At 36.0% G+C, this 125,315-nt stretch overlaps 1 protein-coding gene across 1 annotated transcript; it reads right to left on the bottom strand.

Annotated features, from left to right (window-relative positions):
• Positions 1-27,469: 27,469 nt before the first annotated feature.
• Positions 27,470-97,088, bottom strand: HYCC1 (hyccin PI4KA lipid kinase complex subunit 1). The gene is given in 13 exon segments (XM_079151931.1): positions 27,470-31,820; positions 31,823-31,842; positions 31,844-32,207; positions 46,631-46,790; positions 47,300-47,387; positions 50,648-50,764; positions 55,375-55,470; positions 55,853-55,968; positions 56,471-56,551; positions 57,473-57,652; positions 63,185-63,286; positions 69,246-69,324; positions 96,889-97,088. Coding segments are annotated over 12 exon segments (1,539 nt in total). The 5' UTR covers positions 69,297-69,324; positions 96,889-97,088; the 3' UTR covers positions 27,470-31,656.
• Between the last annotated feature and the right edge of the window lie 28,227 nt (positions 97,089-125,315).

Genomic DNA, 125,315 nt, shown 5'->3' on the forward strand with positions numbered 1-125,315 from the left:
AAAAATCCAAGACATAAAAACAAATGGGATGCAGGTCAAGCAGGGCTTAGAGGAAAAATGTATAGTTTCAATTGCTTGAATTAGAAAAGAATTTTTAAAGTTCTAAAGCAATGATCAAACATTCTACTTTAAGTTAAAATATGTAACAGTAAAGTAAGCAGGATGTCAGTAATAAAATTAATTAGAACAGAAGTCAGAAAAATAGAAATGAGACAATAGAGAAAAAGCAATAAAACCAAAAGTTAGTTCTTTGAAAATTTCAACAACAAAGAATTATTGAAGTAAAAATTTTAATAGTGCTGAGGTTGAGAATCCCTGAACTTCAGGAATCAACAGTTTAGTATTGGCACAAAAAAAACTGTGTATATATATAGAGAGAGAGACCAATAGAACAGAATAAATAAACCAGAAATAGACCATTTATATGATCAATTAATTTTTTTAATTGCCAAGGAAACTGAGTGGGAAGAAGAAATTTTTTTTAAACAAATGGTGATTGAACAACTGGATCTCTATATGGGGAGAAATGAACACTGACCCTTTTTTCAAATCATGCACAAAAAATTAAATCAAACTATGTATCAGATGATTGTAAAACCTGTAACTCTAAAACTTCTTGAAGAAACCACAGAAGAAAATCTTCGTGACCTTATGATAAAGTATCTTAAATAAAATTGACTGTAAGTAGAAAAAATGATAAACTGGATTTCAACCAAGAAAATAAACAAATGGCCAATAAGCACATAAAAAGATATTCAATATCATTGGTCAGTAGGGAAACGCAAACCAAAGTACAGTAAGATAACAATTTAGACACAATAGGATAGCTAGAGTAAGACAGTGTTGACAAATGCTAGAAAACAGGTGAAAGAACTGCAGCCCCTTACCCTGTTGGAGGAAATACAAAATGGTGCCATCACTGTGGACAACGGTTCAGTGAGTCCTGAAAGGGTGAGCACAGTGTTACCATATCACTGAGGAAGTCCACTCCTAGACATAGACTCAAGACAAATGAAAACACATCTCCACATTAAAGCTGGCACACAAATGTTCACAGCAGCTTTATTTTAACTGCCCAAAACTGGAAACAACTCAAAATTGACAAACTCCAGGTAGAGTGATCAGGAAAAAAGTGAGAGAACCCAAATAAATTATATGGAGAATAAAAAAGAGATATGGATTGTAACTATAGATACAACAGAAACTAAAACAGTCATAAAAGAATGTTATGAAAAACTTCATGGCAACAAATATGACAACCTAGGTGAAATGAACAAAGTCCTAGAAAATTGACACAAGAAGCAACAGAAAATCTGAGCAGCTGTAATTTCTCTGTTCACAGAGAAATTGAATTTGTTATCAATGACCTTCCCACAAAGCAAACTCCAGGCTACTTGTTTTCACTGGAATTTTATCAAACAACCCAGGAAGGAATAATATTGATCTTATGTGAAATTTTTCAGAAAATTAAGCAGGAGGAAACACCAACCACTCATGGTATTAGACTGCTTAATATCAAACTCTAATGTCAAACTCTTATAAAAACATTAGAAAAAGACATATCAAAGTAGACATATTAGCATCCCTTGTGAACAGTGTGGTTCCTGATTTTGCCCTCCCAGAGGACATTTGGCAATGTGGGGAGACATTTTCTAAAAACTTTTGCCCCATTTTTATTGGTAACTTATAATTGTATATAATGATAGGCTTCATTGTAACATATTTATACATGCACACAATGTAACAGTATAATTTGGCCAATATCACTCCCCAGCACTTTCCCTGAGAGACAATTTTTAATAGCATGACTTTGGTGAGAGAAAGTCAATGGATAAAGGAAGAACTACTACTAGTCTACATTTCCGTAAGTTTGAATATTTTTTATTATAAAAAGTTAGGTGCTTTGCAAGACAAGGACCTAGGTTCAATCCCCAGCACTGCAAAACTTTTTATTTCTACCTAGAAGCAGGCAGTTATAAAAGGGCTATAAACACAATATTAAAGCTGTTAACCCAAAGAAAATAGATAATGTGGTAAGACTAATAAAATAGAAAATGTAAAAATTATCAAATCCAACAGAAAACTTAGTAAGACCTTAACATTTTTTTTTTTTTTTTTTTTTTTTTTTTTTTGTCTTTGAGGCCACATAATCCTAACTATGGGGGGGGGGGGGTAAAAAAGCACAAATTCTCATGCTTTCAAGAGGAAAAGAGCACGAGTCACATGTTAAAAGAAAATATTTTCTAAAAATCACCAAAATACTTCATTTCTTCTCTTAAGAATTTAATAATATAAAGAAACTTTCCCAAAAAGGAAAAAAAGGACTATAATCTCATAAATCTTTATTCGAATATAATTCATTTCCATTTTCCTCAGATACAGACACTTTTACATGGCATTACACATTCTGGGTTTTCAAACAATATAATTCCATTGTATATATATGCCACAGTTTCTTTATCCATCCATCCACTGAAGGGCATCTAGGTTGGTTCCACAATCTGGCTATGGTGAATTGAGCAGCTATGAACATTGATGTGGCTGTATCTCTGTAGTATGCTGATTTTAAGTCCTTTGGGTACAGGCCGAGGAGTGGGATAGCTGGGTCAAATGGTGGTTCCATTCCAAGCTTTCTGAGGAATCTCCATACTGCTTTCCAGAGTGGCTGCACTAATTTGCAACCCCACCAGCAATGTATGAGTGTACATTTTTCCCCACATCCTCGCCAACACCTGTTGTTGCTTGTGTTCTTGATAATCACCATTCTAATTGGGGTGATATGAAATCTTAGGGTAGTTTTGATTTGCATTTCTCTTATTACTAGAGATGTTGAACATTTTTTCATATATCTGTTGATTGCTTGTATATCTTCTTCTGTGAAGTGTCTGTTCATTTCCTTAGCCCATTTGTTGATTGGATTATTTGTATTCTTGGTGTAGGGTTTTTTGAGTTCTTTATAGATTCTGGAAATTAGTGCTCTATCTGAAGTATGAGTGGCAAAGATATTCTCCCACTCTGTAGGCTCTCTCCTCACATTACTGATAGTTTCCTTTGCTGAGAGAAAGCTTTTCAGTTTGAATCTATCCCAGTTGTTGATTCTTGCTTTTATTTCTTATGCTATGGGAGTCCTGTTAAGGAAATCTGATTCTAAGCCAAAAAGTTGAAGGTTTGGACCTACTTTTTCTTCTATAAGATGCAGGGTCTCTGGTCTGATTCCGAGGTCCTTGATCCATTTTGAGTTGAGTTTTGTGCAGGGTGAGAGATAGGGGTTTAATTTCATTCTGTTGCATATGGTTTTACAGTTTTCCCAGCACCATTTGTTGAAGAGGCTATCTTTTCTCCATTGCATATTTTTGGCCCCTTTGTCTAGAATGAGAAAATTGTATTTATTTGGGTTTGTGTCCATGTCTTCTATTCTGTACCATTGATCTACCTGTCTATTTTGGTACCAAAACCATGCCGTTTTTGTTACTATTGCTTTGTAATAGAGTTGAAGATCTGGTATTGCGATACCCCCTGCTTCGCTCTTTCTACTGAGGATTGCTTTGGCTATTCTGGGTTTTTTATTCTTCCAGATGAATTTCATAATTGCTTGCTCTATTTCTGTATGGTACATCATTGGGATTTTAATTGGAATTGCATTAAATCTGTATAGCACTTTAGGTAGTATGGCCATTTTGACAATATTAATTCTGCCTATCCAAGAACATGGAAGATCTTTCCATCTTTTAAGGTTTTCTTTAATTTCTTTCTTTAGTGTTCTGTAGTTCTCATTGTAGAGGTCTTTCACCTCTTTGGTGAGATTGATTCCCAAGTATTTTATTTTTTTCAATGCTATTGTGAATGGGGTAGTTTTTCTAATTTCTCTTTCTGAAGATTCATCACTTATGTATAAAAATGCATTGGATTTATGAGCATTGATCTTGTAACCTGCTACTTTATTGAATTCACTTATGAGTTCTAAGAGTTTTCTGGTGGAATTTCCAGGTTCCTCTAAATATATAATCATGTCATCAGCAAACAGGGATAGTTTGAGTTCTTCTTTTCCAATTCGTATCCCTTTAATTTCTTTGGTTTGTCTAATTGCTCTGGCTAGAGTCTGAAGAACAATGTTGAATAGAAGTGGTGAAAGAGGGCATTCCTGCCTTGTTCCAGTTTTTAGGGGGAATGCTTTCAATTTTTCACCATTTAGAATGATATTGGCCATGGGCTTAGCGTAGATGGCCTTTAAAATGTTAAGGAATGTTTCCACTACCCCAATTTTTTCTAGTGTTTTGAGCATGAAGGGATGCTGTATTTTATCAAATGCTTTTTCTGCATCTATTGAAATAATCATGTGATTCTTAACTTTTAGTCTGTTGATATGGTGAATGCCATTTATTGATTTCCTAATGTTGAACCAACCTTGCATCCCTGGGATAAAACCCACTTGATTGTGGTGCACTATCTTTTTAATATATTTTTGTATGCGATTTGCTAAAATTTTGTTGAGAATTTTTGCGTCGATGTTCATTAAGGATATTGGTCTGAAATTTTCTTTCCTCGATGTGTGTCTGTCTGGTTTAGGTATCAGTGTGATATTGGCTTCATAGAATGAGTTTGGGAGGGTTCCCTCCTCTTCTATTTTATGGAATACTTTGAGAAGTATTGGAATGAGCTCTTCTTTAAAGGTTTAGTAGAACTCGGCTGAGAACCCATCTGGTCCCGGACTTTTCTTTGTTGGTAAGCTTTTGATGACCTCTTCTATTTCATTACTTGAAATTGATGTAAGTTGTGTATGTCCTCCTCGTTCAGTTTAGGTAATTCATATGTCTCCAGAAACTTGTTGATGTCTTCGAGGTTTTCTGTTTTGTTGGAGTATAGATTTTCAAAATAGCTTCTAAGTATGTTTTGTATTTCGCTCATGTCTGTTGTGATATTTCCTTGTTCATTCCGAATTTTAGTAATTTGAGTTTTTTCCCTCTTTCTCTTTGTTAGTGTGGCTAAGGATTTATCAATTTTGTTTATTTTTTCAAAGAACCAACTACTTATTTTGTTAATTTTTCCAATTGTTTCTTTTGTTTCCATTTCATTGATTTCGGCTCTGATTTTAACTATTTCCTGTCTTCTACTACTTTTGGTGTTGGTCTGCTCTTCTTTTTCTAGGGCTTTGAGCTGTAGTGTTAATTCATTTATTTGTTGATTTCTACTTCTTTTGTTGAATGCGCCCCATGAAATAAATCTTCCTCTAAGTACTGCTTTCATAGTGTCCCAGAGATTTTGATATGATGTGTCTTTGTTCTCGTTTACTTCTAAGAATTTTTTTATTTCCCTCCTGATGTCTTCTGTTATAGTGTATTATTGAATCTCCAGGTATTGGAGAAGTTTATGTTTTTTATTCTGTCATTTATTTCTAATTTCAATCCATTATGATCTGACAGAGTACAAGGTAGTATCTCTATCTTCTTGTATTTGCTAACAGTAGCTTTGTGTCATAAAACATGGTCTATTTTAGTGAAGGATCCATGTGCTGCTGAGAAGAAAGTGTATTTATTCTTTGTTGGATGGTATATTCTATATAAATCGGTTAAATCTAAATTGTTGATTGTGTTATTGAGATCTATGGTTTCTTTATTCAATTTTTGTTTGGACGATCTATCCAGCGGTGAGAGAGGTGTGTTAAAATCGCCTAGTATTATTGTGTTGTGGTCTATTTGATTTCTGGAATTGAGAAGGATTTGTTTGACATACATGGATGAGCCAATGTTCGGGGCATAGATATTTATGATTGTTATGTCTTGCTGATTTATGCTTCCCTTAAGCAGTATGTAATGTCCTTCTTTATCCATTCTGACTAGTTTTGGCTTGAAGTCCACATTATCTGAAATGAGGATGGATACTCCAGCTTTTTTGCTGTGTCCGTGTACATGGTATGTTTCTTCCCATCCTTTCACCTTTAGTCTATGGGTATGTCTTTCTATGAGATGAGTCTCTTGCAGGCAGCATATTGTTGGACTTTTCTTTTTAATCCAATCTGCCAGTGTATGTCTTTTGATTGATGAGTTCAGGCCATTAACATTCAGGGTTATGATTGTGATATGATTTGTAGTCCCAGTCATTTGACTCATTTTTGTTTTTTGACATGATTTGCTTTCTCCTTTATTTGGCTATTCCTTTAGGCTAGTTCCTCCCATTGCTGATTTGCATTGTTGTTTTTCATCTCTTCCTCATGGAATATTTTGCTGAGAATGTTCTGTAATGCCGGCTTCCTTTTTATAGATTCCTTTAGCTTTTGTTTATCATGGAAGGATCTTATTTCATCATCAAATCTGAAAGTAAGTTTTGCTGGGTATAAGATTCTTGGTTGGCATCGTTTTCTTTCAGGATTTGGTAAATGTTGTTCTAGGCCCTTCTAGCTTTTAGGGTCTGGATTGAAAAATCTGCTGATATTCTTATTGGTTTCTCCCTGAATGTAATTTGATTCTTTTCTCTCACGGCCTTTAAAATTCTGTCTTTATTTTGTATGTTAGGTATTTTCATAATAATGTGCCTTGGTGTGTGTGTGTTGTAATTTTGTATATTTAGAGTCCTATAAGCCTCTTGTACTTGGTTTTCCATTTCATTCTTCAGATTTGGGAAATTTTCTGGTATTATTTCATTGAAAAGATTGTTCATTTCTTTGGTTTGTTTCTCTAAGCCTTCCTCAATCCCAATAATTCTTAAATTTGGCCTTTTCATGATATCCCATAATTCTTGTAGATTCTGTTCATGATGTCTTACCATCTTCTCTGTTTGGTCAACTTTGTTTTCAAGATTAAATATTTTGTCTTCAATATCTGAGTGTCTTCCAGGTGTTCTATTATATTGGTTATGCTTTCTATGGAGTTTTTAACTTGGTTTATTGTTTCCTTCATTTCAAGGATTTCTGTTTGGTTGTTTTTCAGTATCTCTAACTCTTTATTGAAATGATCTCTTGCTTCCCATATTTGCTCTTTTAACTGTTGATTGGTGTGATCATTTAATGCCTGCATTTGCTCTTTCATCTCCTCCTTCAATGCCTGCATTTGCTCTTTCATCTCCTTGTTTGCTTCCCTGATTATTTTAATTATGTACATTCTGAACTCCCTTTCTGACATTTCTTCTGCTGTGCTGTCATTGGGTTTTATTGATATAGTATCTAGGTTTGTTTGGGACATTTTCTTCCCTTATTTTCTCATATTGGTCAGATGTCAGTGGAACTCTGTGATATTGCAGATTTCCTCTATTTGCTTATAGTGTCCCTGTAGATTTCCAGTGTATCACCTCCCAGCCTTCAGTAGCCTGAAGTCTTGGAGTAACTTGATAATGCAGTGCTTCCGAAGAAAGCTGCCCCTATCCCGCTACTGGTTCCAGGGCTTGGAGCTGGCTCTGTGTGGAAAGGCTCTCACTGGGGGGCCTGCTCCAAGAAGCTAGCCCTGTGGGAGGAGCCCACCACTGAGTGCGCAGGGCTGCCTGGGGAAGACTTTAGCTGCCCTGCCCTACTCTGATAAGCTACCCCTATCCAGGCCTGCCACCCAGGCCGAGCTTTACCAGGTGGGGGAGACTCACCCCAAGGCTCTATTTTAACCCGAGTCTCTCAATGCCTCCCCTTCTTGAATCCTGGGTTCTGGAGCGACTGGAGATGCAATCACCCTCTAGTCCGCCATCTCAGATCGCCCGTGGAAAAAGCCTGCCGCCAGATGGGCCTGGAGAGGTCTCTGGCTGCCCTGCCCTGGTCCCAGAGGCTGCTTGCGGGTCGGAGCTCTCTGCTGGCTTGAGGACTTGTGGCTGGCTCTGTGTCGAAAGGCTCTCACTGGGCGGTCTGCTCCGAGAAGCTAGCCTAGAAAGGCGCTTCCCGCCGGAGGGAGCCGGGCTTCTTGGGGAAGTCCCTGGCTGCCCTGTCCTGGTCCCTGAAGCTACCTGCGGGCCGGAGCTCACCACGCTGGCTCAGGGACTTGGAGCTGGTTCTGTGCAGAAAGGCTCTCACTGGGGGGCCTGCTCCAAGAAGCTGGAGAATCTGACCCTGTGGGAGGAGCCCACCGCCAGAGTGCTCAGGGCTGCCTGGGGGAGACTCTAGCTGCCCTGCCCTACTCTAATAAGCTGCCCGTATCCGGGCCTGCCGCCCGCGCAAGCTTCACCAGGTGGGGGAGACTCACCTTGTGGCTCTATTTTAGTCTGAGTCTCTAAATGCCTCCCCTTCTTGAATCCTGGGTTCTCGAGCAGCTGGAGATGCAGTCACCCTCTAGTCTGCCATCTTGGATCGCCCCCTATTTTTTTATTTTGAGACATGGTCTTGCTAAGTTGCTTAAGGCCTCGCTAAGTTATTGAGGCTGACTTTGAAATTGTGATCCTCCTTCCTCAGCCTCCTAAACCACTGGGATTACAAGCACAAGCCACCATACCCAGCTAATTTCACAATTTAACAGAAGGTATTTATTTACTGGAAAATACCAAACTCTAATAGAAGAGGAAAATAAATTTATGGAGACATATGTTCTTATGGAAGAAAACTAAGGAAAATATTAACACATTCGCTATTAGATCACATTAAATACCAGTTGCAGTCTCCAGCCCACTCTCTGGACAAATTTATAGTGTAATTTATTGGGAAAGATCAGTAAGACAGACTACCACACAGTGATATGATGATGCTTATAGTAATAATACTAGCATCATCACTATTATCTTAATGCTGGCACCCCCCTACCCCTTGGACCTTGGACCCGCTGCCCCACATCAATTAATATTTCATCTTCACCAACTCCTTATCCAAGAAGAGGAATATTCACATTCAGATGTAAACAAAGTGGTAGTGTGAGGCAGGAATAATTCGAGAGAAGGGATGGGAGATATTTTAATACGTTAAAATCTGAAGGATTCAATTTGCAAGTAACTCCAAAAAGGTAACATTAAACATAAAAACTATTCTAAAAACTATGAGAAATGTACTGGAATCTCAGTTATGGAGGTATGATGCATGATAAAGTGGAGGCAATTTGTAGATATATATGAAATACGAACATTTTGACTTGTATAAAATATTAAAATAAAAGAAATTAAAAGTACAGAAACATATAATAAACTATTAATAAATAAGAATTTCAAGTGCATAAGGTTGGTATCTGGTTCTATATGATTTATAGTCAATGTGGGCAAACCCTTTACATGTATAGACTTACAGAAATCAAATCACCGAAATGAAAAATTAACAACCTTACTCAGTTTCTTTAATATATGGGCATCCTATCAAGGTTCAGTGGCATACACCTGTAATCCTAATGACTCGGGAGACAGGAAGATTGCATGTTCAAAGCATGTGTCAGCAACTTAGCAAGACCCTGTCTCAAAATAAAAGATAAAAAGACTAGAGATACAGCTCAGTGATAAATGCCCCTGGGATCAACGCCCAGTACCAAAAAAAAAAAAAAAAAAAGGAGAAAAGAAAATAAATAAATAGATAAATAAATAAATCTAGGGCACAATTACACATCTATTAAATTAAAAATTAAAAATGAATTAAGCCTCAGATTAGAAGTATTCATTGGTAGAAGTAGGAGTTGGAAGGTGGGGGAAGTAACAGATATAGGCTGAGAGCTGCGAATTTACTCAATCATTCAGAAAATTTATCTAGCAATTAAACATATAAGAACAATGTCCTTTTCTAACATTATTATTTGTAGATGGACACCATAACTTTATTTTATTTATTGTTATGTGGCACTGAGGATGGAACTCAGTGCCTCACACACACCAGGCCAGCACTCTACCACCCCAGCCCAAGAACCAATGCCCTTTATCTTGAGCATTCCTCTTAGGGGACTATACACGTGGTAATTTTAGTCAGTGGGTCTGAAGAATTAACACAACCCTGGACAGGTTATTTAACTGCTCTTATGTAATGGGTTGGGCTGAAGTCAAATTTCTCACTTTCAGTATGCAAGTCAAACAAATGGCCCAGGTCGGTCCAGGCTCATAGCAAAGAACAGGTTATCCAGAAGAGGTATGGAAACTTTGCTTTTCTCCTTACTTAGAGCAGGTAAGACATGTCCATATTTTTCAAAATAAACTTGGATTACAAAACAAAGGTAGAAATAAAGCAAGGAAGTATTGGCACCTGGTGACATCTAGCCAGAGGCTGACACTATACTTAACTCTCCAGGTGACTTCAGCACAGAATCCTTCAGCCCCTCCAGCTAGACCCTTGACTCTAGGAGGTCTATTAGAACAGCAGAGTCAGCAACTATTCAGAAAACCTAATGAGAGTCTTCTGAGTATCAGACACTTCACTAAACCAAGTGCTTTCCCGGGGCTTGTCTAAAGAAACCATCCCAAGTGTTGAAAATATTTTGAAGGACTGTAGGTAGATCCAGAGTGTGCTTATTAAAAGGCAGATTCCTACATGCCACTCCCTCCTTTTTTTTGAAGCAGGGATGGGGGGTGGGGGGCATACTGAGGATGAAACCCAGGGATGCTCTACCACTGAGATTCACTTCCAGGCCTTTTTATTTTTAGTCAGGGTCTAAGTTGCTCAGGCTGGCCTCCAACTTGCGAAGCTCCTGCTTCAGCTTCCTGAGTAAGTGGGATTACAGGTGTGCGCCACCCGGCTCTATTCCTAAACAATAAGTTGACTTACAGGAGCTTTGAGATCTCTCTTGACCCCAAATTTTCTGAATCTATAATTTGTTCTCAACATCCTAAAACTTAGAAATAGCTTACATGGTGAAAAAATTGGGAAATGTATAAGGAAGTCATATTTCCATACAATGGTGTGGTAGAAAGGTCTATTTGACAAATTTCTTTTGTAAAATTTTAGTGTTCTTTCATTTATTAGATATGAAGAGTCCTGAAGTTCATGGTTCCCATTTTGTTCTCACATCCATTATTCACTCAATTTAAGCATCTCACCTTGGTTAGAATTTCTGGCATGGCACTGTTGCGAAACACCCCAATGTTCTAACACACAGACAAAACTTGGCTCTTGTTTTGCTTATGATATTGGTTTTATTATATCTCCATTTTGATCTTCCTGGTGTTATGTGGCAGGAAGCAATAATAAAAGCCACATTTCTCAAGCACAACTGTTAGTTCTATGCATGTCTTTGATCTATGTCTTTTGTTAGTAAGATTTACCTTTCCTCTATCTGTCACCACATCAGTGTTTCCCCACCTGGTCCTGATCATCTTTCAAGTCTCTAATCTACTACACTGCAGTCAGAATGGACTCTTAAGCTTTGTATGGTAAAGAATTAATCTTACCCGAAGAGAGTTCTTGTCGCTGGCTCTTTGCGGTACAAAATCCGTGGATATTTGTCACCGCTTGCAGCAACAACTTGCGCAGGTCTTATGGGTGGTGGAGTGGAAACTGAGGCACTTCTATCTTTCTCTTTAGTGCACTGCTTTCTTGCTTGTTTGTTTATAGAGGATAGAGGAAATGAGGTTTACTTGCTTTGAGAGGAGAGAGAGAGAGACTTTGCTTAGAGACTTTGAGAGAAGGACAGGCTTTCCTTAGAGCTTAGAGGAAGAGAGACTTGCTACGCCTAAGGTCTTGCTGCTTCCTTACTGGTGCGTCCTGCATCCTGTGAACTAAGGGTATGTCTACCTAAGGTGGTTTAGTGATGCGTCTCAGTTCTCCGCTCTGCGATCTGCCTTAGGCCGCTTTCTGCTAGCTGCTGTGCCGCTTTTCCCTACTAGCTGCTGTCGTGCGTCTCCTACTAGCTGCTGCTGCATGTTTTTCCCTCTGGCTGCTGCCGGGCATGTCTTCTGCTGCTGTGTGTCCCTACTAGCTGCTGTGTGTGTTTTGCTGCTTCTGTGTGTCTTCTACTAGCTGCTGCATGTGTCGCGCTGTCTCACTCCGCCTACACTTATATCACCTCCAGGAGGCGGAGAGCAGGGCCACGCCTCTTACGCAAAGGTTAGGCCAGACGCTCGGAGCAGGCACAATTAGGAGTGCTTGAGAACACATGCGCATACACTGTGTTCGTGGACAATAAATCACCTGAGTGTGCTTATGTCAATTAACCTCCTCGCTGCCGATGTGATCTGGCGCTGCCCTGGGTGGTCAACATGGCATAGCCCCCAACAAGTTCTGGTCTTTGCCCCCAGATCATGGCTGGTGATCTCTAAGCCCTTGGAATGCCTTGCCCGCTAATGTGATTTATGGTGGGGACTTTGGGCCATGAAGTATCAGCAACCTCCCAAGGGGCTGGAGAATAAAAGTCATATGGACAGTTAACCATATCTATGTGTCTGACCTCAATAAACACCCTGTAAGCTTTACTGGTGGACAACACTCCATGCATACTGCCTCACATCATTGCTGGAAGAAGTTAGCCCTGTTCTTGATTCCACAGGGCGGGGACAATGGAAGACATCACACATGGACTCTTCCCAGTCTCTGCCCCAATCATCTCTTCTGCTAGCTGATTTTAATCTGTATCCTTGAATCACAACCATGAGTGTAACACCTTCCAGTGAGCTCTGGGGATTTCCTAGTGAACTACTGAAACTAGAGGTTGTCTTGAGGCCTCCCTAACTGCATGTTTGTAATGTTCTGAACATATCAAGGTTTTCATTCTTCCAGGGCTTTCCTCAGCTTAATATTCCTTTCCCCATGATTGTCCTAGTGCCCTGGAAAACTCCTCTTCTTATATTTTAAGAGCACCTCTTTTTTGTGATTTCTCACTACATCTCTTTCAGTCAAAATTAGTCAAACCCATAGCACCCCCATGATGCTTCTGGAGTTCTGTCAGGTCACCCTATAAAATCAAGTCCTTCCCAGTACCCAGCAGAGGGCTTCCTGCAGAGTCTTTACTACATGTGTATAGATTGAATGAATTATATATGGACATGAGTATTTAAAGGGAAAAACCAGATTAGAAAATATACACAAATGAAGTGCAATCCAATGACAAAAATGTAAGGTTATTAATAAGCATCTGCAAGGAAGGCCAAGAAATGTCTATTTAAAATTTATTATTAATTATCTCTTATAACTTGAAAAAGCCAGCTTTCTTTTAATGTGAAAAATGAGAGTAGGCAGCTACAATAAAAATAATTTAACAAAGAAACTAGTATAATTACAAGGTTAGGAAGGCTAAAATGTAATATGTAAAATGTTACTGAAATAGGTAAATTCTCACATTTTAACTCATAAGCAGATTTATTCTTAACAATCCAATTACTTTTGGCAATAAACTATATCATTACATTTCCCCTCCTTTTTTCTGGCCAACTAAATTTAGTTCTTCTTTAATTACTTTAAGAAAGTATTTTGAGAATATTCTTTTTAACTCAAAATAAATGGGCAGAAGTTCACAAAAATTACGTTGCTCTCATTGCATGTTAATGTTTATGTTTTATTATATTAAAGTAGCTGCTTGATTATGTCTTATCTTTTTGGACTTCCACATTTTGAGTACTTGGGTTTTAATCTAAATGAAGTATATACCTGATAACATTTCAAGACAAGGCTAAAATAATACCTATGTAAAATGTTCTTTTTGCAAGGGTTTGAGTTCAGGAGCAGGGAGGATGGCTGTCAGGACCTTTTGCTTTGGTAGGACAGCATTAGAAAACAATTGCTGAAACCGGATGTTAGTGATTGCCAAATATGGAGACTGCTCAGAGGCCCTAGAATAGTTAGGAAGACAGGACCTTGTAAATGAGAGGTATTGTGCAGGTTGTTTTGTTTTGTTTGTTTTATTTTGTTTCATTTTGTTTTAACTTGTTTGCTTGTTAATCACAAGCAATTGTCCTGGTACTAAATTATTGTTTGGTTTTTATACCGGGCACCATTTGATAATCAGTCTTATGTTTATTTAGTTTAATTAACTAATTAATTAATTTTGTTTTTCTTCTTTTGAGACAGCACCTTGCTAAGTTGCTGAGGCTGGCTTTGAATTTACCATCCTCCTCCCTCAGCCTCCCCAGTGACTGGGATTACAGGTGTGCACCACCACACCCAGCTTAGTCTCAGGTTTTAAAAGTAAACGTTAGCAATGTCTTTAGCAGCAAGATAATTCACCACTATAATTGTCGGAGATAACATCATTTATTGTTCTCATATCTACACTAAAGTCAAACTTCCTTGAAATGTTTCTACTTCCAGTACTATATTGGTGAAGTGTACTGCAACTAAATGTTTCTGGTTATGCAGCCTCAGCTTTGCAAAGTCACATCTTGATCCTTTCCTCAAAAAGAATAATCAGTGAGATAGAAAAAACAATTATATTTGAAGATTGTCTAGTGATCTTTTTTTTAAATTATTTTTTGTAGTTGTAGATGGACAGAATGCCTTTATTCATTTATTTTATGTGGCGCTAAGGATAAAACCCAGTGCCTCACACGTGTTAGGCAAGCACTCTGACACTCGGCTACAGCCCCAACCCTGGCTAATGATTTTTATCATGACAGTACATTCACTGGGTTCACAGAAGGCCCCTGGACATTTTCAAGGCCAATGTTGATGGCAGTTCATCTTTTAAATTTAGTTTCCACTTCTGGGATGGCAGCATGAGGAGCTCTGAGGATCCACTCCCCAGCATACAAGCACCGTTCTTTTTAAATTAAAAAAAAAAAAAAAAAAAAAAAAAAAACAAGTTAAAGTCTTTGGAAATTGTCCTAAGCATTCAGCAAATGAATAAGAATGTATTCGGGAAAACCTACCAAAACTCAGAACGGTAAGAGTATGTGGGAGTTGCGTCCTGTCCCTCTTCCTCCTTTACACCCCGCAGCTCACCTGGTCTAGGTGGATATGGCCAAGAAGGTGGGGCTTCCTTTCCCTCGCTAGTTCTCACACCTTCCAACTCCAAATGCAAGAGGAAGAGTTCCTGAAGAGTGCAGCCAAAAGGCCGGGAAATCCACCCAGCACTCACTCCAAGGATGGAGGCTCTGTCTCAGAAGCAGCAGGACAAGAACCCTGGGGCCCCAGTCACTCTGGCTTCGGTCTTTACAGAGTAGAGCTTGGTGCATGGAGAGGGCAGCCAAGAAGAGGGGAAGTTATGCCCCAACCCCAGAATGGTGCTTCAGAGGTGTTTCCCAGGAGGACAGGTAGGTCATAAGAAAAGAGAGCTTCACAATTTCTCCAAAGTAACTGACTTCATTTGAACCAAAGTGTGGGAAAGTTCAAGCTTACACATACTTTAGAAAACAACGGCTCCTCTTAATGAAGGGGAACAGCTAAACCATAGGTCAGGCAGCTCACCAAAGAACCTAGCAAACCGACAACTAAAATGCCCTCCTGGGGTCAGAACAAACCTCAAAGACTGACCTCAGAAACTACCCCTGCCTGAATTTAATTGGGTCAGACTTCAGAACAATTTATGCCCTAGGGCATTATTGAAAACAACAGGAATAGGCTAGTGATTCAGGAAGCCTAACAGCTGGTTGTTTTACCAAATGAGGCAGACAATTAACAAAAGGGGGGGGGGGGTAGAGAAAACCCTGCTAAAATTCCAATGTGTAAGCTCAAGGCGGTGCCTCCAAGGATGAGCAATCCCACATATGGAAGAAAATAGTATTTATTAAAATGGTATTAAAAAAATCCAAGCAAATAATAACAAGAAAGCCTCCAGAGAGGAAGAAACTCAATATCCATTGCCACAATAACATATTGTCAAAAATTTAACAAAAATTATAAGATATGCAAAGAAACAGGGAAGTATGAGTCATACATGGGAACAAAAGAAATTGTATGTGAGAGGGACTGGATGCCAGATTTAACAAAAACTTCAAAGTAGCCATTATATATGTGTAACAAGACTCAAGGAAATGATGATGCATAAAGTCATAATGGAAGGTCAGGTGTGATGGCATATGCCTGTATTCCCAGTGATTCAGGAGGCTGAGACAGGAGGATCACCAGTTCAAGGTCAGCTTCATCAACTTAATAAATCCCAGTCTCAAAAAAAAAAAAAAATTAAAAGAAAAAAGCTAAAAGAGCTAGGGCTATATCTCAGTGATAGAGCACCCCTGGGTTCAAGCTCTGGTGCTACAAAAAAATTAAATTAAATTAAAATAAGCAAGTTATTATGACAATGTCCCATCAAATAGGGGGACATATCCATATCAATAAATTATAAAAATGAACCAAATGTAAATTCTGGAGTTGAAAAGTAGACTAACTGAAATGAAGATTCATTAGAAGGGCTTACCTAGATTTGAAATGGCATAAGAAAGAATCAGCAAACTTAATGATGGATTGACAGAGATTATGAGATCAGAGAAAAAAAGAATGAAAAAGATGAAGTCTCAGAGAAATATGGAACACCTTCCAATGCCCCAGTAAACATATGCGAGAAAGAGAGAGAGAAAGAGAGAGAGAAAAATGAAGAAATAATTGACCAAATTTCTCAAATATGTTGAGAAAACATTAATCTATAGATCCAAGAAGTTTGATGACTCCAAGGAAGACAGATGCAAAGAGATACAAAATTAGGCATGTGATAGTAAAATTGCTGATAGACAAAAAGAAAATCCCAAAAACAGCAAGAGAAAAACATCTCATCACATAAAAGGGATCCCCAATAATATCGATAGGTGACTTCTTAGCAGAAAATATGACAGTCAGAGGCAATGGGATGACATATTAATTAGGCAACCAAAGATTTTATAGCAAGTAAAATTAACTTTCAAAAATGAAGATGAAATAAAAATATTCCCAAATAAATAGAACTTGCAAGAATTAATTGCTTTGCAGACATACATTACAAGAAATACTGAAGGAATTCAGATGAAGTGGAGCACATCGATAGCCCAGCTACTCTTGAGGCTAAGGCAGGAGGATCGCTTGAACCCAGGCGTTCGAGACCAACCTGGGCAAAATAGTAAGATGCTTTCTCTTAAAACAAAAGAAAAAATGAAGGGCTGGGGATATAACTCAGTTGGTAGAGTGCTTGCCTTGCATGCATCAAGGCCCTGGGTTCAATCCCAGCACCACACACGCACACACAAACATGAAAACTCACAAGAAGTTCTTCAAGTTAAAAGAAAGTAAACCTGAAGGGAAGTTTGAATCCCCATAGTGACACAAAAATTACCAGTAAAGGCAGAAATAGACTGAAGTATAAGCACACGTTCTTTCATTTTTTTCTTTTAGCTAATTACGAAGTAAGTATATGAAACTACCTGTGTGTGTGTGCAGATGTGTATGTATTATTGCGCCTATACCAAACAAATATAGTATGCTTGGCAATGACAGCACAGTGGAGATGGCCTGGTAAAGAATGGGATTAAGGAAATGGCACTATATGGTAACTCACACTCACAAGAACAAATGAAAAGTACCTGTATTTATGGGCGTTTGTCTCTGTGTCTTCTGTTCCATACCATCGGTCTATGTGTTTGTTTTGGTGCCAATACCATGCTGTTTTTATTACTATAGCTCTGTAGTATATTTTAAGGTCTGGTATTGTGATGCCTCCTGCTTCACTTTTCTAACTGAGGATTGCTTTGGCTATTCTTGGTCTCTTATTTTTCCAAATGAATTTCATGATTGCTTTTTCTAGTTCTATGAAGAATGTCATTGGGATTTTAATAGAATTGCATAAATTTGTATACACTTTTGGTAGTATGGCCATTTTGCAACATAATTCTGCCTATCTAGGAGCATGGGAGGTCTTTCCAATCTTCTAATGTCTCTTCAATTTCTTAGTACCGAAATGAGAAATGAAAGAAACATACACGAATACACTACTAACTTGTCTCTCCTTCCTTTTTTCATTTGTTAATAGACATAAAATTATAAAACTAATAATTATAGCAATGCTTTCTTAGATTTGTAAAACATAAAAATTAGTATGTGTAACGATAGCAACACAGAAAAAGAGGAAAGAGGAAATGTAGTAACAGTTCTAGTTCCCAGGGGAATTAAGTTAATGTAAATCTGAAGCTGAGTCTGACTAGCTAATGGTACTATGGTAAGATCCGAGCACCACTAAGAAAAATTCAAAAAGCGCATAATCAAAAAAATCATTAAATTATTTAGGGGCTGCCGTTGTGGCTCAGTGGTAGAGTACCTGTGTGAGGCACTGCATTCAATCCTCAGCACCACATAAATAAATTAATTAATTAAAGGTATTGTGTCCATCTACAACACTCAAAAATTTTTTTGATTATTTGAAAATGTTATGTTAGACAATATTCACTTAATGCAAAATAAGTAGTAAAGGACAAGAAACAAAAAAAATGCATGAACCATGTGGAAAACAAAATGCAAAATGGCAAATGTAAATCCAACAATTTTAGTAACACTGTGAATTATTTAAAACTCCAATCACAGGGCAGAAATTGTCAGATCACCTAAAAAATAAGATCCAACTATAGGATATCTACAGAAAACACATTTTAGATTCAAAGACCAAAAAAAAAAAGGTTGAAAAAAGAAGAATTGGTAAAAATATGTCATGCAAACAGCAAACATAAGAAAGTTGCAATGGCTATATTCTAGCAGGCAAAAGACTTTAAAACAAGAAAAGTATTAAAATGAAGAGTGACATTTTATAATGATAAAAGGATCAATCCATTGGAAGACATAACAATTGTAAACAAACAAACAAAAAAGTCCTATTTAAGACACCCACATAAAGACTGTTTCAGGTTAAATTAGTAACCCCCTAAAATGTCCCTTATTTTGAAGGTAGGGTCTTTTGCAAGATGTAGTTGGTTAAGCTGGGGTCAGACTGGATAAGAGGGGACCCTAATTCTTGACTGGTGTTCTTATAAAGGCATGTAAGGGACACCAGGGAGGAAAGCATTGACAACAGAAGCAGAAAGTTGGAGTGATGTAGCCAGCAAGTCAGGACCGGGCAGGAGCCACTAGAGTTAGAAAGAAGAAGGGAAGGATTTTAGAGTCTTCAGAGGTTGCTTGGTCCTGCTGCCACCATGATTTCAGACAGCCTCCAAAATGTGAGAAAATTGTTCTGTTTTTTGTGCTAAGTTTGTTACAACAGCTCTAGGAAACTAATACCCCAACCCTGAATTACTGGAATATATTTTCGTTTATTGTCTACCTAGTTGTTATATCTAGTATTGAAAGTGGGGTATTGAGCTCTATTATCATTGAATTGTTTATTTATTCCTTCAATTGTATCATTTTGTCTTCATGTAACCTGAGGCTAGTAAAAATTTTTATTTGACAGTATAATGATCTGATATTAATATAGCCACACTGACTCCCTTTGGGTTGCCATTTGCATTGTGTGTGTGTGTGTGTGTGTGTGTGTGTGTGTGTGTGTGTGTGTGTGATATGGTGCTAGAATTTGAACCTAGGTCTTCACCTGTGCTAGGCATTCACTCCACTACTGAGCTATACACCCAGGCCTTCTTTTTGGATATATTTTTTATTTTCAATCTATTTCAATCTACTTGTGTCTGTGTCTTTGAATCTGAAGAACAACCCCTGCAGTCTACCCTATAGTTTGATTTTTTTAAAATCCAGTTTAACTATCTCTCTTAATTTTAATTATTTAATTCTTTCTCCAAATTACTTAAATATTTATTGAGTTCTTAATTTAAGGTTGGGCATTTTTTAATTCTAGAATATCTAGTTGATTTTTAAAAAATAGATTCAGGTTCTTATGAAATTCTCCATCTTGACTCACTAATCACTCTTAAGTCCATCTCTGATAGCTTTAATAACTGTGTCATCCATGGAGCTAGGGGGTTTTGTTTGTTTGTAAGTTTATCTTTTTTCTTATGATTTTTAGCTTTCTTGGGAACTTTTTTTTTAATGCTAGAAATAATATATGATACATTGTAGAGTCTTTGAATGATATCTTCCTACAGAGAGGGATCACCCTATTTCCTAGTGGAAAACAGAGTGATATCAGGTAGATCACATTAGTTCAATCAATAATTCAGGTGACTTGAACCAGGTTGCTATTTTAATAAGGTTTAATTTACTCTGATTCTCCTGCGTTTCTAGGGTATAGCTCTCCAGAGTTCTAGGATATGTTAGTTTTGTTTTTGTTTTTTGTGGTGCTGGGAATTGAAACCAAGGCCTTGTGTGTGCTAAGCAAGCATTCTACCACTGAGCTACACTCTAGCCCCTCTCCAGAGTCCATAAATGAGATTCTTGGATGTTTCTAAGGGCCTCTCTCTCTTGAAGCGTCCTCAGATACAATTTTTGTCTGATCACTACCTTGATGCAACGAAAATACCCAAACCTTTGCTCTGACTTTCATAAGGTTTTTCTTTTTCTTCCTTTCCTTATCTTTCTTTTTTATTGCTGCTATTTTTGTTTGTTTGGTTTTTGGTTTTAATCTTTCTGATCTGAGTAATCCAAGGATTCGGCAAATACTTAAGGGAGGGAACAAGCAGAGTGTCAGAGTCACTTCTCTGAGCCTCTGGCCTAACTGGGATCCTTGCTCTCCCAGTGCTAGTTGGCTTAGTGGCCCTTAACTTTCATCTCTCCCGCCCTGTGCTTGGTTGCCATAATTTATTTGCTTCTCTGATTCTTAGCAGTAACTCTACTTCTTGTGCCCCACCTTGTGCCAAAATCTAGTCAATTCTGTAAAGGAAGAAGTAAACATAGGATGTCTGCTCATTTCTCTGGTTATGTTCTGTATTGAGAGTCCCTAAGACTACACTGCAACCCCAGGCTCAGTGCACAATTGTATTCGTGGCTATGATTTATTACAGTAAAACCTGCAAAGGTGCATGGGGTGAAATCTGGAGGAAACTAGGCACAAGCTTCCAATAATCCTTTCCCTGTGCAGTCAGGCAGCATGAGCCTAATTCCTCCAATATTGAATGGGTAACATTTTATCTTCTAGGGATGCTCATTAGGGCATGGGTAACATTTTGTCTGCTAGGGATGCTCATTAGAGACTTACTGCCCACAGAGTTTACTGGGATCTGGGCATAAAGGGACCGTCTGCCTAGCACATATCTTGATTCCAGACTCCCAGAAGGAAAGAAGGCATTCAGTACAGACCAAGTTGTTTGTCTGAACAGTTTATACAGCAAAAACCACCTTAATACTTGGGGGATGGTGGAAACTTTCCTGTAATCCAAATTCCCAAACACAAACCAAAGCCCAACTGTTTTAGTCAGCTTTTTTGCCACTGCGACGGAAAGACCTGATCAGCACAATTATAGAGGAAGAAGAGTTTATTTGGAGGCTCATGGTTTCAGAGGTCTTAGTCCACAGAAGGTTGGCTCCATTCCTTGAGGCTCAAGAGGAGGCAGAAAATCATGGCAGAAGAGCGTGGCAGAGGGAAACAGCTCACGTGGGGAGCTTTTGGCAGAAAGGTCTTTACTTGCCAAGATACAAATATACACCCCAAAGCCATGCCCCCAGTGAACCACTACCTCCAGCCACACGTCACCTGTCTCCAGTTAACCACTCAGTTAAGCCCACCAGGGATTAATTCACTAATTAGGTTAAGGCCATAAACAATCATCTCTCCTCCAAACCTTGCATTGCCTCACACGTAAGCTTTTGGGAGACACCTCACATCCAAGCCATAATACCAACCTTGTAAGCAGAGCTAAGGATAGTCTCAGTCTACCATGTTAACTTTTTTTTTTTTTTTTTTTTTTTTTTTTCCATTTTGGCATATTGTCCAAGATTTTGGCATTTAGAATCCTATTTGGCTGAAAGTTCTTCCGTGATTTCAAATGGATTCTAAGCAATTTTACCAAATGTTGCTAGCTGTCCTTACTGACTGTCGCTCTGCTGTGGAAGCATCTGGCTGTATTTTATTCTCTGCTAAACTGTATATTTGAGAAATTGTAGAACTTGAAGCTTAAGATGATGGGGACTTTTCCCCTCCATGGAATATTTGTTTATTAACAGGTACTTAGAGGATTACTTTTACACAGTTTTAGGAATTGGGATGATCTGAGGCTATGCTGAATTCCTTGCATACATGTCTGAGAGAGTTGTACTTTTAGTTCACTTTTATTCCCATGGTGGTGTGTCTTAAGGTCAAAGCATAGGGGTTTTCCAAGTTCTCTCCCATGACCTGGCAGGCACTGACATCCAGTTTTGTTCTCCTAAAAGGCATTGCTTATCCCCTTAAGTGCTGCTTCTCCAGGAAATAAGTTGTGCCAAAGCTGGATTTGTCTCTTTAGATTTTCATGTTTAAAAAAAATTGTTCAGATTATCTAATTGCCAATGGAAATTTTGATGTTAATGACCTAGAAATAAGATTTCTAGAAGTGGATTTCTACCTCTACCTGACTTCTTCTGCTTGAAGTTTCTTGAAGCAATAGTTTGAGGAACTCACAATGGTGATAGGACTCTTAGTATTCCCCTCAGACGCCTGTCACCAGGGATTTACAGTAAGGATCAAGAGGACAAACAGCTACCTCTTCATGAGAGAGGAGATTTAATCAAATCAATCTGTCATTAAGCAGCTGTCCAGTCACCCTAGGGTCCATCTTAGGATTGGTCAGTACTGCTGGAAAATTGGGCTCCTGGCAGTGGTGGTAATCAGGGCGGCCTTGATCAAAGGAGCCCATCTTGTTGAAACCCATGCATAACCAAGAATCTTGCAGTATAGACACTTGATCATAAGCTGGTTGAACAAGGATGGGATACCAGAGTCCTATTGACATTCTCAGAGTCACCCTAGCCATCTGACTATTTAGTACCTCCTTTATAATGGAACCTTTGCTTAGTATTTATGTGGGAAACAATTATTGTTATGGTTGGAATCCATTTTAAGAAATCTATCCATACTTTTTTTTCTCTCTTTTTTATTTTTAATGGTACTAGGGATTGAACCCAAGCGTGCTCTACACTGAGCTACATCCCTGGCTCTTTTTATTTTTTTTATTTTTGAGTGGGGGTTCTCACTAAGTTGCCCAGTCTGGCCTTGAACTTGTGATCCTCCTTTCTCAGCCTTCCAAGTCTCTGGGATTATAGGCATATGCCACCACACCTGGCTCCAACCCTATTTTTAGCACCCAAATTTTGTCACTCATCCTCCAATCCTAATAATTCCATGTCCTCAGCCACCTGGGTATAAGTGGTATAAGTGGTATATATTCTTGTAATACCTCCCCTTCCATGAAAAGCAGCAAGAAAGGCCGGTCAGTTTATTCCCACTGGAAATTATTATTTTCTTTGCTGTCCTCAAGAACCACTTGATGGGGTTAATACCACAGTCTACTTCTAGCTAGTAAGAGCGTACTGTGTAGTACTGCTGCATGTTTAAGTAGGCTCAATTTTTTCCTCTTCGGTGAATTGGAAAGTTTACTATTCCTAATAAATATATCTTGCTTGTTTGTTTTCTCCTTTCAAACATATCCCTACTTCATCAAATTCAACTTGGTTAGTGTAAATGAATTAAAAGACTTAAAGATTAAATACAGAAACAAGATTTTGAATGAAAGTGGAATTAGAGGAGAAGATGGTGCCATGTTGTTCCAGAGGAGGTTTTTATTTCAAGAGAAATAAGAGAAGAAAATGTTAGTAGAAAATTAGTACAATGGGCAAGACTGAAGTAGAAACATGTTGGCTGAATGAAGAGCTTAGAAGTTCTAAGGCAAGTGAACTGTAGGCCTTCATTAGGTAGTTGTGCACCTAGGATACAACGACTGAATAAACTTATAGTTTCTACAAAAGGAAGCCAATGAGACAAAAAGTAAGAATTTTTAGTGTTGAAGTTAGGTCTTGCCTACTTTGTTTTTTGATGAGTCTAGACATAATTCATATGCACCACAAGGTACAAAGGAAAGAATAATATGGCAGAAAGTAAGAAAAAGTAAATGTCAAAGACGAGTTCAGAAAAATCTTCATTCATTACTCTAAGTAAAAAGAAATATCATGTATTATAATTTGCTTCTCAAAAAATTTTATGTAGGAACACTTAAAAGAATCAAAGTAGTCAAATCTTACAACCTTCATCTCCAGGAAAATGAACATTGGAGAGTCAGAGGAGTTTCACAGACTTCTCTTGAAAATAAGAGAAGCAACAGTGTCCCATACACTACCACCACTTTCCTGGATTAGATTCTCAGTTTGTTTAGTAAAATGAGTCTTTATTCACTATAATGCACTAGGAATCACTTTAAACTCCCACAGAACTATAACCCAGTGAGGGAGTTGAACATGGTAGAAGATAATCACAGTATGATGTGATGAAGATTGTATTAGAGCACTTAAGAAGTGTGACCCAGTGCTGTAGGAGCCAAGAAGCTTCGGAAGAAATCTAAAAGATATTTAGTACAACTCTGTGAAGTCACTACAGACATATTGATAGCTATACTTCTGACCTACTAACTTTTTTTTTTAATTTTGTGTTTTACATAGCACAAAAATTCTACATATATATGCTTTTATATATATATATACATATATGTATACATATATGCAGCAAGGAATAAATCATCTACATATATAAAATAACACATATTTATAAACTCGTTATACATATATAAACATATGTATAATATATAAACATGATATATAAATACATCACACTATATAGTATATATATAGTGTAATAGCCAAATCAGAATGTGCATATCAGTCATCCTCACCTACTCTTTTTGAATCGGGAGAGATGAAAAAGAGAACTGAACCCATCAGTGTCAACCTGGCTCAGACGGCAGCCCACCTACATCTATGCAACTTAGTTGCTTATTTCAGGAAATCTGTGCCCAGGAAAGAGAAGATTGTAAATGAACAAAAACAAGAATGGGCTCTAATTTTTTGTTTGCATAAGGGAATTCTGACAGGTTAAAAACAATAATCTGCTTCACAAACAGGTTGATATATTAACTCTTGAAGAACCTTGCTTGCTGGGACCACCATTCCTAAACTATTAACTTTGCAAAGTCCAATCAGTTCCCTTCCTTGACAGACGCGCCTTAAACCATCTGTGCACAGATCCCAAAGTCCTACAAATATCTCACTTTCCAGATCTGAAACACAACTAAGCATATCAAGGTGGCACATTGTATTTTTGCAGCAGTTTTATTCTTTAGTTTTGCCTTACTAACAGTTTGTCTGATGATATTTTGGGAAGTTAAACAATAACAAATTTTTTTTTAATGAATTGCTCATATTAATTCATATGTACTCTGGTACAGAATTCTATGCCAGGTCATTTCATCTTTCACTAAGTGGTCTATGTTGATGTTAATCAGTGCTGGCTTTATATTAGGGCAGCCCCATTTAATAGACAAAACCCTCTTGAGAAGTCCTTCCTACCTACAATCTACTATCAGATAACCAAATCATTCCTGTCAATTACCAGACCAAACTCTGAGTACATAAGTATCAAACTGAGGAACTTGTTAGAAATATAGGTTTACAGGCTTCATGCACAGTGATTCTAATTCATAGAATGAGAAGGCCTAAGAATCTATATATTAAAAAACACCAGTTTTTCACTAATGTAAACTGCACGTATACCACACTTTGAGCAATAATGCTCTCCTCCCCTAATAGTGGCAAACACGTGTGTATTACACCTATATACCAACCCACCTTAACTATTCCACTCACAATGCAAGTGGGTCATACTACATACATATATATTTAAAATATATGAAACATTTTATAATACATTTTTATGGCATGCTTTTTCAGAGCATATTATATACTGTCTAAATCATCACATATAGATTTGCATTTTTAAATGACTACATCATATTCCACTATTTATATGTATCATAATAATTTATCTAGTCCTCTATTAATGGATGCTTAGATTGCTGTGGGTTTTTTTTTTTCTTTTTTCTTTGTTTGCTATTACAAGCAATGCTACATGAATACCTTGCATGCTTGTATTTACACATACATTTGAGCTAAATTTTATGTAAAATATAGAAAATGTCATAAACATGAGAGAGTAGGATTGCTAGGTCAGAGGTTATATGATGCACTTTAAAGTTTGATAGATCCTGCTGAACTGCCCAGTAATTCAATTTGTACCAATTTGCAGTCCTGATGGTCTCAAAGTAATGATTTCTTCCATACTTATACCAATATTAGTATCAACCTTTTTCATCTTTATCAATCTGAAAGATTAAAAAAGCATATTTTAATTTGCATTTACTATATCTTTAATATCAGATAATCAGAATTCAGTTTACTATGGGAATAACTATCTCAAGTTTTATAAAACATATCTTGATTTCATTTTATAAACTTTGATTTTATTTTAAAACTTAACCCTATGAAAAAGACTGGATGAATGACTTTCACTTATATGTCCACTAGGTAGCACTTACTTAGTATCTTCTTTTACCAAGTGATATAAAAGAAAAGTGAGTTATAAGACCTATGTTCAAAGTCTGGCTTTACCATTGGGCAACTAGATGTCCTTGGGCAAGTCACCTACCCTTTTTCAAAAAAATGTATACATCTTTTTAGTTGTAGATGAACACAATATCTTTATTTTATTTATTTTTATGTAGTGCTGAGGATGAAATGCAGTGCCTTACACATGCTAGGTAAGCGCTCCACCACTAAGCTACAATCCCAGGCCCTCGCCTACCCTTTTGAGAGCTTCAGTTTCCTCTTTTGTTAAATGGGGTTTCCACTCATAAGATTGTTTTGAGTAATAAATGAGATAATAATTTTAGTTACAAATATTAGCTATCACTACTACCACAGTAACGATGCAAGGGAAATCATCAAATAACTAAAATTGAAACCTTTTTTGTAATTGTATTATATTGTATTATTCTCTTAGGTTTGTCAACTATTTATGACATATTTCATAGGCTACCACACTGTCTATGAAATCTGATTCTGAATCTGGTTCTCTACAAGTCCTCTCCTAAAAGTGGCTCAGGAAATCTTTCCTAAAGTACTTAGTTCCTTATATGAAATGGAATTGTTCAAATATATAATTAATTACACACCAGAATTTTTCCCAAGTTTCTAAGAGGGTCTTGTTGTCAAGTACACACTTCATGTAATGCCTTTGAGATTTCCTGAAGCCAAAGAATAAAATTCTAAAATTTTACCATAAATTAATACATTAGAAAACTTATCCTTGATTCTTTTCCAAAGCTAGCATCAACCCAATTCAATCATCAAGTGTCTAAAGTACCTAGCACAGGTACCTATGCTAGGTATTAGGGACATATAATCTCTATATTCAAAAGGTAAACTCATATTCAAGTTATAAAGAAGTATAAGCTAAACTTGCTTGTGCTTCTGGTATAACAAATAATCAGCCATTGCCATGTGACCCATGGAGTACCTCTTCTTTGGATAGATACTAATGGGCTTCCTGCACTTCTCATTCCTAGGCCATGTCAAATACAAAGCCAAGAACAAGATGTCCTTGATCTCTGGCCTACTTCCACGACTCTCAATGGTTCAACTCTTCTAAGTCTTCCTCTTTTTCTTTTTCCACATCATGGTATTTGCAAATTTTTATGTTTTTCTAAAGAATAAAATGATCTGGAAAAATATTTTTTTCAATTTTTATTTCAATAAAACAAGAGGCAACACTTGCTGTATAAAGTACTGCATATGGAGAACATTTACACAAACATACAAAACTTCAAAAAACTAAACTCCAGTTTATTTCCACAGCCTTAAAAAGGTAGAGAGCACATAAAAATATCCAAAGCCATGTTTGTTCTTTAGGAATGTAAACTCCAGGAATACAATTAGAAACAGTTATGCTTGCTAGGAAGAGATTAATATTACTACACGATTTGAAGTAAAGATGAAAAATATATTCCTGATGACAGAAAGCAATAGTCTGTGAAATAGGATCTGTGTTTTTTAGTAAAAGCTTCATATTCAGACACAGGTACTCTAGAACTCTACGATCAAAACACAAAAACATCTTCAAGTGTTTACTGCCAATCTCTTCAGACATGCACAAGTTATAAAGTACAGAAGACAACATATTTATGCTCTCTGATGAAGTTAACAATAGTAAATATGTCTGAATGAATCAAAGTATTAAGTATAATTCCACTAGGAACAAATCTTAAAGTATAAATTCATGCTAATTAAAGGACTAGAGTATTTTAAGTTTTTATTCAAAGATTGGGAGAACATTATTATACGTTAATTTCTATCTACAATGCTTAATTTAAGTACCCATCAAATCATTTGTCTTTCTGAATGGGATTTTAAAAATATATCCTCTAATTACATTATTCAACATATGTATTTCCTTGATGTGCTTTCCTTGAATATAGTTTATTGTGCCTAGAGACTTAACATCAAACTACCTTATTTTAAATATTTAAAATTATGTGAGTGCCTTTTATCCCTCCATAATTTAACAGTTTAAACATTTTCATTTTATTTTTCCAAAATAGGCAAAATCCCTTAAAACTGGGATCATTTTGCTCTATTTGGTTTTCAAAACTTATTTCCCTTTAAGTCAACTTTTAAAAAAAATGAGCAATGTTTGCTGAGCAGCTGCTTCACAATTGAAAAGAGCAATGCGATATTGCTTTTTCAAAACAAACTTTAGTCATCATTGAAGGACTAAGAATTTTCACTCTTCAAGTCTACAGAGTTCCACAGTGGCATACAAAGGACTCCAGGGTGCTTTCCTGTGGCTTCAAGAAGAAAAAGGAAGGCACTTGCCCTGGGTACTTTGGGATACTCCCTTGAAATGTCTATTTTTTTTTTTTTCTCTCCTGCTTGGATTCCAAGAGGATAGTGCTGGATCCAGTGTAACCAGAACACCAGCTGGGTTTCAAGAGTGACAGACTGGGTAAATTCAAGAATCTCTGGAGTTTTAAAATGTGCAGTGGAGCTGCATGTTTTGCTTAGATTATATAAAATCTAAATTATGATTGTGAGACCCCAGTTCTTTGTGGAATCCTCTTGGTTATTATTCAGGATACATAAGAGGTCTGTGACCATCAGCATCTTTATAGGAAAGTAACCTATCAAAGCTACCACCTTTCAAATTTGAAAGGTGAGTAGAAAAATAGTAGGCATAACAATTGCTGCCACAGTTAATATTATCCAATTTTCATAATTATTAGAAAAACTCAGTGTATATCCTTATTTGAAATAGTATCAAAGGTACTACAAAAAATTTATTAACATGACTCCACACTACAGAAAAATCAGTTGATAGAGATCACTTGGAGCAAAAATTCAGAATCACCCATTCAATGAGTAAGCCTTCAGAAAAATTTTTAAAAGAATGTATACATGCAAATTTGTTGTGCATTGTATCTTTTTGTACTTGAACTGGTGCATCTACAGCTATGATTTCATTTATGGGTAACAAAAAATACTAAAATGTTACATTTATATCACAAAATAAATGAGAATTATTAGGAATTTAGAGTTAGAAGACTTAAGAAGTCATGCATCGATGTTATTAAAAAATTAGTTGTCAAAAACAATGACAATTATAATGATCTACTATCTAATGTGTTTGATCTAGGGTTGTGAGGCCACTGAAAATCCAATGTACTAGACAATTAATTTTGTCAAAACTCTGATGCTCTCTTCTCAAATACTAATGTGCATAAGAATTACTTGGGGATCCTGTTAAATGACAATTTTATTCACTAGGTCTGGACCTAAAATTCTGCATTTTTAACAAGATCGATACCAATCCTACTTACTGGTCTTTGAACTACTTGTATAGCAAAGACCAAGAATAAAATCAAAATGAAGTTTCATTATGGTGCTACAACTTTTAAGATTTGATCTCTCATTTGTGTCAGATAATGTTTCTGCAAACATACTCTGTTTTCTAAGCACCTCAAATTGTTTGAAAGGTCCATCTTTTAAATTAGTTCTTAATGTTTTTAATACTGTTAGTAACTATACATAGGGGAATTTTTTTAAGGAGTTACAAAAATACAACAGGAAATTCACAGTGACGTCTTACAAACATTTTAAATTGTACACAGAATTACTATTAAATTAATACAATGTCAACTTTCACTGGTTGTCCTACAGCATTTGACTATACTTCATGACAGTCGATATAATTCCATTTTATTGCTGGAAGTAAAAATATCAAATACAGTTATGTTAAAAACTACATTATACTCAGGGCTAATGGATGAAAACTAATTCATGCCTTCTGAAGAATTAGGCTTAAACTGGTAGGCAAAGAAGTCATGGTCAAGCTGTATTCAAGGTGTAAATGCTTTAGCACACTTCAACACACAAATTTTTCATGTGTTGAGCTGTGCAGAAGCAGGAAAAAGAGGAAAGTACTAGCATGTCCTCTTTGGGATCAGAGCTAGGGACCTCGAGGAAGGACACCACTGTGTACTACAAGTAAGCAGCCCAAGAGGTAGACAGTCTTCCCAGGCCCTCCTCCCCAGTCACCTCCTCTCCTTCTCAGTCCTGCTTCCTCTTTCTCTGTATTAGTTCCTAGGTATACTTGCTTTACAAGGAACCTCAACCAGAGCTGAACTGAACCACCATTAGAAAACAGCAAACATCATGTCCATTCTAGAGGTGCATCTAGTTCCTGATTGCCACATAAAAGTTTGTTCAGCTTCTACCTTGTTGCCTTTCTTATTTCTGTTTTTGATTGAGGCAACTGAGTGACTCTTCTTTCTATATCTAACAAGAACATTGAAAATAGGCCTGTTTACAAACAAGAAAACACATTTCACTCTTCATATTTTAAATTTAAGAATATGACCATAAGCAAACCTAAATTAGTTTACATATAATGTTCTTTGTTCATGTTTCACTATCTTTATTTTTTCATGACATTTTACAGATGAAAAATATATCTAATTTCCTTCATTTGTAGATAAAAAATTCAATATCACAGAGTTGATACTGGTTGCTTGAGAGCTGTGTTGCAAGATTTACAGTGATTTTCAGGAAGTCTTCAGTGACGTGTGCTCTAAATTAAAGGAATCCACACTAACTAGGATGTCCAAAGTTCAGCAGCAGGGTCAATCAGCTTTATGGTCTATTACACTTTCAAATTGACAGAGATTTTCACCTGCTAAGTTCAGATCAAACACTTCAAACAACATTTTCTACCAGCAATCTGATTTTTGACATAAAAAAAATGTTCCAAACATACCAAGAGAAATGTCCCTATCCATCTCTGGAATCACATAATCATCCCAAGGTACTGAGTTGTTGGGCATTTTCCAGTGCTTTGAACAAACTATTCTAATCTTAAAGATGATCTGGGGACAAATATTTTTATCAGGCACTTTTCATACTCATCCCTTTTGTTTTCTCACATGCCTGCTAATCAGCGTGGCTTGCTGAAAGCCCAGCTGTGCAAATCCTGGACTTGCTTCTCTGCCCCATTCTTTATGACACAACTCCCTTACATGAGATGCCATTTGACTCTGAAGGGCAAACACAGCTATGAAAATAGGAGGTGTTAAAAACTAACTCACAACCTCACATGAGATGTAACCAACTTAATCATACAATCTGCCAAAAATTTACTGTCACGCTGACAATCTCAGGGCAACAGTAATAAGAAAAAAAAAAAAAAAAAAAAAAAAAAAGATTCAAACCAAGGCAGGAATGGGCAGGGAGTTAGGGGGCACCAGGGACCAAACATCAAGAAATAACAAAATCATATTTCACCTTACTGCAACCTAGACATTATTTCCTTCAAAAAGTCAAGGGAGCCTTCAGAATTTAAGACATAGGGCTCCCATCAGGAACAGATCTGGGCATTTTCATAAAGAAGCAAAGTCATATTTTTAGGTTCACTGGTTATAGGAGAAAGCGTTACAGATTAATCTGGGGACAGAGTAATGCTAATACTTGGAGGTCTCTGCCGGACCTACTTGATACTTCAGCGGAAGGGTCAGTCCTTTCTGAAACATAACAAGCCTTTCCTCTTGGAGACTACAAGCAGAAAACCTGTTGGCATCTGTCCCAGTTCCGAGACCCACGACAGAGGGTGGGTTATGCGGAACTGTGACCCACTGACTTGTTCAAGGATTACTAAAAACAGTCGCAGCAGTCTTAGCCAAACCATGGCTACTAGGCTTAGGCAGGGACTGGCTGGTGGTTAAAGTTAGTCTCTTCAAAGAGAGAAGCTCAAGATTCTCACTTTGGGCTCTCTGAGTTTGTTTTCGAGCAAAGTGATCTTTGCAAGATTCCCCTGGAGTTTCTTTTTCTTTTCCTCCAGTTTTGCTTCCTCCTGACCGTCTCTGGTTCTTTCCTACACTTGTCTTGTTACTACAATTGTGACTACTGTTTGATAAACCCGACTGGCTGGTACTAGACGCAGCCCTGGAATAAAATCCCTCGTCAACTTCAGATATCTCCATCAGTTCTTCTTGACCTGTTAATTCTGTATTTCCTAAACAAAGAAATGACAAAGATTAATTAACATTAAGTATCTTAAGCAATTATTTAAAAAAGATTAATACCAAATCAATTGATCATATTTAAATTAAACTTTATCATAATTTCACAGAGCAACAGATTATAGAAAAAATCAAAGGATAAATCAAGTTACTCTATAAAAATGACAAAAAAGTTCATTGTAATTAAATGACAGCTATGTAGAATGTATTAAACAAAAAGCATGCCATAAACCACACCCCAATGTGTTTTTAGAGAGAGTTCGCCTATTATGCATGCAAAAGATCAGAAACAATTAGAAAAATTACCACACATTAAAACTAGGGGTAAATTCTCCCCAGTAGCAAAACAGTATAAAAGCAAAGCTCTTAACCAAGAAACATTAAAAAAAAAAATAGTATTAGAATGTTTTAAGATGCTTTTTAAAGAAGACTACATTCTCCATTCCAAATTGTTTGATCAAATTAAAAAATGACTATAAATATCACAAGCTCAAAACTTCATAATTTTCTATATATATATATAGTCCTTCATATCAAAGATGACAAAATGCAAAAATGGAAAACTAATTTTAGACAGCAAACATAAGCAGAAATTACTTTGGAAGCAATTTTCTGTCTCAGTTTTCATAACAATTTACTCAGAGACAACGTAAGTATGACCATTCCAAAGAGCATTAAGAGTCATTGAGAGAGTGTGATGCATAGATCATGCACTTTGATTATTAGATGACATGCAAAAATTTTGTGACTGTGCAGCTGTTGTTTAACATGCATCAGTGGCCCTTTGCCTTGAGATACCTTGGAGTGCAGCTATAAAGTGCTCTGCTAAAACTGCACTCTGCCAGGTGAGTTTATTCCATCCTCCATCATTTTTCTTACAGATTTTTGCCTCCTGATCTCTGGCAAGCCTTTGCTCTCAGTTCTAGGATCTGTGGCTGTTTCCTGCACACCCTGCATATGCTGAGCATCAATCTCTCCTAGTGTTCTGCCTTTTTCCCCATTCCCGGTTCTCTCTCCGGACACATTTGTGACACTAATCTCAGGAATGACAAGGATGCCCAATTCAGTAGTATCATTATTGTTGTCAGGTTGCTCTAGAATTGAAGATGATAAGACAAAATAATGGCTGAAAACAAAACAAAATAAAAATGCAAAACAAGAAAAACAAAGACCCAAAACAAAAACTGGACAACTGAATGTTATGAATTAAGCCAAATATTCACACCATAGAATTTTCATAATTTACAATACTCTGACAGCACTGGAGACAACAGGATCATTTCTTTAATTTTAAATGACAAAAAATTCACAGAGCATCAGTTCATGTTCTGCATTTTTCACACACATATTTCACGTGGAGTATGAAACAAATTGTATATCAAAATAGAACTGCTACTGTTTTTAAGGTAATATTGTGAAGGAAAAAAATAACAGAATGAATCAAACACCATTACCCTATGTAAATGTATGATTACACAAATGGTACGCCTCTACTTCAGGTACAACCAGGGAAACAAGTTATACCCCATTTGTTTACAATAAAAAAAAAGATAATATTGTGACCACCTGAACTTATGTCAAGGCTTAGGCAAATGCTCAAAGATGTACAAGCAAAACTCTACCTCTTCTCAACATCAGGAATGAAGCCACTTTGAAATTCCATTCTGTACCCTTAAAATTCTATTTTTTATTAGACTACATTGACTGATTTAGTAAGCCATGATATTTGGGAAGATGCTTTTTCACTTATGACACCATGGTTAGCAATGCCACAGGTATCTTTTTGTCTCAAACATCCACCATAAACACGAATGTGGCTGTGAGAGAATTAAGAGGACAATTTCATGGGACTCATACTGATTCCATAAGGTTAGGCCAGCTTGTTATACTTCACTACTATACTGGAGGAAAATAAAAATTGATTTGGAAAAAAAAAAACAATTGGCTGTCAGTCCTTTATTATGAAAATAGCCATTGTAATAGAAGCAAAGGAACAAAACCCCTAACTAGTTAATATCTGTAGACATGATTTTATTCTGTGTCTTAAATGACAAAGTCATGGTTCTATTTAAAACTGTCAAATAACTATCTGTAGCAAATGGAGGGGGAGATGCGGACAAAGATATCTAGAATGGTCCAGTAGTGAAACTTAAAGTTCAAAACAACATGAGACTACATAAAACAGAATATACTCTTTAAGTTCATGGACAAAAATCTGCTGGAGGGGCATTACCTTCTATTTTCAAATATTTTTCATTAATGGTGCTAAAGGCTGAGAAACAGTATCAGGAAGAAAAGAATTGAGACCAGAGCCACATAGTCCTCGGCTGCCTAATCTTGCCGCATAGTGGAATCACTTGGGCATCTTTAAAAACTAAGGATGTCTCCTCCTACCCCCAGGCATTTTGACTCACCATTAGTGTGAGGACCCAGCATTAAGGGTCTTAAAAGCTCTCAGGTGACTAATATGAAGCAAAGTTTAGGAACCACTGCTCTGTTCTGATTCTTTCAAATTGGGGAAACTTAGAAGTCGAGGTGGGTGCCCTGCGCTCTCCACCCCGCAGCAGCATGCACTTCTGGAGGTGTGGCCTACCCCAGAGCGCCTGCAGGCCTGAGCCTGTGAGCCAGTGTGCCACTGCACAGATTTCCCCTTAACTTGGTGCTTCACACACTTTCAACTGAAGGTTCTCTAAATGAAATTTCTAGTTCCTAGATAGGCCAAAGACTGGGTGAAGCAGTAGTGCCCAGCTGCTCCTGGGTGCACTGTACTAAAGGTTTAATGAGACTAAACAGTTCCAGCCAAGCCTATTTCCCATTGCTAACAGCTGTCTTCAAAGTCTTATTGAGGTACATGCCAGAGGTCACTGCAGCTGAGAGGAAAGTCGCTATGGTGCTGTGGGGTGACAGCCAACGCTTGTCCATTTACACTGTAGAAGCCATTTCACAAAAGACCATTAAAGGGACCTTCAGTCCCAAAAGAAAATCATAAATGTTGGAAATTATCTAGACATAAAAAAGGCTTACGAATATTAAAATGTAACCAAATTAAAAGATATACATAGGCAGCCCAATACAATAGAGAACACTGAATGGCACTAAGTTGTTTTCTTGAGTATTCACATATATTATTCAATTATATTCTCAAAACAATATGTTCATGAGCCTCTGAGGTAGGCCACTTGATTCCCATTTACAGAAAAGGAAACTGAAGTTCAGATAGAGCTGTGGCCACTATTCAGTGGGGAAACTAAACTGTGAAATACTTTGACTTCAAATGTCCATTTTAACATACTAGAAATTCTAACTCCTCAATTCATTAGAGTCATTTTGAGTTAAATATCCTCTGACATATCCCAATTAGGTTTAATTTATTTGCTTAGATTCCTGGTCATTTCAATGAGAGCAAAACATTTACTTTGGCTGAACACAGGGCCAGATTAAATAAATTCTGGAAGAAAGTTATAACTCCCAAGGTTAGGTTTTTTGTTTGTTTGTTTTATTTGAGGGCTTTTTTTTAAGATGCCAATGGAAGTTAATAATATAAATGTGCTTCAATGGTGAAAATTTGCAGGAAAAATTAGAAAATGAAAGAATATTACATAAAGCAGCACTAGACAATTGAATTGTTAATCACATTTATCAGGATAGGGGTAAAGATCTGTAGTCTGAGGAGAAATTATACTAATTTTTTTCAGAAACATGAAATTAAATGGCAGAGAGAAAAATGAAATCATGTGTTTTTCCACAAGAACAAAACTTTGACTAATTAATTGATGTATGCTAACACTCAAAAATGGTGACAATGGGAGATTTTCTAAAACTGCTTATTAAAATCATGAAAAGCATGTGATTCTATACAGAGCAAGAAAGAACAGAAACATAATTATCAGGAAAATTACAGACTAAGAAAGATAATTATGTAACACAAACAAACATTTGTTATTTGATCTTGCTCCTTAACTAATCTCTTTATTTCTTCCCCTATCCAACTCTGTGATCTAGTCCCCTGTCATCCTCCACTTCCTTACTGGTCTCCTGGCTGTCCTCAAGTGCTATCCCCCCAGGTGGCTGAAGGATTATCTCTTTAATTCCTCAGGTCTTTTCCCAGAACCCTTTTCACCGGAGCTTCCCTGGTCAACTCCACGAAAGTTGCAGATATTATATTTCAAGTGCCCTCCTTCCCTATTTTGCTTCTTAGCACTTATGACTCTCTAAGGTATGATTACATACTTTTCTTGTTTCCTAGATTTTCTTTTTCTGGTCACCACTACATACCTAATATTTGGACAAGGAGCTTCTATATAGTAGACATTCAATGAACATTTGATGAATTGAAAGAATCTTCTGTGGAGGTTAAATTATTATTGGAGTAAATAAAGGTGCAAAAAAAAGAAAAAAAAACATGCAGAAGGCTTGAGAAGTGTAAGCTGGGAACATATTTTTTTTCCTTTTATCCGGTCAAGTAATATACAGCTTATGCTAATGAGAATTTTTGGATGGCAAAAACAGCAAAGGTTCTTTGTTTTGGAAAAGTGAAGAAGCCATCTCTAAATACAGATTTTAGTAAAATGCTTAGTAACATTCAAATGATCTTTTTAAAAAAATGTATAGTTGTTTTAATGCTTTTCAAATTATAGCATACATAACTAAAAAGAGGAAATTATTTGAGAAAATTATATGAAAGGTGTTTTAAGGGAATATAAATGCATGAAAAAATAGAATATCTATAAAATGATAATACTTAGATTTGACTTCTAATAATTCAAAGAGTTCAAAGAAGACTCAGAGAGAAATTTCTTAGAGAACATTTTATTTCTATAAACTCTATGAGTGTAAATAGGTAAATTCTCTATATGGGGAAATGAAGAGAGTTAAGGAATACTTCTAAAAGACATTTCTAAATAGGTTCTCAAAAGCACAAAAAATTTCTAAGTAATTTCTTCTGACTTTGGCGGGGTGGAAAAAAGTGAAGCAGCTGGGTAGAGTGGCACACACCTATAATCCCAGTGATTTAGGAGGCTGAGCAGGAAGATCAGCCTTAGCAATTTAGGGAGATCCTGTCTCAAAAATAACGAAAAATGACTGGAGATGTGACTTTAGTGGTAGAGCACCCCTGGATTCAATCTCCAGTACTGAAATAAATAAATCAAAATTAAAATTTAAAAGGGGGTTGTAGGACATTGTAGAGTGTTTGTCTACCATGCATAAGACCTGCGATTCAATCCCTGGCACTACAAACAGAAATAAAAATTGCAAATATCACTAAAACTGATCATGAAAACTTATGATTTCTCAAATTGCAAATATCACTAAAACTGATCATGAAAACTTATGATTTCTCTCAAACGTAATTTTATAATCCCAAGTATCTATTCCATATGTCACTCATGAAACAATCCCAGTTTTTGCTGTTACAATTTATTGTATGGCTACCCTATTTTATTAAAGGTGACAATATTAATAAACATTTCGTATATTTATAGAATTTAGACATCTTTGTGAGTCTGAAGAGTCTGACTACGACATGAGTCACTTGCAAACTTATTTATGAAAAAAATAAAATTAGCCAAAACTTAAAAAAAAACTATACTTATAATGTCTATGTCACACAACATTTGACACTAATTATGAAAAGTATTTCAGAAGAAAGTCATACACACACCTTACAACTTACAACATAGACATTTTAAATGACATAAGATACCTGAACAAATTCATTCTCTTTAATCTAGTCATTTTATGATTATAATTTATTCTATCTAATGGAAGAAAAATATTATCTTTATATCTATAACACTGTTCCTTGCAGTGTTATTTGTAGATGCAAAAAATTAGAAAACAAATTATTTACCATATTAGGAACATGGATAAATAATTGACAGAATATCAATTCAATGCGATATTATTTAGTTAAATAATTAAAATAAATAAATTTACTAAGAAAACGGGAAAATGCTTAACAATATTAATTGAACAAAGAAAATACTTTAAAAATTTAAATAGGGGGCAATTTTGAAAAATTCATACACGTATGGAAAAAACTCTAAGTACTAGGATAAGTAAATAACTCCTTACCCAGTTTACTATCATGTTATTACACTGTATTTCAATAAGAAAAGAAGGAACAAGATATTCACACTGTCATAAAATTTTTTATCATGCATTCACTCAGCCATGCATTCAACTACAATTTATTGAACATCTAGAATGTGTCAGACACTGTGCTTTGGATACAATAGCCAATAAGATAGACAAAGACTTTGCCCTTGCTGCAATATAGGAACTAAGTAAACAAGAGAATTCAAACAGAAAATGCAATGAAGAAAATAAACAGGATGGGTAGTCTGGGAAAACCTCTCTGTGGAAGGGATATTTAGGCTGAGATTTGAATGACATAGTGCTGGCTATACAATGATCTGCAGGAAGAGTGCAAACTGGCACCTTTTCATAATTCAAATTTTAGCTCAAACATCCCAAACAACTAGACCAAGACCTTAAAGAAGAAATGACTTAGTATGTTAAAGGGTTAGAAGAAGAGTCAGTGGACCAGGGTGAAGTGGTCTTAAACGAGGTCAGAGCAGTAGGTCACGAATATCATAATATGAAGGCTGGATTTCATTCTGAGTGCAATGGGCAATCATTAACAGGCACAAAGATAAACTATTTGAACATTTTATTAGCATTTTTTATCAATAGAAATAACATTGTGTAACACAAAATATTGAGCATGAAGTATACCAGAAGTTAGAAAAGAGAGCATTGTAGCAATGTTAAACCTCAGCCAGTAATTTGCAAAGCAGATTAGAGAAAATGTAAGCTGCTACAGAAACAAAGTAAGTACCAAGAAATTAAAGGGCTGCCCTCTGAGCAAGGATGAGAACAAAGACTTAGACACAGAAACCCTGCTCTATAGGTAAGAAGAGAGCAGCCTGGGGTGCACAGAAAAAATCTGGACCAGAATAATTTATTTAGATCATTGGAGCTATTTCCAATTTTCTAAAGTAAAAAACAGTCAAATATTTCACTTTTGTTGTGTATGCAGAAAATGATAGAATTCTCCTTATTGAAGTGGATTCAAACACCCTCAATAACTTCTTTTCTCATCTTTATTAAGTCTCAAGTTTAAAAAAAAAAAAAAAAAACACTTTGAGAATTGCAGCACTGCTGGCCCAGGTGAATGCTTTATGATTATTAAAGATCCTAGTGACTAAAAAGACCAACAACAGATAAGCAATACATATTACAAAGCTATCTATATAAAAGCCTATTTCTTCCTTGGCGTGCAGTGTGCAGCAAATGCTCATAAAAAAGTGAACAGGGGCAAGGCTCATTAATAAACAACTTCCTTAACTGCAGCAAGAAATATGTAAGGCCTCCTTAGTAAAACTGTAGAACATGGTAATTTACAAACTAGTGCTTTTGCCTCATAAGACCCGATAATTCTGAGCAGTCTTGCTGCTGTGTGGATTTGTTTTTTATTTATTTCTTTATACTTAATTATGTCTGGAAATAGAATAAGATTTTTTGTTTTCTTAAAAAATTGCAAAAGCCAGAATTCTCTACAGTCTTTCCTCTCGTAAGCCTAATGTGTCAAATATACCAACAACATGACATTTAAGCTCTTTAGCATTTATGTCCTTTTTTGTTAAGTCACCTAACATTTCCTAATACTTTTCTTTGCTCTCCATGAATATAAAGTTTTATATCAAAAATACCAGTTAAAATTCATGCAATGTTCAGTCAGAAGGAAATGCTTATTTTTGGCTCAAATGTTTTATCATCTATAATGGGAAAGGAAAATTAGTTCTTCAAATAGCATCTTAGAATCTAGAAGCAATAGAGCTTCTAAAAAAAACTGTCTTTTTTTATAAAATTGCCATAAATTGTTTTATTTTCTAATTTTCCTTAAGTATAAATAACTTCTAAAATAAAGCATAAGCCTTATAAACTTCTAATTGAAGCTACAGAAGTGATTTCAATAGCCAGTTATTCGTTTGCTACTTTTAATTTTAAAACTAATTTAATTAATTTTAAATACTTTTAAAACTTTAAAAATTATAACCATTTCTTTGTTTTTCAAAATGCTTTTGTTAAATCTCAGCAACTTTAGTTCTCCTCAATTTAAGATTTTTCTCAAAAATCATGAAATGATTCACAAAATAAATATTCCGTCTGAGGATTTATTGCAGTCTGCTTTCTGTAGTATCTAAAAAAATGACCTTAAATGTTTTTGAAATATTTATAAATTATTTAAAAATATTTTACTAAAATATGCTTATAATCTTTCACATTTTTTTAATAGTTAGAAAGTAGTTTCATGCCTCATCAATGTTATTATATTAAAAATTTATTAACATTTTCTATATCACTAACCAGTTTTAAATAAATTATTTTCAAACATGAATAGCACTTTTTATTGCTGCTTATTTCCCCCTCATCTAACAAATTAGTACTAAACCACTGAGCAAATAATGACACAGATTTCTTTCTTTTATAATCACAAATCCCTGACTTTGTTATAATAATTTAACTTTATTTAAATGCTATGGCACTCATTAAATAGGGACCATTTTTCAAACCAAAAATGTAATAAAATTGTTGTAACAGATGAAACTGTGCTTTCTTTGCATTCAATATATGTAAATTTTATTTAGTTTGAGTTTTCATTTAAACATTTCATATGATTAAATTGTACACACCTGTAATCCCAGTGGCTCGGGAGGATCACAAGTTCAAGACCAGCCTCAGCAACTTAGTGAGATACTGAGCAACTTAGCAAAACTCTTATCTCAAAATAAAAAACAAAAAGGGAGGAGATGTGGCTCAGTGGGTAAGTGCCCCTGGGTTCAATGCCCAGTACCAAAAAAAGAGAGAGAGAGAGAAAGACAGAGTTCTTATTTTCAATTCTTTTTTTACTACTTAAAACTGTACTCTTAGATTTTTCAAGTCAAAATAATTAAATACAATGTTATTAAAATAAACTACTTAACATCTGCCAGGACCAAAAGTAGGTCAAAATTCAAAGTATCTGGTTTATAAGTATTATTTTTATTATTGATACCTGCCTGTTTACAAAGATGTAACTACACATAAATGAGAAACACAAGTTCAATCTAATTTTATTTTGACATTAACTTGAGATTAGGTGAGACAATCGGTATTAAAATAATGTTTTTTAAATCCTGACAGCAATAGTGACTTAAGTGTTGGATAATAAAGTTAGAGTACTATACTTCAGGGCTAAAATTTACAATAAAAATCATTAAGGTGATAGTTACTATTTCATAATGTTTGTATAATTTTGTGCTTGATAGTACTCCTAATATACAAGTTTATCTCAAAGCATAAATTTTATTAAAAGGAACAGCAAAGTATTCAACAAAAACCACAGATACAATTACCTCATAGGTAATAAAACAAATTAATAGTTCTTAATTAACAATTTGCCTTTATGTGGTGCTTTAGAGTATACCAAATGCTTTCCACTTACTTGTCTCATCATCTCACAAATACAAAAGTGGAAAGAATGGTAGGTAGACCTTTTTAAAAATATTAGTTGGAAAAAATTATAAGCACTTATTATTTGCAACCATAACTAAATGAAGAGACTTTTATAGAATGAATGAGTGACATTTCAATAACTATTTTAAAAGAAAGGAGAAAAATTGCTTATGTTGTTCCAAGTATAGATAATATATTTAAAAGTGGAAGAAAAAGGAGTCATAATGGTGGGGGTATTTGGGGGAGAACAAACAAAAAATAGCACTGAAATTTGCTCTAGAAGAGGGGCAGCAATGAAAAAGTAAAAGGAAATAAATAAGTAGATTGTATACCAGAACCAAGTGCTAGAGGTCCATTGAGGGATTCAGGAAAAGGGGTTCTTACAGCTGCACGGGTGGATGATGAAGAGAGCTTTGAAAGAGCATTTAAGAATGACTATAAAATTAAAGCTTAATTATAAGGAAATACTTTGTTTTGGGCTGGGGAGATAGCTCAGTCAGTAGAGTGCTTGCCTTGGAAGCAAAAGGCCCTGGGTTTGATCCCCAGCACCACAGATAAAAAAAAAAAAAAAAGAAAAGAAAAGAAATACTTTGTTTTCATTTTAGCTATTGTGTTTATTTTTAAAGGAAATATTTAAGCAAAATTGCCCTTTTTATTAACTTTAAAAATTAACATAATATTTTGCTAAATTTTAGCTTATTTTTCTTGATGAAATTTTAATTTTGATTCTTGTTATGGTCATAATCTATTCATTTTTCTCTTCCTTTATTTAATACTTTTTAAAGTTTACTTTTTTTATCTTCCTATAATTGTATTTTAGTTTCCAATGACTTCTAGATAGCCTTCAATTTGTATGTGGCTTGAAAATGTAGGTCTGAAAAATAAACCGTTGCCTTGAATTATCTACCATCTAGACTACATAAAAAGTACCACTATATAAATAAAGCTATTATTTATGAAGTTATGACCTTTAAAAGTCAAATGCAATAAGACCACAATATAACTTCAGTTTCCAAACATATGCATTGACATGGATTCATAAAATAATTAAAATCTTCTCAAAGTTTTAAATACAAAGTTTAAAAAATTTGAAAACACAAAATTTAAGTTAAGCCATGTCAGTACAATGTTAATATAATCAAGCGAAAAGTGGTAAGAAAGAAGTAAACATGCTACTAAATATCAAACAACACCTCTGTTGAAACTAAGCTTTAGGAAAAAAAAAATTAAGTTAAAAGAAGGATGCACTATGTGGTGAAAAATTGAATTATAGGGCTTTAGGAATGCACTCTAGTGCAGGATATTGGTAGTGGAGCAGGCTGCATGTGTGGTAGGTCAGAGCAGAGATGAGGACTCTCGGTACTTCCCACTCAGCCACTCAGTTTTGCTCTGAATCTAAAACTGCTCTTTAAAAAAAAAAAAAAAAAAAAAAAAAAGAAGAAGAAGAAGAAGAAGTCTACTAATGATAAAATAAAATACAGAGCCAAGCAAATAATAGAATGGGTCAAACTTTGGAATATTACTCAACAACAACAATAATTTCATAGTCTGAAATGTGTGAAAATGTTAAGACTAAAGTAATTTTTCTTTCAATAGGACTTTGCATTAAAATATAAACAGTAGACAGATGCATGGAGCTTCAGAGAATCCTGAAATACATTCTAGAGTAGCTCAAAAATATTTTAAGATATAGAAATCAAAAGTTAACTTTTAAAACACCAGAGTGTAAGTTTTGGCCATAAAGATAATTAGGATTTTTTTCTGTTACTAATAATAGAAAAGAATAAATGTGATTTTTGCTGCAATTTTGTCTGCTATGTAATAATTTCTGACATCTCAGATATGCAAACCCACCAATTTGTTCACTGGCTTAATTATGTATATGCTGTAATGATAAAAGGAGACGGAAATGAAACAGGTGAAAAAAGAAAGTTCTGCTTGGCTGCTTCAATGGGAGAGCCTCACTTACTCTTTTCCCTCTTCTACCCAGATACAAGGGAAAGAGGGACAGCAGGGACATGGGTGGAATGGGAAACATATTTACGGCTCCATAAATAAAAGAATCCTAAATGTGTCTTCAAATGGTCATAAGTTGAATTTACATGTTACAGTACTATTCTTCAGAAAAATTGTGGGATAAAAAGGCCCTTGTGGGTTACCCTGGAATCTGTAAGTCTTTTAACATTATTCCTTTAAAAAAATTAAATTTTGTTTTAATCTATATATATTATTTACTTATAATTCTATGTATAAATAAAATCAAATTTAAAGATTTATAATCTGGGAACTATCTATATATTTAAGAAATATATCAAAGATATCTATTTTCCCCACAGAAAGTCCAGGCTGGCTAGAGAGCTCAGAACAATAATATACCCTTAGAGGAAGCAGGACCATGAAAGTGGAAAATTTTTAAAAAAGCTTTTAATTCAGTAAAACACAGTAACTTCATGAGAAATACTGCTTTAGGAAAGTATTATGGCTGGGATATGGCTTGAGTGTGTTTCCCAAAGGTCCATGTGCTGGAAGCTTAGCCCCAGTGTGATACTGTGAGAAAGGCAGAGCCTTTCAGAGGTAAGACCTAGTGGCAGGTGTCAGGGTGTGGGGGGATGATACCCTTGTAGATGTAGAACTGATAGAACCCTGATAGAGTGGGTTACTATAAAGCAAGACTACCCACATGGTTAGCCCCTTCTGTATGCAGCTATTTCCCTTTCCTCTCCCTGACCATGTTGTGAACCAACCAAGAGGGCCCTTGCCAGATGAGGGTGCTCCAAACAGATGAGGCTGCCTGATTGTTCGGACTTTCAATCTCTAAAACTGAGCTGAAAAAATTTCCTTTCTTTTTAAGTACCCAGCTTCAGGTATTTTGTCATAGCAACAGAAAACAGATTAACACAGCAGGAAAGTCAAGACTACCTTACAAAAGGAGAATGTAATCTATCTGTAGAGGTAAATAAGAAGGACCTTCGACTAGGAATATTGCCTGGTTCACCAGATGAAGGGAATTCACACTACAGAAGGTAGCAAAGAAGGCCAAGCTATATTCTGTATCGTGTATCTGCTCATGCACATGACCTGCTTTCTATGGTTCATTCTCTTCTATGACATTTTTGCTATCATAAGCAGGAGTTGCTTAAGTGCTAGAGTTGTGAGGTCTGAATAAGTATAGGGGAAAAGGCAATAAGAAGGCTACTTTAGTGAAGCTGTAGCCTTGAAACTGTGTACAACCCCTCAAGTGGCAGCCAAAATTGAACCTAGAGGATATGTACGAACTTAATAGACAAAATATTTAAGTAGTCTTTTTTCTTGTTTGGTAATTTTTTTCCCTACAAAATATTTCTGGGAAATAGCTTCCATTTTATCACAGGGTAATATCTCCTTCTGTTAAATGTATATTTGGACATGCACAAATACACATACATGCACAAGAGAGCTTCAATATTTTTCACATTTTTAACTGTAGGACATACATCTCCCCCCCCTCCTCCAACTCCCCAAATGTCCCCCTAAAGAGCAAGAAGGGAAAGTAGAAGAGAAAATTCATTCTTGCATTTCCTGTAGTAGTATTTTGGAACCAAGTACTGTAGGGTATGGTTTGTTGCTTCTGTGCCTATTTTCACACAGAAGCAACAAACACTTCACACATTAAAGTCATCTAAATATCAATCATTAGAGACCACCATATCTAATTACATTACTTTCTATCTATAATACAGTTTCATTCAACAGCATATTTATTGAAGAAACTGAAGTATGTTTAGATTTCGTTATGTTTTAAATACCATAATTTGTCTTGCTAATTGTAAACGTCGCCACCTCTATTATGCCTTCTTATTGGACTTTTAGAAACTGTCACACTAACTTAAAAACAGAAAATGAGCAAACATAATCACTGGTTAAACAGAATAATTTCATCCTCATTCTTTTTTGCACACAATCCCCAAGAGTGTCTGAAAGAGTGTCTAAGGGAGAAAATGGCAACTGTTCTCATTAGCTTTCTACTCCACCATACATAACCTCTTTCTTCTCACTTTCTCCTTTTCTCAATAGAGACCGTAGAGGCAGCTGTACTCAATACAGTATACCAAAAGGAGCTACCATTTTCACCTTGTTTATAAGAGGAAAATAGAGATCCGAGTTTGTTTTACCCCTAATACATATTTTGCTTGTGGCAAAAACGTGGCTTCTTGCCTTTCATCCAAAGGTTACCTTCTGAGGAAGGTGATAATAACCTTCTTCGTGCACTGATTCTTGCCACTACAATGAATTCTAGGTAAGAGGAAGGTTATAAAAAGAATAAGCAATTAAATAAGAAAAAAAAAAAAAGAGAAAAATGGGAAAGTATTGAGAAGACCACGATGAATAAAATTAGCTTCCAGTAAAATTTTAAAATAATAAAATGAAGCAGACAAGAAGAAATATTAACACAAACAATCTCAAAAGAAAATTAATGTAAAAAATTGGAAATGCCTAGGGTTGCATCAATACTTCTTTACCAGGAAGTCCGGATAAGATGTTTAAAGTCCCTTTTGGCTGTTCTGCTTTAATATGCAAATTTACCTGCTAAGGAGTTCATTGAGAAATGAGAAGCATTTATTAAGAGAATATCTGCAAATAAGAATAGAAAACCAAAATGCATGAATAATTTAAAATGCATTTTTCTTATTTTCCTATTCTATTGAAATCAAACTTAAAACCTAATACAATTTTTAAATACCTTTTTTTTCATATGTGTACCATAAGGGTACACATTTCCCTTGTCTATTGCTTCTAGATGATAAATTAAGAGTTAAAGTAACTCAATAGCCCTTTCTTCCAAGATACTGTTTCCTAAAGTTCTAGCACCGCAAGGGCAGAGTAGAATGTAAAAGCGCCACAGATGCTCTAATTGGAAGAGTTATATATTTCTTACCATGTCTTTTCCACCTATGACCTCTTATTGACATGCTGGTTACTGCATTTCTTGATATTCTAGAGGAAGTGGGTGTGATTTCAACTTGAATACACCTTGTACCTTCTTTACTAGATTTCATGGCACCATGAGGCAATGAAGCCTTTATTGCATTAGCAACCTAGGAAGGAATAATACAGTTTGAGATTGACATTAACAGATGTACTATTTTGCCCTTAGATAAAACATGAATCTAACTATTAAAAGGTTTATAAAAAGAACACTCTAAGGCATTCCATATGATGATACATAAATCTTCTAGAATAAGGGGTAAGAGGTTCAGAAGGAAATTTACAGTTGAAAACAATATGTATGTGATGATGTTAAAAATTTCAAAACATTATATCAGGCTTCCTAATGTCTATGCTAATTAATAAAAGCACTAAAATATGTTAAGGAAAACATTCTTGTTAGTAAAAAAAGAAAAAGACTATCACATATCTAAGAAGTTCATCTAATGAAATTTTAAAATTGTAAACATATCCCTTTAAGTGTAAAATTTTCCATATATAACAAGAGCTGAATCGCTGAGTAGTAATGACATATCAAAGCACTATGAGTGACTTCTCAATTTCTAATTCTAAATCAAAAAAGCGTAAATTTTAAAATCTATATAAGTGAGGCACCTACCAGCAATGGCTCTGGATATAATTCTAGCTGGGCTCTGTATGTAATATCATCCAATGCTTTTTGAGCTAGATCCCATTCTCCATTATATCTACAAAATTAAGTGAATAAAATGAAGTACTATTGTTTTTAGTTAATTCTATATAATTAAACAAAATGTAATGAACTATTTACTTAGGAAAATAACGGATCACATTAGCACATTGCTTAACATTCTACTCCCCTTAAAAATGGATTTTTAAATCTTTTGAGTTCCTTTCAATTGTATCTGAAAGCCTATTAATAGCAAAGAAAATTTTATAGACGTACATTTCTTCTCTAAAGAACATGACTATTTATAGAACAGAAATTAAAAAAAATCTAAAGCAATTTCAAAGCATTTTATACTTTTAAAGCAAACCAGAACATAATAAATTATATACCTTAGAATAACGTTCAGAACACTTAATGGTCAAATTATTCGGTAACCCCTGTGGTTTTTAATGAGAACCAACCACTGTTCAGTATCCTGAGTAGTTATTTCTTTGCATGCTGATGGCTACTTAGAAATATACATGGCATATGTTGCAAAAGTGAGAGAGATACTAGGGGGGAAAGTGTATGTATGTGGGGGTGTGTAACATATAAGAATAATTTTCAAAGATGCGCCAAACCCTTCCTGTCAGCTAAATAATAGAGGTAAACAGATATAATGAACTGGTCATCTGTCAACAAAATAGAGAGGCATGAATGACATCAACTGGAAAGAGCATTACTTACATCCTAAAACCAAGATAAACGCAGTTTTTAGTCTTCAAAATCATAACCAAATAGTCTGAACCCTAAGATGTGGGCCACAATACAAAATACGCATTTTGCACTGAATTCAGTTAAACTTCTTAATAAATTCCTAAAAGCCAAAGTGCTGAAAGCATGGCTCACAGGTTAGCAGGAGAGTAAAATGTCTTGGGAACACATACAAGGTAATCACTTATCCTCTCAGGCTCTTCTCCACACACCTCTTACAGGAGCTCACAAGAAGTATTGGAAACAAGGCATGGAACCAGTGAAAGCTGCCCTTGGTAGTATAGGGATGAAGGACCTGAATGGCCACTCACATGGGAAGGGCACAAAGATCCAACCAGACCCTTTTCTCACATGGAAAATTTTTTTTCAAAGCTTCCAGGGGAAAGAGAAGCAAACCTTTTCACCTTAGGCATAGGTGAAGATTGATTGTGGTTCTGAGGGAAAGAAAAAGAAATTTTTAAACCTCATTCTATGTGAGATCACTAGGGGTTGCTTACCTATAGAGGGGCAGGATCACTGAGAAATTCAGGGACAAGAGGCCTGCCAAGAGCTGAGGCTGGACCAGGACAACAGAAAACACTGCTTCCTACCACATCCCCCACCCCATCACCTGCAGACTACTGCACACCTACAAACAAACAGCACTCTAGTGTTGGAGGAGGGGAAGAACATGGACAGAGATAAAGGAAAACTGAAAACTGACAGTACAGCAGGAATATGGAAGAAAGCCCTTCAGCAACCCAGCTCCCATCCTAAATACCAGGTAGAACTAGAGGAAAGGGAAGTAAGTGGTATCCTGGAGGTAACCATAGCAACGGCAAAATTCAACCCCTCTCGCTCACTCCTGCCCATAACTCCACCAGCAACCTAAAAGAAAAGAGTCATGCCCATTTTCAGGCATAAATATTTACTTCAGTCTCCACTGTCCTATCTCTGTCCTATCATAAACAATCAAAAATTTACAAGGCATACAAAAATCAAGGTAAAAAATCCTATTAAAAAATAAATCAATTACTAGAACCAAATTCAGAGATGATCTAGATGTTGAAGTTGTCAGGAAAATTAACAACATGCACAAACGGAAATTTCAGCAGACATGGGAACTATGATTTGAGTGAAAAGGCTAGAAATAAAACAGTAACAGAGATGAAGAATACCCTCAGTGGCCTCAAGTAGGCTACGTCAAGTCTACAAATTTGAGAAAAGAATAAGCTAACGTGAAGATAGACTAACAGAAATTACTGAAAATGAAACACAAAGAATAGAGATCAGAAAATAGATCAGACATCAAAGAACTGTGGGACCGTATGAATGATCTAACACAAGAATCAAAAACATTTTTTTTTAAAGGACCAAACAAATATTTCAGGGCTTATGCGCCATACAGTCACTATCACAACTACTCAATTCTGTCAAAGCAGCACTAAAACAGCCCTGGCGATATGTAAACAAATGAGCAAGACTGTATTTCAGTTAAAAGTAACAAAAACAAGCTGCAGGTCAAATTTGACCCAAAGACCATTAATTCCGCCTTCAGCCAAGAAGTGTAGGATCAGTCAGGGAAAATTAAAGTGTCAAATGAATATAATCCAAAGTACAGTATGATCTGTATGATAAGAGAATTATAAAGAAAAAGGTAGGGTTCAAAGAAATAACTAGTCCCTACCTAAGTCATTAGGTAATGTATCAATATTAGAAATTAATAGTAAATTAACAGCAAACTACTTCTGATCAAAGGGGTTCTAAAATGCTTTGGAAGAGCTAAAATTTCTAGAAACAGTAAAAGACATTCATTAGGGGAAACAACCTACTTGGAATTTATTGCAAAAAAAGAGGAATGAAGAAAGTGATAATGAATATATTATGGTATTCATTTTCATTCTGTCCTTGAATTAAAGAAAAATGAAGTGTCTGTAATCCCAGATACTCCAGAGCTGAGGTGGAAGGATCACTGGAGACTAGGAGTTCAAGTCCAACCTGAGCAACATAACAAGACTTTCTCACTTTCTCTCTCTCTCTCTCTCTCTCTCTCTCTCTCACACACACACACACACACACACACACACACACACGCACACAGGTTAAGTCAGGCTTGGTAGAACACGCCTGTAATCCCAGATATTCTAGAGGCTGAAGGCAGAAGGATCATGAGTTCTCGGTCAGCTTGGTCGACATAGAAAGACCTCATCTCAAAAGGAAAGGAAAGGGGGCTGAGGTTGTAGCTCAGTGGTAGAGCACTTGCCTAGCAAGTGTGAAGCACTGGGTTCAATTCTCTGCACTATACACAAATAAGTAAATAAAATAAAGGTCCATTGACAATTAAAACAATATTTTTAAATAAGAAAAAGAAAGGAAGAAAAATGACAAAATATTTTAGTTAGTTTCAAATTCTTCAGAGGTTTAAAAGATTGCTTTAAATAATAAAACTATTAAGATGTTGATTCCTATTCTTTTATAAAATATGCTAATTGTTAATCTTTTGAGATTATAATATAGTAAAAATAAATTAATAAGCTAAATTTTTCTAGAAATCAGAGATTTGCTTTGTATATGAGATAAACTTACAAGGCAAAATAAATTCCTGTTAACATTTGCACCATGAATCCTGAAGAAACTGGTATCCTGCTACTTACACCTTTGTATTTTCTTACATGTTGTCGAGGATATCCACAAACACAGATTCTAGAAAGACCAAAACAAATATATTTGCAAAATTCATAAATGTTTAAGTAATATAATTTTAAACATTTATAAGATAATAACACATTAGGTATATTCTTATAACAAACCTCATGGTATCTATAATATAAGAAATCATTCTAAATAGAACATTTGTTTGCAACATTTTCCTGAATAAGTTAGACTGGGAAAAATTTATAAAGTTAGAGGAATGCTGATATAAAGTAAGTGAACCAGATTCATTTACTGGTTGGTCTAATAAATTTGGCTAATTCAATTATTAGTAATTTTTGACAACCACAAAATATATTACAAAGAATTTGTCATCAATAGATCTGCAGTATGATGGTCAATTCCTGACAAAGTTTTTGATACAAACTTCAGGATCAAAAATATTACTATAAATTAGATTCAAAACTCGTGCAATATACCATAATAAATTTCAGATAGATTATTCAGAATGTTATGATACAATTAAACTTGATGTTTTGAAAGTGTAAATGACAGAAAAGAACTGTATAAAACAACACATCCAGATGATCCCACTTTGTAATAAACAAAGAAGTGTCTAGTATGTCCCAAAACTAACATACACAGTCATAGTTATCTCTGATCTGTGGGATCATAGATCTATTTTCTACTTTGTTTATATATATTTACTAAATTTTCTACAATAAACATGTACTTCTTTTAGAATGATAAATTTCTATTTTTAATAAATTTACTAGAAAACAGCCACTTTCTCATAATGTGTTATGTTTGATATAATATAGAACTAATTAATATAGTACTAGCCAATAGACTGTAATCAGTTACCCACTTTCTCCTTTGGTCACTGCCTAGAACTTAGTACTTAGCCCTCCACTCAATAAATCTATAGCTTTACTTCAAAATGCTCAAGTATCAAGACCATTTCAAAAGTATCTCCCTGGGACTGTTTTTAATCCAAAGCAACTTTATAGAAAAAATACAAATACATTTGATATTAAGAGGATCTCAGAGTTCTTTAAAACTGAGAATAAAAAGTAAGAGGGAGCCTGGATGCCATGACTCATGCCTGCAATCCCAGTGGCTCAGGAGGCTGAGGCAGGAGCATCATGAGTTCAAAGTCAGCCTTAGCAACTTAGCGAGGCCCTAAGCAATTCAGTGAGACCCTGTCTCTAAATAAAATATAAAAAAGGGTTGGGGATGTGACTCAATAGTTAAGCTCCCCTGAGTTCAATCCCTGGTACCCCAACTCCTGCAAAAAAAAGTAAGCAGGAAAACAGAAAAATTAGCTGCATGTGAAATAAACAAAATCAACTCTGATTTTGTTTGAAATTACAAAAAAATTATCTCCAAACTAGAATAGGGACTCATCTTACTCTTATTATCTAAAGAAGCAAATTGAATTTTACTATTTTACTTTACCATAGAGATGGTAGCAAATAATAGAGAACCAATGTATGAAAAGACAGAATTTTTCAATTTAATCCATTTATCTATTCAGTAAATGCTTATTAGAGATTGATATTGTGCCAGATACTAGGGATTCAAATAAAAGATGTAGTTCCCATAGGGATTCACAATTGAATCATGAGGAATGTGCAATAAGCAAATATTTGCAATGAACAAGTTCCAGAGTTGGCAAGAGAAGAGAATGGACCTCAGGTGGAAGAAGTGGATGGTCAGAAAGAACTTCTCAGAGAAAGATTCCTTTGACCTGAGCCTCGAGGAAAAAGTGATATTTTCAATTTGGAAAACAAGAAAGGGCAAAGGCAGAGGAGAAATGAACAATGTGACACTGAGGAACCTTGGGGAAATTCTAGTCAGATGAATTGGGGGACACTAGCTCCCAAATTAGGAACTTAATAAAGACTGCATCTTCTACTGCTCTCTGTAAGTGAAAGCAACACATTTATCATTGAATCTAGTTCAGATATTACATGAAATTTTACTGGTTGTATTTATGTATCCTTCCTCCTACATGACAGTCAATCATTTTGGTATAATCATTGACAACCATTACATGGCAAAGGACTAGATTTGCCCCACAACCATGCAGTCAGTTTCATGTCTGGGAAACCCTGCACCAGCACCAGCATCATCAGGAGCTCATAGCCACTGTCATCATTTATAACTTGCCTTCTGTCATCAACTTTCTTCCCATAGCCATGAACTAGACTTAGTTTGACTAAATTCCAAGTGTTCTCTAATTCTTTCTGATTCATCTTCCAAACCTACAAAGTGTCTGAATTAGAATGTTTCATAATTGATTAAGGAAGCCAGGAGTTAATGAATAACTTGATTTCACCACTCAGGATAGAGGAATAGGGAATCTAAAATAAAAATTAAAAACCTAAACAACTAAAAAGAATAGGAATGACAATTTGATGGAGTTCCTCTTAAAGAATGGCTTAAGAGTTAGCAAAATTTAAAGTTTAAATCTTTTGAAGTACTCAGATCTCTTCCCTCACCCACATTTCCTTATAGCTGGTGAACATAGAAATAATTTCTCTTGAGGCATAAAGCAATCTAATACATTTCTACTAAAATCTTCCTTAGCCAAAATTCTACAGCTAGAGAAACAAAAGCCAATCTATGTTTCTCTGTTTTCAAAAGGGACTTTTACTTCTCTTCTTCATTGAAGGGTTACTCAGTTCCATGTTTAATAATCTGGCATATTATTGATTTTCTATCCATAATATAAAAGTAATTCTATTAGAAGGCAGTGTATTAGAGTTACAGAGGACAAAACCAGCTATACATGTTCTTTCCTAACTTTTCCATCAGTGGTTTTGGGAAAACATCAGCAGTGGTTCTTACTAGGGTAGTATTAGAACTACTATGGGACTTCAAATATATGTATTACACATAAATATAAATAAACACATATTCACTCACACACACACACACACACACACACACATACATACACATACAAATATGCACATAACATATTCCTGAGTCCTATCATCTGAGACACTGCTTCACGGTTTCAGATTAAGACCTGCACTGTGTAGTGTTTTAAGTTCTACAAGCAAAAACTGCTATATCAAGTTTCTCCTTAAACTAGTATTTCTTAAGTATTGATCCCTATACACATTTTAGTACATAACAAAGTATTCACTGGACCACAGTGAAGTCAGAAACAAGGAAAGCTAACCTTAACTCATTTTTAATTTCTAAATTGTCCTTCCCTCCCAATTTTTTCCCTTTCTGATTTTAAAATAGTCTCCCTTGGGGCTGGGAATGTAGTTCAAGGCACTGGGTTCAATTCACAGCACTAAAAAATAAGTCTCCCTTTTGTTAAATCATAAGTAATGTTGATGTTAGATACTTACAACAACTTAGCAAATAAAAAGTTGGCAACACTATGTAGATAAATACATACTCCACCTTGTTTTTAGATTTTTGTAGATCTGTGGAATTCAAGTCAGGCACTTCTGCCTTTAGAAGATTTAATACAAGGAATATATCAGCAAGACTCCATAAGTGGAAGAGATGGTACACTGTATTTATTATCTTTTAAGTTTGTTGTAATTCATAATTCAGGAATTATCTGAAAGATTCTTCCTACTTTATCTTCTCTAACAAGTCCCTTGTCTTTTTAACTCCTTTCTCAGCTGATCTTACATGATCAAGTTCTGCTTTTCTGTTTGTTTTATTTTAATTGATTTGATTTCTAAGTATTGCTCAATAGATCGCCCCCTGCCCCCTGCTAAGTTTTATATTCTAAATAATTTCCCCAAATACAAATTGTTTTCTACAACTTCCTTAATTCTATAATTTCTCTCACTTATTTGAGCTATCAAGAGCAATAATCTCTCATTTTTTTTTTTAAAGTAACATGTTCATTATAGAACAGTAGAGAATCATGGAAAAAATCAGAGGAGATAACAGAGCAGAGGGCAGAGGTAGGTGAGCTATTATGTTAAAGAACAGACTTGTACAACATAAGCTTATCAGTAACAATAAAAACTGAAAGGAAAAAATACTTTCCAAACCTTCAAATAAATCATAATTCCACAAATTAGAGATAACCATTGTCAACATTCTTGTCATATTCCACAAGTGTAGGGATCATAATATACCTTATGGTATATATGGTTGCCATCATCCTATAGATAGTGTTAGATATTTGAAAACTATTAAATACTTGTAGATAAGAAGTTTTTAATGTTTGCATAATATACCCAAGAATATTTAATTTATTTAACCAACATTTTAACCCAATTTTTCTTTGAAAGGGAAAACAAAAACATGTATCTCCTACTTATTTCTTGGTACCAAATTAAAAGATGATAAAAATAAATAAATAAAAGCAAACAACACATCAAAAAACCTGACCACATTCCAAAAATCGTAAGGTCATAAGCATTCTATCCTTTTCGACATGCAGCATAATCCTTTTCTTGATTAAATATTCCATTTAAATGTGATTCAGTATCATGTATTTTGGGGCTATCACTCATTAGGGAGCTTTCTATGTGTTCTATAGGCTGGGCTTCATAGGACCTTACTTAGTATTTTAAACAAACGATCACATAAAACAAAAATAACTGAGGTATGTAACAAACTAATAATCCTAGATTAATACATTCTGGTATTAAAAACATTAAATTTCAATTTACCTTGAACAAATTTGACATAGTGATTGAAGAGAAACACTGGGCATATAGGTTAAGGCAGCGTTGTAACACAGCAAAAGGAATGTCAACACTTCAAACCTGAGGAGGAGACAAAGGAATGCTAACACAACTTCAGAATTCTAAGAAGCCAACCATAACAGGGCAGAAGACATCTTAGGTGAGCTATTATGTTAAAGAACAGACTTATACACCATAAGCATACCAGGAACAATAAAAGCTAAACGGAAAAAGGATTTTCCAAGAGGTAACAGCCATACGCAACATCTTAAAAACTCAATGTTTCAGATGACATTTGAAGCAGAGTGCAATGACAAATCTAGATGTGTTTTTCTCTTCTACAAAATGACTCAATATTCAAATAAGTTGCTACATATAACTCATTAAACATTATTCAAAAATTTCCTGAAATCTTTTTTTTTTTAATTATTGTGGCAGCAGAAGTTTTGTCTCCATAGCCTACCTATTCTGTGCTGTCAGCATCTCCCTCTGAGGATGAGGTCCACTGTACACGACTTTTGACAAACCATGCTGGGAGAGTGCACTCTCGGTCAGAGCCATGGACCCAATGCTGGACGGCTAAAGAAAAGGCATTTGAATAAAGGAGAAAACAGTCATTCTGTTGAAAATACGATGTGTAGAATATATATCATACCAAGAGTGGCTACTAGAAACATAAATCTTAATCTTCACAATACCTACCAAAATTTCTGCTCAAAGATCTAATAAAAATTAAAAACCAAATCACAAATAAGAAATAAAAATAGCTTAAATTCCAAATATTCTACCCTGGAAATATACAACTACCATGTATAAAAAAATTTAGATTAGTCTTACCTAAAAGAAATAGCAAGTATTTCAAAAGCAATACTTTCAATAGATCTCTTAGTATCAGATTTTAGATCAATGCTTAATAATTTTGATTTTCCATTTCATCTTGGGAATAGTAAACACTTTGGTGCTTTATGTTTTTTTAGGCACTAAAAAACTATCAATATTTTTGCCTATAAACTATTGTCTAGTATCTGATAATATCAAAACTTAGAACCCAATAAGCTTACTTTGATAAAATATCACTTACTTCATGATATACAGATGGTTTGGATAAAGATGGAATCGTAAAACTCAATACTTTGCTATGTCCCTGTTTGTCAACTATTTCCTACAAAAGTGAAAGAAAAATACCTTAAAGTATTTACTTATATACACATGAATTTAAAAACGAAATTTAAATTGTTAGGCTAAATGGTTTTAAAAGATCTGAGTAGAAAATTTTCAATTGTTTAAACTCTTAGACAATGATAATCCATTATCAATTATTCATAAATAACGGTAGTTTAAAAGTACATTCTTCTACATTTAAAGTAAAAGTAGGGCTGGGGTATAGCTCAGTTAAAAAGTGCTTGTCTCACATGTGCTAAACCCTGGGTTTAATCCCCAGTCCTGAAAAAAAGAAATTCTAAAATAAAGGTAATACATAGTTTCTAGGATGGCTTGAGATACAGGTATAGTATCTTAATTATCATTGATCTTCTTCATGCAACAAGCTACATTTTCTAAATTAATCAATGATTTAAACATAAAATATGTCAAGAAAAGAATCTTAAATTTCCTTTCCATACAAAATATACAAACTATTAGTATCTAGAACATCATCATAATTACTACACAAAATTATTAGTAATGTAAAATACATGTAAAACAAAGATAAATTCTGGAGACAGTACAGATTTTATGGAACTATGACTGGTGAATATTAGACTAAATCTTTTCTAAATTTTTTGAGAAATAACCTATAGAAAAGTTGAAATGGTTATTAATTTAAAATCTTATGCAACATTAATATTTTGCAGGTACTGTTATAAAAGTTCTGAAATGATCTGCTTTTCAGCCTTCAATCAATCCATAAAGTTATGTTTAAGTAATTATATGTATAACTGTAGGGTTCCCAATCTCCATAAAAAGTTATTTTAGGGAGAATATATAAGAACAATACTAGTTTTACTAAAACAAAAAGTTGTTGCAAAATTACATATTTGATTTTACAAAAAAAAAGCATCTTGTTAAAACATTAAATACGAACCAAATTGTAAACCCCTAGAAGAAGAGCTTCAATACATCCACTGCTATGCACATTTCTGCTGGCTGAGACTGCAAGGTAGCACCAAATCAGTTCTGGGAGAAACTGCAGTGTAAATCGAAGCAACTGTTCCTCTCCACTGCGATAGAATTCAAAGAGCTGGTGACAGACAGGTTCTAGCAACTGGAAGAAAGAAGAAATGTTAGTTCAAGAACTGAATGACACTGTTATATAAAATATGAAAGATTTTCTCAGATTGGTACTACAGAAATATATTAATGCTTTAATTTTTTAAGCAAAAGTATCCACTGCTAAGCTATTAATAAATCTTTTGAATTCTGTTGTAAGGACAAACAGTAATGCAAGTGTTATGGGCACATGTTATCTTTGACATATTCTCTAACTCTAATGTAGTATTGTTATTTGAAACATGTCTTTGAATGTCTTGTAATAGCTAAGTTATAGACATTTATTCCTTAAGGCCTTTCTTCCTAAAAAATTACTTACCAATATAAAAATGTTTGGCTACAGGATATAAGAAGTTGAAATGGAAATCCTGGACAGTTACTGTTGCACATCACTTCTGGGCTTATAATTAGGACAATTGTGACAGCAATGGCTGGTGTGCAGGGTGGCTAAATAGTTACTGAGTCCCTAAATCTAGATTCCTATCATAACCATGGTTAATTGTCTCTTAATCTAAACATTGCTATAGTTTTTAGACATAATTTTTATAATTGTCTATAACCTTTTCCTCTCCTTCTCACTACCAATTTTATCAAATTAGTAGAACTGACTGCATCTTTATAATACTCTTTTTAATAAACATGCAAAAGGCAAGATAAGAGACCCACTTAGGTAAGTGTTGCCTTAAGGTCTATACAAATATCATACACAAACCATGAACAAATCTGTCAAGAGATTAACAAAATTACCCATTCTTCAAGGAAACTATCAAGTTATTGTATTTTTCAATAAATTATACTTTACTAACAGGCAATAGATTTGAGTCAATTAACTAAATAAATTTTCTATTACCAATAATTGTAGTGAATATAAGTCAATTTACAGTAGATACTTTTATTTCATATAAGTCAAATATATAAATAATATAGTCAATATTATTTGTACAAATTTTAACAAAATTTACACTTCAATAAACATTGACTACATTATAAAAGTCTCTCCTATTGAAAGATTAACTTCTAACAGCTACTCTTCCATAAGGAATAGTTTTTCCAATCTCCAGTGGTCTTTGGAGGGTGTCCACCCTGGCCATGGGAAGATAACAGGAAATTGGAAGGCAGGAAGCATTCATAGATGTCAAGAAAAGGTTTCAGGGTAGAAACTTGGAAGAATGGGATTAGATGTGTCAGGAGGAAAGACTTGTAGAGGAAGGTCTAGCTTTTGGAAGAGTTTTTAAATTTTTTCTTTGTAGACTAGCCAAAGTAATCTTATAATAACCCTCATTTCTAAATCCCTGGGCAAACTTTGATTAAATCAATTCATAAACCTTGATAAGCCTAATAAGTGTTTGCAAATTGGAAAATTTATTAAAGACAGTCCACTGGAACATATATTCAATTTTAATCAAAACATACTCAATGGCTTTATAAACAGTTCCAAATTCCAAATTAAAAGGGTTTTTGCTTAATGAAAGCAGAATCAAATGAAGGTGAATTCAAAGAAAGGTAGAATTCATGTTGCAAAAAGATTAAAAGAAATTACCCATTTGAAACCAATACAGATAAATACCAAACATACCAACATCTGTTACAACTTACAAACAACTTCCCACATATGAATCTGTTTAATTCCTACACCACTACAGGTAGAATAGCACTATCTACACTTTCCACATAAGGAAATTTATACAAAGAGGCTATCCACCATGAACAATATCACATAGCTCTCAAGGGCCAGAAAGGAGTCAGGTCTTTTGACTCCTTTACAACCACACCTTTAAAATATCATAAAAGAATAAAATAAAATATAATGTGTAAAATACAGGCAGTGTTTGACACACCTAACTTGAATATATTTGAGGCAAGCAATGAAGCATTAGAACATGCTGTGTTCCTAGTGTCTAGGTCAAAATTTTTAATGTATCTTCTCATGGAAAATTGCCATATATGACAACTGGATTTTTAAGTACTATTAAGAAAGAACTGCACCACAAGTATATTTTCATGTGTTAAGTGGGTTTTTATAAGTCTATCAAGAACCTAATCACCATTATTCTCTCCATTTTGACATACTTCCTGAGTTCTAAACTAATCTCAAATGAACTTCTACAAAAATCCATTCAAAAGTTAGAAGTCTGTATTTTAAGAGAGATTTCTAAAGGTAAAATTGTGACACAAAAATATTCCTTAATCTCTAACATGGGAAAATGCTCTTAACCAAGTAAGCAAAGAGTAAAGTTTGAAAAAAAATTTTTATTGAACAATTACTGATGAATATTGGTAGGAAAAAGGTACAGAAAAGTTGTGAAGGTACCAGCAGTCAATTGCACCTGACCTCTCTCCCTCTCTCACCCTGGGCTTCCGACTCCTAGAATACCAAGGAGACTCTATGTGGCTCTTTAAACAAACAAACAACAAAAAAAAAAAAAAAAAAAAAAAAAAAAAAAACAGCTGATTTCATAACAGAATTGAGTTTTGTTATCCTCTAATTCTATACTTATCTTCAAATTACAGTCAATAAGAAGCACCATTCAAGCAAACTGCAGGTATGCCCATACCTCTGCCTCTCTGTACCTGTCTTAAATACAAGTACCACGAGTCTTCCTGGAGAGCTCTTGCCCTTACTTCTTTCCTCTAATTGATTCAGAGGTTGACTTGACCATCAACTCCTCAGTCCCAACATACACATCCCTTACTCTACTTTAATTAGCCTCATTGCTTTATGTAGCATATATGATAGTACACATTTAGGTGTTTGTTTAATGTCTATTCCACCTACTAGAATACAAAGTTCCACATATAAGATGAAGAACACAGTCTATTTTGTTCTCTGCTATACTCCTACCTGATTCCTGACATATGTGCTCAATAAATATTGATTAAATGGATAAAATTGAATAATATAAAAATACTATTGGTCGAATCCAAATACCAAATTTTCCAAGCTTCAAATAACACCAAAATCCCATATTTCAAAAATGCCAAAGTCAGTCAACTCTTCAGGAATATTTCCAAATTGAGACACAAAGCATTCTAAATAACAAAAGGGAGACAACAATGTTAAAAGAGAGCACACTGTTACATTTTAGAAGACTTGGAAATAGGTTTGAAAGGCTGAGTTGTCTTAAGAATACACAATACGCAGGGTCTTAACCACATTAAGCAGGATAAAAACATAAGACAAACATACATAAAACTTCCAAAACCAGTGCTTCTGCACGTTTGACCCTTAGACTGAGGACCATTCACAAACTGTCACCAGTCCCCAACAACACAAACACAGAAATTGAGAAGAAAATTTAAACACCTTTAAAGCAACTTTATACTGTTGCAGCAACCAAGTGGTGATCAGCAGACTACCCAACAGAGTATAGGTCAGTTAGGGATTATCAAATATGTGTGGTGCCTCACATATGATGTGAGTTGTGTATTAGCCATGCACATTATGTACAATATTATTCTGTGACACATTGGAAACGATCTTTTAAAATGATCTTTCACCACAAATAATTTGAGAAATATTACTCTGAACCACTAGAGCTTTTAGTCACTAAATTTATCTTAACACAAGAAATGCTCTAAATTAACATAGCTACTCAGAAATTTATCCTACAAACTCTTTCCAAAGTAGCCTGGTTAAAACGCATCTCAACAGAGGAATAATTTTTTAGGCCTTCCAAACTAATAAATAGTACCTGACAAACAAGATTTAATTTGTTAAAAAAAAAATAGCTATACTTATTTTCTTTGATCATGTAATTCTGAACCAAACATGGGAAACAAAAACAGTTTCCACCCAAATGTTTTTGTTTTTAAGGCAAACCTTTCATAAAAATAGGCTAATTGAGCACAGCAGCATGCACCTGTAATCCCAGCTTCTTGGGAAGCTGAGGCAGGAGGATCACTTGAGCCCAGGAGTTCATGATCAGCCTGGGAACATAATGATACCCCATCTCAACAAATAAAACAAATAAATAAGACAGGTTATCTATACATTCTATACAAATTAAGAAGCTTTGGGGGAAGAGGAAGAGATAAATCAAATGTTATTGTTATTCCAGTTAAAGTTCGTTGGCTTGTCAATATAATCCCTGTAGCAGTTAAAATGTGTAATGAATGTATTTTATAGTATAATAAATATTCTATAAATAAATATTCTATACCACCAACAAAAGAGATTAACTACTCAAATGACAAAAACCCTGGGATGGGTAGTTTCATTCTAAGGATACATGGATCCACATAAGACTAGATTCAGGCCTATGTCTCTTTACCACTGAATAATGAGATTAGTGTTGGTAGGGCCTATCACATCATTTGCCAAACACAAGAACAAAAGGAACTGTGCAGAGCCCTCTTCTGTACCCCACTTCTCTCCACCCACCGCAGCCCTATCCTGGTTCAGGTTCTCAGAAGCTCCCTGCTAGGCCATTATCATAGACAGCCCACTGTCTTCCCAATGATACTTTTCCCATTCTCCAGTCTACCCTCCACATAGCTACCTTCCAAAGTAATTATCTGACCAAGTCATCTCTTCAGTCGGGGGGGGGGGGGGGGGTCTAAACTGCTTAAGATGGAAATTGAGGCCCATCCCGGTTAAGCCCTACAGTTATCCTTCCAGCTTCGGTTCATGCCATTTGACCCTCTTCTTGTCAACTATTGCATTAGCCTATTTGCCTTTTTCCAAGTGCCACGCCTTTTTATTTCTCATGCTATTTTCAATCCTGTTCTATTTATACTGTGAGTAGTAGGATTTATAAACACCAGAATCTGGAGTATAGATTATCACCTTCAAATAAACTGACTTTCGGGAAAAAAAAGAGGAGGAGGAAGGGGAAAGGCACCAGTCAATCCAAATTATTTATAACACCTTGTACTTTCTCAGGCCTTTGTGTACTATCCTCTCTCTTGGAATGTTCTTTGCCTTGCCTCCTGGAAGACTTTTCCTTGCACATGCTCTTAGGCTGTCTTGTGTTGCTGCTATAACAGAACATTAGAGGCCGGATAACTTAAAACAAATAGAAATTTATTTCCTCACAGTTCTCCAGGCTAGGAAAGACAAGACCAAGGGAATTCTTGCTGCATCATCCTACAGCAGAAGGTAGAAGAGCAAGAGGAGGCCCAACTGGCCCTTTTATAATAGCACCAGTCCCACCCATAAGGATGGAGCCCTTGTGGCCTAATCACCCCTTCAAAGTCCCAACACTTAAGACTTGTTACAATGGCAATTAGATTTGGAGAGGACAAATGTGCACACCATAGCATCGATAGACTCAATTAAGCATTTCCTTGAAATCACATGTTTACTTATTTCCTCTTCATTTTCCCTTCAGGATGAAGATCATGTGTTCGTTATTCATCTTGTGATTCTCTACTGCCCAGCATAGAAGATAGCTCAGGCACACAGATATATTCGCTAAATGAATAAAGTGTATGTAGTGACCTAGAGTTTTCAGGGCCACAAAGACATTTCGCAATAAAAAAATCAGAACTGAATGCTACTAGCACAATAAACTGTAAGAGTACTTACCTCACTTTGTGGCTCCTGGATAACTTTATAGAGTGATGAAACTAAAGAACTCTTGTCTTTCAAATTTGTGGCATAATTTGGTAAAGATGTTTCTGGCAGTGTCTAAACAAATTTAAAAAAAATACATTTTATTTTTACAAAATTCCAAAATAAGCAAAAGAAAAAGAAAAAAAAAACATAGATTAGCTGTTACCAGAGACTGGAGCAATTGGCGGGGTGTGATTGGAAATTACTAATAGGCACTGAGTTTCTTTGGGGGTGATGGGAATGTCCTGAATTAGATGTTGGTGTTGTTTGCAACATTGTGAGTGTACTAAAAACCATTGTATTTTCACCTTGAAATAGTGAATTTTATATGGTATGAATTATATCTCAACAAATAAATTCAAAATAAAAATGTCTTTTATTTTCTTGTTAATAGAAACATAAATTAACATCAAATCTTCACCTTTAATTAGTTTGGGGTTAGAAATCAGAACTGTGTTTAAAGCTACAGATATATTTTTGTAGCATTGTATAAATTATAAATTTCATTAGCTATGTTGATCCTGCTTCATATTATATAAGGAGTTCATAACATTTCCACCTAAAAGTCACAGGTCACCAGATCCCAGTAACTACTGAGTTATGACTGTTGAGCTGCTCTGCTTTATGGATTTGGGCAGAAAAGTTAGACTTTTCAAACCTGGGAAAAAGATATCCACACCACAGCAAACTAGTTCTCCAGTTGTCATTTAAAACGTGGACCACTAATCACAGCTTGCCAGCACCACCCACCCACACAGGACACCAAGACCAGAGAGGAATGGGAAGAGACAAAACTCAGTAGGAATTCATAAAGCTCTGGTTGAAATAGCAGTAAGGAAAAGGAAAGAAAGAGAGAAAGGAAGGAAGGAAGAGAGGGGAAACAATTCATTATAACAATAACAAAAACCTATCTTTCTAGAGCATACCCCCTTATGTAACATTATGTATTATTTTTCCTCAATCAAATGACTTCCCTTCTTCAACTGATCAATCACTCAATCAACTCTAATTCATGTCTCAAGATATCCTAACAGTCATTCCAAGATTTACACTATTTCTTACATATCTCGTAACCTTGCATTTCATGATTTAACATGGATTATGATATGTGATATAGGTGTTTGTGTGCATAAATAGGCACAGAAAATTAAACCACACACATTCTCATAATAAGGACACTTGATTCATTTCTACTTTATTGTGAGCTCCTTGAGGGAAAGAATGGTCTTATCGTGTTTCCATTCACATCACTCAGCACAAAGCCTCATACTCAAATCTTGGCTAAGGAACATATTACAAAGGAACAGAATAAGAAATAGAAGCTGTCACTGTTTACCCTTCAGAGGGTTGTTTCAAAATAGGTCATATTTCACCTTAGGATACAAAAGTGAACAGATTTTTTTTTTAAATATAATAAGAGAGCCTTGTTTACCAAACCGGTAAGTTAATGTGAACTATTTGGGAACTTTCCACCATTTTCAAGAGGAGGAAAATACTTTCAGTGCACTGCTTCCATAAAGAAGAGATTAGGGCATTCTTCAATATTTCAAAAGCAAGTAACTAAAGATCTCCAGGTTATATTCCATTTCCGTAATTTGATCAAGAGTAACCTAACACTGGGGAAATTTATATAAAAGGGAGTAATGGGCAAATATACAACAGATTTCTAATCCCTGAATAGAAACCTACAGGCCTAAATTATAAGTATAAAATATATATAGTATATATGAAAACATTATATAAATGCATAATATACATACCAGGCTACATATATATGTCTAGCATATTTGTCTATAAAATTAAAGAAAAATTAATTAAAAATACAAATATTTTTAAATTGCTAGTAAATAGAAAGATTATTATAATATTATTTATATTATCTAGGTTAAAACTGGAACATTCACTAAAAACACAAATTATAATTCTCAGTGTATGTATTATTTTAGCTTCACAAAGTACAATCTTTTCTGTGAAACAGTCAAAGGCAGAAAAGGACAGCTTTTATGAGAAGCCAAGCTTGGAAAATACCTTGGATTGGAGCTACTACCACTGAATGAAAGAAAGCATATCTTTTTTTTTTTTTTTTTGCGGTGCTGGGGATTTGAACCCAGGGCCTTGTGCTTGCGAGGCAAGCACTCAACCAGCTGAGCTATATCCCCAGCCCAAGAAAGCATATCTTAAAGATTAATGCAATAACTATCGTACATTATTCACAATTCTGTCATTATCTCATTGTATGAACGTCTGTAGAAGCAGGAGGTCATAACTGCTATGTTTACAAATGATGCTTTAAAAAACTTAAGATCTAAAAGGGCCAGATGAATGTAAGAACTGTTACAGAAAACATTGTCTTATAGCCTACTAGTTCAAGTGTACTGGTTTTCTTAAGTACTAGTAAGGTTTCTCATGTTTCAGAGGGCGAAATGGAGATGAAAAGCAATAACGGGAAAGTATGTTGAAATTATTCTTGGCAAAATTCAAAGAAGACAGATGCTTCATACTAAAGTATCATTTGGCAGATGGTTTTTCAAAAATGAAAGGAGATGATATGGGTTGGGTAGAAGAGAATTAATGAAGATGGACAGATGGGTAAAGAACCAATAAATAAAACAACCCTGTTCAACAACATCACACTTAAAACTGGATTTTGAGTAACATACTGAGATTTGGTGACTATCAGGAAAAAAAAAGATAGGAGTCTGAAATTCTGTTAGCTAAATCTACACACAGCATGAGAAAAACAGAATATAATTTGAAAGATAATATTATATAAATGAATCTTTGAAAAGACAGAAATTAAACCATTCATGAAATCTTAAAATGAAAAATCCAATTTTAATCTCTTCATTGCTTATAATGAAAATACTAATAAGAGACTGAATAGCTTTTCCAAAGGAAAAAAGATCTTTAATTTTTAGATTTGAAATAAAAGATTTGCACAAAACAAACTGCTGTCTCTGTGCATTTCAGAGACTGTTGAGTCAGGTTTTGAGCTTAGGAGTTCAAATTGTCACAATGGAAGAGCATGGAACTAAAATCATCTTTATAGACCACCCACTTCAAATTTTCTGAAGACACTGAAATGTGAAGAGGTTATAAGATTTGCCCAATGTCATAAAACCACCTAGTAGGAAAATTAGGATTAGATCAAAGGACATATGACTGTAGGCCCACTTAATCAATCACAATGACTTTGGCCTTATTAGCACCATGGTTATTATTAAACAACCAAACAGATTTCTCTAAAAATAAGTATGTGCCCCAAAACCTCCTTTCTTAAGCATTTTAACTTAGATATGTAATTTAATAATGCAAATCACTTCAAAAGACAAATTAATTTTAAAAGTACTGAGCAGATTTGTTCCCAAGCAATTTTCTACCTTCTATTACCTCTGGTATGCTGGTTTAGCCTGACAGTCTTGTTCTCTTTATCAAACAGAGAGCTGAATTCAACACATATTAACATAATTTAGAATAACACTCAAAATCATTTTCAGAAATGCCTATCAAATTAGTCAAGGAATAGGACATACCTTTCCTTAAGCTGGCTATAATAAAGACTTGAAGATAATTTAAAACATTTGTCCTATCAAATTTATTGAAAATTGGGTAAATTTAATCTGGGGGGAAGGGAGAAACTAAATTGTATTATTTTTTATTCCAGGTGACCTATGATTTCACTCTCTCCTCCCAGTGGAAAAATTTCCTTAACTTTACATTAATTTAAAAATTTAATAAAATATTGCTATACAGACAATAGATGTCTTATTGATAAAATACTACTTGGATAGTACTTTCAGCTATTCATACTCTGGCTTCTTTTAGTGGAAGATGGTATTTAGAAAATAAGACCTGGTACACTCAGTGGTACTGGAGTGCCATTGATTCTAGGTCCTTTCTGAAAACAGTGCTAGGAAATATATGTATGTATATATGTATGAATATATATGTATATATATACATATATATTTACAACCCATGAGTATGTACTGACTCTTCCAATGCCAAATTAACACTTAAGAGTTCTTTCTTGACATGCCCCATTCCATTTTTGTAATTCCTAAGAAATGTTAACTTCCATTATCCTCAATATATCTTACTCATTTGTTCAAATAAATTGTTTACTCAATGTAACCAATCTACCAGGGCAACTTCTCTGGCTGACTCTTGTACATTCCACCTCCACCCTCTCAATCCTCCCTACTATATACTTCCTAGGCATCTACACACCAAATCAAGAGGAGGAAAGAGTAAACAAACAAATGGGCAGGGAAAAAAGAGTCATAATTTTCAATTATTTGCCTGGATAGTTGAATTTCCCTATATGACCCACACTTTAATGTGTCCTCGTTTCCCAACCCCCATCTTCAAGAATGGGTAACTGGTTATATTTGTTTTTGCAGGCTTGATTTCACTATTAAATATATATATGCCCCAGAACAAACGGTATTCAACTGTTAAACTGGGCAATTTCCATTGATCTGCTCCCACAAAAAAGAAAAAAAAAATCACGATACTGCATAGCAAACCATATTCAATACTTTAAAAGTAGAAAAGAAAAAACTTAAAAACATCTTGAATACTTATTTATTACTAAGATAAACTTAGCAGAAAAAAGTAGATACAAAATTTAATCAAACTATTAAAATACATAGAAAGCACTATATACTGCACACTTTTATAATGTAGTAATATAGACTATTACTTCATGAATCCATATAGAAGGATGCTCAATTCATGACTATAAAAGCTGAGAAAGTAAAAATCTACCCAGACACTCATCAGAATTAGATAAGAGACAGATAAGGCCAGCTGCAAAATGAATAGGAAACATTGTTTCTCCCAAGGTCACACTGCAACTGAAGAGTGTCATAACAACCTCCTTTTTTGAGTGATTATTAAATTCTCACTCACTGAGAATTCTTGTTGTCCAAAATAGGTTATCAAAAACTTTCTTATTTAAACATACAACAGTAAGAATGAAACATCCCACTCTTGCCTAAAGGATCTAAGTCACTTCAACACAGAGAAGCAGCCTTGATTTCCAATGCAGGTGCAGAGCTTCAGATAAAGGGTTTCTGAACACAATAGTCCAAATCCATGTTACCTTTGTAGTTTTCCAGACAGCAAGATCCTGGGTCCACTTTGAAGTCCACACCAATGTGCCCATTACACACAGCTCTGCTTTGTTTTGAGTTCATCAAAATACAGACAACTTTATTTAAATATTACCTATATTCTGCCCTTCCTTTTATACTGTTTATCTTTTTCTTTATTTAATGAGATGCCCTCTCTTGTGTAGTCTCCCTCACTGTAACAAGCCCAATAAACCTGATAATGTCAGACTATAAGTTTCTCTCTAAGGTCTTGGGGCTGATGGTTTTGAATAAAATCACAGTGACAATTTCAGCCCAAACCTTTTATTTCCATGGTTTATGATCATGAAGCTCACACAATTATGTGTTGCATAAGGACAGGAGAAAGGGATTCGCTGGTTTAGGGAACACGATTTTAGTTGTGATAGAAAAGAGTTCATGAGACAAGCAAACATAAGGTTTATGTCCTTCACCAACAAAACAAAGTTTATACAGTCCTTAAATAGCTACTGGATTAACCAACTAGAGAAAGATCCACTGGTAGAAATCTGGGCTACCTTTCCATCTTCTCCCCATTGTTGATCATGCACAGTTTCAATACCCTCACCGGCAACTGGGAGAAACATTTTGACAATGAATCATTGATGGTTAGTGGAGAGTCACATCAACATTCATAACCATTTTTGGTGGTATTACCATGAAGGGAGGAAATAAGCAAGCAAATAAATGGATAAACTCTGCATACCACTTGGAGAAAAAGGAATTAATTTTCTAAAAAAGATTACCATGTGTAATTGCTCTCTATTAAGATATGTTAGAACATACTTCTCACACAGCTATTTAGCTTTTCAGTCATACACAATTTAAAAATTCACTGAAATTTAAACACAGACAAAACTTTTTTGGAATATAAATATTAGATTAACAGAAAATATTACCTTAAACTCTGACAACCATTCCTCCACAACCCCTTTCTCTGAAGTAAACATCTTTCCACATCTGTTCCAAACCTTCAACCTGAAAATTGACATAGAAAAATGTTAAAATTTGAATATATTTTAATAGTCATATTATTATGCATAGAGGTAATCCTATAATGTTAAAGCCATTTGTGAAATTAAAATAGTTCAAACATAAATTACATTTATTTCAAAACCAATGTGCATAAACAAGATTTAAAATGCAAGTATTTTGACAAAAGTATAAATATCATAAGATGATGAAATTGGCTCTGCAATTTGATTCAGATTTCAGGAATGCCAACTGCGAAACACACTAAAAATTTTTCTCTCATTTCAATTAAATAATTTTAAAAATATCATTTGTCTTAAAATTGCAGAAAATATTTCAAAACTGTGAAAATATAGAAAGTGCACCCAAAATTCAATCTATAGAAAGCATTAAAGTAATTTAATTTGCTTATTTTTCAATTCTTCACAACTCAGTTTCTTGATACCTTAATATTCATTTTTAAAAAATAAAAGTGACAATATCCAAGATACTTACTCTATTTAACAGTACTTATTCAGAAGATTAGGCTTTACATAAGAATAAGTAAGAAGGGAAAACAACAAACAACAACAAGCAAGCTAAAGGAAATGTGACTTTTTGTGGGGGAGGGGTTACTGGGGATTGAACCCAGGGATGCCACTGAGCCACAACTTCCTCAGTCTCAGCCCTTTTTATTTTTTATGTTAAGACATGGTCTCACTAAGTTGCTTAGTGCCTCACCAAATTGTTTAGGCAGACTTTGAACTTGGCAATCCTCCTACCTCAGCCTCCCAAGCCACTGGGATTATAGGCATGTGCCACTGTGCCCTGAATAACATTTTTATTTCAAGCGAAATTTTTGTTAAAGTACAATCTATTAGCATCTGCATACAGAGTAAACATTTGGCCTTTGGTTTTTTGGGTTTGGCTTATTTTAATTAGCATGATATTCTCTAACTCCTTATAAATGCATTCTACGGTCGTGTACAGCTAATTAGAACAAATTATAAAAAGTTTTGTAAAAGTACATTCTATTTTTCTTCAACTATCCATCTGTATGGAGTAGACTTAGAAACTGTTTCCTCAGGGAAAACTTTAGCTCTATCTAATCTTCCTAACCCCCTGACTCAAGCACAAATAGTGAAGTAGCTTTCTTAACTTTCATCAATGTTACAATGTAGCAGTTCTCTGAGGAGAACTGCCAAAAAGTGAATCCTGATTGTTCTATTACTTATTTGTAGGATAAACTCTGGGCAAGATATTTGACTCACGTTTTCACCAGTGAAAAAGTAATAACCACAGAACCCATTTTCAAGAGATTATTGTCAGAATTAAATTTTAAAATGCAAATAAAAGCACTTAGTATCGTACCTGGCAATAAAGTATTATTGCAGGTAGTGTTTCTATTAAAGAACATTACAAACCCATATAATCTTTGCTTTGTTGTTCATCAAAGTATACAGATATACCTTGATGAACAACACAGGTTCTTGACAAAGGATATACTCTATTCATTCATTCATGATGACTTGAGTTAAATGTACCTAATTTTTTAGAACAAAAATATAGCTCATTTTTTTCTTGGGTGGAGTCTAACAGAAAATCTCATATTTGCATCACATTGTTAATTTGACAGAACTGTATGGACAAAGTTGGCTTTGGAATATTGTCTAAAATGTTACCAAAAGCATGTTAGATCATATTATCTCTTTTAAAGGCCAACTAAGGACAAAATTCACATTCTTGGTCTTCAGTACAGGAAAAACTCTCCTTTAAAATAACTGGGCTGTTTTGTATTATGAGTATTTTGAATCTCATAATTGATTATCTTTGCTCTAATTCTAACAAAATTGGGAGACAAATTTCTTCCCTAACTCTGTTCACATAAAAAGCAGGCCAAGATCAACTTATCTATTACTTTACTTTACATTATTACTCTTATTTCCTTTTACCCTGTATCTACTTAGTTTTACTCATTTATGCATATGTGTGAAGCAAAGTAAATATAAATACACAAAACTTTTCATTTATATACTCCATTGCTTAATAAATTAGGATGAAATGTCATCACAAATAGAACAACACTGTATCAAGTAACAAAGAATGTGGCATGTAAATTTTTCACAAAAATTCCAAATAACTCTTTACTTAAAATTAAGGCTGATTTTTAAAAGAATCAGTAGGAACTTGCAAAGGACCAACAATAGCAAGTCAACTTTAAACAACATTAATAGAGCTGTACTTCTAGACAGCAAGGCTTACTATGAAGCTTGCAAAAACTGTTGTAAAATTATGTCCAGTGTGACATTGTCATAAGGGTAGAAAAACAAACCAATTAAATAGAACAGAGTGGCCAGAAACATACCTGCACATACAAGATCACCTGATTTATGACAAAAGAGACATGGTAATTCTGCAAGGAAGATACTGTCTTCTATACTAAGTGGGGCCAGGCCAACTGGACTATTACATGAGAGGGAAAAGAGAACTATGACCCCCTAGCTCATACCATATGCAAAAATTAGATCCAGTGGTGTCATTTAATTGTGAATGGTAAAACACAACGCTTTTAAAAGAAAACATTAAGAGAGTACTTTCATAACTTTAAGAGAGGGAAAGATTTCTTAAATAAGAGGCACAAAAGCAATAATCATGGGGGTGGGGGCATAAATTGAACTTCATTAAAAGTAAAAACCTCTATTCATCAAAAGGTACTGCTAAAGGAATGAAAGACAAAGTCACAGAATGGAGGAGTTCCTTGAAATTCATATTTAGAAGACAAATTCTTGTATCTAGAACATATAAAGAACTCTTAGAAATTAAAGAAAAGGCAGAAAACCCCATAGGAAAAACAAGATCATCCCTTGACCAAGTGGAAATTTGACACAGGTATGGTGCTCAACTTTATTAGTCATCCGAGAAATGTCAACTGAAATGTGGAATGAAATACACTGTACACACACACACACACCCCAAAGTATGACGGAATGAAAGGCAGATAATACCAAGTATTGCAAAGATACGGAGCAATCAGAATATCCACACACAAGTAGTGTGAATATAAGCTGGTGTGATATCTTGGAAGACTCTTTGGTAATACATACCCCCTAAACTTGAATGTATGCATACTCTATGCACCCAACAATTTCATCCATAAAAATTATACCCAGTAGAAACATGGACATATGCATATGTTCAGGAATGTTCATCGGAGCAGCAATTTTTTAAATAATCCAAACTAGAAACAAATGTCCATCAAAAGAAGAATGGAGAAATTATGGTATAGCACAGAGTATTCTACACAACAAAATATATCTCTATGAATAAATAAATTAAAACAGAAACAGTGTCATAATGTTGGGCAAAAGAAGTCAGATAAAAGAGTACATACTCTATAATTACACTGTATAAACTTTAAGAACAGGTTAAATTAATTAAGTTAGAAGATGGGATAGTGGTTACTTGGAGGGGGCTACCTCTTAGGTTCTGGAAACATTCTGCTTCTTGATCTAGTTGTGTACATTTGATAAAAATTCACCAAGCCTACCTCATGACCTGTGCATTTTTCTGTATGTATATTATACTTTAGTAACACCAGTCAACCCCAGGCCTCTTATTTTCCACCTGATAGAGATCAAATGGGAGCTCTCCTTGCATAGCTGAACTCACATGAATATTCACTTGCTTATTGTTCATGAACTCAGAGAAAAAAGCAAAAACAAAAACAAAAACTGTCCTTCCCCATATCTCTTTGTCTCCTTTTGCAGAGCTCAAAAGAGAGTCAGGAAAATGACTTCCAAGCAGAAACTTTCAATCTCACCATCACTCTCAGCCTTAGGTCCAGTGGGACTGAAGTCATTATTCTCTTCATCTCTATTGATGTCAGGCAACACAAAAAGCTACAAACTCCCAGGTTATACTCATCTCCTGTACACAAACCTTCATAACTCTGCACATCCTCTATCTTAATCCTATCTCCTATCCTACCTATCCTAATTCTGAAGAAGGCAATCCCTACACTGTGCCCTCTGCAATTGATAGTCTAGTCCCAGCAGACTGCTTTCCCTGCATGTCACCTTCTCAAAGAGTGACTGCTTTTCCTCACACAGTCCTGGAAGAAATCACAGGGCCCAGAGGTAAAGGTATCCTCCTTCCTCCAAGTTATTACTCCAGATCATTTTCCTTCTCTCCCATTCAACCACCTAACCAACACTACTTTGAAACCTGTATTGCTCGTCAACCCACCCCCATATCCTGCCCTCCATTTCCAGATGAGCTGAGCTCCAGGCTCACTAACATCCTTTCAAGCCACTCCTACTTAAATTCTTGTCAATTTTTTTTCCTTAAACACAGGACTTTGAATTCCTCCAACAATATTGCCTTCCTCCTTGTCTCAGCTACTTAATCTTATGATCATAACCTAGGTGAGCTGTTCTCAAACATTTTGGCCATGGGTACTTCATGCTCTTAAACACTGACCCAACCTGAACGAACACCTAATAGTCAACACAAAACAGAAAACGTAGTCCTGAACTATAACCCAAAGTATAAAATAAACAGATATAAGGTCACACTAATATAAATTGATGATTAAGTAAAGAAATGAGATAAATCCTTCTTACAGAAGAAGTCCCAATAATAAATGTAGACCCTTTCCCCTTCAGGAGGAAGAGCTTAGTACCTCTATGGGTAGGCTGGAAACAGTAATTCACTTCCAAAGACAAGCATATGGAAAAGGGGAAATGGTAGCAGTATTGTGGAAAACACTGCCTTGACCATGGTTAACATGAGCCATGTTGCCATGTGAATATCATGTATGATTTGAGGTGATGAGAAGGACACCTTGCTCTATGATATTCTTTCCAAAACCCCACAAACCCAATATAATTATGTGAAAAACACTAGAGGAAGCTCAATGTGAAGGATATTCTACAAATATCTGACCAGCACTCCTCAAAACTAAGGTCATGAAAAACAAGAAAGAATGAAAAACTCTCATAGACCAAAAGAGACTAAGATGAAACTAAATGCAATATGGTGTCCTAGACTACATTCTGGAACAAAAAAGGACAATGATGAAAAAACTGGTGAGATAAAGTCTGGAATTTAGTTAAAAGCCATGTGATAGAATGACAAGGTACAAAGTAATGTAAGATGACAACATCGTAGGACTAAAATGAGGTATAGGGTATAAAGACATTCCCTGTACTATCCTTGGCAGCTTTTCTGTAATTCTAAAGTTATTTGAAATAAAAATATTTTAAAATTATTGAAATCCCAAAAGAGCCTTTTATGTATGTAGGTTAATATTCATTGATATTTACTGTGCTGTAAGATTATAAGAATTGAAAATTTCAAATGATACCACACAGTTTTACACCACTAAGTCAAGCCAGTTCTTGGAGGATGTTACGTTACATGAAAGAAGCCAGGCACTAAAGGACAAATACTGCATTATCTCATTCATGTATGAAGTCTGAAAGACCAACTCTGAAGAGCGGAATGGTACAGGGACTTGGGGTAGGAGAGAGATGTTAGCCAAAGGATATCACGTTTCAGTCAGGATGAATAAGTTCTAGAACTCTAATATATGTGAAAATTGTCAAAAAGATTAAATCTTAAAAGTTCTCCCCACCCCCCAAAATGATAAGTATGTTAGGTGATGGATAATTACCTTTACTTAATCATTTCACAATGTATACTCATATTAAAAAATTACATTGTATACCATAAATATATACAAATTTTATTTGTTAATTATACCTTAATAAAACTGAACACCCCTCCCCCAAATCTGCATAGGGTAAGACTTTTTAAATTTTTTCAGGTGACAAGTTTCTTTTAACTTCATGAAAAGAAAAATTATCTTAAAAATAAGAGAAAGTTACAGTTTGTTTATCCATTCATCTATTGAAGGGCATCTAGGTTGGTTCCACAATCTAGCTATTGTGAATTGAGTTGCTATAAACGTTCATGTGGCTGTGTTTAGTGTAGTATGCTGATTTTAAGTCCTTTGGGTATAAACTGAGGAGTGGGATAGCTGGGTCAAAAGGTGGGCCCATTCCAAGTTTTCTGAGGAATCTCCATACTGCTTTCTAGAGTGGCTGCACCAGTTTGCAACTCCACTAGCAAGTGTGTCTTTTCCCCCACATCCACACCAACACCTATTATTGTTTGTGTTCCTGATAATAGCCATTCTAATTGAAGTAAGATGAAATCTTAGGATGGTTTTAATTTGCATTTCTCTAATTACTAGAGACATTGAACACTTTTTCATATATTTGTTAACTGCCTATATATCTTCTTCTGTGAAGTGTCTGCCCAGTTCCTTAGCCTATTTATTAATTGGGTTCTTTGTATTTTTGGTGTAAAGTTTTTTTAAGTTCTTTGTAAATTTTGGAGATTAGTGCTCTATCTGAAGTGCATATGGAAAAGATTTTCTCCCACTCTGTGGTCTCTCTTTTCACATTATTATTTCCTTTGCTGAGAAGAAGCTTTTTAGTTTGAATCCATCCCACTTATTGATCCTTGCTTTCATTTCTTGCACTTCAGGAGTCTTGTTAAGGAAGTCTGGTCCTAACCCAACATGATGAAGATTCAGGCCTACTTTTTCTTCTATTTGTTGCAGGGTCTCTGGTCTAATTCCTAGGTCCTTGATCCATTTTGAGTTGAGTTTTGTGCAGGGTGAGAGATATAGGTTTAATTTCATTTTACTGGAAATGGATTTCTAATTTTCCCAGCATCATTTGTTGAACCGGCTATCTTTTCTCTATTGTATATTTTCGGCACCTTGGTCTAGAATGAGATAACTGTATTTATGTGGGTTTGTCTCTGTGTCTTCTATTCTGTAACATTCTGTAGGTCTGCACAATGGAATATTATCCAGCCATAAAGAAGAATAAAACTATGGCATTTGCAGGTAAATGGATAGAACTGGAGAATATCATGCTAAGAGAAATAAGCCAATCCAAAAAACCAAAGGCCAAATGTTTTCTCTGATAAGTGGATGGTGATACATATGGGGATGGGGAGAGTGGGGGGTAAGAGAAGAATGGAGTAACTTTGGATTGTGTAGAGGGAAATGAGAGCGGGAGGAGCAGGGTAGGAAAGACAGTAGAATGAGACAGACATCATTACCCTAGGTACATGTGTGATTACATGAATGGTGTGAATCTACATTGTGTACAACCACAGAAGTGAAAAGTTGTACCCCATTTGTGTACAATGAATCAAAATGCAGTCTATAAAAATAAAAAAAAAGAAGAGAAAGCTTATAAATATTAAAAATGGGATTTAAAAAATCAATTCATTCTGTGGAAAAGAGAACTATGTGGATAGGTAAGCATTTAAAGAAATAGAAAATGAAAAGTCAACCCTGTTTGCTTGTTAATTGATACTTTCCTTTGTCCTCATCACATATCATAACATTGTAGTTAAAAAAAAAAAAAAAAAAGTTCTTTACATTTGCCCTGGGCTCCAAGATGAGTAACAGTTATGTCTATAGGCATCACTAAAGATTAGGTAGGACAAAAAATAAAGTGACCACAAAATAGAAACAGTTTCTTTCTACTAGCAGGCAGCAAGAGGCTTTCTACAGTTACTAACCCAACCCTACATTTCATACCTAATATGTAACTTATTAACATTATGAAAAAGTCTTGATTATGTAACTTTGTAGGTTATATAAACCTAATTAGATATATCAAGTAATATTTAAAATATACTCACATCTTTAAAAAAATCTATATTCTTCTCTAAGGTAAAAGGAGTAAAATTTAAAAAGAAGCTTCCTGCTGTGTAACAAAACTTCTTATTTTTCTCAAATATGTTCTAGAGAAAAATATTTAAAATTATATTAGAAAGTTTACTAAGGTTGTATGCAGTACTTCACAAGCAGAATTAATCTGTACAAAATTAAATTTTTCTTTTAATATATCATAAAATCATTCTAATCAAGCATCTTATTCTTCAGTTTTCATACTATATTCTTATCTTAACTCTAATAATGGTTACCAGATTTCGTCCTTCAATGTTGTCATTAGAGACACATAACATTAGAATTGTTTTACTATTACCCAATTGAGGAAGAATATAAAAAGAAAAATTTGAATTATAAAACAAAAAAAATTCCTTATTTCTACTATTATTTCATAGCATCTTCTTTATTATGTGGTATTAACAGTAAACTAAAACAAAAAATTTCATCCATTTGCCTTATGTATCATGAAAATCAAGCTTCTACAAACTTATAGAACAACCAAATTTCTATACATGGATTATGATATATCACCAAGTTTTAAATTTCTGTCCTATGCAATGAATCCATTGAAGTAGTTAAGTGCTGCCAGATTAATTCTTAGGTGGAGTTCAGGAAAACAGAATAGAAAGAAATGTTCAAATTATGTTACAGAACAAATTTTATATAATCTTAAGAGATTTTTTTGTTTAGAAACTGACAAATCAACTGAAGAGTCCTATGAAGGAGGAGGAACCCAGGAAGGAACAAGGAATCTGTGCTATTTCTTGAAATGAAGGGTTGCTGAATGCCTCATAGCATGAACTACTGCTCAAGGCACAGGGAGAAGGAATATAATTTACAGGGCCAGTAAGAGAGGTTTGGGGAGTATTTCCCAAAGCCCATGGCATATATCTTCTCCTCTGAATGACAAAACAAATGCCTGGCTATCAAGAAATAAACATAGATTTTTATTCAGGGAAACATGTTTTGACCAAAGCCTCCTTTGCCCAACCCATGGATAAGTAAGATCACATTGGGATTTCAGTATACTATGACAACCAGTCCAGTGTTTTTCTGTTGTGAAAGCCAGGGCAATAGAAGGAAAGATAATAATCCCTTTTCTCATTCCCATCTTCCTATTCTTCTTAAATCTTCTAGAACTTCATAAGAATATCTAATTTGAACTCTAATAGTTAGTTTAGAAAGAAGTATTTTTCAATAACCATGTTGATATCTAGACTGGTCCTACTAACTAATCACTTTGCCCACAAGAACATGACAAACACAATGCCAAAAAACCTCTGAAGCCAAGCCTTAAGAAATCTGCAGCTTCCACCTTCATGCATGTGGAATTCTATCCCTGTGGGAAGCCAGTGGGCATACTGTATGAAGCCCAAACCACTACATAAGCCTGCATAGCTGAGATCCCTGCTGAACTACCAGCTGCTGCAGCACCACATGCCAGCCATGTGACTGTAACATCTTAGACATCCCTCCAGATGATTACAGCGTCTGCTACCAACAAGGAGCAGAATATCTACCCAGCTAAATCTAGTCAGTCTCATATTTTTAAGGGATAATAAATAGTTGCTATTTGAAGCCACTACGTTTTAGGCAGCAACAGAAAACCAAGACACTATCTTAACCAAACATTTAGGACATACCAGTTTGGTGTAAGGCAGTATGGTAAGTCCTAATGGAAAACATTAGGTTGATCAGAGAGATGGTCCCTGCCATCAAGGAACTAAACTTTTCTCTGAAAACTTGTAATAAAATGCATTGTAAGCAGGACATAATTCCTAAATTGTCCAATAAAAGTGATTATATCTTCTCATGGGTACTTTTTTGCTTGATCCCTATTGTCAGTAATGGCAGACATTATGAAACAGTTGGCTAGAATTCAAAGTTTAGAGAACCATGGCCACGGAACAAAATAAAACTCACTGACTAATAATCGCCTTGTCATAAGTGCTATACTTAATCAGTGGCTGAAGCAATCACAATTGTCACTATACTATATAAAAACTTTTAATTAAGTATAAATAATCTAAATGCATATGTATCCTGATGCCAGTCCCTAGAATCTTCCTGAAATGTCAAATGACTTTATTTAAATTTTTGGCTAAGAAAAATTGTTTCATATGGATTTTTCTGCTTTTTGGTATTAGATCTTTAAATTTTCAAAATAATTAATGTAAAAAAACTTTTTAAAAGTAACTACAATAAGGAATTCAGGTTTGATAGGATAATTAATAATCAATAATCCTTATTATTGAGAACTTCAATATAAGATAGGCTGTTGAGAGAAAACAAAATTTTCAAAATAATAGTTTTTTTTTTTTTTTCCCTCTGTCTAGCATTAAGAAAAACTCATATAAATTAGGGGGGAAACTAGAATATTTCTAAAGTTCCTGCTTATCCTACAACCATACATAAAAATAAATTATTCAAAGGCAAGTTGACTAAGGTGTGCAATGTAAAGTAATATTTATTACAACTAGACATTTTCACAGACAATGCAATACTTTAATGTTATGATGGGAACATGCAGAAGACCATAAAATCCATTTGTCCAATATCCATACTGACTCAAAGCATTAGATGAACACACGGTTTGCTTCCATAATATTGATGTTTACCAAAGGGATGATTTTTGTTAATTTGATGGCAAAATCCAGAGAATAATTCTATGGAAAATGAATTCAAATTAATCCTGAGTTTGGGGACTTACAAAATCTTTCATTCTACAAAACAGAAGGGCAAGATAGAGATAAGAAATTGGTAACTATACAATAAAACCACCAAGAAACACATTTCCACTCCATTAGGAAACCACAGGTCATAAAGCCCATCACAAACTATGGTATGGGACAGACTGCATGAAAGAAATTGCTGAACCACTCAGGCAGGCATTATTCTAATATCAATAAAGAAGTGCTCATCTTACCATTCTGGAACTTCTTCGCTCAAAGAAATCTAATTTGTCAATAAATTGCACATGATTTTAGTCAAGGCTATGTGAATGCTAGCTCAAAAATGGGAGAGAATAAATGTGTGTGCGTGTGTGTGTGTGTGTGTGTGTGTGTTTTCTGCAGGTTTACCAAGGACAGGGATTGTAGCATAACCAGGACTTAAGAAAACCAGACCTAAAGCTAGAAACTAAAACCCATATCTGTTTTCTAAAGGTAGCCAGTTTATTGTGACTTCTGTGCTTTGTTCAGTGCACTCTATTTGCTGACTAGCTTCCTAATTACCCTGCAGTTCTGGTTTAGATATATGTCCTCCAAAAGTTCATGTGTGAGATGATGCAAGGTTAGAGGTGAAATGATTGGGTTATGGGAACCTTAACCCAATCAGTGAATTAATCCCCTGATAGGGATTAACTGAGTGGTAACTGTAGGCAGATAGGGTGTGGCTGGAGAAGGAGGGTCATTGAGGGGGTATGCCTTTGGGGTATATACTTTGTTCCTGGTGAATAGAGATATCTCCCTCTCCCTCTCTTTCCTCTCCTCTCCTCTCTTCCCCTCTCCCACTCCCCTATCCCCTCTCACCCCTCCCCTCTCTCTCTCCCCACCTCTCTCCCTCTCCCTCTCACTCTCTGCCTCTGTTGCCATATCCAAAGCTGGTTTCCTCTACCACACTCTTCTACCTAATATTCTGCCTCATCCCGAGAAATGGAATTGGATCTATGGAATAGGATCTCTGAAACTATGAGCCCCCAAATAAATTTTTCTGTCTCTAATTGTTGTCAGGTCTTTTGGTCACAGTGGTGAAAAAAGCTGACCAAAACACTTTCTACGGCCCATGGTAGTTATTCTAATCCTATCATGAGCTTTTTTCTATTCCAGGCCCACATTCCCCTCTGCAGCAAACTTGTATTTCTCAATTTTACAACTCTAAATTCTTTATATAAACCTCTGATTTTCCCAGTTCTTTATTTTGAGTGTGACTAAAACTGGCCAGTCCAGAGATGGACTGTCCTTGAAATAGTATGTCTCCCCTTGGGCCAACATTTGAGACCAAAAGTACAGGATCATGTAGATACAGGTTTATTTAGAAGGGACTTTGCATAGGCAGAAATGGTAAACATATCTAGCATATACTGCAAATGTAACAGCCCAGAAGAAATCTATAAAGTTATCAGGATATAACATTTCTATCAAAGAAACCTAAAATTGTATAACTTCCCTTAGCAATCAAGAATCAAGATACTTCCCTTAGTATCACAGAAAGAGCTCGTATTAGACTTGTAATCAGCAAACAACAAGACCCCTTTTATAAAAACTGCTTCCAAATAAGGCTGCTATTATTGTGTATTTATCCAATCAATTTTTTTAACATCTGTTATAATGAAACCTTGTTAAACTGATTTACATATAACAAATATATAAACATTTCTCCAGTGAATGAATAAGTGAATAAAATTATAAATCTTTACTAGCTTGAACCCAGGGCCTCATGCATACTGAGCAAGTGTTCTACCACTGAGCTACAACCCTAGTTCTTTTTATTGTTTTTATTTTGAGACAGGGGCTCACTAAGTTGACTGGACATGTCTCAAATTTGTCATCCTCCTGCCTCAGCCTCCTGACTAACTGGGATTATAGGCATGTACCACCATGTCCAACTTCTGAGTTTTAAAGACAATATTTATTTCATTAATTAACCCTTCAAGATAGTTGTTAATAGTTTGGATCTCAAATGTTCCCCCAAATCCTCTTGTTTTAAAGGCTTGGTCCCCAATGCAGCAATGCTCAGGGCTTTTTGGAGATGATTGGATCACAAGGGCTCTGATCTCACCAATGGATTAGTGCATTCTGGTGTTTGTAATTTGACAGCATTATTGGGAGGTGGTAGAAACTTTAGGAGGTGGAACCTAGTTAAAGGGAATATTCCTTGCAGACATGCTCTTAGGGACTCTGGTCCCTCGCTCCTCCTCTTTCCCCTCTCTGTGCTTCCTGGTTGCCGTGAGCTGAGCAGTCTTCCTCTGCCTTGCCCCTTCCACCACCATGATACACTGCCTTACCACAGGCCCAGAAACAATGGACATGAGTCAAAATAAATCTTTCTTCCTTTAAGTTGTTTTACTTGGATATTGTCACAGCAAAGAAAATTTAACACAGTAGTTGACAGTATAACGTGTAAAAGTTGTTCTAGAATCAACTAGATTCTATACTAGAGAAAAACTAAAGAATTACAGAGATATGTTGTAAAGTCATCCATATGTAAGTAATAGTACAACAATAATAAACAAAATTTCCCAAAGTAGATAAAGTCTGGGTGTAGGGGGGCCCAAACTAAGTAACTATCCATGATAAAAATCCAAATCTTAACATGTTATGGGAAAAGAATAGGGTCTATGCTGAGAAAGGTTCAGATTTGTTCTTAAGATAGAAATCTCTGAAATATATAATAGGAGAACTACCAAGGAGGAAAGAGTAAATATGTATAAAAATTAATTATCACAAAGAATATGATTGTCCAGGAAGACAAGGCAGAAAACAAAATAATTTCAATGGAGTGGAATCATTAAAAGTCATGTTTTCACTACAATCTAATGGAGAGAAAAATAAAAGCAATGATGTAGGCAATATAGTTGCAATTATAAAGGTAAGAAGAAAAAATACTTCTGTTTATTATAAATGAAGACAATACCATCAATGGTAAATTTTTCACATTTAACTTTCTCATCAACAAACCAAGGTATCAATTACCTATTAAATGATGAATTATACATATTTCCATTGCCTTACTCTGCCCTTATGCCTATATTCCAATGTGAAAACTATTATATATTAGCCAACATTACTTACAAAAAAATTTCTAATGTGGTTCTTTGAGTGGATTCATACATATTTTACGTTGTTGGCTTTAACCAAAGAAATGACCTTGAACTCAAAGTACTTTTCAGTTTCCTTTAAACTAACAACCTTCTCTAGCATGCTTGATGTAAAAATCATATTTATAAATGTTTAAAACTATAATATAAAGTAATAACTTCATTGCAAGAGTGCAAAGAAATGACTTTTATTGTGTACTAGAACATTCTTAATCATTCAAGAATATAAATACAAGCTGTCTTTAAAAGTAAAGCCCTCTGGTCCATTTTCTTGCCAAAGCATTTCTTAAATATGTGATTAAATAGCTGCCTTTCAACTTGTTAATCAAATAAACCATAGGATAGTTAGGAAAATTAAGGGGAAAACATTTGCTTTTCATTTAAGAAAGGTCCTCAACATTAATTATTTTTAACATCAAAAATCCCCAGAAAATATTAAGAACTTTATCACCAGTGTACATAATTCTAAAATTCATTTTTTGAAGTCATAGTTTTTAAAATAAAATTATATAACAATTACAGGCCAAGTTCAGTTCAAATATTATTAGCATAAATTCATACAGTATCTAATAAATAGTTGTTGAATAACAGAATAAATTTCACCCTTCATAATGCCTGTCAAATCTACCATCTGCTCTCCATCTCCACAGCAACACCCTGAGTCTGGGCTCTTACTGCCTTTGCATAGTCTGCTCACATAGCACTCCTGCTCCTGGTCTCCTTCCTTCTACAGTACACTAGGCCCATTACCACCAGACTAATCTTCCTGAAACACCACTTTTCTCCTGAATGTATCATAACATCAGATCTATACGATCTTCCACAGTAAACTCACCCTGTATTATGGCCATAATTTACCTGTCCGAATTTCATTTACCATAATCTCCAAAATACACCAGGTCATTCCAACCTCCATGTGCTTCCCATTCTGTCTTCCTTTTACTCCTTGGCTTTTTACAGACAACCCAGGAAAAATTCAGCTCATACTGATGAGTTATATGGGTTGGCAAAGCAAACTGTCAGGAGAGAACTGTATCTGTGAGCCATAACAGCATCATATGACGGTTTTAAAGATGGATTGGTGAATGTAGATAACCTTGGCTTAGAAAATTTTTCATTAGAATTTTTCAAAATTCTAGAGTCCATTAATTTAACTTAGGTACTTCATTAAATATAAAAATATCACAAGTTAATTATTTTAAATGAAGTATTGGGTAGAAATCTGTAAGAGCAATTATTAACTGAAATAAGATTTTCTAAAATGTTTGTACCATCTTTTACAAAATATGATAGCTATTTTAAATGATTCAAATACTGCCTCAGTAAGTCAAAGTCCATTTAGCCCTGACAGCTAATACATAAGTTATAAAGTCTATGTTGACAGATTTTAAGAGATTGCTATAAAAATTTGAACTATAAAAATTATCTCAATAGCATTTATTGACATGATTACTGTAAAATTGCATGGTAAATAGCATAGGGATAAGGAATGCTTTTAACAAATTCACTAGACCAGGACCTCAAGTTGACACATTTGTTATCCATCCTTCAAGTTCATACGATTTATCAGACTATAGGCTTGATAGGTGGGAACAAAGAAAGAGAATAGGGCTACGCAAAAACAGACATAGACTGGGAGCTCATGTTAAGAGATAATGCATTCAACATTTTTATGTACACAAAAATCAATACTGCTATATATTTAAACTGAAACTTAATAATTCAATAAGCCCTTGAGTGCTTAAAGAATATAATGCAAAGTGATTCTATTACTTTGCACAAATGGCAAAAGAACAGTAAAATATGGCCTATGTCCTTAAGGAGCATATAATCCAGATGGCAAAAGAAGAGAATGGAATAAATGAGGAGAAAAATGAAACAAAGTAGTACACTACATTTCCCAGATGAATAATTACAAGTGTTAGTATCATGATAAAATTATGAGAACTAAACAAAATCAGTAATATAGAATTTAAAACACAAATTCTGCTTAACTATGCAACCACAAAACAATTGCAAAATTTCTGTTGAGAAAAAAAATAAACCAAACAAAAAACTGAACACTTTGGCCAGGTGCACAATTGTGCACATCTCTAATCCCAGCAGCTTGGAAGGTGAGACAGGAGGATTGTGAGTTCAAAGCCAGCCTCAGCAAAAGCCAGGTATTAAGTAACTCAGTGAGACCCAGTCTCAAAAAAATAAGAATATATATATATATATATGTATATATAAGTATATATATACATATATATATATATATATGAATGGAATATATATAGCAGGGCACAGTGGCACATGCCTGTAATCCTAGCAGTGCAGGAGGCAGGAGAATCACAAGTTCAAAGCCAGCCTCAACAACTTAGTGAGATTCTAAGCAACTTAGTGAGATCCTGTTTCAAAATTTTTAAAAAAGGGCGTGGTGTGCTGGGAATATGGCTCAGTGGTTAAGAGGCCATGGGTCCCATCCCTAGTATCAAAAGAAATATATATATGGCATACTGATGGCAGCCTGATTGCAAAATATAGAGGCTATATAAAGAACATGTTAGGGTACTGAATGAAAGTCTTCACAGTCAGTTCTGCCACTTGGTTCACATCTCATTTTGAGGAAATTCTTGGTTTTAGTATTTTCCTCAGTTGGAATGAAAGGAAAGAAATGGGATTTAAAAAGTACACTACTGTGGGAATGGGGTGTAGCTTAGTGGCAGCATGTGCTCAGCATATATGAGTGCCTGAATTCAATCCCAAGAAAGAAAGAAAGAAGAGAATGAGAGAGGAGAGAATGAAAGAAAAGCTTATAACTGTAATTTACCACAGTGCCCACATGCCAGTAGCAAGGATGCTCCAAACATGAACAGGTTTGACTGAAGTTTAAATGCCAAAATTAGATAAAGATTCTCACTTCCTTATAACTTGGAGGTTTTTCATTTGTTTTGCTTAGCTTTATGATACACATAACTTTGCTCCCCCCACCTCTGGGACTGAGACCTTTATCCCCCTCACTAGTTAATTGAGTTTACCCTACTTTCAGAACTCCAGTAAACTGCATCCAAATGATGGAAGAACAATTGCTTTTTACTTGTATATATTCAAAACTGTCTCGTTCAGCAAAGTGTCTCAAAATGCTATAAAAGAATTGACTAAACACAGCACATTTGATATATGACTCAATTTTAAAGTGACAAGAAGAAATAAAGGGTAAAAATTGCATACATATTTAGCTTATGGCTAAAGCACATAATGAAAAAATTCTGAAAATGACTGTGGCAACTCAGTGTGACTGGCCAATGGTCAGAGAGTATGGCAACTGCTAAAGCAATGTGTACGAGCCTAAAAGCCCCTGCTTTACCCTGTTCACTATACTGCAGACAGAACAATGTTACAATTCACACGCACAAGCAATAAGCATAAATTAACATCATTTTAAAAAGTATTTTGCTCAGTCTTCTTCCATTTTATACTCTGAAAAAGCAACCAAGTCTATTAGCAGAGGTCTTGAACACTTAAAAAAAAAAAAATGGCGCTGTCTGTCTCCTAAGATGACCCATTCTCTCCCTTGAGAGCGTTTTCCCATCTTCTTTCTCTTCTATTAAACTTTGCTATACTTAAAAAAAAAAAAAAAAAAAAAAATTAAAGCCCCATAAATACTTTGTCCTTGCCAAACCAAACAAACCCAGTAAAACTAAAATATTAACCAGCAGCTTGCCACTGGCTGCATTGGGAGAGATGGGAAAGGAAGAAAATAGTTATTACTTTCTCCATTAAAATATCCAAATTTCTCTGTCTCCCATGTCTTGCCTAGGGAAAAGGTAAAAATTTTTGAGGTTTTGGCATTAACTTTAGCAATCTGTTATTTGGGAGTAGGCAAATTAAGGGTATTTGAGGTTTTACTACATACATCCAAACATGTAAGCCATCTACATTAGTTTGCTAGGGCTGCAATAAGAAAGCACCACAAAAAGAGTGGATTAAGCACAGAAATTTATGTTCTCACAGTTCTGGAGGACAGAAGTCTGAGATAAAGATGCCAGCAATGTAGGTTCCTTCTAAGAGTTTTGAGAAAAGGGTCTGTTTCAGGTCTTTCTCTTTGGCTTATACTTGGCTGTCTTCCCCCCATGACTTCACCCTGTCTTCCCCACTGTATGTGTCTTGCCCAAATGTCCTGTTCTTTTAAGGACAATGGTTATACTGGATTAGGGCCTACCCTAAAGTCCTCATTTTAACTTCATTTCCTCTGTAAAGACTCTACTTCCAAACACAATTATATTCTGAGGCACTATGGGTTAGGACTCTCAACACATGTATTTTGGAGGGGACACAAGTCACCCCACAACAGCACTAAAGATGCAATCACTTAGGACCCAACCATGAATCTGACTCTTCTTTTCTTGTATTAAACATACTGAAATATCAACCACTTATTCATAAGCTCCTAAAATGTCTACTCTGCTCTCAATGCTAGATTTACAAAAATGAATATGACATAGTAGCTGACTTAAGGGATTCACAGCCTATTAAGGGAGACAAGCAAACCTAAAACACAGCAGAAAGGAGTTCCTCTTAATTCCTTTTGAAATAAATCAAGATAAACCAGGGTATATGCAATGAAAGGAAATAATAAAAATAAGTGATCTGAGGAAAATGAGGAGGAACATAAAAGAAAACACAAAGCAAATATACTTCAACCATTTCTCTATCATACACCCCTCTTTCCTCTCTCAAACATAAGAGCATACAGAAATGTACTTTCAAAGCACAGCTCTACTTTAATTTCTTAAAGCTCTTCACATTCTAAGCGGCAGTTTTCCCTACTGCAATGTTGGGGACAAAGGAAGAGAGAAATGTCAAGAGAACCAAATTCCAATTAACTTGTGGGTTGATGTTTTAGCATGAGTCACTGCCCTTTAATAAGCTGGAATGAGACTCTCAACCATTAAAGAAGTCTTCCAGTTGAGACCCAGATGTTCAATAGAAAATGGGTGGCAAAAAGGGAGGTAAGAGGAGAAAATGCAAGAAACTGGTTGGTGGTAGTAAAGCCTAGTAGGGCATTAAAAAAAAAAAAAAAAAAAAAAAAAAAAAAACAATGAATCTTGACTATACAGAATTCCATTTGATTCTTTCCAACCAGAAACTTGGTGGATCTTATTCATACAGTTGTTTTTCTTGGTTTAAAAAAGATCACAGTAAGCAAAGCAGAAATAAGTAATTCAGTATGATCATGCTTATTCATATTAACTGGGATAACAGTCAATTTGTTTCAGCAAAGACTGAATTATAAAATTATTTTTCAGTAATATCAAGTCTTATACTAACATAACAAGTGTACACTATACATGGTTTTATAGCTGAATATGAAACTAAAATTGGCACAGCAAAAATTTCTATGTTGGTTCCTCCCAAATTATGTGAAAGTTCTATAAGAAAGTTTAGATCCCCAAAGTATTTTACACATTTCTTTTTCCACTATGCATTGCTTCTGAAGAAAGGGTTTATTCAAAAAAAAAATCTGCTTGGACCCTTCCACCAATAATTAATTCTCAATTAACAGAATCAAAATTCAATACTTCACATTATATTACAATAAACTCTTCAGAGCTTTATAACCTGGTGACATGAAGACTATCTCCTCTGATTACTATCTTGTGAACAACTCAATAAGATGGCCATGAAGAGGTTAGCCTTTTTGATGTGCTACCTGAAATTCTATAACATGTTTTACTCTTATTTTTCTTTATATTCCCTTTCTTGACCTATCATTTCTTTCCCCTCAACTTTATTATCATTATTATAAGTAAAATGAATATAAAATAACATTTCATCTACAAATAATGATAATTGTTAACAAATTTTATTAGCATGATAGAAAAGCTTATTAATAGGAATCCTTTTATAAAATAGTTTAAATAAAAAATAGTTAACACAAATTACAGCAAACATACTTGAAATTTCTGGCATTCTTTCTTGTAAGAAGAGGCATCATGCCCTATATTCTTCTTAAAACCCCCACAGTACCTTGCCACAGTTCAATAAACAGAAAAAGCACATGGCATAATGAAAATAACACCAACCAAGAAAACTCATGACACCTCAGCAAATATCTTAACTTTCTGAGTCTCAGCTTCCTCAACTGTAAAAGGTGGATGATAACTATTACCATATGTGAATGTTTTAGCAATTAAAAATAATACAAATAAAGCAGTGGCATATAGTAGATGTTCGATAAAAGATAGCTCTAATTATCTCTAATAAAGAATTTATCATTTGGACAATTGAGAATTTATTTCAGGAGCTTACAGTTCCAAAAAGAGGGGTCAGGAGGAGGGTTTCATCAGATTCTAATGCCCTCCAGTTACTCCTTCCCATATTTATTCTTTCCTAATTAATTCTGATAGACTAGCCTCTACCTCCAATGGCTCACCATAACCTATTCCTTAACCCACTTTATAACATAAACTGAATTTTCATCATATATTCTCCATGACCTTATAAACAAATCTGTCAACTTTTTCTCAACGCTCATTCTTTCTCTTTAACTTTGCAACAAGCGTTCCCCTTCTGAAACTCTGCTTCTTGACTTCACTTACTTCAATATTCTGGTTCCATCACCCATGTAACCATTTCCCAAATTTTCTACACTTCTCTAACAGTCTGTTTGATTTGCACATTTTAGTTGATGCTGTCTCTGCCCCCCATTTCTAAACTACTATCACCATCCTCTCCATTTCCTTATCAGGCCCCACCTGAAGTTCCTAATTTCACAAAATAGTCTCTTCTTCTCAACTACTCAAGTGTGCACTGCTTTAGGGACTGTGTTGTCACTGCCATAATAACATCCTTTGACAAAAAAAAAAAAAAAAAAAAAAAAAAAAGGCAGCAAAAACCTTGAAATTTGGATCAAACGGGCAAAGATATGTACAGAAAGTTCAGAGGCCAGAAGGACAAATTTTTATGTTCCCAATGGAAGGAGGTGGGAGTGCAGTCTATGATTAGAACAAGTTTCCTAACCAAATTAAACAATGTTTATTTTAAAAGTGGAAAGACAAACGAGATCAATAAGACAAAACTGGAATTCATAAATGTGACCCAATTTAAGCACTTTAAGGCTTACATTATTCTCTTAAATTTCCAAGCCTATATGCCACTCCATACAAAAGTAAATGTAAATCTTCCAATGGCTGAAACCTAAAATAATTTGCATAATACAGTTGTAGAAATCATATGTAATGTTTTCATTAAGTCAAGTACAAATGACTGAATGAATCCTTATGCACATATATGAGAAAGCAACTAATGTTCATCAGCTAACTAAAGGGCTCTTTGTTCAAAAAGACACACAACAAACAAATATCACTTACCAGTTACTACTAAAAGGCTACCCTGTTGCAAGGATCAACAATAAATGTTTCAACTACAATGAAAAAATACTATGTTTCCAAAACTCCTTGATCTCTTGTATGTGATACATTTAGCATAACATTCTTTACCACATACAAAAAGGATTCAGGAATATAAATTAATCTTGAAGACCCACAAATTGAAACGTGAATTATATTAAGTGCATTATCCTAATATAAATTTAAGTTTCTCCATGTCACCGCACCCTACTCCAGGATCATTTATTTTAACCTTATTAGGCTATATTTATTAAGATAGCAGGTGTGATATCAACACAGAGCTGACCAGTACTAATTATGATGGGATTACCAAAATTTGAAATAAATTGTGCAAAGAGGAAAAACATTAAAATGCTCAAATAAAATGATTAAATTTACTTGTCATTTATAGGGAGTGAGGGAAGTGTCATAGAAAAAAAGAAAGGGATTTGATTTTAAAATAGGGGGTAGGCATCAGATAGAAATTGAGTTTAAATTGTACTCTACCACTAACAGGTGTTGATTTTGAACAAGACTTAATCTCTGAGTCTGTTTCTTTACCTGTACAATAGGAATAATAATCCTTATTTCATAAAATTGTGTAATTAAATGAAATTAATTTTGCAAAATACTCAGTAGTACATATTAAGATTTCAATAAATTATATTAAAGACCTAGACATTTTTATTGGTGAACTACTTCAAACCTTCCAAAGAAGAGATTAATTGCCAGAGGATACAGAAAAGATGAACAGTTTTCTCCCCCTCTTTCAAACCCAGCATATTCAAAAACCAAAATGTTAAAAGGGTAATATAAAAGGAACACTATGATATCACCCTCATACAGCAAATCAAATACAGCACTGCTCTTAAAAGACAAGCTATTATCAAGTAACCTTTAACCTAATTTGATGAAATATTTTGGAAATTTTCTCACACAATTCATTAACCAATAGGTAAAAGAACAAAAACTACATTCTCATCTCAATGTGCAGTGTGAGGGTACTTGATCAAATTTAACATCTATCTTGGTTCCCAAAAAAGGTGATGGTAGGGGGATAGAATATTTTCTCAATATGCCATGAATAAATATTTTTTAATACACAACCATGGTTTGAATACACAACCATGAAACCCTAAAGTCATTCTCATTCTACCGAGAAATAAGCCAACAATGCTTACCATTCATTACTATAATTTAATGCTATTCTAGAAGTTCTGATCAATGCAACAAAAGAAGTAAGAATTTATTGTTGGCAAGAAGACCAAATGATCATCATTTATAACTGTTATAAAACTGAGTTATTACAAAACCCAATAAAAACTGCTAGATGGGCAGTGGTTAGCCTATTGGTTAACTAACTGTTATCTATTCATTTAGAATTGTTAGAAAGAGCATAAATTTTCAAAAATTAATATCATAATTAGATGAATTATGGTAAATACATATGCTGGAGTATTATATGCACATTTTAAATAAGGCTATGTTGTAAAGAACAATAGTTTATTGACTTGGGTAAGTATTCACAACCTATAAAGTGAACATAAGCTGGTGACAAAAATAGCACATAAAAATTTTTTTAATGAAAAAGAAAATAGAATTATTTGTGTTAAAAAGAAAAAAAATGTAAATATTCATTCCAAAAGACCTATAAGGATATTCACCCAAATGTTAATAATAAGTATCTCTGGATGATGACAGATAAACAATAATATTAAATAAATATCACTTATCATTTAGAAAATTCATGAACCCCTAATATTATTCATCATCATCTTTGTCCTACAATGGCATTAGTAATTAGAAAAATATAGAACACTTATGATATTGTTGTGACCATAGTGACAACTGTATCCAAAATCATGCTAACATTGATATTTCCATTTTTTAAGGCTGCATTTTAATCACTATGAAAGAAATTTTCAGCATTCTAGAAGAAAATCAGACAAAATACTTTATTCCATCTTGACTTCTGGTCAAACACAATGCCAAATAATATTCAGATATTAGCCATTCTGTTTTCATCTGACTGCAAAAGGAAAAACTGAAGAGTGAGGAACAAGTTCTGGACCTCTACATCCAAATCCTGAACTAGAAATTATAAAAAGAAAATGAAAGTAGTGGGGGAAACATATGCATTACCTTCCACAGGTAGAAAGTATGGGCCTTTGACAACTAATCACAACTCTTCCCTGTCTCATTTTGGAGACAGAGGAATGTTTTCTCTCAGTGATTTATAAGGCAATATCCAAAGGGCAAGCAAGCAGGATTTCTTCTGAGTAAAGATGCTTTAAACAGGAGATTGTCAAGTGTGAAATGTTCCCTTTCCTCTGGGCAGCCTAAGAGAAGGTCAAAAAGACTCTGGCAGTACTTGATTCTTGATAATAAGCAATTGACAAACTGTTAATTCCATCTGCTCTCCTCCCCACCAAAAAAAAGTGACAAAGCATTACAAGGTGGTGCCAGGGGTCTTAGGCTCCATACAAGGGGGTTTTCTGAGTGTATGCATTTTGGCAATTCTAAGATGCTCTCTAATTTGTTTTTTTAATACCTAAGAGATACTACATAGACCTAATCTCTACACTACAAGACAACACTGATGATGCTAATAAAAAAATACACTATCTTTAACATAAATCCTTTGTTAGAGATGTTGCTTCCAGAATTTCTTACTGGCCAAAGCTCTGAATTCCTTCCATTTCTATTTTCTCAAGGACTTAGTTTCAATAATAATTTCATCTTGCCTGTACCTCTTACATTCTATCTCTCACTTTTCTTATACACGTAAACAAATAAACGTGACCTTCCTTCAACCTCTGTTCTTTGGCAGTGGTTTTCAACCATGTCTGCAAATTGTCTAGGGAACTTAAAAAAAAAAAAATGCAAGTAATCTGACAGGAAGTGGATCACTGGTTTCCTGGGATGAAACCAGTGATCCACTGGTTTATGAAGGCACATGAGCAAACTTAAGAAGGTGATGGATATGTTCATTATTGTGATGGTGATGATAGTTTTACAGTTGCAAATGTATCAAACATTAAATTGCCTGCTTAAAATATGTGTAGTTCATTATATGCCAATTTATTTCAAAAACTCTTGTTTAAATAAATACCAATGACTGGGTCCTACCCTGACCCCACTGGAAGGTATAAGGTTCTTTCTGGAAGTCAAAATTCTCAAAATCCCAGGAGATTGCCAGGCATAGCAGCACATGCCTATAATCCCACAATTTGGAAGTCTGAGTCAGGAGGTTTGAAAGTTTAAGGTCAGCCTGGGCAACTCAGCAAGACCCTATCTCAAGATAAAATTAAAAAGGGGTAGGGACATAGCTCAGTGGTAGAGCACCCCTGAGTTAAACTCCCAGAACTGGGGCAGTGGGTGGGAGGGGGGATTGAGGTGTAGCTGAGCTCGAAAAGCTCTGCTCTACAGCTATTATTTTCTCCCTTATTCATTTTTGTTTTCTTGAAAAGACTCGGTCAAACACATCCACTTTGTCACTCTCATTCTTTTTCAACCTTCCGAAGATTGGTTTCTGAACCAACCACCTCTCAGCTAATCTGTACTTTCCAAAGTCACTTCTGAACTCCTGAAAAAGTCACTGGTCATTGGGTGCTCTCCTTATACGCCACTTCTCAGCATTCAAAATTGTTGACCTGTTCCTATTCCATTTGAAAATCTCTCTACCCTGAGCATCTCTACTGTTGCTCCACCTATCTTTCTTTTTTTGTTTGTTTTTTGTTTTTTTGTAGTGGGGACTGAACCCGGGGTGCTTTACCACTGAGCCACATCCCCAGTCCTTTTTTATGTTTTATTTAGAGATAGGGTCTCACTGACTTGCTAAGTGCCACGCTAAATTGCTGAGGCTGGCTTTGAACTCAGGATCCTCCTGCCTCAGCCACCCAAGCTGCAGGCATGCGTCACCTTGTCCAACTCCTCCTGTCTTTCTAACTACCACTCCTCTATCTCTTTCAGACTCTCTACCTGTTTCTACTATCTATCAGAGTATGTGCTCTGGCTGCTATTTTTATCATGCTGAAGGCTTTCCCTGAGTCATTTCTACAAAACCAAATCAATACAGCTTCAGTTCAGCCCCAAATCTTCTCTTCAATCCTGAATTCCTATATAAATTCCACATCCATAGACCCAAACATCTCTCTACATCTTTACCTGAGAGATCCACTGCTTCCTCAAAGTAAAAAAAAATAGAAGTTATCATCTATCTTCCTTCAGTGTATGTGCTCCTTGTTTCCAATCAATGGAACCAGGTCAAAACCTCATAGTCTTGATTCCTCCTCTTTTCTTCCTATCAGATTCTACTCTACTCAGCCAGAGTGAGGTTATACAATACAACTCTAATATAGACTTTCCCAGCCATCACTTTCATCTCTTTAGCTAAGGGTAGAAACCCTCTACCACCCTCACTACCTTATCTCCTGCCATTTCCTTACTACCCCTTCATCAAGCCATGTCAATACCAGTGTTATTGACTTGGTCAACAGTGTTAATTGACATTGACCTGTCACTGTCAATGGCTTGTCTAACTGCCATAGTTTTTCATACCTCCTTGCCTTTTCACTTATTATACTTTCTTGGAAAGCTAGTTACTCACCTCTCATGATCAAAACTTAGCTGCATGTTCCCAACTCCACCTACAACCAAAGTGAGTTGGCCATCTCCTACACTAAGCTCCCTTACTACACCAGGCAAACTTCTATTCACACTTATTACATGATATTATAAATGTTACTTTACTGTAATATTACCAGTATCTTATACATTGGACAGTAAATTCCTTGAGGAAAAGAACTATGACATTCATCTCTGTACTTAAACAGTATCTAGTCATCTTGGGACAATGCAAAGTAAATTTATTTTGACATAATTTAATTATTGACAAAAATTAGATGCCTTGAATACTAAAAATTTTTAAAGATCTCTTAGGATTCACCATAAAATAAATATTAGGAAACAGGATGCTGAAAGAAAACAGTTGACTTAAATCTGAAGACAGATTTAAATTTATTGTCAAAACTACACCACTCTAAAAAACACAACCAAGAGCAGATTTGATAAAATAGAAATACAACAAAGAAAGAAAGCACAGCAGGGACAACACACTGGTCTAGCCTATCCCTCATCATATATTCACACCAAGGTACTCTTTCAGAGGGTTTCCAGCCCCTCTATGGTAATAATTTTAATAAATCAAATAAGGATAAATGAGCCAAGTCTAGAATGTGTTTTCTAAATATGTGATGATTTCTCCTTTACCCGTCTATGATTTGAGTAACTGACTTTGAAACCACTCTTGATCAAGCAGATCTTAAAGATGTATTTTTCATTCTTGCCTGAAATTCAGAAATCTAGTGAGTACTAACATTCATTTTTAAACCTTAAAATGTACTAACCCAAAGGGAGAGAAAAATGCTTACAAATGATGACTGTGGGTGTTAGCAGTAGATGTTCTTATGGAAAACAAACCTCCCAGAACTATCACATTGACTCAAGGTTACACCAATCCTTATGACTTTAAGTAGATAAGATTTTTAAAACCTCAACTGTAAGGTATTACATGAACCAAAGAGGTAGCATACCTGCTCTAAAAGCAACTATGTAATCTAAAGGACAAATAATTTGCAAAAGGACAGCTTGGCCCTACTGCCTGTAATAGTGCAGTCTCTGAGATAAGTAGTAGCTGCCGGTGGAACACACTCCCCCTACCTGAAGAGTGGAGCCTCTGCCAGGCGTGTGATAGCGTATTTATCAGAGAACCGATTCTGTGCATACCAAACCAGGAGGGCAAATTAAAATCTTTCAGGAATGTGCAAACTCTGAAGGTGCAAAGCACATGTGTACGCTGAATGGTAGCTACCCAGTTTTGCTGTAGTGTACAAAACTTGGGGTCTTTTAATGCAACAATTTTCAGCTAAAACCCCGACGATTCTCGAATATGATAAAGTCAACCTCGGAAGAGAAATAACTCATGGAATGAAGGGGGCAAGGGCTGAAGAGATCTTCGTGCATAAATAACCAAGGAAGGAATTGTGGTTGCTTTCTGAACCTTTCTGCCCTGCACGGGACCAAAGACAGAAACGAACGCTGCTTTCAAAGAGGAGCGGGGTCTACAGTGACCATTTTGGTAACCAGACTGGACGAATAGCGGTGGCCTCCCTAGGGTGCAGAGACAGGGTGAGAGGGGTAGGAAAGGCGGGAGCATCTGCTGCTGTGGGAAAGAGGGCGGGGGGCTCCCACTCTAGGCCGACTCTGCAGAGGGGCCGGGGGCTTCAGCACCCGAGTCACGCCCGGAGGTTGGACCGCTCCTCGCTAAGGAGAGAGATCCGAGTCCGCGCGCACAAAGCTGCTGTCTTCCAGGCAGCGGGCGGGCTGCACCCAACTTCGGAGCAAGCAGCGGCCGGCCGCAGCCCACCCATCCGTCCCGGACGCCCCCAGCGCCCAGCGTAGCCTCGTGCTCACCCGCGGAGCCTCGCGCCGAAGCCGTTACCCCCAACGAAGACGCGGCCCTGGGGACAAAGCCCTGTCCCCTCCCCGCCACCTCCTCGCCCCGGCTCCTCCCTGACAAAAAAAGTTATCGGTCGCCGGCCGCCCTGGGGGCCCGGAGTGGGTCGCTCGGCCAGACTCACCAGAGCAGCTTCCAGAGCTCCAGATGCAGAACCTCGACTTGTGCGGCTCGCAACCACTGCGGCGGCTGCTAAGCTTTCTCCAGAGTAGCAGCACCACCTGCCCCCCTTCCTCCTAGCAGAACGGGTCCGGGAGAGCCATCTTCCCCCTCCTCTCACTGACTGACAACCCAGCCCCGAGAGCCGCCACTGCCGCCAGCCACTCTGACAGGCACTACTAGGGACCCGTCCCCAAGCAGCCAACCACCACCTCCCCACACCAGTTCAGCCTATCGCCGTCCTCCGGGGTGGGACCAGAACAACTTCTCCACCAATGAAAGTCTTCCGCTGCTGTGCTTGGGGCGGAGCCATAAGGTGGGAGGGAGGGCGACTTGAGTGGGCGTGGTCGAGCCATGGGCGTGACCGGAGCACCCGGGGGAGATGATTGACTGTAGGGTTTGCGGTGGCCGCTAAGCGATAGAGATCAGTGAAGGTCTCTTAAACTCTAAGCCATTGGGGTTTATGGTCTTCTCAACAGAAAATAATCACCACCAGTTGATGTGAACTGTAATCAGATAAGAAAAACAAATTGATATATTAATTGGTCAAGAGGATTTACTTCCTAGTAAATGAACTCACAAGAATTTATCAAAATCTTATCCAATCCCCTTAAGGGGAAAAAAAAATGTTCGTTTTTGCAAAATGGTTATAAAAACTCTTTCCCCCTTGTTATATCATTGAGTTTGGCCTTAGCCTGAAGAAAATTCCAATATATTTTGCCAAATTATTTCCCTGGACTGTTTTAATTTTCTCTATCTTACCTCTCCTAACTTCCCCCAAGACACTGAACTAAATATGGTATATAAAGACTGGAACCTGACCATATCTGAACCAGATCCTGCATATAGTTCTACTACTTTTTACTTTGTCACATCCCTCTCTAGTCCAATCTAGACAAATTAGGAGGAAAAACAGAACTCCAACCTGGAAGACAGGAAGTCATTCTAGCTTTACAATAGAAATGGGAAGGATTTCTTCAACAGCATTAAGTGATCTTTTCAAACATACCAAACACATAAATAACAAGCCCATAAGTAAAATATATATGCATATATATAAATAAAATATATATGTGATGATATCAAAAGGGTATCAAGCAATCATTTTCAGGTAATCGTTAGAGCAGACTGCTAAAACAGTAAGAATCCCCCCTCAAAGGGTATAGAAAGATTTATTAGAAAATAATGACAAAATATGATCATAAGGGCACCAGAGTTAGGTTCATGAGCAAAAAAGAATTCAGGGCAAGCAACAACTGGGTTTCAGAAAATCAGGGATCTTCACAAGGAAGATGATGTTTGAGTTGGAGCTTAAAAGATAAATAAGAGTTTGTCCAAGAAGAAACTTAACAGGCATTTTAGGAAGAGGGAACACCATGTTCAAAGTCACAGAACTGTGGAAAGGCACAAAGTAGATGGGGGAACATTGAGGAAATAGATGAGGCCAAAAGGTGAGGAATAGTCAAAAACTGGGTTACAGCAAAATTGAGATGAAACTGTGAAAAGTTTCTTGGGCTGATGTAAGCTATTCAGACCAGTCCTGTCCAAATGTACTTTCTGCAATATCAAAAATGTCCTCTATTTAAGTTGTCTAAAATGGTATCCACTAGACACATATGGCTATGGAGCACTTTAAGTAATGCATGACCAAGGAACTCAAGTTTTAATTTTAGTAATTCTCTGTTGGACAGCTCAAGTTTAAATTTTATTCTATAGGCAATGAGGGACCAACAGAGGTATTTAATCATGTAACCAACATAATCAGATTTCTTTTAAATGGTGAGAATTCTAAATAACAGTGTGGAGAGTATTCCCTTTGAAAGGAATCTTGATAGATCAGACCAGGATACTGGATTAATAAGAAAATTTAAGTCTCCTAGGCCAGAGCCTTTATTTACCTAAATGAATAAGGACAGGAAAATCCAGAGAGTTTATTATGCCCTAACACCTTAGGAAACACATGCAGTGAAATCCAAGAAGTCCCGAATAAGGGAATAAGGGAGAAGGGACCAGACAGGGAAGGAAAGACAAAGAGTCAACTAGATCATAAAATAGGGAGAAAAACAAAAGTAAAGGAAGCGTTGTGCGCGCGCACACACACACACACACACACACACATACCCATCTAATCAGCTTTTACTGGCCATTGGTCATGTGGGCCACTGATGTATTTGTTTGAATTAAAGAGTCAAGGTGTCTGGTGGCAGGAAAACCAGACAGGATCAGGGCAAAATTCCAGAAGATGAAGACCACACCTGCAGAATTGGGAAAGGAAGGTAGGAGGAAATACTGACTTCCTGTGCTGTGCAAGGCACTTGGTTTGTGAAGGAAGCAAATGAATGCTAGATGCTTACAGTATAGATGGCTGGATAAGAAACAGGTGAAAAGTTAAGCAAAGATTCATCATTTAATGCAACAGAAGAGATGACACAAGGTAGGGTATGATTGACTTGTTCGAGTGATTTTCTAAGGGTGGGAGCAAGCCTTCCAGTCACACCCATCCCGTCAAGGGTGGTCAAGGAAGGCTTCATGAAGGAGGTATTAATAACCTCAGCTGGGTCTTCAAAAATGAGAGGAATTTAAATCAGAAAAAAAATGTGGGGGGAGGAAATGTTATGGAATGACTAAGAAAATAACAGAAGAGGGGAAGCTAAAGCAATGTTTAGAGGTTTTCAGAGTTTTGGAGCCAGTCAGAGCCTGGAAAGCTTGACTGTGAATAGATAATAGAGAACCTTGAAGACAGCATGAATGTTCAGAAGGAAAATATTCTCTTCGTACCATGTGGCTTCTTGTCTGCTCTTTAGAATCACTTAAGATGCTTCCAAAAATATTAATACTCAAATCACACCCCACTCCAAATAAATCAGAAACTTGGGGAATAGAGCTTGAATACAGAGGTTTTTCTTAAAGTTTTCCAAGTGATTCTAATATACACTCAGGGCTGAGATCAGGGAGATGACATAACATTTTAATAATGCTGAATCAGGATTGTATATAGGATGAACTGTGTAGAGAGAAACTGAAATCTGCCTATGTATATTTTTATATAATATGTTTTCTTCCTGCAAGAAGACAGGAAACAGTTTATTGCCTAACTTCACTTCCCGTTTTACAGTGGTAAGATAATATAAAAGTCAATCTAAGTCTTCCTCTAAATCAGAGTAAAACCAAAGTACAAGTTTATGTTTGCAATCCACTCTCCATCACAGTTTGTGCATATAAAAATAATTTCCAACAATAAAAGTCTGCAGTTAACTGTTACACATAACCATTTATATTTTAGTAGCAAAACACCAGGAAAATGCCTGAGAGAACATTCTGTTTTAAAAGGGAAATGCTCTTAACCTACTTTATAAAAGGCAGCATATTCTAGACCCTTCCTACCCATCTTTTCTAGTCTCTGATAACTGTAAGCACAATTCTACATTAGCTATTAAAATGCATTTACCTTCTTTAAAATAAGTTTATGAAAATGCCAGTGAACATTATAAAGCATAAACTTTGTCCCTAAGATATTAAATTTCAGGGACTTTAAGAAAAAAATAGCTCAAATACATTTTTGTTAAAGTAATCTGAAAACCAGCTAAGTAACATGACTTTTAAATAAAACAGGAGAATTTGACTTGCAAAAGATATTAAAAAGTGTTAATGTTTTACTTTAATTTTTTATGTTATAAGAAAAAAAGACACAGAGAGTGTGTGCCTCAAAGATCACTGAAGGACTTGCTGTGTCAGATGTCCTTTCTAAGGAAACTACCCTGGCCAGAGCCCCCAATTGAGTTCACAGACAGTATGAACCCTGATCTATACTATACAACACCCTTCATAGAATCATGTAACCTGAGGGTAGCCAAGCTTAAATAGCAACCTGATATGAAAACTCTAACCAAAATGATGGCAGTGACTACTTACACCCAAGGTCATTTAAGAATATGAACTGGAAATGGGAAGAGAAAAATCAATCACGTGGTGGGAGCAGAAGCTATAAAGTCAGGCAGTAGAAAGCAGATTTGAGAAGCCATAAGAGGGATCAGTAATGAGTAAACTGAAACCATTAGGTAAAGAAGAGATGTACATAGTGAAGGGCAAAGTGATTGACAACAAAGTGCAATATAAATAGAGATAGCATAGAACAAATGACAATCACAAATATGGGGCAGGGAAGTCCTGTCATCAAGGGGACAATAAGATAGCCCATTTCCTACAGCCACACTGGAGCACCCCAACTCCAGGTGTTTGTGTCCCACATCTGTGAGGTCTAATTGCAGCTGTTCCCAGAGTCCTATTAGATTCCCATATCCCTCACCTAAGGGTATTCTAAGCAAATAAGATATTCTAAGTGAATTGTCAAAACTTTCATCCCTATGTAAAACACTAAATGGTTTACAGAATTGTGGACTCTGATGCTATGATACATACTTTGGTTTTCATCCAAATTCCTGACTCATAACTCCCATAGCCCTTGTTATTTTTTAAATCACTAGAACAATGAGGTTAAAGTATGTGGTCATTTGTCTTTGGTTCCTGAAGCAGCCTTAGAACCGCTTCAAAGAGATAAAGTTGAAAGATGATCATTTGCTGTAATGTTGGGCACTCTTGGCCTCAGATGTAGGCCCTTTGACCTTCTCCTGGCCTCCTTTCACCTGCTCCTTTTTCTCCCTGAGGCAGGCCAAAGAAATGGAAACATTCTCTAATCTTTCCCTGCCTTTCAGTCTTGGAGCTGGCCATAAAGAAGTTCTCTGACCTACCTTGTCTGATGGTATATTATAAGACCACCATTTCAGAAGGGGTCCTTCCTCACACCCAGAAAGAAGGAATGCTGCACAGAAAAGCTGAGAAGAATCTGAACAGACAGGCTTTGCCGGGCTTCCCGGGGCTTCCCATTCAGTCTGTTAGCATTAGATCATATGCCCTTTTGCCAATCACATTTCTAATGATTGCCTGTGCTTTAATCATCCTTATGCAATGAAGTCCCCATAAAAACTCAAAAAGACAGTGTTCAGAGATCTGGAGAGCTGAATACATAGAGGCTCACAAGGTGAACAAGAATTCATCCATGTGCCAGAGAGTGGCACAACCCCACTTCATGGGGATAGAGCTCCTGCACTGGAGACCCTTCCAGACTTCACCCTATATATCTGTTCATCTGGCTGTTTATTTATGTCCTTTAAAATATCTTGGTAAACCAGTAAGTAGTAAACCTAAGTAGTATTTCCCTGAGTTGTGTGGGCCATTTTAGGAAATGAACCAAGACAAAAGCAAGGGGTTATGGGAGCCCCAGTTGGTAGCCAGACTTTCAGAATTCTGGAGGCTCTAACTTGGGACTGGTGTCTGAGCCCTCGACCTGTCAGATCCAACGCTCTCTCCAGATAGAGCGTCAGAACGGTATTGAATAAGAAGACATTCAGCTGCTGTCTGCTGCAGGATCTCTTGCTTGATTGATGATGGAGAGAAATCCCCACACCTTTGGGAATCTCAGAAGTGATTCCTGTTGTCAGCATATAAGAGGAGAAACTGCATTTTCCCTCCATTTCCTTAGATAGATAAAGTGAAAGAAGCTGGATCAATTGCATTTTGCAAAGAGAACTTTACTCTTCAAGGTTGGTAATGGGTTCTTCTAGGAATAACATTTCTGGAAAGAAGAAAATAGTCTCCATATCTTAAAAAAGACTCATAAATTAAAACTTCATAGTAGGTATTTTAAGGAGAAAAAAGTCTTCTTCTTGTCTTTTAATAGCTGAGCCAGACTGGCTCATTTTTATAAGCAAGCTATATAGATAGGGGTGGAGAATCCAATGACTAACTGCTACCTCAAGTTGATTGGAAATGAAAAATATCCACATATATCTTCTAAGACATCTTATTAACCAATGCCCACTAGAAGAATTTTTATTGAGGGAGGAATATCACACATCTATTATAAATCATATTTTTGAAGAATATTTTATGGTATGGGAAAAAGACATTTCTTTCATTATGTTAGATGAAAAAGATGGTTACAGAACTGCATGTATGCCATAGTCACAATTTCACAAATGTTTATGTCAGGAGGATATATTAGCAATATATAAGCATGGAGAAATAATTATGAATTTTACTCTCTGTTTCATGTATGTTTCCAATTTATCAAATGTGCTACAATAATTTTAGTTTTATAACCAAATAAAAAGAAATGCACATTATTTTTAAGATGAATAAAAAGACTGTACATTGCTTATTGTTAATTCTGCCTAAGTGAATCTCAATTAAACATTCTTCCTTTCGCTTTAAACCAGTGCATTATTCAAAAAACAATTTTAAATGTATTCATAAATCCCAGAGAAAAACTCCTTTTGTTGCTGACAAGCAAAAGACCACACCAGAGAGTTTTGGGTATAGAAGTATGAACTTGTATATAGATCTTCTCTGCCAAATGAGGACCCAGAGGAAAAAAAATAACACAGAGGAAATATGTTGGTAAATACGATAAGCAGTGACTCCCCCAGAGGAAGTTGACTGTGGTTTGACATCTCTGGGTCCCCTGCAATAGTAAAATGCTTAGGCCATAGAGGAACTTCAGAAACACAGGTTAAAGGAATACATGAAAAACTGGTAGCGTTCTTCCTCCATCTGGGTTTGGTTTATGGATTTTTTTCAGGTTTGCATGCCTATCCCCAAGTCCTGAGGCCACATGTTGGAAAATGGGTCATCTCCCCTTTCGGATGATTTGCTGCATTCATTAGAGCAATGCATTTAAAATTTGTGTTCAATTTAACATCTCACTGTGCATCACCTTGAATGTTTCCAAAATCATCTCTCTCCTGTTGACCCCTATGCCCAAGAGCAGAGGCAGCTCCCAGGCCACACACTTCCTTGGTTCCCTTGCCCTTGGCACTTGACTGCCAAATCAATTCAACAAGCTCAAGCACTGAAGGAAGGGAGGGATGAGCCTGAGACCTTGAGGCAAGAAGAGGGATGAAAGGAATGGCAAGAAGAGGCACACCCTCAAACAGTTCTGCCAGCCTAATGTCTCTGATTTGTAAGGACTAAGGAAGTCCAGCAAATGAATAATACTTGCATTTTTTCCATTTTGGTCTCATCTTCTTAGTCATCATCACCACACCCTAGTATTTATGCCAAAAAAGAAAAAGTGTCAGTGAGTGAGCACACCACCACCAAATGTTCAGTAAGAACAAGCCTAGCTTCCATCACTTCCACCACCACTGAGAAGTGGCCCAACCCATCATCGAGACAGTCTCTCAAGATCTCCATGATGCTATAAACCAAAGCACATATTCTTTCATCTCCTCTGTTCAGGGCAACTTCCCTGTGTCATTTAAAGAATACCATCCACAAAACCTCTACCTTGTGGGATGGACCTGGTACTAACACTTAAAGACTCTCTTGAGAATTTTTTCAAAGCTGAGGAGGATAAGCCACAACAGCCATCAAAAACTCAGCAAAGATTAAGTGGTAAGCCCTTAAGATGGAGAAGGACTTTGGGAAAGAAAATGGGAAGGGCAGAGGAGGAATGTAAGTATCTCAGACTAGAGCAGTACATAGGGAGGACTCAAGTTCTGGAAACCTTGGACAGGAAGACACTAACTGGGGCTGAGAAGGTTCAAGATGATTGTTGAAGGAAATTAGGCAGAATAAAGATCAAGGAGAGGAAGGCTATATGGATCTGGGTCGGTCCTATCAGTTCTTCAATTGTAACCTTTTAAAATAGAAGTACAGTAGTTCCCCTTTAATAGCAGAGGATTTGTTCCAAGAATTGCAGTATAATGGCCAACTTTATATGCACTGTTTTTTCCTACACCCACATACTTGTGATAAAGTTTAATTTATATATTAGGTAGGGATTAACAATAATAACTAACAATAAAACAGAACAATTATAATATGCTGTAATAAAATTGCCAGCAACACTGTACTTATACATTGGAGCCTTTACAGAATACATTGAGGGTTGTTTGAACACAAGTACTGCAATACTGCAATAGTCTGACTGACAACTAAGATGGCTACTGGCTGGGGATATAGCCCAGTTGGTAGAGTGCTTGCCTTGCCTGCACAAGACCCTGGGTTCAATCCCTAGCACAAAAAAAAAAAAAAAAAAAAAAAAAAAAGATGGCTACTAAGTTACTCACAGGCAGGTAGTATATGTGGTGTGGACACACTGGACAAAGGGATGAGTCATATCCTGGGCAGGAAGAAGTAAGACAGCACAAGATTTTTATCATGCTACTCAGAACAGTGCCCAATTTAACACTTATGTGTTGTTTATTTCTGAAATCTTCCATTTAATATTTTCAGACAGCTGTTGACCATTGGTAATTGAAATGGCAGAAAACAAAACCTTGGATAAGTAGGGGACTATTATACAACAAATATATAGAAAAATAGAGAACACAAAAATATGATTAGCTCAATGTATTGTCACAAGGCACATGCTATGCTCAGGTCTAGAAAAACAATAATGACTCAATCTAGAAGCTCACTCCCAACCACCACTCCCAGACTTCTCCCCGAAGATAACTTGTTTGGGCTTCCAATGCTTTAATGTATCTATGCCTATTAATGTTCGTTAAGTGCAATCATATAGAATAGGTACTTTCCTATCTAGCTTTTTTCTTCTAATATTGTGTTTGCAGAATCTGTCCACGTTTCTTATAGGTTTGGTTTGTTCCTTTTCATTATTGCATGGTATTTTACTATATGAATGCACCATGATTTATTTGATGATTCTGTAGCTAATGGACACTTGGGTTGTTTCCAGTCATGAGGGAGCTATTACAAAGAATGCCTCTGGGAGCTTTCTGGAACATGTCTCTTTGTGCACACATACGTGTGCTCTGTTGTATTTATCCAGGGGTGGAAATGCCCAGTATAGAATCAGCACATGTTCTCCTTTACTGCCAAATCATTTTCCAAAGTAATTGTGCCTCTTAGACACCCACCAGTGGAATATGGAATTCCAGTTGCTCCAAATCCTTGCCAATCTTTGAATTATCAATGTTTTAAATCCTAGCTATTCTTGTGGGTGTGTGGTGCTATCTCATTGTGGTTTTAATTTGCATTTCCCTGATGACTAATGCAAACCTTTCCGCGCTCTGCCATTTTAAAGTATCTCCGCATGTCTGCTTCGTTGCAAATCACTACTCAGCCACATTTAGATTCGGAATCAACAGTCATTTATTAAGTCCCTGCCAGTGAGTCAGAGTCTACATGTGTTTGATGGCTCTACACACTGAATGCCTCCATTTGGGGGGCCTAAAGATGGTGCTGAGAGAATTTTTCTGGACTGGGTAGTTTCTGGCCAGGCCTGCTGGTTTAGCTCTAGGATATGTATCCTTGACACAGTGATGGGAGAACTGGGTGAAGAACGTTCCAGCACAGGTGTGAACAAAGGGGTAGGAATAGGATTGAATGTGAAGAGTGAACACCAGGTGGATTTCCAAACTTTACAGCTTGAAAAGAACTGATAACAGTTTCTGCAACTAAATAATTGAACCTATCAGTCATAGAACTAGGATGATAATTAATATTGATATGGATAATGCTAGTCCTCCTAAGTAAGAGAAAGGTGAACTGGTATTGGACGGTATTGTGAAATAAAAATTTCCTAGGAAGATCTAGTACTGAATGACTCAGAGAGAACAGGCACTCTGAAAACATGGGTGAACCTCTGGTAACATGATGTACTTTGAAGCCCAGAGACAGGTTACCTTGCCTTCAAATTCCATCTGACAGAGTTTTTCCCAGAGGTGGCAAAAAAGACTGATGAGAGGTTCTTTCTGTTTTAGAAAAAGAGGGTCTGAATTACCCTCCTAGTCATCCCTGCCAAGAGGTGGCACGGGCTGGGCCTGCCCTTGCTGCTTCTGTAGCAGGCTGACTGAAGTATATGAATAACCCAAGCAGGTCTCTTGATTATATTGAGATACTATAAGTGTGGAGAGAGTGGCCAGGAATAAGAAGAACATGGGGAGGGAACTTGAGAAGGGTAACACATTAGAAGTTAAGTAGTAACCATAACAGACACACCTTTAGTTAGCTGAAATCTCACTGAAAGGGAAACCCTAAAGGACAGATAGGCCTCTAATGAGCTGAGGGACCAAGAACAGCCTAAAACATGTGGTTGTGTTCAGGGAGGAAGGAAAGCCGCTCCAGGGCAAGCCAGGAACTAGCTGGAAGGGAAGGGAGGAATTGTGGAAGGAGGTATAAAGAAGGTGATCTACAAAGAGCAACCATTTCCTAATTTTCCCTAAAGCCAGCCTTGCCACCTAAAGAACCCTGAATTCCTAGGGCAGCCAAAGCCACCACTGAACCTAATAGAAATAGAATTTTGACCTCCTTCATTGCCACACACTCAGGTTGCCACACAGCACACCTGGGGTGCACTTGGACAGATCAAGTTGACCTCTCCTGGTGAGCCAGTTCTTCAGATTCATCCAGCTGGCCCAAAGAGACACAGATGGGTTTTAATATAGGCACTGTATTAGTCAGCTTTGTGTCACTAGAATGAAATGCCTGGGCAGGCTACTTATGCAAAAGAGGTTTATTTAGCTCAGAGTTTTGGAGGGTCAAAGTCCAAATGACACAGAGCAAAGTTTAAAGGGAGGGTTGTCCTGGCTGCATCACCTCATGGCATCCATGGCAATGGTGGGTGCAGGAACAAGCAAGAGGAACAGAGAACAGAGCAACAGAGAAGATGGGAAGGACTTGTGAGGCTGGTTCCTCTTTACCTATTCTCTCACGAGAGCTGCCAAGTGGTAATGCAGGAACAACCACACTAGCCAGTGACCTAAGGACGTCTCACTAGGACCCATTTCTTAAAAATTCTACCATCTCAGTGGGTGAGGTGGTACACACCTATAATTCCAGCAGATTGGGAGACTGAGGCAGGATAATCACAAGTTCAAAGCCAGTATCAGCAACTCAGTGAGGCCCTGAACAATGTAAGGAGACCCTGTCTTAAAATTTAAAAAAAAAAAAAAAAAAAAAAAAAAAATTTTTTTTAATTAAAAAAGGACTGAGGATGCGCAATGATTAAGTGCTGGGTTCAATCCCTAGTACCAAAAGAATAAGTCCTCCCATCTTCCAGGAGCACCACCATAAGGACCAATTCTTTACAACAGAAATCTTTGTGGGGGATACATTAGGCCATATCCAAGCCATAGCAGGCACATTTCATTTCTGTGCAATTTACACCTCATCATGTTTGTAGGAACTGAGAACACCCTCCTCATTCAGGTGACTAGCCCAGTACCAGTGGCGTATGGTCTCTCTGGAGAGGAGATCTTCATCTCTTTTTCTTTCCCTAGGAAACAAGGGGGATCTCAGAAACTGAATTTGGATTCAAAAGTAAGATAATTACTAGGTCCAGAGAGGTTGTAAAAGACACTAAGAGGGGAGTGGAATGAACCAAAAGCTGAAAGCTCACATTACTCATGTAAGATGTGTGACCTTGGACAAGTCACTCACATTCCATGGATCTCAGTTTTCTCACCTGTGAAATGAGAGGATCTGAAAGTTAAATATTTCCTTCTTGACACACAGGAGCTTTGCTCAGTTTTCCCCGGAGGTTGGAAGCATGTCAAAGGAGGCCTGGCAAGGCTCCATTTCTCCTCCCGTCTTTGCTTGTTCTGTCCCTAAAAGGCTCCTCGTTCTGCACCTCCTGGTTCTCTTCTCCCTGCATCTGCCTGGATCCAGCCAAAGGAGACACCTGCAGGAGAGCTAAGGGCTGGAGAAGAGGATGAGAGAGTAGGTCCTGTGATTTGAATGTTTCTCCACTCCAAAATTCATTTGTTAAGATACAGTCCCTAATGTGGATCATGCTAACGGTAGGCCTTCAAGAGGCAATTAAATCATGAGGCCTTTCTTGCCTTCTCTCTGCCATTGGGCCTTTTGCCACATGAGTACACAGCATTCAGGACATCATCTTGAAATCTAAGTCACCAAGCCTGCTGGCACCTTGATATTGAACTTTTCAGCCTCCACAACGTGAGCCAATGCATCTGTTCATTGTAAATTACCCAACCTGTGGTATTCTATTATCGTGGCACAAGTGAGCTAAGAAGCAAGGTGCTTCTCCTCTGCTCCCTTCTTGCTTTGGTGTCCTGTATCTGCAAGTCCAGCTTCTATGGAGCAACCTGCCCTGCTTTCCACCTTTGTTCCCTTTGCCATCTCAGTCTACCAGCAATAACAGCCTCCCACTGCTGCTTGTCCTTGGGTACCTCAGCATCCTTGCTGACTCCCCTAACCATGCCTCCACCTCTATAAATAGTCTAGATATAAAAATCAACCTAAGTGTCCACCAACAGATGAATGAATAAAGAGAACATGTATACGCACACATACGCACACACACAGACACACACAATGGAATACTATACAGCCTTTTAAAAGGATGAAATCTTGTTATTTGAAACCATATAACTGAAACTGGAGGAGATTATGTGAAATAAACCCAGCACAGAAAAACAAATACTGCATGATTCATCCACTTACCTGTAGGCTCTAAAAAAGTTGATCTCGTAGAAGTTGAGAGTAGTTGAGTTGGTTAGCAGAGACTGGAGAGGAGAAAGGAGAGGGGAATGAGAAAAGATTGACCAACGAGTATGACAGTATGGTTAAATAGGGGTAATAAGTTCTAAGTTTCTATTATATAGTAGGGTAACTATTGTCAATATATATTGTATATTTCCAATCAGGTAGAAGAGAGGATTTTGAATGTTTTTACCACAAAGAAATGAGATTTAAAATAAGGAATATGCTAATTACCCTGGTTTGGTCACTATACATTATGTACTTGTATTAATTGACCACATGGTACCCCATAAATATGTACAATTTTTTTTAAAAAACTCTTCAGTGAAACTGTTTTGAATAGGGAACTAGATTTCCTATCAGAACTTGGATACAAAACTTTCTTTTTGAAAAGGAAGCTTGAATTATGGCCCATGACTTCATACAGGTGCACACTGAGGTTTTCACTCTTTTCCTGATTTCCAGAAAAAGATGAGGTCTGGTGGATTTTATTTACTTGGAGGAGAGAGAGAGATATACAAAATCAAAGAGCTTCCTCTCTTCTTCTTCTTTTTTTAATCACTTAGACTTGTGTTTTCCAACTTCTCAGTGCAGCAGTGCAGCAAACTTTACACAAAAGAAATCCAGGAAGGGAACCGCTTCAATCATTTGACTAACACTAATGCCCCATTCCCTCCCTCTCCACACCTCTTCCCGTTGGAGTGATTAGACTGACTGAATTGTAACCAGATTCAGCAGGCAGTTTCCAAGTTTTCCCTTTCATTTTGCATCCCAAGATAGACATGATCCATGACTTTAATTTGAATACATTTTGGTTTCAGTCGGGGGTTGGCAGTTTTTCAGAAGGGCTGTGCCAAGTTTTCATTTCCTTACTGAAATTTACATTTTCCATTCCTGCTTATAACCTTCCTCCTTATACCCTCTTGCTCCCCACCCCCCAGCCCACCTGCCCAGTCATTGTAGATGGAGGCCACTACCTCATCTAGCAACCAAGGTGTTTGAGAAGCTGAATGTCTATCTCAGATACCCCCAAATTTTACTAAAAAAATGTCCATGAGGTCATTATAAACTAGAGGTGTTGAAAAAATAAAAAAAGAACTAGAAATGTTGAAGTTGCAGAAGACTGGTAGAGAGATGGGGAATTTGCACTTGTGGGGAGATGAAACCTGGAGATTTCAGAGCAGTAGAGAGCTTTTATGTAGAAGAATGAAAAAACGTTTAAAAACAAAAATAGCATGGATCAGTCTTTTCTGGGGTGCATGGAGCTCCAACTATGGGAGTAGTGGAGTGCAGGAGATGGATGATCAAGGAAGTTTGGGACATAGTGTCAAATGTGACTCCTCTTAGACAGCCCAAAAGCATATTAAAAGCTCCTGTAGTAATACACTCTTTTTAACATGAATCCCCGTGTTTCCCCCTCAAAATATTTAGCCATGAAAGCTTTTTAAAGACCACCTATTGTCACTATTTGGTTGCAATTTGAAGGAACACAATTTGAGAAACATATACCAGAGTGGCAGCAGAAACTCAGGGGAAACATGATTTCTATTGTCTCCATCTTCTGTCTCTTGAGCAAAATGGATCTTGCCCTGGAATCCAAAAATCAGACTGCTGTTCTTTTCCATCCTGATGAACATCTTAGCAGAAAAAGTTCTGCAGTACCACACTGACAAGCATTAGGTGTTCCTCCAATGTTCAATGAATGAATTACTGATGGAATGAAATGAAAACCACTCTGAAGCACTTAGCACAATGTCTGGAACAGAGTGAAGTGGGAACAAATGTGATTATTGCTAATCAGCATGGTCTTTGGTTTGGGGAACACTGAAAAACTTAAAAACTTATTATTGGTCTCCTCCCAAATGATTTAAAGACTTAGATAGGCTCTGTCCTCAGGCGACACACATTTTCTGAAAGAGATCCAAATGTTTCTCACAGTAAGATGACCTTCACACAGAGAAGCCTACATGAAAATGTATTGGAATCACAGGCAAAATATTGTTTGCTTGCATTCATAAACAATGAATGGCATGATTCTAAAGGTAAGAAATGAACTGAGTAAATAGCATACATATTCCAATTCTGTGGTGCTAGGAGGCAGATCTAATATGCTATTTGAGAGTTTGCCTCTTTCTCTTTAATATCCTTATCATAGTTGCAGTTATTTATGGGAATAATATAAACTATGAAGGAATCAAAGTAATTTATTTTCACTTCTGCTCCTACCTGGCCTTATAAAGCAGAACAGAAGCTCTAACTAACTGACACTTGTTATGATTATGTGAATCAACTTCCTTAGAAGGAACATATCTTGTCTGAGCATTTCAAGTGTTTCCTAATTTAGTAATACACTGGGGTATGTTTCTCACTAACATCTACTAACTAATCACATTGAATCTTTTGAGAGAGAATTATCTTTCCTGCCCATAGTATAGCAAGAAAGCATTAAGAATGGGGTCAAGTTTTTTTTTGAGTACTTTCTGTGATCTAAAGCTCAGAAATAAATGTGTATTTATGTATGAATTATCTCACTAATGAAGTCACCAGCTATTTGGAAGGGGAAAAGCTGGCACTAAATTAAAATGATGTTTATTTTGAATACACGTATTTTCATTTGACTGAGTCTTAGGAATTGATCTGACTTTGAGTAGTGGAGTATGGCCAAAATAACAGCAGTTCTGATTTGAACTAGCTAAACAACAAGGGCATTTGCACAATGTGGCATACCGGGAGGTACAGAGGAAGATCAACCTGGGATTTGGCTAATTCCATGGCTCAATGATGCCATCAAAGACCTGGACATTTTCCATCTCTCTGCTCTGCCATCTATACCACTGGCTACTGAGGCTGGTTCACTTCTCATGGGGGTAACACAGCCACCAGCAAATTCTAGAGCAACATCGTTCATTATTCATCTGCTATAAGAGTGAGTAAATACTCCAAGCAAGGACAATGAATCCTTGCCTTTAGTCTAATTGCACCAGCTGACCACACTCACTCATCCCTAGGATAGGGGATGACATCGATGGTATTAAAACCACAATTCTCAAAGTGTGGCCCATAGACTATCAGCTTAAGCTGCCAGAAAGCTATTAAAAATGCAAGTTCTTGGGTTCCACTATAGATCTACTGAGTTGGAAATGCTGGGGTGGGGTCCAGCAATTTGAGTTTTAACAAATCCTTCATGTATTCTCAAGAATGAGGACCACAGTTTTAAACTAAATAGAATCCAGCCCTAGAACTGGAGAAAGGGTGGATATATGGAACAAATTACATTTTGTTAGAAAGAAAGGCAACTTACTCTCTTCTTTCAGTGTCTAAATACTGGAATTTTCAAGAACAGTTTCAAATATTCCATTTCATGGGGGTTGCAAAACATGGTACTGTTAAGATGACAATCTCAAAAACTCTCTTATAAAGTACATTGTCTTTGAAAGGTGGTGAGAATATACCAAGAGAGCTGAGTTCCAATTTCAGTTCTATCACTGGTTAACCCTGTGTCCTTGAGAAATTCACTTAGACTATCTGGACCCCATGTAAATGTGGTCTTTAAATTCCTAAGGATGAAAATGTAGCTAGCATTTATTGAGCACTTACTATGTACATGAACCACCAAGGATTTTTCATATCACTCTATTACCTAATACTTGGAATAGCCCCTGTGAAGTACATAGCTTGCTCAAATTCAGAGGACCACTGAGGGAATAATCTGGGATTCAGGCCTGTCTGACACCACAAATTGATTTGCTTAACCACTATGCTGTACTTTCCCAACCTCCCCACCCTCTACCAAACTCTCTGTGATTCTGTCCTTCATTTTCTGTCAAGTAGGCTTAGCTCATTATGCTTTTTAACACAGAGGCAGTGTGGTATAATGAAAAGAATGTAGGCTTTGAAATTTAGCTGTAATTTTAATCTTGGGTTCACTACTCCCCTGATAAATTATTGGAGGAAAGTTACTTACCTTCTCTGTAACTTTAATTTTCAATCTATAAAGTGATATTTACATGGTACTTGTAAGAATTAAAATAGAATTAATAGATGGATGGATAGATAAATAGCTGAAATAATACATAAAAAGTTCTCATCATTGTGCCTGGGCTATACTAGATATTAAGTGTTCATTTTTTCCCTTGGCAATTGCCCTATGGGAAATGTTTTCTGCTGAATGAAGGGGGATTATTTTGGAACATTTTATTTATTTATTTCCCCAAAATAAATATTTCCATTCATAAGTGACCTTACTAAGTACCACCAGAGATGGAAAAATTCTGCCTGTGACTTATCGCCTAAAACTTTTCTAAACGTAAAAACCCAGACAGTGGGCCCTGTACAGACAAGAACAGCCATCACACCTCCCTTTCATCTCCCCCATATCCATCCTCTGTCCCAACCACCTCTTCTCAGACTTCTTCAAGTGGGATATGCAAGGTGTACATTTGAATACAAATAATATCTTCAAATTTTGGGAAGTATCCCTCCCTTAACTTGTGTTAATCTCGAAATAACACAGTCTCTATGGGGTATGGAGTCTGCTCTTTCCTGACAGGCCCTCCTGTAGTGGAGGGGTCACAGCACCCACAGGGTTTTGGAAAGTTATTTATCTCATGACAATGAAGGCCATGTTTCCCAAGAAAAAAACACTCCCTGTGTACAGCCACATCGAGGAAAGAATTTTCCCCTGTGAGCTCAGAAAGATGTGAGTTGTAAATATTTCACGATTCACTTCCATGGTTTTGGAGGATTGCTTAAGACATTTATATTAGTAGCTTATCGCAATCACTTTTAATGGTGAGAAGTGGTAAAATTAAGAAACATCCATTTCAAATGCTTGAAAAGTAAGATGTTTACTTTAAATTTTAAAGTTCCACTGGTGGTGGGCTATTTAAATTCTGTTATCTTGAAGAATAAACAGACACTTATAGTAAATTTACAATAAAAGGCTTCTGAAGTTATTCAATGCTTATGCTTTCTTACAATATTATTTGAGCAAAGTGGACATTGATGACTATGTTTTTCAAAACCATGACCATCACCACTTATAGTCAGATTTTGAAGCAAATGTTTGACATCAGATAATTGATCTAGGGAATAATCCTCTAAAATGCCTTTTATTGTAATCAAGAGGCAGTAACAGATAATGAAGATGAATGTATCTATCCCTCTGGTTGATATATAAAACCCAAAATTATATAACAAAATTTTATGGTCCTCTTTAATACAATGCCAGAAAGTCCAATAACTTCACTGGGAAGGTATTAAGTACTTCTAACAATATAGTACTTCATTTAGTTCTGTATATAGGCAAATTCTGTAGGTCCTGTCTCCCAGATCCCCTCTTCACTTCCCTTTGAGTAGAATATATAAGAATTATTTGTTGGTTTGTGTGTGTGCACATGTGTGCATGTTTGGGTGTTTAGTAGCAAAGCTTTTTGTTCTCTTTCCCAAATGAAATTTCCTTCCGATTTAAACTGAGGACATGAACAAAAGAGAACTGTCAGAGTTGGAAGGAGAGGGAAGGGCTCATGCCTGTCCTATGTTGCTGTTCCTCCTACATCACCACTGGAAACCCAAGGGCTTCCCACAGCACCATTTAAAAAATCTGCCTCTTAGATATTAGGAAACTTCACTGTTTCCCTGAGTGGCTGTCAAGGGAAGGCTTACTTCAAATGTGACAGGAAGCCTCCAAAACAATCTACTGAAGTCATGTAACAATCAAACCTACCCAGAGAGTCCTGGATCTACCTCCCCATGCCAATGGCTATACTATGAAACACCACTAACTGGAAGTCAGGAAGATTGCTCTCCTTTAACTCCTGGTATGAATAGTTCTAAGCAGAGCCTTTTCTAAGGAATCCAAGAATGAAGAAGAAAATTCTACAGTTAAACTCTGCTAACCCTCTGCCTCCAAACTGGGTCTCAGGAAACATTCCAAAGGAGCTGAGGAGGAATACCCACTATACGAAGGGCAATCATTGTTCTGAAAGTGGTATGTGGAGAAAGTTAGCAACTTTGCTGTGATGATCTGGGGATGTAGTTGTGGGAAGGTGGCATATGAATCTTGGTTTTTGTTTAAAACAAAAAGAAAGCTTAGTTGGCAGCAGTTTCTCTCTTTTGGCCACTTTGAGTTTCTACCTGAGTCCCTTCAGGGTTTTTACTGCGTCACAAAAGACATACACTAATCATTTGTGATTCATCCTACAAAAGAGAACTTGGAGGAAATGCCAGCTGAGAAGTGGAGGGTGGCAGAAATGCCCCATACTTTTAGGCCAACCAGTGGTAAATCTTGTTATTTTACATTGACATGAACCAATACTTAGAGAAGTTAACCAATTCTACCCAGGTCACACAGTGGTGGAAATGAGGATTTTCCCCATACTTTTCTGACTCCAGAAACCTACTAGCTTTCCACTACATTAGCCTGACCCAAGGGAAAAGAGTTTTATCTGGAGAATGAGGTATAAAGTGAGTCATTTTGAGAACAGGTGAATATGGGATCAGACCAGGCCTAAATAAATACTTTAGTTAAGGGTCTCTAGAAAGACATACTGAAACATGGACCCCCACCCCCCAGCAATCAGGGAGGTGGGAAAGAAGGAAAAGGAGAGGAAAGACCCTAGAAACAAGCATACCCAACTTCAAAAACTTGAACATAATTTTAATGGATTCTGATATCTAGGCATTAACTAAATATATACAGTTTTGATAGGTTTTCAAGATGGTAGAATAGAGACAGTCACTTGTTTGGCTGCTTTGTGTGGTGAAACCAGGAGGGCAGGTGTGCAGCTTCTCACCAAGGTAACAGAGTAAACTAAGAATTGGTCTCTCCACCACTTGAGTGGAACCCAGGGAAGATCCCTGGAATGCAGTTTTCCAGCATGGACCAGCAATTGCTGGGCCCTGGAGGTGCACTGATTTAAAATCTCCAGACTAACTGGCATTTGTCAAAGAGCCTGGAGCCTACCTAAGCCTAAACCCTGCCTCCAGGAGTTCCACCTATGGGATTTTCTCTCCCAGTCTATCAACCCCACCCTGAGGGTGGAGCAAGCATCACACTCCAGACAGCACTACCTAACGCTGATAAGAAGAGAAGCTGAGAATTTTTGAACTCAAAGAGAAATAATTCTTTAACTTTCATTGAGATTTTTTTTTATTTCTTTTTTTCTTTTCTCTGAATAATTGTGACCTAAATCATTCATGGACATTTATACATATTCATATTTTTTTCTCACTTCTAGCATTTTTGAAGCCAGTTATTTTTCATGGATCAGTTTTTTGAGGACTACATGTTTGATAAGTATATTTCAGTTTTACTTTATATTCTTTTATTTTTATTTTATTTTTAATTTTTAAAATTTTTACTTTAGGTATATTTTTTCTTTCATCATTTCCCTTGATTTCTTTCTCTCTTTGCTTCTAACAGTCAATCACTATTGTTCTCTCTTTCACTCTTCCTTTTTTTTTTTACTTCTATCCTCTCTCCTCCTCCCTCATAATCATCACATCATACATCACTTCTCTTCTTTTTCTGTCTACCTTTCAAAATTATAAACCCTTTTGTAAACTTATGGTTTTTATTGTAGGCAATAACTGATCATATCATTTCTGTTTATTGTGAAAATTAACATTATAGCCATCACAGCAGGAACTATTTGTTTTAATTCTGTGTATTGTTTGCATTGGTTGTTGTTTTTATTTGTCTCCCCCTAAATGGTAAAGTACTGGAAACCTGTAGGGACACTATAAGTCCACAGGGTAGAATCTCTATTGCCTCAGCTCCATAGTGTTAGATGGGTAGACACATAAACAATATGAAAAAACAAGGGAACAAACTACCCCAAACAAACCAAGATACTTCAAGAACAGGATCTGTCAACATCCAGTGGAAGAAATGTAGAGAAGGAGTTTTAGAACATACAGTTAAACTGATCTGTAAGGTAAAGGATGATGTAAGGAGTAAAAATCAGAGAGAAAATACAGAAGTGAAAGATCACAATCAATAGAGAGAAGAGATTCTGAAAAAAATCAAGCAGAAAGCCTCAAAACGAAGGAATCAAAAAACAAAAATTCAATGGAAAGTATTGCCAACAGACTAAACCACTTCAAAGACAGAGTTTCAGGCAATGAAGACAAAATACATAATCTTGAAAATAAAATTGGTCATGGAGAAAAGATGTTAAGAGACAATGAGCAGAACTTCCAAGAAATATGGGATTAACCTGAAAAGACAATTAATATTTATTGGGAGAGATGAAGGCTTGGAGGTACAAATGAAAAGGAACACCACAATTTTTTAATGAAATACTATCAGAAAATTTCCCAAACCTAAAAAAAGAAATGGAAAATCAAATTCAGGATGCTTACAGGACCGCAAATATACAAAATTACAACAGACCCACATCAAGGCACATTATTATGAAAATGCCTACCACACAGAACAAGGATAGAATTTCAAAGCCTGCCAGACAAAAATGACCGGTCACATTTGGAGGTAAACCAATCCAGATCTCAGTTGATTTCTCAACCCTGAACCTCAAAGCTAGGAGGTCTTGGAGTAGTATATACCAAACTTTGAAAGAAAATGGATGCCAACCAAGAACATTATACCTAGCAAAAGTCAGAGTAGATGATGAAATAAAAAATCTTTCACAATAAATAAACCTTAGAAGAATTCACAACTAGAAAGCCTGCACTATAAAACATACTCAATAAAATTTTTCATGAACCTACAGAATGGGAGAAAAATCTTCGCCAGCCAAACCTCAGATAGAGCATTGATCTGCAGGATATATAAAGAACTCAAAAAACTTAATGCAAACACAAAGAAGCAAATAACCCCATCAAAATGGGCAAAGGAAGTGACAGACAATTCACGGAAGAAGAAATTTGATAGGTCAACAAATATATGCAAATATGTTCAACATCTCTAGCAATTAGAGAAATGCAAATTAAAACTGCACTGAGATTTCACCTCACTCCAGTCAGAATGGCAATGCAAACACTCTGGAAAGCAGTATGGAGATTTCTCAAAAATCTTGGAATGGAACCACTATTTGACCTAGTTGTCCCACTCCTCAGGATGTACCCAAGGGACTTAAAATCAGCATACTATAGTGACATGGCCACATCTGTTTTTAGCATCTCACTTCACAATAGCTAAGCTATGGAACCAACCTAGGTATTCTTCAAAAATGGTAAAGAAAATGTGGTATATATACACAATGAAATATTACTCAGAAGAATGGGTAATACTGCTGGTAAATGGATGGAACTGGAGACTATCATGCTAAGTGAAATAAGCCAATCCCAAAAAACCAAAGGCAGAATGTTCTTTCTGATAGGTGGATACTAACACACAATAAAGGGGTGGGGAGGGAAGGATAGAAGTTAATTGTATTAGACAAGGGGGAGTGAGGGAAGGGAGGGAGAATGGTAATAAGAAAAACAGTAGAATGAATCAGAACATTCCTATGTTCATATATGAATAATGACCAGTGTAACTTCCCATCATGTACAACCACAAGAATGGGAAGTTATGTTCCATGTATGTATAATATGTCAAAATACATTCTACTGTCATGTATAACTAAAAAGAAAAATAAAAATTAAAAATATATATACAGTTCTTATGTTTGCTATCATATGATATTTTAACTGCATAGATCCACATTCAAATTCTTTGCTCATTTCATTCTTCAGCTTGTTTTTGAAACAGTTAGCAAAGGAAGCCAAGGTAGTCTGATTTCTCACAGGTGGTCAAGCATGGTGACACTTAGCTTTGGTTAAGGCACCCAAGTGATGAGTGATGTTCCACGGATGACTTCTGGCAGTGTCTACCCAGGTCTATTGTAAAAGTAGAGACCCACAAGTCACTCACTGATTCATTAGTTTATTTGCAATTTGTCATTGAGTACTTCCTAGCTCTTGTGCTTGTGGATAGGATGATAGATCAAAATGAGGTAAAGCTTAAACCCATTTAAACAATAAGCCTCAAGTAAAAATTAGTCCAAGCATCCTTATTCAAATAACCAACTGCAAAAAGAATGTATAAGACAATCAAGAAAATATGAATGTTGATTGTATACTTGATAATATTAGGGAATTTATTCCTTCTTTTTTTTTCCCCCAGTACTAGCAATTGAACACAGAGGCACTTTACCACTGAGCTACACCCCCAGTTCTTATTATTTATTTATTTCATATTTTGAGACAGGGTCACACAAAGTTACTGAGGATGTTGCTTAATTTCCCAGGCTGGTCTTGAACTTGTGATCCTCCTGCCTCAGCCTCCTAAGTTGCTAGGATTACAGGCATGCCTTATTGCCTATTTCTTCTGGTATAATGGTAGTATGGTGATTAGTGGGTCTCTGTTTGTTTGTTTGTTTTAGAATGTTTATCCTTTCAAACTGCATACAAGAAAATCTGGTGGGGGTGATCCAAGACGGTGGACTAGAGGGTAACTGCATCTCCAGTCGCTCCAGAACCCAGGATTCAAGAAGGGGAGGCATTGAGAGACTCGGGCTAAAATAGAGCCACGGGGTGAGTCTCCCCCACCCAGTGAAGCTCGCGTGGGCAGCAGGCCCAGATAGGGGCGGCTTATCAGAGTAGGGCAGGGCAGCTAGAGTCTCCCCCAGGCAGCCCTGAGCACTCCCGCGGTGGGCTCCTCCCACAGATTCTCCAGCTTCTCGGAGCAGGCACCCCAGTGAGAGCCTTTCCACACAGAACCAGCTCCAAGCCCTGGAACCAGTAGCGGGCTAGGGGCAGCTTTCTTCGGAAGCACTGCATTATCAAGTTACTCCAAGACTTCAGGCTACTGAAGGCTAGGATGTGATACACTGGAAATCTACAGGGACACTATAAGCCAATAGAGGAAATCTGCAATATCACAGAGTCCCACTGACATCTGACCAATATGAGAAAACAAGGGAAGAAAATGTCCCAAACAAACCTAGGTACTACATCAATAAAACCCAATGACAGCACAGCAGAAGAAATGTCAGAAAGGGAGTTCAGAATGTACATAATTAAAACAATCAGGGAATCAAATGAGGAGATGAGAGAGCAAATGCAGGCATTAAATGATCACACCAATCAACAGTTAAAAGAGCAAATATGGGAAGCAAGAGATCATTTCAATAAAGAGTTAGAGATACTGAAAAAAAAACAAACAGAAATCCTTGAAATGAAGGAAACAATAAACCAAGTTAAAAACTCCATAGAAAGCATAACCAATAGGATAGAACACCTGTAAGACAGAACCTCAGATATTGAAGAAAAAATATTTAATCTTGAAAACAAAGTTGACCAGAGAAGATGGTAAGACATCATGAACAGAATCTACAAGAATTATGGGATATCATGAAAAGGCCAAATTTAAGAATTATTGGGATTGAGGAAGGCCTAGAGAAACAAACCAAAGGAATGAACAATCTTTTCAATGAAATAATATCAGAAAATTTCCCAAATCTGAAGAATGAAATGGAAAACCAAGTACAAGAGGCTTATAGGACTCCAAATACACAAAATTACAACAGACCCACACCAAGGCACATTATTATGAAAATACCTAACATACAAAATAAAGACAGAATTTTAAAGCCTGCGAGAGAAAAAAATCAAATTACATTCAGGGGAAAACCAATAGAATATCAGCAGATTTTTAATCCAGACCCCTAAAAGCTAGAAGGGCCTGGAACAGCATTTACCAGCCCTGAAAGAAAATGGATGCCAACCAAGAATCTTACACCCAGCAAAACTTACTTTCAGATTTGACGATGAAATAAGATCCTTCCATGATAAACAAAAGATAAAGGAATTTAAAAAAAGAAAGCCAGCATTACAGAACATTCTCAGCAAAATATTCCATGAGGAAGAGATGAAAAAACAACGATGCAAATCAGCAATGGGAGGAACTAGCCTAAAGGAATAGCCAAATAAAAGAGAAACCAGATCATGTCAAAAAAACAAAGATGAGTCAAATGACTGGGACTACAAATGATATTCACAATAATAACCCTGAATGTTAATGGCCTGAACTCATCAATCAAAAGACATAGACTGGCAGATTGGATTAAAAAGAAAAATCCAACAATATGCTGCCTGCAAGAGACTCATCTCATAGAAAGGGATACCCATAGACTAAAGGTGAACGGATGGGAAAAAACATACCATGCACATGGACACAGCAAAAAAGCTGGAGTATCCATCCTCATTTCAGATAATGTGGACTTCAAGCCAAAACTAGTCAGAAGGGATAAAGAAGGACATTATATACTGCTTAAGGGAAGCATAAATCAGCAAAACATAACAATCATAAACATCTATGCCCCAAACATTGGCTCATCCATGTACGTCAAACAAATCCTTCCCAATTCCAGAAATCAAATAGACCACAACACAATAATACTAGGCGATTTTAACACACCTCTCTCACCACTGGATAGATCTTCCAAACAAAATTGAAAAAAGAAACCATAGTTCTCAATAACACAATCAATAATTTAGACTTAACCGACTTATATAGAATATACCATCCAACAAAGAATGAATACACTTTCTTCTCAGCAGCACATGGATCCTTCTCTAAAATAGACCATATTTTATGCCACAAAGATACTGTTAGCAAATACAAGAAAATAGAGATACTACCTTGTACTCTATCAGATCATAATAAATTGAAATTAGAAATAAATGACAGAATAAAAAACAGAAACTTCTCCAATACCTGGAGATTCAATAATACACTACTATATGATGAATGGATAACAGAAGACATCAGGAGGGAAATAAAAAAATTCTTAGAAGTAAACGAGAACAAAGACACATCATATCAAAACCTCTGGGACACTATGAAAGCAGTACTTAGAGGAAGATTTATTTCATGGGGTGCATTCAACAAAAGAAGTAGAAATCAACAAATAAATGAATTAACACTACAGCTCAAAGAACTAGAAAAAGAAGAGCAGACCAACACCAAAAGTAGTAGAAGACAGGAATCGTTAAAATCAGAGCCGAAATCAACGCAATTGAAACAAAAGAAACAATCAGAAAAATTAACAAAATAAGTAGTTGGTTCTTTAAAAAAATAAACAAAAATTTATAAACCCTTAGCCACACTAAAAAGAGAAAGAGGGAGAAAACTCAAATTACTAAAATTCGGAATGAACAAGGAAATATCACAACAGACACGAGTGAAATACAAAACATAATTAGAAGCTATTTTGAAATGTATACTCCAACAGAAAACCTTGAAGACATCAACAAGTTTCTAGAGACATACGAATTACTTAAACTGAATGAGGAGGACATACACAACTTAAATCAATTTCAAGCAATGAAATAGAAGAGGTCATCAAAAGCCTACCAACAAAGAAAAGTCCGGGACCAGATGGGTTCTCAGCCAAGTTCTACAAACCTTTAAAGAAGAGCTCATTCCAATACTCCTCAAAGTATTCCATGAAATAGAAGAGGAGGGAACCCTTCCAAACTCATTCTATGAAGCCAATATCACCCTGATACCTAAACCAGACAGACACACATCGAGGAAAGAAATTTCAGACCAATATCCTTAATGAACATCGATGCAAAAATTCTCAACAAAATTTTAGCAAATCGCATAGAAAAATATATTTAAAAGATAGTGCACCATGATCAAGTGGGTTTTATCCCAGGGATGCAAGGTTGGTTCAACATCAGGAAATCAATAAATGTCATTCACCATATCAACAGACTAAAAGTTAAGAATCACATGATTATTTCAATAGATGCAGAAAAAGCATTTGATAAAATACAGCATCCCTTCATGCTCAAAACACTAGAAAAAATTGGGGTAGTGGGTAGTGAGAACATTCCTTAACATTGTAAAGGCCATCTACACTAAGCCCATGGCCAATATCATTCTAAATGGTGAAAAACTGAAAGCATTCCCCCTAAAAACTGGAACAAGGCAGGGATGCCCTCTTTCACCACTTCTATTCAACATTGTTCTTCAGACTCTAGCCAGAGCAATTAGACAAACCAAAGAAATTAAAGGGATACGAATTGGAAAAGAAGAACTCAAACTATCCCTGTTTGCTGATGACATGATTATATATTTAGAGGAACCTGGAAATTCCACCAGAAAACTCTTAGAACTCATAAGTGAATTTAGTAAAGTAGCAGGTTACAAGATCAATGATCATAAATCCAATGCATATTTATACATAAGTGATGAATCGTCAGAACGAAAAATTAGGAAAACTACGCCATTCACAATAGCATTGAAAAAATAAAATACATGGGAATCAATCTCACAAAAGAGGTGAAAGACCTCTACAATGAGAATTACAGAACACTAAAGAAAGAAATTAAAGAAAACCTTAGAAGATGGAAAGATCTTCCATGTTCTTGGATAGGCAGAATTAATATTGTCAAAATGGCCATACTACCTAAAGTGCTATACAGATTCAATGCAATTCCAATTAAAATCCCAATGATGTACCATACAGAAATAGAGCAAGCAATTATGAAATTCATCTGGAAGAATAAAATACCCAGAATAACTAAAGCAATCCTCAGTAGAAAGAGCGAAGCAGGGGGTATCACAATACCAGATCTTCAACTCTATTACAAAGCAATAGTAACAAAAACGGCATGGTATTGGTACCAAAATAGACAGATAGATCAATGGTACAGAATAGAGGACATGGACACAAACCCAAATAAATACAATTTTCTCATACTAGACAAAGGTTCCAAAAACATGCAATGGAGAAAAGATAGCCTCTTCAACAAATGGTGCTGGGAAAACTGTAAAACCATATGCAACAGAATGAAATTAACTCCTATCTCTCACCCTGCACAAAACTCAACTCAAAATGGATCAAGGACCTCGGAATCAGACCAGAGAACCTGCATCTTATAGAAGAAAAAGTAGGTCCAAACCTTCAACTTTTTGGCTTAGGATCAGACTTCCTTAACAGGACTCCCATAGCACAAGAATCAACAACTGGGATAGATTCAAACTGAAAAGCTTTCTCTCAGCAAAGGAAACTATCAGTATTGTGAAGGGAGAGCCTACAGAGTGGGAGAATATCTTTGCCACTCATACTTCAGATAGAGCACTAATTTCCAGAATCTATAAAGAACTCAAAAAACTCTACACCAAGAATACAAATAATCCAATCAATAATGGGCTAAGGAAATGAACAGACACTTCACAGAAGAAGATGTACAAGCAATCAACAGATATATGAAAAAATGTTCAACATCTCTAGTAATAAGAGAAATGAAAATCAAAACTACCCTAAGATTTCATCTCATCCCAATTAGAATGGCGATTATTAAGAACACAAGCAACAATAGGTGTTGGCGAGGATGTGGGGAAAAAGGTACACTCATACATTGCTGGTGGGGTTGCAAATTAGTGCAGCCACTCTGGAAAGCAGTATGGAGATTCCTCAGAAAGCTTGGAATGGAACCACCATTTGACCCAGCTATCCCACTCCTTGGCCTATACCCAAAGGACTTAAAATCAGCATACTACAGAGATACAGCTACATCAATGTTCATAGCTGCTCAGTTCACCATAGCCAGATTGTGGAACCAACCTAGACGCCGTTCAGTTGATGAATGGATGAAAAAACTGTGGCATATATATATACAATGGAATATTACTCCGCCATGAAGAATGATAAAATTATGGCAGGCAAATGGATGAAATTGGAGAATTTCATGCTAAGTGAGATAAGCCAATCTCAAAAAACTAAAGGACAAATGATCTCGCTGATAAGCGGATGAGGACATATAATGGGGGGTAGGAGGGGTTAGCGTTAGGGTTAGCATTAGGTTTAGGGTTAGGGATAAGGAGGGTGGTAAGAATGGAGG

This window comes from Sciurus vulgaris (assembly GCF_902686455.1).
Source record: "Sciurus vulgaris genome assembly, chromosome: 8".
NCBI lineage: Eukaryota > Metazoa > Chordata > Mammalia > Rodentia > Sciuridae > Sciurus > Sciurus vulgaris.